General features: G+C 43.5%; 3 protein-coding genes across 5 annotated transcripts in view; all 3 read left to right on the top strand.

Annotated features, from left to right (window-relative positions):
- Window positions 1-2,203, top strand: part of LOC130490979 (keratin, type I cytoskeletal 24-like) — a 12,854-nt gene extending 10,651 nt beyond the window's left edge. Inside the window, exon 8 of the mRNA XM_056864804.1 lies at window positions 1,952-2,203. Coding sequence (XP_056720782.1) covers window positions 1,952-2,055 — 104 coding nt within the window. The 3' untranslated portion in view covers window positions 2,056-2,203. The remainder of the gene's footprint in view (window positions 1-1,951) is intronic.
- A 17,522-nt stretch (window positions 2,204-19,725) lies between these two features.
- On the top strand, window positions 19,726-32,507 carry KRT222 (keratin 222). Of its 2 annotated transcripts, none has more exons than XM_056864797.1 (6): window positions 19,726-19,885; window positions 24,559-24,687; window positions 26,671-26,891; window positions 28,713-28,792; window positions 30,030-30,138; window positions 32,215-32,507. In XM_056864797.1, the coding sequence occupies exons 1-6, from the start codon at window positions 19,790-19,792 to the stop codon at window positions 32,426-32,428; spliced, it is 849 nt and encodes a 282-aa protein (XP_056720775.1). In that variant the 5' UTR covers window positions 19,726-19,789; the 3' UTR covers window positions 32,429-32,507. The 2 variants fall into 2 exon arrangements, with proteins under 2 accessions (XP_056720775.1, XP_056720776.1); XM_056864798.1 differs by having other exon boundaries at window positions 19,878-19,968.
- An 18,140-nt stretch (window positions 32,508-50,647) lies between these two features.
- Window positions 50,648-95,776, top strand: SMARCE1 (SWI/SNF related, matrix associated, actin dependent regulator of chromatin, subfamily e, member 1). 2 transcript variants are annotated; one of them, XM_056864786.1, is made up of 10 exons: window positions 50,648-50,693; window positions 51,681-51,724; window positions 72,205-72,372; window positions 77,268-77,348; window positions 78,396-78,527; window positions 79,207-79,378; window positions 86,029-86,201; window positions 92,481-92,582; window positions 94,772-94,982; window positions 95,550-95,776. In XM_056864786.1, exons 1-10 carry the CDS (start codon window positions 50,687-50,689, stop codon window positions 95,759-95,761), a joined length of 1,302 nt encoding a protein of 433 aa, XP_056720764.1. In that variant the 5' UTR covers window positions 50,648-50,686; the 3' UTR covers window positions 95,762-95,776. The 2 variants fall into 2 exon arrangements, with proteins under 2 accessions (XP_056720764.1, XP_056720765.1); XM_056864787.1 differs by having other exon boundaries at window positions 72,205-72,309.
- The last annotated feature ends 10,696 nt before the right edge of the window (window positions 95,777-106,472 follow it).

Raw genomic sequence — 106,472 nt, forward strand, 5'->3', positions numbered from 1 at the left:
TCCACTTCCACTGTCCTTTCCCTGCTATCCGCAGAAGGTGCTGGCCCCAAAATCCACCATCAGACCCAAAAACAGATAAGCAAGGAAGATGCAGCCCCAATAGGCTTGCCAGGTCCTTCTTTGCCACCAGCAGGAGGTTTTTGGGGTGGAGCCTGAGGAGGGTGAGGTTTGGGGAGGGGAGGGACTTCAATGCCATAGAGTCCAATAGCCAAAGTGGTCATTTTCTCCAGGGGAACTGATCTCTATCGGCTGGAGATCAGTTGTAATAGCAGGAGATCTCCAGCTAGAGTTGAAATCCTCCAGGTAGTGGCTGGAGATCTCCTGCTATTACAACTGATCTCCAGCCGATAGAGATCAGTTCACATGGAGAAAATGGCCACTTTGGCAATTGGACTCTATGGCTATTACCTGGAGGTTGGCAACCCTAGAGCTGACTTACTTCACAAAACAGCTGAGTGTTGTTAGTTCAAGGACAGTCACACCAGCAGCATTTTAGTAGCCAGTGTTCAAAAACATTTTAAAGATCAGAGTTTGTTTGTTTGTTTTTAAAGAGAGAAAATTGAAAGTGGTTTCAATGTTTTTAAGAAACTTTCTATAGGATACCTGGGCTTAAAACTGTCACTATACGCATAACTTTTACCAATAAATAATAGGGCAATTTTAATAAAGTTTACACTGTTGCAAAATAGGCTTAGAACATAAGAGAAGTCATGCTGGATCAGACCAAGGCCCATCAAGCCCAGCAGTCTGTTCACACAGTGGGCAGTCAGGCTTAAGAGAAACAAGGTAGAAAGGAGAATTTTTACTAGCAAGGGCTTGGTTAGATTATATTTATTTGTTATTTTGTTGAATTTTATGACGTATATATTGCAGAAATCCAGAAAGAGTGAATACAGTCCTCTGCATTGCGAAGAGTAACCACCGTGCTATGTATGGGATTCTAAAACGTAGACAGAAGTGAAGGAGAAAGACTGAAAAAAAAATATAAACCTAGCGATCCAAGTAATTTGTAGGAAGAAAGTCTGCATAATAAACCAACCACCAAAAGTCAGACTGATGGAAGATATTACCCTGGATCCATTTTCAGTCATGTCATATCCCAGGTCACACACACCTTCAGTAATGTTGCCATCACCATAAAACATGGTGATATATTAATTAACTGGATACTAACTGCATATTCACATAATTGTTTTTCTCACAAGGTATCTTTTTGCAGTTGCTGAAAACTGGATGACCTTTTAAGATGTAATTGGCAGGTGGAAATATGATAAAGGCCAAAAACGCATGGTCCCTTAACCCACTTTATTCCCTGTTTCAACCAGGATCAAATTTACCCGGGCTGGGGGGGAAACTGTATGCATTATCTTGAAAAGCAGGGACGAAACTGTGCCAATCGATCCATGTAAACAGAAAGTGCGGGAGACATGAAGTTCCTGTTTAGTTTGGCACCCCCACACCCCTGGTGATTGGTCATTTCAAATTGACCAATGAGGGCCTTCCTTGCCCCGGGAACCGACCAATCACCAGGGGCGGGGGTGTTGCAAGCTAAACAGGAACTGTGCACGTCTTCCGCATTTTTTGTTTACATGGATGGATTTGCACACAGTTTCGTCCCTGCTTTTCAAGATAAAGTGTACAGTTTCCCCCCAGCCCGGGTCAATTTGATCCTGGCTGAAACGGGGAATAAAGTGGGTTAAGGGACCGTGCGTTTTTGGCCAAAGTTTTGGGTTCACAGACCAAACCACATTTTTGAGGTTTGCAGAAATTTGTCTTGGACTGCAATCCCCAGTACAAATTTGGGTCTTTCTGAACTCAGTTTTAGCAATTGCCTCACATTCGTGCATGGTGGGTAGACGGGTCATGTGAATGCACTTCATTTTACTTTGTGTTGGTTTTTATGTTGATTATTTTTAGTGGATAATACTGTCTTAATGTTTGCCCCTTTCAGAACCCACTAAAACCAGGGTGGTTAAGACCATTGTGGAAGAGATGGTGGATGGCAAAATAGTCTCTTCTCAAGTGAAATCCATTGAAGAAAGGGCAACTAAATAAGTGGCCTAAAAAAGAAATTTGGGAGCCTACCATTGCATGCAAGCAAGGGAGAACCCAGAAGAAAACTTCCTGAAACCAGAATCAAATGCAGCTTAGTAGTTTCTTGCAAACAAGGAGCCTAAAAAAATACAATAAGCTTTTCTTCTCACTATATGGAGGTGTATTCTTTTTATGGTACTGAGAACTATATTCTGTTTATTCATGCAATGCAATAAACTCTAACTTGCAAGATATACCTGCCTCTGACTTCATTGTATTTTCAACTCTGTACATTACCCTCTCACCTTACCAAGTAACAAAAACACTGCAGATATAACCACATGATTATACTAAAGGTAAAGGTTCCCTGTGCAAACACCAGGTCATTCCTGACCCATGGGGTGACGTCACATCCCAATGTTTACTAGGCAGACTTTGTTTAAGGGGTGGCTTGCCAGTGCCTTCCTCAGTCATCTTCCCTTTACCCCCAGCAAGCTGGGTACTCGTTTTACCGACCACGGAAGGATGGAAGGCTGAGTCAACCTTGAGCCGGCTACCTGAAACCAACTTCCGTCGGGATTGAACTCAGGTCGTGAGCAGAGCTTGGACTGCAATACTGCAGCTTACCACTCTGCGCCACGGGGCTCTCATGATTTACTCTCATGATTATACTAGCACGACTGAAATGCTATTAATTAATATCAATCACAGTTGTGACTACAACTGATGTTTATACCTGGACTAGAGGCAGGTGAAAGTGTGCAAGGCAATATTGGGAAGATAACTAGAGCATATGTGTCAGAATGGATGGAAAGGGCTTATCAGTGTGAGGATAATGAGGGACTAATTTAAAGTACAGGGTGAAATCAAGGATATTCCTGGCAATTAGGAGCAGTTGAAAGACACAGAGGTAGCAAGAGAAAAGACATGTTGATTTTATTCATTACCTTAATTTATATCCTACCTTTCTTACAAGCAATTCAAGTGAGCCTACATAAGATTCTGAGTAGGCTTCCCATCCAGATTCAGACTTGCCTAGCTTCAGCCAGGTTTCTACATGATGTGCATTTGGTAGTGATACCCAACATGGTGCTTCTGGGTACCACAGTGCCTACTGATGTGTTTCCAGGTACCCACTTGCTTCTTCTCTAAAGTATTTCTTCCCCAAAGCAAAGAGCCATTCCTAACTTTCCTCCACCTTACTGGAGCAAGAGATGCTTTGAAAGAACCCAGGAAACATTTATCTTTGGGTACACAGCCAGTGCCCATTTGGAAATAGCTGACCCCATCATAAGAGAATGCTTGAACTGGGACTGCTCAATGTTTTGCAACTGCCCTCCTGCATGGCATCCATTTGGTGACTGGTCCCAACTCCAATGGCAGCCATTTTATGATGTCGCTTACTAATGCAAATCTCGAAAAGTTCCCATAGGCTTATTAAAGTTGGAGACCCAACACGTGACATGAACAAATCTGAAATGTCAAATAGAGTGTTCAAGAATCAAGAACAAAGAACTCAGGAAAAGGAAAGAGTAGGAAAAAGAGGTAAATGGTAATTTGCGTTTTCCTTACTGCAGACAAAAAGCAGTTTTCGGGGGATTAGTCTCTTGCCTTGAAAGCCCCATAAGGGGTCACCATAAGTCAGCTGCGATTTGACTGTACTTTATACACAGCTAGTCGCTGTGTCTTGATAAGCCAAATGGTAAGATTCTAAAACATCTGATGCCTGTCCTCCCTCATTTAAGAGCTTCTCAGAAGCATCACTGTTTCCTTTTGAGGTTTCCATAAAAAAGACCAGACAGTTCTTTGGCAGGGAAACTAATTTCCTACGAGACAGTGCACTTACAAACTTCTCAGAGGACAACATAGGTTGTAGGTGGGCAAACCCTGCAACCTTCTCCTCGGTTGTTTGGTAAGATGTGGACAGCCCCTTTAACTTATTGCAAAGCCCACCCCTATCCTGAGAACTTTGGAGGGCCAGTGTCTGCCCCCTGGCTCAGTATCAGAAAGGAGCAGTGTTCTGTGTGCCTGTAAAATTGTATAAGGTGGGATGGGAAGGCAGCAATTTTAAGAGTCTCTAGCAGCCCACTCACCAAGTGGGTATCCCATCCTCAAATTCAGTGGGACCCCCCTTTTTTTCCTAATTGTTCAGCTTTTTGATATAACATAATGGCATAGTTTGAATGTGGATATGCTATTTCTTACAAAGCTATCGGCGATGGCTCAAACTGAAACCCTTGGTTAATATTTTTCCCCAAGAGGTCACCAAATTATCAACAATTGCCATCTGGGGCAGATCTAGCCGTACAGAGAATCAGCAAGTAGATGAGCCCATGATCCTGTTTTCAATCCTTTAAGCGGTTAGCTGGTTGAAAGGTATATTATTTATGTACTTTTGTTAATTATTTATGTACTTCACCAGCCTTCTCCCAGATCCCCAAAGGAGCTCATCTTCAAAGCACCAGAAAGACAGAAGCCAAGCAAGCACATAATCCAGAGAATGAGTAGATCAATCACTCTTGTTCACTGGACTTCCTGCCTCCTCCTTCTTGCTGTAGTTCTTTGCACCCCAAAAGACCCACTCTTGAAGACCTCCAGGATGGCACAGGAAGTGATGCAGGGAATTGTGGCTACAGCATGAAGTCAACAAAAATCTGAAATACTTCCCACTTCTGAAAACGGGAGTGCCTTCCACTCAACAAGGAGTTTTCTTGGTTCTACCTACTGGTGTCTATACTACAGGCCCATAAGGTACCTGTGACTTTTAATGTTTTCAAAAAAAATTTATCCGACCCTATCTTACAAATAAACTGAGGCTGTTGTACTTTGGTCACATTATGAGAAGACAAGATTCACTGGAAAAGACAGTCATGCTAGGAAAAGTTGAGGGCAGCAGGAAAAGAGGAAGACCCAACAAGAGATAGATTGATTCAATAAAGGAAGCCACAGCCCTCAGTTTGCAAGATTTGAGCAAGGCTGTCAAAGATAGGACATTTTGGAGGACTTGGATTCATAGGGTCGCCATGAGTCCAAAGTGACTTGACAGCACTTAACACACACACATCTTACAAATCTCTTCATTTGTTGCATCTGTGTGGCTACAGTTGTGGTCTGTGAAGATGAACACAGTACTCTAGCGTTTCAAGCTGTCAGGCAAGAAAGAGTTCTACTACATGTACAGATGGCCCAGATAACAATCAATGTGACAGTTCAAAGATACAAACTATAGAAATAATATCATCTTGGCAAAGGTTCATCAAAGCTTCTGCCAAAACCTATGCCACAGGAAATGCAGTTTGACACAGACGTGCATGTTCTGACAAGGTGATATCAGAAAGGACACAGACGTCAAATCTTGAAGTTGATTCCAAAGAGTAAAGTGATTGTTACAATCCAGCAGATTCAGAAATATCTTTGTATTGTTTTCAATATCTGGGCTATCTCAACAAAATGTTATCTAAACAAATTATTGCCTTAAATCATTGGTATTCGCTTCACAGCAAGCCACATTCACAATTAACATCATCAACAACAAAAAGCCGCATGATTACTATATGCCCTCTGCACCAGCCCACCAAACTCACACATACAATAATATAAGATATGGTATAAGATAACCTTTTTATTTACCAAAGTACCTCTGCATGTGATGGATTATCTCTCTTCACAAATGCCAATGGGTGTATTTTTCCCCACTCCTACACATGAAGCGAGTTGGGTGACCTTGGGCTAATCACAGTTCTCTCAGAACTCTCTCAACTCTGCCTACCTCACAAGGTGCTTGTTGTGGGGAGGGGAAGGCAATTGTAAGCAGCCTTGATACTTGTAGAGAAAAGCAGGGTATAAAAACCATCTCTTCTTATGTATCTTAAAAGACAGGAAGGGCTTCCTTCTTTGCCTTTCTGCTCTCCCCTCTGCATAAGGCACAGCAGCTCGGACAAGAAAGTGAGATTGCTGAGGCACCCAGAGGAGAGTCAGCTGGCTGTAGAGAAAGGGGAGTAATATCACTAGTACTCCACTGTGGCCAGCATGGTCTTTTCCTGCATGGCTTCCATGGTGGTGGTTTTACACTACCTTCTCTGCAGCCAATTTGTTCTCTTCCAGGTAGCTGCCAGGCTGTGAGTGCAGATGCTGTGAAGAAGGGTGGTGGTGGTTGGTAGTAGATAGGGTGGGGGGTAATCCATTGGTGACACAAGACCCACAGCTTAGACAAGGACACAGTGACCCCTCCTCCAGTCCCTCTGTTACAAGGGCCAAAAACATCCACCACCCACAAGCCCTACCTGACAATGCTCTTGCCCGTTTTCCTACAACATGGGGCCAATAACATGTTGGGGAACGGTGTTCAGAAGAGCCACATGGCATGTCAAGAACCGCATGTGGCTCCCCACTAAATGATGATTGTATTTTTTAAAGAATAGTACCTAAATATAAAGGCAAGTAAAAAAGGTAAAGGTAAAGGTCCCCTGCACCGGGTCATTCCTGACCCATGGGGTGACGTCACATCCCGACGTTTCCAAGGCGGACTTTGTTTGCAGGGTGGTTTGCCAGTGCCTTCCCCAGTCATCTTCCCTTTACCCCCAACAAGCTGGGTATTCATTTCACCAACCTCAGAAGGATGGAAGGCTGAGTCAACCTTGAGCCGGCTACCTGAAACCGACTTCCGTCGGGATCGAACTCAGGTCGTGAGAAGAGCTTTTGACTGCAGTACTGCAGCTTTACACTCTGCGCCATGGGGCTCCTTATAAAAGCAAGTACCATCCACACAATCACAACTCCCAATAAAGGAGTTGAGAAATGGGAAAGGAATATTATTTATATATTAAAAGATTTATATCCTGCCTTCACTCATGGTTCAAGGCACCTTAACAATAATAGTTAAAAACACTTTCATTTTAAAAATAACTGAAAATAACACCCTCTCTCCCCCCTTCTCCCCTTGAAAGATGCTGTCAATTCACTGCTCACTTATGGTGATCCTGTTGGATGTAAATATACACTCTCCTCTGTGACCAGATTTATTATCACAAAGTAGAGACGACACCAGGTTTAAGAAGCAAAGGGAGAAAAAAGCTTTTTTTATTTTGCCAGGCAAAAGAGGAAGACATTTCAGCCCTTTTCGGGTTCAAAAGTGAAAGTCTCCTAACAGACTCCGCCTAGTTCTCATATTTATACTTTTCCAGAGTTCTTTGTTCTAAGAGGATTTGAATATCTCCTCCTCTCAAATCCACCCTAACTCTGATCTCATTTTGTGGTCACATGGATATGATCTCATCTGTTATTTGGTGATATCTTGTACCAGATACGAAAGATCACCTGCTTTGTTCAGTTTAAGTTAGACAGGACTATTTTCTACTGACTTATATAAATAACCACAGCTTACAAATATAATAGAAAAATAACATTTTTCCAATATGCTAGAATTAAATTAATTAAAATCTTACACATCCCACAGTCCCCCCTCATGATCAAAATCAAAATTATTTTGAATCTTGATCATTCTATTATATTAACTTGCAATTTTAAAACAATAATGTAGACACAATGTTTCCCTAGCCACTTTTTCTAACCCAAAGGACCAAATAATACATCAAAATGGCTTTCTAAAAGAGTCTCAAACATCTACTCTTGTTCTTTAGCTAACAATTGTGCTCTGGTTTCCAAGTTTTCAATCATAAGTCTTGTTGATTTCTGAATAAAAATTAAGTTCGCCTGCAGGTTCGACCAACCACTTCGAGCCTCTTGCGCATGGACTCTCTCCAGTTGCAGTGGCGTTGGCTGCCACGACGTCATCTACTGCCCTTCTGATCTCGGCCTCACACGGTGGTAGCACTTTCTTGCATCTGGATTAATGGACCCAGCCTTCCTTTCCATTTACCTTCACTGCGACATCTGTGGTGAAAAGAATTTGGAACGGACCCGTCTACCTGAGCTGGAGAGTAGTATGCTTTTAAGATTTTACAAACACCCAGTCTCCTATTAAAAAAAAATGGACAACAGAGTTTAGGGGGAGAGGTTGTACAACACAAGCCAGTTTTTGGGTTTCCTTCAAAGCTGCACTTAAAGTTTTTATATAGTTTTTTTTTCATATATCTGTTTTCAACCTCTTTATTGGGTGTTCCCTGATTTTAAAAATGCTAAAAGAGACATTCATACAGAGCCTCAAAGGGCAACAACTTGTGTGGCCCCTGGGCTAATATACGGATGCGTGTCAGTGTGATAGGCAATACATCTGACCATTTTAAATTAGTTTTTACACAGATTTTAATTAACATCTCTTTTTAGGGTCTGATTCATTTTTTTTTTTTACTGTCCCTGGTAACTGGGATCGCCAAGCCATGTAAAAACTATATTTTATTTTCATTTTTTTTTAAACTGTTCTATAACTTCCCTAACAAATAACCCCCTCTGTCTACATATACCCTTTGATATGTTACATGCTTTTGCTATGTGTTTTGTTTTCTGATAGATGCCCTTTCCATTGTATGACTGCAAGAATATTTCTGTTAACCCTGTTCCCCAGATGACTATTCTAGTGTAATTGTGTGAGGATGTGTGTGATGTGTACCCTTAGGCTTTTTTTTTTTACCACCCCCCTCTTGTTTCTGTAGTCCCCACTTTTGCCATCCAGTTCCTTTTCTTCTTCAGTGCAGGGCCCTGTAGGTGGTAGTGTAAAAACTGGGGTTAAAGTCATTACCATATCACAGGATGTTGATTTTGCTGTAGTCACTTTTGCCATTTCATCAGCTCTGCAATTTTCTTTGGCCTCCTTGGTATGTCCAGTTTGATGTTATTGTCACCTGTAACTAAATATTGTCCAAAACCTGTAAAATCAAATTTCCATGCTTTACAGCTCCCCACTAGCTGTCAGGACTCTTTGTTCTTTTCAGATGTATTTATATGCTTGTACAACTCCAAAAGCATCTTTGCTGTCAGTATAAATGTTCACAGTCTTACCTGCTGCTTTAAATAAGGCTTGGTTCAATGCATATAATTCGGCTGCTTGTGCTGAAAATGACGCTGGTAATGGCTTTGCTTCAAGCACTTTGCACTCAGTCACCAGGCTATATCCACTCTGCCTTTTTCCACTCACCACTCGAGAAGATCCATCAATCCAAATTTCGAGATCTGCGTTGTGGATAGGCTCATCTACCCGTGCCATGGTGCACATATTTACAGTCTGTAGACAGTCAGTTGTTACAGGCAGCAGACTAGCAGGATTTTTGTAAGTTATTTGGCTCCTTTCCGTTGTAACAAAATAGTCACTGCATGAGGGCAAAACACTTTGATTGGATGTTCAATAGTCAATTTTTGCTTCCTTCACAGCCAGGGCAGTTGCAGTTACTGCCCTCAAGCATGGAGGCCACTCTTGTGCCACTGGATCCAGCTGTTTTGATAAATAAGCTACAGGTCTTTCAGTTAGCCCACAAGTTTGTGTAAGGACCCCCGCCATGCAACCCTCTTTTTTTGCAGGTCAGGGATACCCAGAGCTGGTGCTGTCATCAAAGCTTGCTTCAGCTCTTTTTACTTATGTGCATTTTCAGGTTCCCACTACAATACTTTTGGTTCCTCATCATGGCATATTTTTATAAAGTCTCTGGTTAGTTTACTATACTCTTTTATCCACTCACGACAAAATTTCAATATTTCCAAGAAGGACCTTAGCTGTTTCTTAGTTTGAGGGAGTGGCATGCGATAAATAGTCTTCCCTGTGTTATTTTGTGTCCCAAATAAATTACTTCCCTTTGGGCTACTTGGAGTTTTTCTTTTGAGACCCTATATTCTTTCTGTCTTAAGAAATTCAGCAATGAGATCTTTCCCTTTAACACCAGCTTCCCTGTTTTTGCAGAGATTATCTGGATTCTTTCACCTCAGGAGAAACAGGTCCTTAGAGTTGGCATCCAGTGGAATGCTAAAAAGGCATTTTTCAAATTTGTCACACTAAACCATACATGGTGTCCTGATGGGGTGTACAGGAAAGTGTGAGGATCTGACACCATTGGATGCCCATGTTGAACAATCTCATTAATTTCCTTTAAATCCTTAACTAATCTCCATCCTCTTCTCTTTCCTTTTCTACCTGGCTTTGGCAATGCCAGAATAGGGATGTTGTCTCCCATTTGTCAGCAACTGCTGTACTACTGGTAATTTTAACTGGCATTTACACTCCCAGTCAAAGGTTACCTGTATGGGTGAAATGTTTAACTGGCCTGCATTGTCATCTTGCACTTACAGCATTCGTTTACAAATAATATATATACCCTTTTTTTTTTTTATTAATGATGCCACTTTTATGTAATAACAACATAAAAACAAAAAAACATAAAATAAAAAGACACTGTCCTTCAGTGTTACTCCTCTGAAGATGCCGGCCACAGCCGCTGGCGAAACGTCAGGAAAGAAAATTCCAAGACCACGGTTACACAGCCCGGATAACCTATGAGAACCAATGAACTTTGACCGTGAAAGCCTTCAATAATACCCTGGCTTTAATTTGACTGTGTTTTAAAACACTTAATATATTAACATGATTTCTCCGTCCCTGGAGAAAACAGGCACCCAGCATCACCAATATCCATCTCATTGAATAACCATAACTATCCTCTTTCTTTATAAACCCTTCTGCTTTCCTCTTTTAAAGTCTTTCCCAACCATACATAACACCTTTCCTCAGCCCTCTTAAGCCACAACACTTGCCCCTTCACAACACACTCAAAACATGCTCTAACTTTCTCATAACTTACTTATTCCCTCATATTAATACACATTGCCTTTCCACCTTGTAAGCATTTCCAGTCTGTTTCTTTTCTTATAAAGTTTTATACAGTTCACAAGACTCTGCTTTTCAAATTCCAAACACTTTTGACTTGACCCCTCCTCCTGCGTTCAGCAAGAGGGCTGGTTCAGTCAGAGTTAACTTAAAATTCCTTTTTTTTTTGTTTCACATTTTAAACTTCAGAGAAAGAAAGGATCTTCTGTTAACAAAACAGCATTGCTGCCTTGATTTACGACCAGTCTGTTAAAAAAACCTAGAGAGAAAAAAAGAACAGAGAAGCAAGAAGGTTTAAAGAAACACTTTAAAGCGGAGAAAGGAGGGGCATGGGGGATTTTTTTTTTTCTTCCAGTCTCTTCCTCAGAAAGAAGACAACCAGATTACTTTTCTCCCAGCAAAGAACAGATTTTCAACAGAAAACAACAACAACACACACAACAAAACCAGACTACTCAAACAATTTGATTTCCTTTCGGCAACACAGTTTGAAGGGAGGAGGGAAATGTTTTTTTTTTTTTTTTTTTTTTTTGGCTGACGCCGTCCAGTATCTCAGGCTGGCCCCATAAAAAATAAACACGTTAACATTTGTCAAATAATCACATAACCCTTTATAAAATACTTCACAGAAAGAGGGAACATAAATCACGCTGGACAAGACAAGACACAAAAGTACGTTCCTTTTTCTAGGCATTTACCTCTTCCAGTGCCCTGGAGGCAACTGGAAAAATTCTGGATCAGCACAGGATTCCACAATTCCTGCTCTTGCTTTTCACACTGACAATAAAATACCATTGGCTGAACCCTCTGTTACAGCCCCCGTTACCATTCCAACTCAGTGGCGTCCCACTGAGCCCCTTATCCATGGTGGCGTTGCTTCTGCCTTCTCCTCTTAGAAGGGCTTACCTCTAAGATCTGCCCCACCATTAAGGTCCCGTAATTCCTTTCCGCGGTTCCTTACCTCCAGCCCGTTGCTTCTCCTGGGTCGGTTTAAAAGTGGGACTCTGCAATTGCACTCACCCCCAGATGCTGTGTCTGCCAAGCTTGAGGACCAGCGAAATCGCCGGGTGCACCTGTCCTACAAAACTTCGACACCCGTCATCTGTGAGCAATTGACAACCAGATGTCCCATCTGGGGTGCCATAAATCTGTTGGATGTAAATATACACTCTCCTCTGTGACCAGATTTATTATCACAAAGTAGAGACGACACCAGGTTTAAGAAGCAAAGGGAGAAAAAAGCTTTTTTTATTTTGCCAGGCAAAAGAGGAAGACATTTCAGCCCTTTTCGGGTTCAAAAGTGAAAGTCTCCTAACAGACTCCGCCTAGTTCTCATATTTATACTTTTCCAGAGTTCTTTGTTCTAAGAGGATTTGAATATCTCCTCCTCTCAAATCCACCCTAACTCTGATCTCATTTTGTGGTCACATGGATATGATCTCATCTGTTATTTGGTGATATCTTGTACCAGATACGAAAGATCACCTGCTTTGTTCAGTTTAAGTTAGACAGGACTATTTTCTACTGACTTATATAAATAACCACAGCTTACAAATATAATAGAAAAATAACATTTTTCCAATATGCTAGAATTAAATTAATTAAAATCTTACACATCCCACAATCCTGTCGAGTTTTCAAAGCAAGAGACATTCAGAGGTGATTTACCATTGCCTTCCTCTTCAAGACAACCCTGGACTTCCTTAGTGGTCTCCCATCCAAATACTACCCAGGGCCGACCCTGCTTAGCTTCTGAGATCTGACAAAATTGGGCTGTCTTGGGCTATCCAATTCGGGCACTGCCATAGGTGCCTCTTTATTTGGGGGGGGGGTATTCAATGCCCTAAATACCCAATCTACAAACTTATCAGTTCTGCAACAGCAGGAAGAGAAAGAAAGGATGGTTAAGAACACAGGGCACCAGATGGTTTCAGTTGATCATACACAAAGGTATCACTCTATGTTTCTTGTTCTGGGAAGCAGGCAAAACTATCGCGTTGACCTGGTCTCCGTTACAATTATACCTTTTAGTGTTAGTGAAGAAGGGTAATCACATTAACGTACTGCTGCAACGAGCCCCGTGGCGCAGAGTGGTAAGCTGCAGTACTGCAGTCCAAGCTCTGCTCACGACCTGAGTTCGATACCAACGGAAGTTGGTTTCAGGTAGCCGGCTCAAGGTTGACTCAGCCTTCCATCCTTCCGAGGTCGGTAAAATGAGTACCCAGCTTGCTGGGGTAAAGGGAAGATGACTCAGGAAGTCCCTGGCAAACCACCCCGTAAACAAAGTCTGCCTTGGAAACGTTGGGATGTGACGTCACCCCATGGGTCAGGAATGACCCGGTGCTTGCACAGGGGACCTTTACCTTTACCCTTTTTTACTTGCCTTTATATTTAGGTATTATTCTTAAAAAAGATACAATCATCATGACCCGGTGCTTGCACAGGGGACCTTTACCAGCTGGCTTCATGTGTAAGAGTGGGGAAACCAACCCCGTTCACCAGATTAGCTAACAGTGCTAGCTTAGTCATTCTAGAAGTAAACCAGTTTAATTCTTAACACAGGCTAGGAATGAATAAAACTTGGTTCAAGTAGATTACTACTATAAAAACTATCTTTAATTTACAGTCATTTGACCAAATCAAAATAATACAATCACCATAAAACAATATTAATTGCTCAACAAATCCATAGATAAAAATTCCCAATAAAATCCCATTTCTGAAATGGACCATATTCTAACTTCTAAAAGGCTTATCTAATAGCATTTACTATTTATGACTTACATCTTTCCGTGCCTTATATATTATAGCGGCACAAAGTTCAGCCACACATCTCGAGATTAATGGGTTACTATCTTCCAAATGTTGTTGAGTACAAATTTCATCAGACAGACCCATATTGTTTTTTAAAATTTCCTGGATAGTCTTGAGAGTAGATTACTATGTTTCTACCGACACACATGCAAATGTATTAAGCAACCAAAAAGGACTGGCCACCTTACAGAGATAAACAACAGCTCCATCCCCCATAATATATGTGCTAGATGTCTACACTGTTTGGATATACATGGCGCCAAATATGGAGATAGCTGTCCTCAAATCCTCCTTTCCTCTCAATCTGTAGCTAGTCTCATTAGCTGGTATTAATTTTCTTTTTTAGGCTATGAAAACATTGGGTAATTTTAGTAGGGGATATTGTTTTTATGTTGTTATGTTAACTGTAGAAAATAAAAAAATATTCTCCAAAAAAAAAAAAAAAACATTGGGTAACCACAGTCATCCCACATCTAGAAATGAGCAAAGGGCTTCCAAACACCTCTAAGCATACTATTGTTTACAAATGAAAGTAGTATCCATGTGGCTTCAATGATTTATACCAACCACTCTTGTAATAGCATTTTTGATATATTATTGCTACAAGTACTGACTGGTAAAAAATTAAAATTCCAAAGAAACAGCATCAGGTAACTAAGGAGTATATAGAACACTGAGCAAATACTAAAATATGCTTAGGCATGCACAACAAACTCCTAGCAAATCCAAGCAACCAACTGCTAGGGGTTTTTCTAGCCTTGATGGTTATCATTTTTTTTAAAGCATAATAGAGTTAGATCTCATCACCAGGTGATTTTATAGGGACAAAATATAGTTGTTGCATGTATGCCAGGGCTAATGAGGCAAGCTGAAATCAAATGTGAGGAAATAGGCTCCTTTAGAACATCAAGAGGAACATTGTAAACCTATTGGATTATATATGTATGTTGTAATTTTCAAAGAATTATTTTGCAGAACATCTAAGGTTGTATTTATTATTCCTCTTTATTATTCCTTAAAGGCATGAAATGGTAATTAGGCCATTTAGCTGTAGGAATGCCAAGTAAAATGATTCACTATAAAGTAACCCAGTCTAAATCAATACCAATATAATTTAAACCACATATATATGCAAGCTACCATCCTGTTGTAAAAATATTTTCTTATATTCCTAGATTTCATTCACAGCATTGTCAAGGGGTGCAAGGGATTAGTATCTTCCCACTAAGACTTTATTCACAGGAATATCTTCACCCTTATTGTTTTCCCCCCTTTAGGATGTTTTCATACATGACTTGACCTTTCCACTCCAGGAGACATGAAACACTTCTTTATATTTTCTTTATATTTTCTTGAAAGGGGTCTAGCTCACCTGAACTATTTCCAAGTCACCCACTGCTTGAGACAACACTATTCCCAATGATGCCACAATTCAAAATAGCCCTTATGGTGGCATGAAGTACAAAATATTCCTTCATCCACATACATGTTTCTAGTCCTCATGATTTCAGATGTAATCTTTAAAGATACACACAACACCTGCTAAAAGCTCTGAAGTAGGAATGGTCATTCAGATATTAATCAGAACCATGCCATAAAACTCTGTTCATTAACATAACCGTTGCTTCATGCAATGTGTATTGATCTTGCAAGGGAGAGATACGCCCATGGCAGATATTTTGTGACTGGCCCCACCCTCAGAGTAGCTATTCGGTGATGATGTCCATTATCCTTTCTTAAAATTCCAAAAGTGCCAGCAGATCCAATACTGTTGGAGACCCCTGAATTACTGTTTCAAATGCAGCTGACAAATCCTACAGAATTAATAAGGAGGCACTACCTCTATTCTTTAGCTATTGGAAATAATCCACCAGGACAAAGAAGGATACCTCATCTCAATCCAGGCCTGAAGCCCAACTAAAATGGGTCAAGGGCAAATGTAGGTATATTGCCATCTGCTCAGTTGTATGATTGACAACATTTTTCTTTGCTAAAGTTGTTTTTCAATAAAAGGTCTTACCATTGCTTTCTTCAAAGGCCCTGGGAAACTCCTTTTACCAGGGAAAAATGTATAATTCTGGTAAATGGCATTGGTAATTTATCCTTGCAAGATTTTATCAGTTTGGATGGGCAAGGATCCAATTTGCAGGTGAGGAAGATCAATCCAAAAGTATACAAAGAAAACGACAAGCAGGTGCTTTCACTACATCTGACAGCTAATCTGTAGACAAACTGACATTAAGTTGGCCCAGATCGAGAGCCCTTTATTAGCAACGAGCATCACAGCATTGGACCACAGCATTCTTTTCTATGAGAACTTAGATCAGATTGAAATACACAATGAACTACTACAATGATGCATACCTATTCTCTCCAGGATCAGAAAAGCATGCCTATTATTTTAGGTGCTTTGGAACACAGACAGGATAATGCTGCTGCTGTCGTCTTGTTTGTGGGCTTTCTAGAGACTCCTGGTTGGCCAGTGTGAGCACACTGCTGGACTTCATGGGCCTTGGTCTGATCCAGCATGGCTTTTCTTTTGTTCTTATGTAAAATCTGAGCTGGGTAAGATTCAGCTGATGCAATAGTGATGGAGAAAAAAAGCCACCTTCATCACCATAGCTACATAAGCCGGGGAATACTATGTTCTGTCTCATTCAGCTCAAGTTTTCTGCTAATAATGCCCAAGCCGTCTCTGAACATATTCCACCTCTCCCAACTTGATTGTAAACCAGGAGGAGGGATTTCCATTAGTCAGGACACCTGGGAGCAACCCTATTGCTCCAGCAACTCTGGATTTTCAGGGCTTCAAGAGAATCACCGCTGAATTTTCCAAAATCCCCCAGATATTCTGAAATCTTAATGAATCCATTCGTCTGTAGAGATGAACCAAACTAAATGACCCTTGCAGAAGAAGGGGGTTATATTCAATTCAACAGCTAATTGTGTTATCATGGCCTACACTTTAACTTCACCCTGCTATGCAGATGGTCAGAAGCTTACTCAGTGCAAAAAAAGCAGTAGGTCCTTTCTCATGTGTTGAGCCCAATATATCTTGGGACAATCCCATGGGTGCCATGATTGATAGTGTGAGAAACTATATATTATGTATTAAAATGGTAGGAATTATTGTAAACGTCAATGCTGTATGCATACATGTTAGGCTTTACCAATATATATTAGAATTGGTTAGTGATTGCCCAGAACTATATTCAGGCTAGGAAAGAGGACCCTTTTTGTGAACAGAAAGGAAAGGAGTAGAATGAGGTAGCTGAGAGAGGGGCCAAGATGAAATGAGTACCAGTTACTGTGTAATGGGTACTTCAAAGGGAATGTGTCAGCTAGACAGATATCACAGTTGAAAAGACACAGGTATTAGAGACCAGGTAAATAAGTGGAACTGTTGACCAACTATGAATTAAGAGGTGTGTTGGCAATGAGATGTAACATGTTAATATTATGTGTTGTCAAACCACTGAAATGGCAAATTGATCAAGGTATAAAATGTAATGCACAGCTATTGCCTCCTTACACAAGCACTGAGAGGACTCCCTTGTGTCAGTCTGTTTGTGGCCACAAATAAACTTTATTTTCCTTCCACTAAGTGTGTGTTGTAATTGGTCTCAAAACAGCACCAGACAAAAAAACTTGAACCCCAGTTTGGTTATCATGATGACCATGGAGTCCTAAGCTTGGCAAGATAACAACACAGCCTCAGTATGAATGATCAATCATTTATTACAGTCATAGACTAGCAGAGTGAAACATACATGGCTGCAAGAACATACACAATCTTCCATTAATATATATATACACATACACACACACACATATATACACACACACATATATAAATAAAAAGTAAATCTGGCAACTCTATTCAAGGTCTGCCAGAAAAAAAGAGGTATACCATTCCTCTGATCTTGCCAGAATTGTTTGGAGGATAGGTGTAATAAATACGTATCTAAGGTAATTATAGAAGGGACAGTGCAGCAGCACATGCCCAATCGTTTCAATTTCTTCAGTAGCACAAGGGCATAAATGCTCCTGCAGAGGTACACTAAGATATCCCCCTTTTAATAAAGCAGACAGAACACTGAGATGGGCCTGAGTGAAAGCTCTCTATGTCTGGGAATCAATAAATTAGTTAGAAAGTTTGACAAGTATGGCTCTTGGGAATTTGGTTTGAGCTATTTCAAAGGGTCTGAATTTAGCATGTATACATATCTGGGAGCCATATAGCAACTGTGTAATAACCTTGGCCACAAAGACATGGATAGCTGAAGGGACATATTGGCCTTCTCTGGTATATATGATTTGCATATGCTGTTGTAGAATTAAAAGCCAGATTCTAGTTTAAATACAATTGTTCAGAGAGTCGCTTTAAAACAATATTGATCAATGGTAATGGTCCTCAATACTACTGCAGAAAGGTACGGCTTTGTCCCCAATCACAGGCAACATGTGTATCCTGGTGGAACCAAGATTATCACAAACAGTACAATGTAGGACAAATATTTCCATGGAATACTATTGTGTTGATTACCCACAGTAGGGCACAAATAGACCAAGACCATACTGTGGGTAAACATGAGTTGTTTCCGTTGGATATGCTGCTCTCTCAGTGCACAGTATTTGCAGTTAAATTCTCAAATCACTCTGCACAAAGATCTGAAACTGACCAACACTCACTGTGAAACTGACCAAATAAGCAGCCTCATAGGTCTTTTGTGATTATTTCAGCATTCTCGCTAGTCGCAAAAAACAACAACACTGTTGGATCAGGCTGAGGTCTGAAACTGACCAATAAGCAGTCTCATAGTATTCCAGCTTCAAGGGGAGGGGTTGGATGAGGGGGAAAGACAAGTGGGAGAGAGAAGCGAGAATGGGTGTGGGAGAAAAACCCCGAATTGACAAGTATGCACAGGACCAGCTTTTGATTTGGTATCGAGGCAGATATTAAACTCAGGGTAAAACAGCATCCACAAATATGGGGTAAACGTGAGGCGAGAGTGAGGCGACTTCTAAAGGTTAGAAAATACACGTGTAATGAAAACAAAGCCCTAAAATACTTGGGGATTGATAGTGACGGAAACAATCCGTGCATAAAATGCCCAACTTGCTTTTTGTAAGTTTTTCTGCCTCCCCACTTTAAAAAAATCTAAAGCATGCTATAGGCTGCTTGTACTTTCCTTTGACCAGTTCTTCCTCAAATAAAAATGCAGGCCTGCCTCATAAAACATCTGCTTTACTTTGTTTTCTGACTGAGGGTGGGTGGGTCAGTATTAAACACATGACCAACAACCGTTTCTTCCTCCTGAATTACCAAGTTGTCATGAAGAATGGATCATTTGGATCATCAATCACAAAAACAATATCATAGGTTCTGCCTTAGATCAGCAAAGTAGGGCTGCTTTGTACATGTCTGCCCTGGAAACTGACCAGCTTCTTTAATGAAGTGTGCATTTCTTTTGAGTCGTACATACAAAGGTTAGCAAGCTGCAGCATCTGTTCACTCTAGATACCCTTGTGGTCGGGGAAAGTGCCGTCAAGTCGCAGCCAACCTCTTGTGATTCCGTAAGGTTTTCAAGGCAGGAGATGTTCAGGGGTGGTTTGCCATTGCCTGCCTCTGTGTAGCAACCCTGGACTTCCTTGATGGTGTCCCGCCCAACTACTAACCAGGGCCAACCCTGCTTAGCTTCCAAGATCTGACGAGATCGGGCTAGCCTGGCCCATTCAGGTCAGGGCTAGATACCCTTCTTATACACAGTCAAAGCTCACTCATATCACTGTACTCGGTGTGCTGCAAATCTCAGTTCTGAGATTAATCTAGTTTTTAAAATTAACACTGTTTCTCAGTGGACCCCTTTTTGCTACAAGCATGGTGTGTTGTGGGTCAGCCTGCTGATACCTCCTCCCATGGTACAATCAGGGGGAGGTCCCTCCAGCACGTGCACAGTGGTTCTAGGATAAAGTCTGACAGCTTCAGACCTGTGCAAATGATTCTTCAATGTTGCTTAAAAATAGAACTCTGCAGCTTTAAAAAGATCTGTGTGTTCTGTCCCTCTTCACCCTCCTCTCTCTGGCTCACTGCAGGCTGGGAACACTCTGCAGCAGCCTTCTCGCCCTATCAATAAGGATCAGTTAGCCAAGGTGGAGGATGGGAGCAGCATGGAACTGTCCCAGCTCCTCAATGGGATCAGGGCAAACTATGAAACGCTCATCACCAGAAGTCAGATAGAGACCATCCTCTCAGCAGGGACCCAGGTAATGATTGCATACAGACAGGCACCTACCCGAATAAGGAGACAATCCAATGTGTACTCAGTTCCTCTCTCAGCCTCTGTGAGGTACAGTATTTCCTTTTCAATGCAGCATATTATTGGGGAAGGGAATCAGATTTTTTTTTTCCTCTGCAGTGTTTCAAGACTAAACGGCTAGGGGGAAATATGCTGAGATGTATAACAGGAACAATAAATGTGGAGTGTTGTGTCTCCTTGCATTCAGATATTGTGTCTGTACCTAAACAGAATGACAGAGGGGTTATGCTTTTTTATCTTAAAAAAAAAATCAGATTAGAAATGCAATAATAGATGTAGTCTAGTTTCTAAATTAATTTTCCTAGGAAAACCAAATTAGTTGGCACTCAGTGATAATGTATAGAAGCCATTTTAAGGCGAGTTTGGATTTTTAAGCATCTATAAGATTATGGGGACATTTGTTTTACTCTCAGGGTGATATTTACAGTGCCCCGTGAAAGACAAAGTGAGTGCCATACTGTTCCGTTATGCTTTTGTTGCTTCTTTCGAGTCTCATATTTCTTAAAGGTTACCCGGTCAACATGACACCATTAAAAATTCATATACAGAACTAAACATATCCAAATCACCATTAGATGACAAGTCTATCTACCACGAACACCATAAACCAAGAAATTCCAGCTGGATGGAAGCTGAGTTTTGAAAACTGTTGTTTTTGAATGAGTGGTCCTTTTTTACCATTTATGGCAGGCTTGCTTCTACAGTAGTCTGATACAATTTCTTTCTTTAGGTGTCTTTCAAATCCTAAATGCTTGTTAAAGACGCAACATTTCCTTTTTTCAGCATCACAACAGGCTAGGCCAAGGGACAATGACTTGCCTAAAGACTACTCTAGAAGCATCACAGCAGAGTAGCAATTTGAATCTGGGGTTCCCATACCCAAACCTAATGCACAAGCATTGTACCCTTCCACCTACACATGTGTGTAGCTGCCACAGTATTTTGTCATTTCAAAATATGGTTGTTTGTCTTGTGGTCTGTCTTGCAATTGTTTGTATTGCAGAAATATAAGTGAACAAAATAGTGGCAGTACATTGATCAAAAAGGAAGAGGGAAGCTGACTAGCTATAACATAGGCAGATCTCTGTTCAACTATTTTCTGACCAGCATCTTTCATGCTTAACTAGGGTTGCCAACCTCCAGGTAGTAGCTGGAGATCTCCTGCTATTACAACCGCTCTCCAGCCGGTAGAGACCAGTTCACCTGGAGAAAATGGACCCTTTGGTCATTGGACTCTATGGCATTGAAGTCCCTCCCCTCCCCAAACCCTGCCCTCCTCAGGCTCCGCCCCAAAAACCTCCCCCAGGTGGTGAAGAGGGACCTGGCAACCCTATGCTTAATCCATTCCTGGCTTCCTGTGGGAAGGAGAGGTACATTTGACCAATCTTGCAGCAGCTATACTGCCTACCAGTTTACTTCCAACTCCACTTTAAAGAGCTGTTTTTGACCTTTAAAGTCTACGTGTCTTAACACCAAAAAACCCACTACAGAATGCTTCTCTCCAACAGAGCCATTATGTTCCCTTATTACAGGAAGGAAAACATATGTGGCAAGGGGCCACTGTGGCCTTTATAACTGAAGCCCCCAGGCCACAGAATAGCCTTTCAGAAAACTCTCTGTTTTGCATGGCGTTTAGGAAGCTGTAGAAATAGGTTGCTTTAGGTCTTTAGAGCTTGCTGACAGTGATGTCTTTGTTTTGTAATTATTTAACATTTCTTAGGACTTAAGGGTTTTATGTTTTATTGGAAGCTGCTCCTTCAAGTACACGGAGAGGCATTTATCACAATGTTTCACAGAAATAAATTCATTATGCCTTGGTAGATCAAGACCTCAAACAATTTTCTTGTTTAGGTAGAGTAACATTCATCTGCCACACACCCCTGCACAAAGTTCAACTTATTTTGAGCCCCAATCAGGAAAAAAACCCTAGAGGCCATCTAGACCAATCCTCAGCCCAAGACAAGATCATCTGACCACTTCCTACTTTCCTTGTAGCAAGTATTTACCTTTCCTCCAACATCCTTCTCAGAACATTAGCACTCACATTAGTTTCTGTTTACCATGCTAACTTAAAAATACCAAAGTTAGGGTTGCCAACTTCCAGGTGGTAGCTGGAGATCTCCTGTGATTACAACTGATCTCCGGGTGACAGAAATCAGTTCACCTGGAGAAAATGGCAGCTTTGGAAGGTAGACTCTATGGCATTGTATCCCACTGAAGTCCCTCCCCAAACCCCACCCTCCTCGGGCTCCATTCCAAAATCTCCAGGTATTTCCCAACTCGGAGTTGCCAATACTAACAAGTATTGACTGTGTGATTATTTATTTATTTATGAGGAACAATAAATACTATTCTGCTAAAAGTTATTTGTATAGATAACCCTCCAGGTACTAGCTGGAGATCTCCTCCTATTACAACTGATCTCCAGCTGATAGAGATCAGTTCCCCAGGAGAAAATGGCCGCTTTGGCAATTGGACTCTAGGGCATTAAAGTCCCTCCCCTCCCAAAACCCCGCCCTCCTCAGGGTCTGCCCCAAAAACCTCCCGCCGGTGGCGAAGAGGGACCTGGCAACCCTAGTTCAGGCTCTTTCACAAAGTGGCAATGGCTTCTCTGCTACCACTAAGTTGGAGAAGTGTCAACCAGACCATGTCAACCAGACCATGCCTTACAGATGCATCAGACAGAGGAAAAGAAGAGGGCAAAGAACTACCACTCTCCACTCTTTTTAAGCTTAAAAGGTCTGGCCTTTGTAGAAGGATGGTAGGCTTATAGGACCAATCAGAGCTGGTCAAAAATTAAGGACAGAAGAATATGTCCTCTGGAGCAGAGTTTCCCAAACTGTTTGAGTCATGGAGCACTTTTTAGGAGAGAAATTCGTCACGGAGCACTAATTTTCATCTAGCACCTATATACTAAACCGAATGACAGTAGTATTTTTCTTTCCAATCTCTTCCTGGAACCCTAGGGCCATTTTTGCATGGTCAATTTTGATGCTCGCTCAAAGCACTTTTTAAAAATGTGACTTAAAAAAATGCATTTTTATGGTCCTGACGCAAAAGGAGAAGTTCCACTCCCCCCCACTCGCCTGCTCCTTTGTTCCTGTTTGCATAGCCATTAGCATATGCATAGCTAACGTGCCTCTGTTGTTTTGCATTGTTCCTTGAGGGGGATTCTTCACGGCAAACACCAAAGGTTGCATTAAATGGGCTCTGTAGTAATGCGAAGCACGTATGCGCCAGCTTCTCAGTCACTTCCGGAATGACGGTTCAGCGTGCAAAATTCAAAAAAATATGCGGGGCAATTCAGCCTGGAACACGCTGCTAATTACCATGCAAAAATGGAGTAGGAGATGTTTCCCAGAGTACCAAGTGCTCCTTGGAGCACAGTTTGGGAACCTCTGCTCTAGAGGATAACCTTCATTAACATTTAAATTAAGAATCCCAGGAGGAAAAAGCAGTATACTCAGAACACACAGTCACACTTTCCAGGGGTTTTTGTCAGAGAATAGGCATGATTGACCACCCACTGTTTGTAACAGGATTAAACAAAGACAATACAACACCCATGCATATCCAATGAAACTGACTTTCCTTTTCTGGCTCCCATAATTGGGGTCTGGACATCATGAAATGGTTATAGCTATGCCAATAAAGGTATTGAAATTTAGAAATGGTTATAGCCACATCAAGTAGCCCAGAGTTATCACGGGTGAGTCCTCTGGAACAACCTGGAAATGGTAGAACCTAGCCAGGTATGCCACATGATTGGTCCAGTTAGCAACAACGCATACGCATTGGTAGAATTTGAAAACAGAAATTCTAAATTGCTTCTTCATATTTGAGTTCAAGATTTGCATCTCCTTTGTTGCAAGGACAGGTAATGTAACAAGGTATAAAATCATGCATGGTTTGGAGAGAGTGGACAGGGAGAAGTTTTTCTCCCTCTCCCATAATACTAGAATGTGGGGTCATCTGTTGAAGCTGGAGGGTGAGATTCAAAACAGATAAAAGGAAGCATTTTTTCACACAACACATAGTTAAATTGTGGAACTCCCTGCCCCGGGATGTGGTGATGGCTGCCAACTTGGAAGGCTTTAAGAGGGGAGTGGACATATTCATGGAGGAGAGGGCTATTCATGGCTATTAGTTAAAATGGATACTAGTCATGCTGCATGCCTATTCTCTCTAGTATCAGAGGAGCATGCCAGTTATATCAGGTGTTGTGGAACACAGGCAGGATGGTGCTGCTGCAGTCATCTTGTTTGTGGCTTCCTGGAGGCACCTGGTTGGTCACTGTGTGAACAGACTGCTGGACTTGATGGGCCTTGGTCTGATCCAGTAGGGCCTTTCTTATGTGAAGGAATAAAGTGATTTGGATCCTGCCAGCCTTTCTGTTCCATTTTAACTGAATCCCATCCTCATCGTAGCCCATCCCACGTGAATACCACCGTTTCTGGCATAGCCTCCTTGGCTGCCAAAGGAGGAACCTCCTCTCTCTTTCACCAGGAGAAAAGCTGTTAAGAGCCATCCTATTAAGTACAAGTTTCATTTCAGAAACTAAAGTTCAAATCTTCAGTGATTCTGGCACATTGAACTGATGCTGCGAGTGCTTCCTTGCAGCTAGAAGAAGCTATCAGTGAAAGAATGGACAAAGACGAAGAAGCTCTAAAAGCAGCCAGGGCAGAACTAAAGGAAGCTAGACATCAGTGGCATCACATGCAGAGGGAAATTGACACTCTCCATGCTGTGGTAAGTGTGATCAAACAACTAGGTGTGTGCTTAAAATTAAAAACATTTTTTTTCCTATGTCGGTGAACAACGTGCATGTATGTGTGTAAACTGCTGTCAAGTCACAGCCGACATGGTAGCCCCAGCAAGGGGTTTTCAAGGCAAGTGAGAAGCAGAGGTGGTTTGCCATTGCCTTCCTCTGCAGAGTCTTCCTTGGTGGCCTCCCTTCCAAGTACCAACCCTGCTTAGCTTCCAAGACCTGATGAGATTGGGCCACACCATGACACCTTCCCTCCCTTTGGTGAACAATATGCAAGAGACTTTTTTGTGAACTATCATTTATGTAACCTCTAGATTTGACTACTGTAACACACTCTACATGGGGCTGCCCTTGCAAGCAGCCCAGACACTACAGTCAGTGTAGAATGCAACAGCTTGCCTCCTGGCTGAAGGTACTGCCAGCAGGACCACAATATTCTCCATAACTATCCTTTCTGTGGAATAGGGTCGCTAGAGGAGATGTGCAAAATGCAAGATTCAAGCAATTTAACTGAAAAGCTTCTTTGGAAGGAGACAGTTAAGAGTGGAGATCCTGCAGGGGGAATGATCTCTAATGCCTTCTTCATTTCCAGCTTTTCCTGATTTTTTTATTGGTAAAGGTGCATTTGATAATCCTGTTGCAGGGAAAGCAAATTGGGAGGGTGTTTTAGAAAGGAGATAGGCGGTGAGGAAAGGATTACGTTTATCCATTAACATTTCTTCACCCTCAATCATCCCTTCTTAGAGAAAAATCACCCCTGAGCTGCCTGTATCTCTGTGGGGAAAATATCATGGTAACCATAAGTTTTCTCCAGGCAGGGTAAAACCAGTTGAGCAGCAAATCAGCAGCTGGGGAAAGGGTTCCCATGCCATTATCCTCCTTGAAAAAGCAGCCTCAGCAGCTGTATTTGAGAAAGATTTTTTTAAAAAATCTTTTAAAATGACCACAGAAGAAAATGTACCATCCTGAGTGGGGAAGTAAAATGGAAGTGGAAGTGAAGATTGGATCTTTGAGGTGTGCCCACAGTTTGTGAAACTATGGACAACTTGAAAAGCCAGTTTCTTTGGAAGGTGGACTGGTACACAGGAAGACACAATTGTATTGAAAAGGGGGAGCATGTATTTATAATGTTCCTGTTGTACATATCTTTGGTCCCAGCCCTTTTAACAGACTGCCCACTATGGCACTGTTAAATCCCAGAAAGAATACCTAAAACTATTTAAAATATATGAAGTAGCTATCTAATTGCTGTGAAGTCTGAGAAACTTTTCCAAGACCCAAAATGCTAAACGCAGCCAGGAAGTTTGAAAACTGAAAATTATTTTCCCTCAGGTAACGTATGACATACCACACTTGCATAAGTCACCTGTGTTTTTTTTACTAATCGGACCTCTTATCCTACAGCAACTAAGTCATGATACAACTTGCTCGCAATTCGTTCTGAAGGCAAATAGTATTAGGTCTTTTGTAGGGACTTTGTAAATGTTCACCTCACTTCTTGCAAATTGTAAATGTTCACCTCACTTCTTCCAGATATCCTTTAATAGAACTTTTTCCTTGCCAGACTATTTCCACTGGTTAGAAATCCATAAATTTAGATGAGCTTTCTTATTGGCAAGGTGTGCCTTAGACTCAGCCGAAATGCAAGGGAGATACAATAAAACTATGCAAATGCCCATTTTGTCTGGATCAAGTAGACTCCTTAGCCTACATTGTTTTAACATGTTCACAAAATAATACTGCATGGAATAAATATATGACTCTCTGGATAAAACAGCTAATTATATTTCCTGAGAAGCAGATACTGTGTCAAGTAGGTCAGAGAATTGTAACTACACTTTATAATCTGAGCAATAAAATAGCTATCACAAATACTGAAACCATCTCTGTTTCTGGAAGTTAATTATCGCTTAATAAGTGGTGGTCTTTGGCTTTTTAGATATTTTTAATATTTTAATTTACAGGAAAAGGGCCTAGAAAGTTCTCTGCGTGCCACAGAACAGCAGTACCAGACTCAACTACAACATTTAGAAACAGAGATTGAAGGTCTGGAGAAAGAGCTACAAGACGTGCGGCAAGGCATTGATAAACAGCTCCAGCAACATGAAGAATTACTGAACACTAAAATGAGGCTTGAACAAGAGATAGCTACATATCGCAGTCTTCTGGAGGCGGAGGAGAAAAGGTACTTATATCCTATCCTCAAATATCCACAACATAGCCAGTATTCTTTGAGCCACGTTATTTATTCTGTACTTCATTTCTTCTATTTATACTTTGCTTCTTGGCCAAAGCCCCTAAAATGGCTAGTACTGCTACAAATTGGATCAAGTTGCATTTATCTAATTCTGAACTAAGCCACAGAGCATGGATCAACAGATCCGCAAAATGGAGCTAGGGGATGAATAGGGGGAATTTCTCTGCAAGCCTGGAAGTCTGATGTCTGCAGAAAAATCTGAAATCTAAAATAAAATACATTGGGGGATTAGAAACCCCCCCAAAAATAATAGAAACGGCACCTGTATTTTTAAGAAAATAGTGCCCACTGAGCTCTCAGTGGCCATTTTGGAGATTGCTAGGTAATCACAATATTGCTGAGCCTTGGCGTCTTTCAAGAAAATGGTGTGGGGGAGGGCACAAATGGACTTGGAGGCCAAAACTGCAGCTGCTACCATGCAACTGGGCCTGGCTCAGTGGAGGCTACCAAACTCAGCCAGACCTTTCTCAAGGAGGAGCTACCAGGGGGATGGGAAAGCCAAAGTTGTGGAATAGATAAAGGTAGGTTGGCTGGTAAGTGGTAAGAAGAGAAGAAAGCAGGAAAAGGGGAGAGGCTATAAGGGATGCTAGGGAGGAAACAGAAACAACAGTAGAGGGGGGGAAACAGAGGAAAATGAGATTTCCCCCACCCCAAGTCCTTGCAGGTCCCCTGCTTATTAGTTTCTTAATCCACACATGCACAACAACAAATATTCATGCTGTTTCACATAAAACAAGGGGCATGCTTTTTCTTAAACAAAAGTACCTTTAACCTAGGGTTGCCAGCTCTGGGTTGGGAAATAGTTGGAGTTTTTTGGGGCGGAGCCTGAGGAGGGCGGGGTTTGGGGAGGGGAGGGACTTCAATGACATAGAGTCCAATTGCCAACGCAGCCATTTTCTCCAGGTGAACTGATCTCTATCGGCTGGAGATCAGTTGTAATAGCGGAAGATCTCCAGCTAGTACCTGGAGCCTTTATTCTTTCCAGTACCTGGAGGCTGGCAACCCTATTTTAACCGGACATGTTGCAGTGAGGACCTGACAAGTTCAGCGTGGATTCAAAATCAAAATCAAAAACCTTTAATGGCATAAAAAAGAGCATGTTAAGATAGTAGCCTGGATTCACACACACTGTGAAGAGCTTTCATGTTAGCCAGGTGTGAAGCTTTGCCATCAGCTGTCGTAGAAGGCAGATATAGGAAAATCCCCTTCTCCGAAAGAACTTGCCCATGTAATGGTGAAGAAACTGAGACCAGTGAGCATGTCTTACTGCATTGTCCTCTCCATCATGAGATAAGAGTCAAGACAATCCAGGAAATTTTAAAAAACAATATGGGTCTATCTGATGAAATTCATACTCAACGACTTTTGGAAGATAGTAACTCATTAATCTCGAGATGTGTAGCTGAACTTTGTGCCACCATATATAAGGCATGGAAAGATGCAAGTTATAAATAGCAAATGCTATTAGATAAACCTTTTAGAAGTTAGAATTTCCATTTCAGAAATGGGATTTTATTGGGATAGTGTTGATAATTTTTATCTATGGATTTGTTGAGTAATCAATATTGTTTTATGGTGATTGTATGCTATTTTGATTTGGTCAAATGCCTGTAAATTAAAGATTGATTAATTGTCTAGCACATGTGACCTCACCCTGTACATAACTCATCCATTGCAAGTGATCATATTCTCTTAGAAAGATATAAGTATGACCAGCCCCATTGTTATAATTTCTTCCCTTTTTTCTAGGTTTCACTGTTCATCACACAAGGAAAGGAAAGATGCCAGAAAGCCTACTACTAGCAGAATAGCATTTTTCTTGCCTTCACGTGAGTTTTCTTAAGACCAGGCAATAAAATAAAAGGGGAGTGCACAATTTAGGCAAGGCTTTGTTTGATCTGGGTTCTCTAGGACAATCACCCACTTGAAACAAAATAAAGAAAAATGGCCTCCAGGTTCTAGCATTCGTAGAAACAGGGTACAACACAATTCACACGCATAGAAACCCCACTGGCTGTCTGGACTAGCAAAGTCCCCACACAGCTTGAGGGTCTCACATATGCTGGATCCAGTCTATTCTAAGTAGTCAAGATGGCAAGTATGAATAGAGGATGCTAGAGAATAAAAGTAGGGCTTCACTCTTTTTTCCTTGTTGTTTTCCTGATAACAATAAGACACCTCAAGCTTCTTTTCTCCTGTAAGGGAAGAGGTAGGGTTGCCAACTCTAGCTTGGGAAATTCCTGGAGATTTGGGGAGTGGAGTATAGGGAGGGTAGGATTTAGGGAAGGAAGGAGGGACTTCAGCAGGGTATAATGCCTCAGGGTCCACCCTTCGAAGTTGCCATTTTTCTCCATGGAAATTGATCTCTGACATCTGGAGATCCGATGTAATTCCAGGAGATATCCAGGTCCCACTTGGAGGTTGGCAACCCTAGAGGAACCTATATCAGCAGAGCAATGGGCTATTCTGTGGAAATAAAGTCTTGTTTGATCGTCTTGTAGGGCACTAAATGGCCACTGATACCAACGTTAGCTACCCTGAAGTTGTTGGGGAGGACAGGGTTTCAGGAGGGGAGGGACCTCAGTAAGATATAAGGCCATGGAGTCCACCCTCCAAAGCAGCCATTTTGTCCAGGAGAACAGATCCCTGCCATCTGGGGATCAGTTGTAATTCCAGGAGATACCCAAGCTCCACCTTAAAGTTGGCAACCCCAGGAGGAGGTATAGATCTCAGGGTTGGTGCATTTTGAAGAAAAAAAATAGCCATGAGGAAATATTAAGCAGCTCCCCCGCCCCATTACCCTCTTTAATTCCTTTTTTGTCAAAGCTTATTTGAATTTTTACAAAAGCTGGGGGTGGTGATTCGCACATCTACGTGTCACCGCTCTTTCATACCAGAGCCTCTGGGCAAAGAAAGAATCCACAATACAAATGATTGCTGCAGGAACCATTCAAACACTGGATAAAGCAGAACAAGTCATGTAACATTTCTCATGTGGTAATTTAGTCTGTTGTTGCTAAGTGGGCAGAAGTCTAACATTTTTGTGTGCTTTTTTCATCTATACAGCTAGCGAGCTAAAGAAGCATGAGATTGAAAAAGTAGAAATACTGACAAAGCAAGCAGTCTTAAACGGAGGTGCTGTGAAAGAGAGCGCAGAAGCTCGTGGCAAGATACAGTAAGTTAAAAGAGCAAAGCTGAACACATAAGTAATAAGGAAACATTCCTTAAGTCCAGCCTTGAATGTTTTGCTGCGTGTGGGACAAATTCCAAATTTCCTTTTCTGACTAATTGACGTGGCTCTTCATACATCAGGAAATTCTCTTGCACATACCTGGGAAACACAAAGGGAAACTGCACAAGACCACTACCTGTGTTAACAATGTCCAAAAGCCTGTTGCCTCAGGCTGCAGTTACTGAAGTTACTCTCTATCCAGTACCCTATTTTTTAAAAACACTTCCCTCACATGGTTTAACTTTAAAAAACAAACTGAAAGCACTGAAAATTGTTCACACACTAAGGGGGCAATCCAAAGCAGGTCTATCCAAAAGTAAGTCCCATGTTATTCAAATGGATGACTATCAGGAAAGTGTCCCAAAGACTAGTCTAAATTTAGCATTCTTGAGGAACTGAGCATAATATTTCACAGCTATGGCTATTCACTCATTTATTTCTACAATTTATCAGCCCATTCCTGAAAATGCAGCATGCGGAGTCGGTGGGGAAGAGGCGCAGTAGCTCCTTCGCAGCTTCTTTTTTATTTTACCAGGGCCTTTTGCCCCATAGGGAACAGCGAGGCTGCGCCTGCTAAAAACCAGGCGCAGCACAGCCGTTCCCGTCGCCGAGGGCCGAAATGGGATAGGAAGCCGCCTCCCCCCAGAACGCCCCCAGAACGCCCCCCTGTGCCAGCGCAGCCTCTCTACGCCGTGGCCTGCACCACGGAGAGGCCGCGCAGGCGGAGGGGGGAGGCGCGGTTCCATGGCGCTCTGCCGCCGGCGGGACTGGCCTCGCCACCAGCGTAAGGGCGTGTAAACACGCAATTATACACACTTACGCCTGCGGCGAGGTCACGTCGCCTCCTGAAGACTTTCGGCCCAATTTTCAGGAATGGGCTGTAACTCTCTTCCACAGAGGTCACAGGGTCATCTTCACTTTGACAGTCGCTCTCCATGGTATCATCTACAGCCATGGAGGAAAGGAGATGATGTAACTCACTTTGCGCTACCGTTGAGGAGAAAGGCAGGGTTTACAAGATAAATAAATAAACCACTTACATTACATATTAACTCCATATCATAGTGATGATTGCAGTGGGTTGGATACAACCAGTTTTTCCATTGGTGAAAGGGAGGAGGGTCTTCCCCTTTGACCAACCATAGGGATCGCTGGCATGGAAAAATGCCATGTGGAATGGGGGCTGTAGCAGAACTGTGTGAGGTTGGGTCAAAAATCTGGCTGGATCCAAACCAAAACCTTTTTTACCACATGAGAGGAGACCCATATATAAGAAATTTAGCTTTGGTTTTGATTTGTCCTGATTTTTACACCACTCACTCCAGAATTTACAAATCAATGGCTTGGATCCACAGAGCATTTTCACAGACTGAATGACTTTTCCTGCAGAATTTTATTTATTTATGTATTGAATTTATACCCCACTCTCTGTCCCAACAGAGGATTTGACGCCCCCCCCCCCCACAACCCAAATTATGACTCTGGAAACAGCATTTCAGGGGACATTTTGGATTGCAGGGGAAGAGGGAAGGTGAGGAAGTTGTGTGCTCCATGGGCAGAAATCCTTGCACCTGTGGAAACACTCTGCTGGATCCAATTGATTGCATATAATTCATTTTTCCCAATATTTCAAGGTTTTTTTCCAGAAAAGAATGTGGTTATTTTCTCCCATGACTTCAAAGTTTCTAGAAATTGTACATCTCTAGGAATACATCTACAAAACCCATGTCCCCTATGTGTCCAGTGGAATGACTGCACAGAGACCTACACATGCATAATGTATGTGCACTGGATTTGTATGCGCAATCACAGACCGCACGCTTGCATGCCCATAAGGATCTATGCAGACTTTCTAGTGAATACAAACAATTGAACATCTGCACAGTACTGCCACTTCAGTTTTATTAAATATATCTCCGTGTGTGGTCAGGGCATGTAATTTTTCATCACTTAGTAAAAAGCCTAGCTTGAGGATATGCTTTGCATTAATTCCTGTATATAATGTTTGATCTATTTCAGGACCGAAAAAGTGGATGAAGTAATTAAAGAATGGGAAGGCTCTTTCTTTAAGGACAACCCTCGCTTAAGGAAAAAATCTGTTTCTTTGCGCTTTGATCTTCACCTAGCAGCAACAGATGAAGGTTGTTTACAGACTAAACAGAAAGGCCTGCCTGATATTGAAGTGAGATTAGTAATGAGGCGGTCCTGCAGTATCCCATCCATCAAAACCTAAATCGGCATCAAACTACCCAAAAATTATTTATGGATGGATTTCAGAAATAAATGTTAGGATGGACGTACATGGACCTCATGACAGCCTCCTCTCTGTCAAAGCTAGGAGTACATGCTATCAACTAATATATATTCCTATAACTGGTAATTACTTTAAAGATCCAAGAGAAGGTTATTATTATATGCCTGTTGATGTATTTTATGTTCTTATTTATTTTCCTCCCAATATTTATTTACTTTTGTAATTTTAACAAGTAATCTAAGAATCTAATGGGGATTTATCCCTGCTAAACTAAACACCTTCATTTTAAAGGATGTATTTTAGCACTATTTTGATGGATGCCTGCTTGTACGACCATCAAAATTAATACACCGAATAGCTGACAATAGTTGGCAAGTGGTAAAGCCATATCAATGATTCAAAGGGCAAACCTCATCACCTACGTTTGGGTCGTGGTCCCACTAAAGTACATGTGTTACTTCGCTAATAACAGTTAAAGGTCATATTGTTTCCTTGACCTTTTGAAGCTGGCTAATCTGACCATTGATGCAGCACCACAGGAGAATTTCTAACAAATGAAAAACTACACAAATATTTCCCTAGGCTTCCTTAAAAGCCATCTGAATCCATATTTTGCCATGTATAGACATCAGCTTTACTAAACAAACCCACTATGACAAACACCATATGAGGATGAAGCTAAAGTATTTTGTACATAAAAAAAGTCTGTACTATTAATGTCTGAACTACTGAATTCTTCCTGCTGGCCAACAGGGCTTGCTCTTGAAAGATTCAAGACTTATTGCCTAACCTTCTACAAGGGTACTCTAACTGGCTTCCCTTTGGTGAGTATGTCAAAGTTCTTGTTTTATGGTATCCTCCAGAAAACATGAGAATATATCTACCAGAAAGATCTGTAAGCCAGATGTGTGTGTGTGTGTGTGTGTGTGTGTGTGTGTGTGTGAAGTGCCGTCAAGTCACAGCCTACTATGGTGACCCCTTTTGAGGGTTTTCATGGCAAGAGACTATCAGAGGTGGTTTTGCCAGTACCTTCCTCTGCACAACAACCCTGGTATTCCTTGGTGGTCTCCCATCCAAATACTACCCAGGGCTGACCCTGCTTAGCTTCTGAGATCTGATGAGATCAGGCTAGCCTGGGCCATCCAGGTAAAGGCGTAAGCCAGATATGGGTCATATAAAATTAGCTGACTAATATACTTCTTGCTGGCCCCTTCATTCTAACTTTCAGTTATGGCAAGAGAAAGATTTCCTTCAAAAGAAACTGCCTATATTCAAATATAAGTTTTTCTGAAACTGAAGTCAATTTCACATATTTGTTATTTATTAGACTTTTCACCCTTTTTGCCAAAGGTGAAGGGTGTATAACATTCTTTATTGGTTTAGCTCGTGTTGTTAGCTTGTGCTTCTGAATATTGTGTATTTCTTGTATCAGAAAGCTGAAATTCTAATTTCCTTGAAGCCAGTATCTAAACCCTTGATTTCAACAGATACAGGATCATAGCTGCAGTTTTGTAATTATTACACTAACAGGGATAAAGGTATTTTAAATACAAAATATTGGGTTATGCTCTCTGTGCCTATACCACAGGATTGATCACCATTACAACTGGAAATACATATTTCAGTCAGACAAATGGGACTTAAAAGGGCTATAAACTGAAGCTAGAATTCTGCTGTAGTCTTACATTCGTGCCATCTTTTTAATACTAAGGTAACCAGAGAGAAGCTAGAATAACGCTCCATCAAGTCATTTCAGCTACCACGAACTGCACAAATACAGCTACACACAAACAGATCCAACATCTTGTCCCTGAGCAAAATACAAGCACTGGAGCCATTTATGCATGGTTGTTTCCTCGTGGTCACCCCACCAACTACTTCGGGGCTTTGCTTGGATTATGCTTGCCTTTTCCGACCATTAGAGGTCACCTTGCTCTCCCCTAGCTTTTCCAGGCATTTTGCCCATGTTTTCTGGATGCTGACTAAGCACAAATCAGCAGCCCACAAAAGAGTGCAAAATAGCACCAGCGTATTTGCTCTATGCAGTCTGAAGAGGTGAGGCTCAGGGGATTCGACTCAAGGGGCCATGGTACTGCCCCTAGCCTCTTTCTTCTGCTGGAAGACACAATAAAATATGCTTTTGCCTACATAAGTCTGAAGTACAACAAACTAGTCATTAGCCACAGGTCCCTACTGTACTTTAAAGATGCATTGATAAAAAGTGTATAATGATATGAAATGGCCAGAAGGGATGCATTCCAGACCAAATGGCATTTATTGTATCACTTGTGAAAGAACTCTTGTAACATATAAACCAAAAGAGAAGTTCTTTGCTCCCCATTGACTAAATATGTCTGTACACATGAAAGAGATGTAATATCACTTTAAATCTCTGGTTTGGAACACTAGAAAATGTAGTTATTTAAAGTCTAGGATCCAAAAAACCATTCAACTGGTTCCATATGTCCAACAGAGGCTTTAGATTTGTGTTTCTTGGACAATTGCTTCTCAAACTGAATGACAAACTACTTTTGAAACCAAGTATTTCAAAAGCTGTATTATGCTGCTGTTCAAAGATGCATGCTATCCTTTGCCTGTGCTTAAATTGTTCTTAGTTTTATGGCCCCAGTCCCCTTTCGTGACATCTGCCTACTCATATATGAGAAAGAAGAAGCAGCTTATAATGTCCCGACCTAGAACAGCATGACCTTACTTGAACAGGTGAAGTCATAGGGAAGGTGCCAGAAGCATTACTAAAGCTCACAACTTCCCACATTCACAACATATTTTACAGAATTCATAGGCTTTTTGGTAAAAGCACAGATATATCATGAGTATTCTGGATTCTCAAGACAAAAGTAGGCATATAACATCTATGGTCTTTACGGGAAGCTAATCCTTTATTTTAACAGTCAAAAGGCACTGGTGGTCATCAGTATATCCTAGAGAATCAGAATCAATGTTCTCTTTCTTTAGGCCATCAGAAGCATGTATTAATTTTACTAGCAGGGCAGCAGTTGCCTTACATTGAATGCTTTAGGAAAACACAGCACAGCAAGTATCACGTTGCATTTAGACAAACTTCCAATTTTTAGCAACATTAAAACAGAACATTTCTACCATAACTTAAAATACTATGCTAGCTAACTGTTACGATTTACCTTTAATAAATTCTGAACTAGAACTGTTAATATTTGATTACATGGCATATTGAATGTAAAATTGTCTCATTTACATTATGTAACTTTCCCCCTTATTTTGTTGCTTTTGTTAATGTATACTTTTTACAACACTTGAATTTCAATTAGTAGATTTAAAAACTACTTTTAAACATTTAGAAGAAAAAACCCACTGGGATATGAATTTACCAAAGTAAATGATACCACTGCAATACAGACTAATAAAACAGCCTGGGAGTATATAAGCCCAATGTCCTTTGATTCTTCTCAACACAATACCAAGAATGATAGATTACTGTCACTATGTCAGAGGATCGGCAAATTAGGAGTCTTCCAAAGCCATATTTTATTTATCAGATTTGTTAGTTGCCTCTCCAGCAGTTCAGTACTCAAAACAGCTTACATCAAAAGATACTGAATAAAACAGCTGTAGCTAAACACAGCACCAGGAACAATCCTACACATTCAGCAGAATGTGTAGGAGCCTTTGCAAAAAGAAAAAATGAAAAAAATGAAGGTGCATGCCTGAGTAGATGTCACAACAGAAAAGGCCGTTCTCTGCACCCTCCCAGATTTAATTTCAATAAATGGTGAAATATGGAGCAAGGCTTCGCCGTATGAGCAAAAACACTCTGGCAGGAAGGTTACTGCATGACCTTGGACTAGTCACTCTCACTCTCTTTCAGCCTAACCTAGGGTTGCCAACCACCAGGTACTAGCTGGAGATCTCCTGCTATTACAACTGATCTCCAATAGAGATCCGTTCACCTGGAGAAAATGGCCGCTTTGGCAATTGGACTCTATGGCATTGAAGTCCCTCCCCTCCCCAAACCCTGCTCTCCTCAGGCTCCGCCCCAAAAATTTCCTGCCGGTGGTGAACAGGGACCTGGCAACTCTAGCCTAACCTACCTCATAGGGTTATAGGGGCAACACGGAGAAAGGGAGAACCATGTGTACCTTTCAAGAGCTCCTTTGGGAAAGGTGAGATAATAATGTGGTTGTTAGACAGAAACAGAGCTAAAGAAGGTGCTCCCAAAGATATACAGGTTCCAAGTCTTTTAGGGATTAATTTAATAGTGAGAAATTGTTTCTTGCTTGCACAGGGCCTGGAACTAAAAGGCACCCAGTATAATAGTGCTAGGACTGGAGTAATATGATGTCTCCATCTTAATTCAGCCAACGAATGGGTAGCCATTTGCCCCCAAATGAAACTTCCAAACAATCTACAAATGCACCCTCATATAAAGCACATCACAGCCACCTAAATGGGAAGTAATGAATGCTTGAAGAACAAATTCAAAATCCTGACCAAAGAGGAATGATCCATAGCTTGCATACCACTCAAAAAAGGTTTAAGGTACTATTGTTTTATTTAGGTAGCCGGCTCAAGGTTGACTCAGCCTTCCATCCTTCCGAGGTCGGTAAAATGAGTACCCAGCTTGCTGGGGGTAAAGGGAAGATGATTGGGGAAGGCACTGGCAAATCACCCCATAAACAAAGTCTGCCTAGAAAACATTGGGATGACGTCACCCCATGGGTCAGGAATGACCCGGTGCTTGCACAGGGGACCTTTACCTTTTTTTAAGCTTATTAACAGCTTTGCCTTGGAAACTATTTTCAATTGACTGACCATCATCCAACCATAACAGAATTTAGGAGCTTGTTCAAGAACCCGCTGCTCCTTCTAATATATAGGGGGAAAGTGGGTGTCATCAGAATATTGATCCTAGGAGGCATAATATGATGTTGCAAATTCCAGATGTGTAGCCATTTTAAATCTGTAGCAGCAAAATAAAACAGGAAACCAGAGGACTGCTAAAGATTAAAACAATTTATTCTGTCATAAGCTTTCATGAGTCCGTTCATTACTGCAATATATATGATGAAGTGAGCTCTGATGCATGAAACCTTATGCAGGAATAAACTGCATAAACTGCTTTGTTATAGCCCATTCCTGAGGTTGGGGACCGAATGGACTTAGGAGGCAGTGTGACCCCTACACCGGTGTCCATGCCACTTGTGCTGTCTAAACTGGCACAGATGGCAGCATAGGGGCAGTTATGCCAGCCCTGCTGGACTGCGGCCCGCAGACGCCGGCTTAGCTTCCCGCTGGTATCCTCCTGGTGCACGTCCTCATGCCAGTGTCCCAGGAGGTGTTCCTGGGGCGTTCCAGGGGGCGGAGTTGCCGTTAGTGCAGCACTGCTGTTTTCAATGGGGCTTCCCCCCCTTTTTCCATTTTTTATTTATAAATGCCCCTCCCCCCACCCCCGATGCAATGGCGAAACCTCTTTGGTTGGCCACGCCATCCCCAGCCATGGCAGCTCTCAGGAGTGGGCTGTTAGTCTTAAAGTGCCACTGGACTCATGTTTTAATATAGTGATTAGGGCTGCCAGGTCTCCCCTCTCCTCCGGAGGGAGGCTTTTGGGGCAGAGCTCGGAATCACGCGCATGCACGTCACTTCCGGTTTACAACCAGAAGTACCGCCTCGTGAGGGGCCTTATACCAAACTCTTACTTTGAGTAGTAAAGGGCCGCTTGCGACGCGGCACTTCCGGGTGTAAATGCTCGCAATGTGTTTACACCCGGAAGTGCCGCATCACAAGCGGCCCTTTACCACTCAAATTAAGAGTGAGTGGTATAAGGCCCCTCGCGAGGAGGCACTTCCGGTTGTAAACTGGAAGTGATGTGCACGCGGTGTGCACGTTTGCCCGCTGACCCTCAGCTGGTCAGCGGGCAGAGGGGTGAATTGCCAGGGGTTTCCCCGCCACCACCGGGCTCCTGGAAAGCCTAATAATTATGCAAGTTGCATCGTGAGCATTCTTCAGGAAGCGAATCAGGGGAACAGGGGTTGGATTACTGGGTGGTAGCAGCCAACATGCCAGGTCTCCCCACATGGGCACGCCGTAGGGCCCCGAGGTCAACAAGTATCAACAACCGGACACGGGGTGGTTTGGGATAAGGATAGGGCCACATCACACCCCTCCCTTCCAGCACATTTTAATGATGATGAGGACCCTCCCGGTATTCACCTTCCTAAAGATTTACGGGAGGATATTTTGGATGGATTCTATATTGATCTCTTTTCCTTAATTAAACCGGAAGTAGAGGAGGGACGTAAGTCACAATCCTCCTCAAAGGAACGGAGGAAGAAGAAAGAGAATCTCAGCAATTGGGACAAAACGTTCGACAAATGGTTGACAGGTTATTCAATATTTATGGGCTTGGTGGCCTCTGTTTACCCTGATCGGGGTTGGCATCTCATCAATCATTTGGCCGTTTTACGCGCTCGCAACTTGGCGAGTGACGTGGCGGCCATGGATTATGACGAAGCTTTTAGAAAATGGGCCTCGCAAAATGAGCGAACCAGGTGGACTTGATCAATGACAAGTTATGGTTGATCAACATCGGGCCCAACATAAAGCCAAAAATTGACACCAGCTGTTGGAACAAATGGGGTGGGGTGCGCAGGGACCCGGGGAGGCGTGTATGTTGGGAATATAATCAAGGGAAGTGCCAGGGGATAAAATCCCACTTTGAACACAACTGCGAGCTTTGTTACGGCCCACACCCCAAATCCAGTTATGCCAGCAACAGCAGCAGCGGGTCTTCCTTTCAGTGGGGGGAAGGCAATCACTTAATGCAAACAGAAAGGACACAAGCGGGGCAGGTACCTCAGCCACAGGCGCAAAGCAGTAAGACTGGGCTGGTCAGCTTGGCCTATACCCCAGTTAATTTATCAGCCCTTTCCTTGTTATTGGCCAAATACCCAGATAGGAAAACTGCAAAGTACCTGTGGGAGGGTTTTGCACATGGTTTCCGGATCCCTTTCTTTAATCCCCGGGTGCCAATGGCAGCCAGTAATTTAAAATCAGCCTATGATTTGCCAGAGGTAGTGGCTGAAAAAATCAGGAAGGAATGCCAGGCCGGTAGGATGGCTGCCCCCCCCCCGGGGTCTTGGACCGTATTAAACTCTCTTTGTACCACCACTGGGCGTTGTCCCATAGAAGGCACCAGGTGAATTCAGGCTCATCCATCATTTATCCCACCCAAGAGGTGGGTCAGTTAATGAAGCCATCCCACCGGAGCTTTGCTCGGTACATTATCAATCCTTCGACCATGAGATTCACATCGTACGGTCATGCGGCCCGGGGGCGGAAATGGCAAAATATGATATACAATCGGCCTTCCCCTTACTTCCTGTCCATCCATCAGACTTCTGCCTTTTGGGACTACAATTCCAGGGCTGCTGGTATGTTGATAAGGCCATGCCAATGGGCTGTTCAGTGGCGTATGCGGCCTTTGAGGTATTCAGCACCTTTCTGGAGTGGGCATTAAAAGAAAAATCTGGCGACCAGCTCATCTTGCATTACTTGGATGACTTTTTAATGGTGGGCCCGACCGGGTCGGGAACATGTGACAAAATGCTGACAGATTTTCAGGTGCTAGCTTCAGAGCTGGGTGTACCCTTGGCCACGGAAAACACAGAAGGCCCAGCATGTACACTGAAGTTCCTGGGAATTGAGATTGACACCAGGGCAGGCACATCCAGACTACCTGAAGAAAAACTATTGGCTCTTCAGGCACTGTTGTCACTCTTATTACGCAAAACAAAATGCACTTGAAAGAGTTACAATCAGTAAACGGGCACCTCAACTTTGCGTGCGGAGTAGTGTCACCTGGGAGGGCATTTTGTGCACGGCTGTGCAGGGCCACGGTGGGTATTAAAGCACCCCATCACCGCATCCGGGCGACAAGGGAAATGAGGGAGGATGCCTGGACCTGGCTTCAGTTCTTGGAGCACTTCAACGGGGTAGCCTTGTGGCTGGACCACTCTGCACTTGGCCAAGACTTGCAATTACAGTCAGATGTTTCTGGCAGCATCGGCTTTGGACTGTATTTCCAGGGAAAATGGTGTGCCCAGGCCTGGCCCAGAACTTGGTCAGAGTCCAGCTTGATAAGGGATCTTCCTTTTTTGGAATTATTCCCTCTGGTTGTAGCGGTGACAATTTAGCAGGAGCACTTTCGGGATAAACGCATAAAATTCTGGTGCGATAACCTTGCGGTGGTTCACGTTGTGAATCGCCAAACATCTAAGTCCAGCCGGGTTATGCGCTTGGTCCGAAAATTTGTTTTAACCTGTCTCACGGCTAACATTTCTTTTACTACTTGCCACGTTCTGGGCGTGGATAATAGCATAGCAGATTCTTTCTCGCCTGCAGCTCGACAGGTTCCGGGCTCTGGCACCAGAGGCGGCCCAACTGCCAGAAGTATTTCCGGAGGACCCATGGAACCTTGGAAACGGACCTTGATTCATGGCATTTATATGTCAGTTTTGCCAGCAACTTTTCAGGCTTATTTGGTGGTAGCCAAGCGGTTCTTGCTTTTTTCATCTGCTATGGGGGGTCCGGGAGACTGGCCAATCCCGGACCAATTGGAGTTGCAATATCTGTCACACATGAGGGTTAAAGGTTATGCTGCAAAAACAATTGGGGTACACCTAGCAGCAGTAACATTCTTTAACAGGGCTCACGGGCAGGAGGACTTCTGTTCATCGTATATGGCGGGCAAGGCAGTTATGGGATGGAAGAGGGGGCTCCCTCATGCAGCAGATCAATGGCGCCCAGTTATGATCGGCATCTTAGCAGGCTTACCGGATAGCCTAGAGTCCGTTTGTTCAACTGCTTTCGAAGTATCATTGTTTCAAGCTGCCTTCACTTTAGCCTTTTATGGGGCCCTGCGTGTGGGAGAGCTGGTCTCTAGTTCTGGAAAGGACAAATCCGATTCGGTGAGTATTGTGGCAGGCACACTGGTGGTGACTATATGGCAATCCAAAATGGATCAGAAAGGTTTAGGGGTCCGAGTGAGGCTGCATGGAGCCCAAGGGGCAGCCCCCTGCCCGGTGACGGCCATATGGAGGTTTTTGAGGGTCCGGCCATTGCAAGCCGGGCCACTATTCATTCACAATAATGGGGAATATCTGACTCGCTACCAATTTGTGCGAGTCTTTCGCTGGTGCCTGGAGGAATTAGGCTTGCTGGCTGGGGAGTTCGGATCTCATTCCTTCTGTATTGGGGCTGCTACTACGGCGGCTCAGGTGGGCCTCCCCAGAAGCAGCATCAAAAGCATCGGCAGGTGGCGCTCGAGCACATACAGAGATTATGTTAGGCCCCACTTGGGATTCTATTAACCTATTATTCCTTAAGTTGCAGCCAGGCGTACAAGTTTGGCTGGTAGGTTTGGCTGGTAGGACACAGCGTAGTGGACTGTGCCAGCAAGTACGTACCTTCGTCTGGCAGGGGCTGGAATCTGGGCCTTGACGTATCGTTAAAAATTTTCTGGATGGGGTCCAGTGGGATGCGGTGGGCTGACTTGGTTCCCACCGTGTTGAAGGTGGCCCAGTGGCATGGCGCCCCTGACGTGCTCGTTGTCCAACTGGGGGAAAACGACCTAGCAATTCGAAAGGGAAAAGATGTGTCGGAAACCGCATCCTCGGACTTCAGAATGTTGGCAGCAGCATTCCCCCATATGTTAATTTGTTGGTCCGACATGTTAGAATGGCGACATTGGCGCAGCGCTCGCAACCACAAAAGGTTGATCTGGCGAGATGGAAGGCCACGACCGCCATTGGAAAATCCGTCATTGCCCTTGGTGGCATGATATTTCCTCATTGGGATATTTCTTTTAGGGAACCTGCGTTATTTCTTCGAGATGGGGTCCATTTGTCGGATTGGGGCAACGATCTGTGGTTGTTAAGCATCAGGGCTTGATGGACTGGCTCCAACTGTGAAGCATTGGCGGGAGCAGGGAGAGGGCCATGGGCCTCCACCCTGCTGATTGGCACTGGTAAGCATATGGGCTGGATCCCCTCGGAAAAGGTGGGCTGTGAACCCCCCTTTTCCAATAGGAGGGGTCCCCATAAGGGATTGGAAGTGGCATAACGCAAGATAAGATCAGCTCAAGGGCTAGCTACTACAAATGCCACTTACCAGACGGCAGGGGCACACCTAGCGGCATGCACCCAGGTGATCCCAGTTACTGCCACTCCCTAATGGTGTTCCCAGCGGGATCGCTGGTGGAAGGTTTTGCACATCAAGCCACATTGGGGTTGGCTGTTGTTCCAGGATCCAGCCTCATATGCCATGCCAATGTTTTACAGTTGTTAAAGTAGTTAAGGTTGTTCAAAGTTAATAAAAAGTTGTGGCCAATCATACTCCAAAAACAATATATACCAAAGAATTTGTTAAAACAATATATACCAAAGAATTTGTCAATAAAAATTTGATATTTCAACTTACGCTTCCCCACGGAATTACCCTGGATCTGCAACAAGGCAACCCAATCAGTCAGGCCACTGCCTGCTACGATCATCCTACTTTTTATCTCAAAAATAACAATCAAGACCTTTTCCTGTGCCAAAACTTAACTAACATGTACTAGACTAGCTTTAGCCTGCTTTTTCAGTATATTTCACACAACTGTGCTTCTCTACCACAGCTAGGGTTGCCAGCCTCCAGGTACTAGCTGGAGATCTCCTGCTATTACAATTGATCTCCAGCAGATAGAGATCAGTTCACCTGGAGAAAATGGCAGCTTTGGCAATTGAACTCTAAGGCACTGAAGTCCCTCCCCTCCCCAAACCCTGCCCTCCTCAGGCTCCGCCCCCAAAACTTCCTGCTGGTGGCGAAGAAGGACCTGGTAACCCTAACTACAGCCCCACCCAACAAGGTTTTTGTACATGTCAGTCCCATGATCTCCAGTATTGCATTTCTGGATGGTCAAAGGGGACCCTTCCTTCATTTTTCAATAGCAGAAAAGCACATGGATCCAACAAACAAAAACACAAAAAGAACACATCAGTAATGCAACTCCAAACAGAGTTACACCATCAAAAGTCAATTTAAGTCAACTGGCTTAGAAAGGTGTGTAAACTTTGCTCAGGATGGCACTGTAGGTAAAGCAAAAAAAGCTGCTTTTCACTGGACTGTGTATAATAGGTTTAGCATGCCCCTGGTAAATTAAATAAAGTTCAGCTGGACAAATCTTTTAAGTATACATTTCAGATTCTTCCCTTGCATTGCTAAAAACTTATCAAAAGAACAATGTTTGTCTTTTTGTTTAAAACAACACAGAGAATCCCCCAGGAAACTGTCATAACATTACTTTTCTTTTCTTTTTTGCTGTCAAGTCACAGCTGAGTTATGGTGACCACATAGGGTTTTACGGCAAGAGACATTCAGAGGTGGTTCGCCATTGTCTGACTCTGTATCATGCCCCTGGTATTCCTAGGAGGTCTCCCATTCAAATACTTGCCAGGGTTGAGGCTGAGAGGGTGAGAGTGGCCCCAGGTCACCCAGCAAGTTTCCAGAAAAATTAGATTCTCTTAAACTGACTTCAAAGTATTCAGCACTGCTTGAGAGAGAGACAGAGAGAATTATGATGTTGAGGGGAAAGGAAAACACCTTTGGGGGCTATTTGACAGCTGGCTGCATCTCCAGACAGCATATATTTAAACTAAGACATAACAGCCCTGGGAAATAACTTTGCCTTTCCCCCATGCACTCTTATTTATTTTTATAGTTCAGCCCTTCTCATTCTAAAGACTCAAGAAAAACCACCTCATTTTTAAATAACGTATTTACAAACAGGTTTTATAAAATGAAAGGTTTAGCTCTAACGCCTCCTCAGTGGAGATACAGATCTTAGCTATCACTCAGGTGGTAAACCAATTTGTGGGGTACATCATTTTGGATTCCATGTATGGAATAACATAATAGAATGCTCCTCTACTTTTAAATATAGGCCTTCAGGATCTATATAGGGCTGCTAATAAAACCTGCTCGCCACTAAACTTAGGGATACCTTTTGATGTCTACCAGCCTTCCCCATATCTATCTCACATGTATGATCCACCTTATTGCAGAGCCATCTCCCTAGCTAGGTTTAATGTTATGCCATCTGCATTACTCGATGGAAGATTTAGCAAAATCCCCCAGACAGACTTTGTCCCTGTGGCAGTAATTGTGTTGAAACAGTTGTCCATGTTTTATTTTATTGTAATTTCTATTCAGAAATTCGTAATGAACTACTAAGCCCTTTGCAGACATGTAGACTGAATGCCTCTGATTCCTGTACTGATTCCTTTCTATTGAATAATTGTTCGCCCTATGTTCTGGAGAAGGTAGCACAATTTTTAAAGATTGCTATAGAATGCCACAAATTAGTTAAATAGATGGATGTATTAACTCACAACACTATCTTATGCAAGTGTCTTTTAACCATTTTGTAAGGTTATATCTCAAAAATTTATATTTTTACATGCTACCATATGTATAGTGATATCATGCCAATTAAGGACGATATGACAAACCACTTAAAAAACAACAACAGGAAGAAGGATAGAATCTTCCTCCCCGACACTAGTGCAGAGATATTTTTTGCAAGAAGCATTCAGCCGTATGAGTTTTCACCTTCAGTCCTGAACTGGTACCACACAAACAGGGAAGGGAGGGCTTAGGGAAGGGAGGGACTTCAATGCCATAGAGTCCAATTGGCAAAATGGCCATTTACTCCAGGTGAACTGATCTCTATCGGCTGGAGATCAGTTGTAATAGCAGGAGACCTCCAGCTGGTACCTGGAGGTTAAACCAGAAAAAGAAGGCTCTTTGCCGTATAGTATAAGGAAGACAAAAACAGCACACATTTCCAATGCAATTAAATATATTAAGTGCAAAAAGGTGTACAGTGAAAACACTTACAACAAACAATACACAAAATACAAAGGATCAAAAAGATAAGGTAAGTACTAAATGTTGTTGCTTATCAATGACTTGACAATTTCTTTTAGAGTTCAAACTTCCAGGTAAGTGCAATTGTCCAAACGTTTTGAGGACATATGAACAACTAGAACAGCTGGAAAAGATGAAGATGGACGTGTTGTCTAGATCGTTATTCACGTTTCGCCAAGGCTTCATCAGCCTTGTATGTACTTCCTTACATTGATTCATCATTAAGCCTGTGGGCAGTTGGAATTGCACCTATTATGGTCATATATTTGTATAGAATTTTTATTGAGAAATTGATCAGCTGATGAAGCCTTGGCGAAAAGTGAATAACGATTCTAGACAACACGTCCATCTTCATCTTTTCCAGCTGATCTAGTTGTTCATATGTCCTCAAAACTTTTGGACAATTGCACTTACCTGGAAGTTTGAACTCTGTAAAAGAAATTGTCAAGTCATTGATAAGCAACAACATTTAGTACTTAATATTGTCGAAGGCTTTCACGGTCAGAGTTCATTGGTTCATGTAGGTTATCCGGGCTGTGTAACCGTGGTCTTGGAATTTTCTTTCCTGACGTTTCGCCAGCAACTGTGGCAGGCATCTTCAGAGGAGTAGCACTGAAGGACACTGCCACAGTTGCTGGCGAAACGTCAGGAAAGAAAATTCCAAGACCACGGTTACACAGCCCGGATAACCTACATGAACCAATTTAGTACTTACCTTATCTTTTTGATCCTTTGTATTTTGTGTATCGTTTGTTGTATGTGTTTCCACTGTACACCTTTTTGCACTTAATATATTTAATTGCATTGGAAATTTGTGCTGTTTCTGTCTTCCTAGTATCTGGAGGTTGGCAACCCTATGGAGAAGGGATGTACTAAAACGCTGGGCAGCCTCTCCCATTGTTTCTAGTGGGCAATCTTGTCATTCGCTTTAGTCCATCCCCTGGAGAACATTGACATATTGAGCAGAATGCCTCTGCGCATGCGCAGAGAGCCCTCTCCCACACCCATCACTAGTTCCTCAACTGTTTTGGAGATTAGGCAAACTGGAAGGGCTTCAGTCAGCGATGAATGTCTCATTTTAGACACTGAAAACACTCGATATCATGGACAAGAATCTGCGAAGGTAGCCGGACGGGAATTTAACGGACAAAGAACGGGCGAAAAAAAGGCGCCAAATCCGCTCTTAATGCGAATGAGTCGAAACGCTCCCCCTCCCTCCCCTCCTCAGTGCGCGCGCATCCACTACATCCCGTTCATCCAGGCCTCGTCTTTGGCGTCAGTCACGTGACCTAGCCCGCAGCCGCCCGCCCCCTCCCTACTCGTTGCGCGCGCATCCGCTACATCCCGTTCACCCAGGCCTCGTCTTTGGCGTCAGTCACGTGACCTAGCCCGCAGCCGCCCGCCCCCTCCCTCCCTACTCGTTGCGCGCGCATCCGCTACATCCCGTTCACCCAGGCCTCGTCTTTGGCATCAGTCACGTGACCTAGCCCGCAGCCGACCGCCCCCTCCCTACTCAGTGCGCGCGCATCCACTATATCCCGTTCACCCAGGCCTCGTCTTTGGCGTCAGTCACGTGACCTAGCCCGCGGCCGCCCGCCCCCTCCCTCCTCAGTGCGCGCGCATCCACTACATCCCATTCACCCAGGCCTCGTCTTTGGCGTCAGTCACGTGACCTAGCCCGCAGCCGCCCGCCCCCTCCCTCGGCATGTCAGCCTCTTAAAGTAAATATACTTTTACCACATTTCGGCAGTTTCGGTATAATCTCTTTTGGGGAGAAAGGGGGGAAAAAAACCGTTGGAGAGATGAGAAAAGGGAGGGGGGAAATGTGTACCAAAATGGGGAGCTTGTTTGTGGGGGAAAGGAGCACCGCAGAAATATATATATATTTTTCAAACAAACGAGAGAAGCAGTTGTGTGGAAAGTGCGGAAAAGGAAACGGGAGTAACGCCTGCCTCCCCCATCATCCCTGACTACTTCGTGGTTCCCCATCTGGAGACAAAGGAGCCAGGCCTCAGGCCCGCGTCGGAGCCGGTGAGTTTGCGGGCCGGACTTTGGTTTCGGAGAGAGCGTGAGCCGGACCTTTGTGCCTCGGTAGGCCCTGGAAGGGCGGAGCTTCCTCCCATCCTTTATTGCACCACCTGAACGGCGTGAAACTATTTTGCCTTCTTCCCACTTGCCCCCCCCCACCGTAAACAACCATAGGCAGTAATGGGGGGGGGGCGGGGAGAGTTGGGCACCTAAAAGATCTTTCTTCCCCCCCCCACCCAACACACACAGTTGGATTCTGTTGTTTGTTCTTACGGCAAAATAAACGTGACACGCAATTTTGCCATTTATGTGTACAAGCATAAGTAATTATTATTATTATTTTTGCAGCCTTAGAATTAATACGTAAAATCTTATTCCCTATCACTACGTATGGGTGTGAAAGCTGGGCAGTGAAGAAAGCTGATAGGAAGAAAATAGATTCCTTTGAAATGTGGTGTTGGAGGAGAGGGTTACGGATACCCTGGACAGCCAAAAAAACAAATCAGTGGGTTATCGATCAAATCAAGCCTGAACTGACCCAGAAAGCTAAAATGACTAAACTGAGGCTGTCGTATTTTGGTCACATTATGAGAAGACAAGAGTCACTGGAAAAGACAGTCATGCTAGGAAAGGTGGAAGGCAGCAGGAAAAGAGGAAGACCCAACAGGAGATGGATGGACTCAATAAAGGAAGCCACAGCCCACAATTTGCAAGATCTGAGCAGGGCTGTCAAAGACAGGACATTCTGGAGGACTTTCATTCATACGGTCGCCATGAGTCGGAAGCGACTTGACGGCACTTAACACACACACACACAGAATTAATACACAACTTACGTAATGAGTACATATTTGAGAAAAGAATAGTTAAGGAAACAATCCTGAATTTAGTTTTCATCACTTTTTATTACCAGAGATTGCTTTTTTTCTAGGGATGCCAGCCTCCAGGTGGGACCTGGGGATCCCCCCAGAATTACAATTCATCTCCAGACTGCAGAGATCAGTTTTCCTGCAGAAAATGGAAGTTTTGGAGGGTGGGCTCTATGGCTTTGTACCCCACTGAGGTCCCTGTCCTCCCCAGGCTCCATCCCCAAATCTCCAAGAATTTCCAGACCTGGAGCTGGCAACCCTGTCCCCTGCCAGAGGCCAGGGGGGACTGGCAGCCCTGCTTTCCCCCCAATATTGAAACAATCCAATTTCTCCTCACTTACAATATTGTTTTAAACAGTTTAATCATTTGATTTTCCACCCTTTTGTTGTGAGCAGCTTCTGATTATAAACACCAGCATCTCATTGTTGGTTTTCTTTTGATGATCCTAGGGCCAATTATTAGAATTGGTATGCATGACAACCAAATATGTGCAAAATCTGTCTTTGCCCTCCAACGTTCCACCAGTCTAGGTTAACAGTACTATAAATTTTCTGCAGTCGCCATGCTGTCAAATACCATACCATCAAGTTATAATTTTAGAATAATTCTTCAGAAACTTACAAGGTGTCAAACAGTCTCTTTGCACATATTCCCAGATCTTTCCATTGGTCTCTTTGTAATTATGGGTTTCTTTTGGCCTAGCAAGACTCAAAGTGGGGAACAACTTGTGACAGTCACATGTAAATTTTTCACTTCTGTATGCTATAAGCAACATAAACAGATTTAAAAAATCCTGTGTATTGGTTAAAATCTCACCCGTGCCTCAAACCTTTGACACATTGCTGTTCTTTTAGCCTAAAGGCCTAACTACACAATACACTGTTGCTGGGCTTGCCCCATGTCTTATTAAGCAGATGTGGTTCTGGGTTCCCTGTCAAAACCTAGATTCTCAGGTACATGGCCCCCTGATTCTGACAGGGACAATCATGGCATGCAGGAGAGGGGACTTTAGCTTTCCCACATGCTGTCTTTCTTAGCTGAAACAGCACTGGGGAATTCCCCCATTGAGGATGCTTGCATGTACTGATGGGCTGTTTGTAAGCTTCTCCAGTGGGGCAAGCAGCAGTTTTCCAGGGCTGTTTCAGGTGAGGACCATGACATGGGGATACTTAAGCACTCTGTCCTTGTGCATCCCAGTCTGAATTGGGACCCCATGCTCTGAAGAACCTACATTTAAACCAGGAATTCCCAAATCGCATCTCGTGATCTATGAGGTGGACTGGGGAGCAATGTCATATATAGCAATATGAGAATAGTAGACACGAATGCATGATGGCAAGTCTGATACAAGTGGAAGGAGTGGAGAAGAGGCAGTTTCACTAGATTTGTCCCCATTGCTGTAGGCCCATTTTGTCTGTGGGGCACTCGTAAACCTCAGAGAGGAGTTTCAGGATAAAAAGACAAATGCTTGGGGGAGGTGGGGGAAAGACCTGCCCTGCCTTCCATGAACATTTCTGGTGGACCCAGCTGACTCTCTGAAAACAATGCTGAACAGGTCTACTCAGAATCCTACCCAGGGTTTTTTCAGAGGGACTTACTCCCAGGAAAAGAATTTAGGTTCTGGTGAGAGCAATATACCATATAGTTTCTTTGAATAACCAAATCAACTCATCACTTGGTTCAAAGGCTCCTTTGTCTTCTTGCCAGGAATGGTAGTGAACAGGGATACAGTATGTTGGCTGTGTTTGCCTCTATCCCATTGCCAGATCTACTGGCCTGTCCAGACTGCTGGATTTCTTTGTTGGAAATGCATGGGTGAGCCTTTTCCATGACCAAAGCTGTTCATAATTCCACAAATGGTGAAGGCTTTCCACCCTAGAAGCAAGGACCAGCACATTAATATCAGAGGTATTGTCCCACAGCAGGTGCATCAAATTCCTATAAAACAAGATACTTTTGGTCAGTGCACTTAATTGCCATTAGTTTATAAATACGTATATATCATGCCATTGGTTGACTGTTACAGAGTACATGACAAGCCTCTTTCTCATAGAGCTTCCAATTTAAAATTCAAGATGAGTGAAAATAATAAGGGGAACAGAGAGAGGTGGAGTGGATGATGTGGAAGAACGTGCATTCGGCTCAATTTCATGCACTTAGGCTCAGTAGGGAATGAGGGCAAAGAGGTAACATTGGGGTTCTGTTTGTGGCTCTTGTCCAATATATGAATTACAATATTTCTGTCTATGTGTGATCAGTAGACTGCATTGTGACGAGTTCTGATGCATTCTGTGTTGAGAGAGAACTTGGTTCATGCTGTTGTGTTATTATTTTTCAGGTTTAACATCATCTGGTTGAACCTTTTTACCTACCAAAATGTCAAGTAAGTTCATTAGAAGGAGTTTCCTGTTTCATTTACCCTACCCGCATATAAAATGGCGCAGAGTGTGTTTCATTCCACAGCTCATTAACGCTCTCTGACCTTTCCAGCCTGAGATGCCCCAAGTCTTGGAAGGAAAGTGTGCAGTTGTCATGTGTGTGTGTAAAGTGCCTTCAAGTCGCAGCCGACTTATGATGACCCCTTTTGGGGTTTTCATGGCAAGAGACTAACAGAGGTGGTTTGCCAGTGCCTTCCTCTGCACAGCAACCCTGGTATTCCTTGGTGGTCTCCCATCCAAATACTAACCAGGGCTGACCCTGCTTAGCTTCTGAGATCTGACGAGATCAGGCTAGCCTGGGCCATCCAGGTCAGGGCGCAGTTGTCATACCATTGCCTTATGTAGTCAAAGGGAAGCGCTGCCACCGTGTCAGTCACATGCTTGGCTTTATCCTAGTGGTTTGCTTAGGACTGAGTGTCCTCTTGCTGCTGAATTGGTGTACAGTCTTCTTGCATGATGGGTGATGCAGGCTTTGCATGTGACCTCAGGTGCACTGGTTTGAAAACAGCTCCACCTGAAAATTATTCTCTGTAAGAATCATTTACATGTCAGAGAGAAAGCTTTCTGGACAGAAGAAATTCTCCCATGTGAAGATGGAGGGATACACTCTGCAGTGACTAGATTAGCCACCACTTGCTGTTGAGTTGGGGGAGAGGGAGTAAAACTGGAAAGGGGCAAAAATTAGTTGTGATTATAAATGTGCTTTTGTATTATGGCTGATCATGTTGTTCACTTACTTGAACTCCCACAAACTCCCAATCCATAGATTGGATGCTCCTATAATATAGAATTTGAGGCACTTTTTCAAGTTTTGCATCTTTCTTTTTCCTCATCTGTTCATATTTTGCTTTGATGTCTTAAAAATGCCTTGCGGTTTCTAGATCCCATATCCTCTACACAGTCATTCATTTTCCCTTCTTTTTTTAAAACAGAAAGGCCATCTTATGCCCCACCGCCCACCCCAGCCCCCACAACCGTAAGTATGCCAATATTTTTCTTAATTTCACACAGACCTGGTGTCATTTTAGTTACATTATATTTGAAATGGACAGAGTACAAGGAGCTCCGTGAGCCAGAGTAAGGGGTGCATCTCAATGGCAAACCCTGATTCTTCTCCAGGACTGTTGAATCCCAGCAGACCTTGTTGCCATATTTTATCCCCAAACTGGTCGTTTTCAAGAACTAGAATGTGGAATCTGTCCAATTTCTGAACTGTAACTCCACTGAAATAAAAGTGAGAAACAGAGTTAACTGCAGTACCTACTTATTCACCTTTCCCCACTATATTACACCAAACATTGTTTATCACAAGACTCCAGGGGAAGAACACTCCATAAAATGTTTTATCACGCTTATTTGAATTGACGTTTTATGTGATTTTTTTAAAGAACTTGTATCTTCACTTCCTCTTTAAATAGTTGTCCTTTAAGATTTTTTCTTAAAGCAAAATATTTTGTAAAGGTTTCAGTTACACTTTGTTGGAAGCCAGGGTAAAAGCAGGCTCCAGTCTTTAAAGCTTGTGAAGGTGAGTGTGTGTGTTTTGGCTGTAGTAGACATTTTCTGTCCCCGTTCCCCCCCCCCCCATCTTACGATTTCATTTCCAAAGAGTGAGGTATAGCTGGGTGTCCTGGCAGGTTAGAAGGGAAGGTGCATTGTGGTTACAGGTACTAGAGAGATAATAGCAAAAGTACTGTACTCAGGAGCACAAGATTGTCACTTCGTTGTTGAAACTGACAGTTAACCCTTAGTCTAGTTCTGACAGTTAACACCTAGTCTGGTTCTAGGTGAATCTACTGACTGAAAGTGTCAGGGACGCATTGGGTGCTTGTGATGCATGAAGTTTCCATCCTGTTAGCCATGGAGCCTTCCAGTGGTGGGACACAACTCTTGCATCAGTGAAAAGAATCCTTGTACTGGAGGAAGGTGTCACAACCCCAGCCCAGGCCTTTCACTCAGATTCAGATTTCAGATTCATTTATTAATACGGCAAATGCCATTAAAAACATTCATATCCGTTACAGAATTGAAATTGGAGAATATACAGTAACTAAAACTATAGGATATATGATTCATAGACAGTTTATATAATTTAAACAGACCTCGAATTAATAAAACATTCCCCATTTTAAGTTAAGTTACCAAGCCCCAGCTTTGTCTGACGGATCTTATATATTGCGGCATAGAATTTAGCTACTTGCTTCACCCTCTGGTCTGATCCTTCCTGTAGGAGACTCCTCAGTCTCCTTTCCTTGGAGCTATCCTTTATTACAGGGGTGGGGAATGTCAGGACCAGGGGCCTTATAAGGCCCACGAAATCATTTGGTCTGGCCCTTTGTGGGTCCTGGCAGATCTCTAGCTCAAGGATCTAAGACTGGCAATCCGCCCCCTCCCGCAGACAGGAATAGCTTCTATTCAAGGCAGATGTGAGTTTGTTTTCCTGAGAAAAGGAACCTTTCCCCCCCTTGAAGAAGAGTAGTTAGCTATGGAGCTGCTAAGACCGCCCAACAAACTGTGTCTTGTGTTTGCTGTCCTGCCTGAATCTTTCGGGCCCAGCTGGGAACGGCAGAGCTCAAAAGCAAGTCGCTCTGCATGGAAGACACTCTGAGCCGTCTCTTGGCTAAATGTTTGACCAAATATAGAAGGCTAATTTTTAAGTTGATAATTTTGTATGGCCCATGAATGATGTTATAAATATCCAAATGGCTCTTGGCAGAAAAAAGGTTCTCCACCCCTCCTTCATTTCACTCTTCACATTTAACCACTCTAAAAAAAAAATCTCTCTGGCTGAAGAGTTGTGTGCCGTATTACCCCCTGCAACCTACTTTTCTTTTAAAAGGTTCAGCTTTAGAAGTGTGAGGCAAAGTGCATTTCTTTTATTTTTGTTTTCCTTTGTAATGGGATCACTTAATCCTAAATCCAGAGAACAGAGTCGATATCATTCAGGACCCTTTCCCCCTAGATCAAACTGGTTGATGAGAACACTGGAGTCAAATGTAAAACAATAACAACAACACAAGTTTATTTAGTTTGCAACTGTGACACTGAATTCCTTCCCACTCTAGTATGATAGCAGCCCAAATAGCTAGTCAGAATTTGGAAGCGAAGCAGGGTTGGCCACAGTCAGTGCTTGGATGGGAGACCACCAAGGACAACTGGGGTTGCTGTGTGAAGGAGGGCAATAGTGAACCACCTCTGTTCACCTCTTGTCTGGAATGGCGTGTGAATGCGGTCACCATTAGTCAGCTGTGACTCAAGGGCACATTCTTCTTCTAATATGATAGATGACACCAGTTACTGGAGCGGAGAGGTGCTGTATACTTGGCTGTTACCAAGTATGTTTTCTAAGAGACTCAGACAAGGACACAATACCCAGACAAGCATTAACACTTATTGTTTTCATAGGAACAGCACCCAAACCATGTGTGTCTAAACAGTACTCCTTATTGGACTACCTGTCCATTCCAGGATATCCTGCCCCCCTTTCCCTCCAAAACCCAACTCTTCCTTTTGAGTTGGAAGTTAAACCCCTCGGGTTTTTTCTTTCACTCCAGCCTGTTGAATCTGATTGGTCTGAGCTGAATGGGGAAGAATGGAGGACAGAATCTTCTGTCCATCACAGAAGGTTCCACAGCTAGCAGAATGGAACCTGTCGATCCAAGCCACAGTGAATAAAGATGACTGAAAGTAAACCACTTAGAAAGGAAAGTAGTTACACTTAAATCCAGGCTTCAGGATTCCACCATTTGCATTTGTTTTTCTTGGGAGTGAGACACATTGAATTGTTGTTTGCATTGTAATGCTACAAGGTCCATTTGTTGCACCATCTCAGAGCAAAGGAGTCTATCCATGTTTTATTTTATTAAAATGTTTATATTCGGCTTTTCATTAAGATTTCCAAAATGGCTAATGATGACTTCTTAAAATGGTATAAAATCAAATTACATTAAAACTAGCCACCACAAAAATAAATCACAACAATCAGTATCAACTCACCACATATCAGGTTCCCAGATGAGAACTAAAAACAAGTCTTCGTTGCTCACCTCTCAGTGGGCAGTGAAGAAGAAAGGCAGAGCGTTCCACAACCGTGGTCCACTACCGAGAACTCTTTATCCACCCATCCCAGCTCAGCCAACAAAGGAGGGCCCTAAGTGGTGATCTGAGAGGCTGGGTTGACAATAGATGGTTGGAGATGGTCCTTCAGATAGCCTCATCCCAAACAACTTAGGGCTTTGCAGATCAAAGCCTGTATTTTAAATTAAGATGAGAAACAAGCAACTATATTAGATCTCTGTTCAGCAGCGAGCTCCAGTTAATAACCAGCTGTTGTATTTTGGACCAGTTGCAGTTTTTTAGCACTGGGGGCAGACCCACATTGACCGCATGAATGACAGTAGCAAGGCCAGTCTGTTTCAGCAAAGATCACAGCTAGTTCACCATCCTATGCTCATAAAAATGAGCCTTGGATGTTTGTTTATTTAGCATATTTTCGGACCACCTGTCCCCCTGAAAATCCTCAAGGTATTTGAGCAACCAGATTCAGCAAAGGCTCCAAGAGTATCCCCTACTTTTAGAAGGGGAATGCAACTCAGACCAGACCGTATCCCCAGATCAGCTGAAGGACTGGCTAACAATAGGTCTGTCTTATCTGGGTTAAGTTTATTCAGCTCCATGTAGTCCTTCTATAGTCTCAGGTGCTGGATTCACAGTCCTTGAATTTGGTGGAAAAGACAGATCCACTCACGTGTCATATGTATATCGATAAAAATAATGATTTCTCACAACACTGCTCACATTACAGGGTCAGTAACTATCTTAGGAGAGTCGAATAAAACATTTTCAAATCCTTTGCTTGATTACAGCCAGTAGCACATGCCCAGACAGGATTGCTTGAAGGTTATTTCAGAAAGATGCTAGAGCTGGGAAGCATCCAGGACTCAGGATGGTGGAGAGAAGGGTGGATTGGGTCTCTCCTCCCCGTGGCTCTACTACATTCTCTTTTGATTCCTTTTTTGAGTTGTTATTGACTACAGTGTTTCCAAGAATATACTGCTGTTGCAAATATGAACTAGGTAGGCTGCAGCTCTAAAGTGCCTTCCTGTGCTTCTTTCTAGTGAATCAGGTTTTACTGCTCCAAGCCCTCCACTGATTTGCATGCCCTTCATTTTCTATACAAAGAACAGAATATCTGTTATCTAATCTTGCTGCCCCCAGTCCTGTAATGAAGTAATACTTCATAGAACACTTTGAATACACTGCACTGCAAAGAGATAGCCGTGTTAGTCTGTCCTAGCAAAATAAAGCAAAAGTCCAGCGACAGCTTAAAGACCAACAACATTTGTTTCAATAATAGCTTTTGTAAGTCACGGCCCACTTCGTTGGACGAAGTGCGCGTCCAACAAAGCGGGCTGTGACTCAGAAAAGCTCATATTGAAATCAGTGTTAGTCTTTAAGGTGCTGCTGGACTTTTGCTTTATGCTCTGTGAAGCTGGCATGGTTTCATTGTTAGAGCACCAAACTAGGATCTGGGACCACTCAGGTTTGGATTCCTACACTACCGTGGAAGCTGGCTGGGTGACTGTGGGCCAGTCACTGTCTCTCAGACTAACCTGTCTCACAGGGTAGTGGATGTAAGGATGAAATGGAGATATTCACAGCACCTCCATTCTGCATCAGAAGTCAGTAAAAGACCTCTGCAGCTGAGGGAAATGCTACCTGTTCTCATAAATGCTACCTGTTCCACATGCAGGACCAGCTAGGTAGGCACAGTTGGTGAGTCTCAATGTGCGGATGAGACGGTGGTGCAGGGAAGAGGGCTTTAGATTTGTAAGGAACTGGGCAACATTTTGGAACAAGCCGGGCCTATACAAAAGGGATGGGTTCCACTTGAACCGGGATGGAACCAGACTGCTGGCGCGTAATATAAAAAAGGTGGCAGAGCAGCTTTTAAACTGAACCTGGGGGGAAAGCCGACAGGAGCTGAGAAGCATCTGGTTCAGGCAAACTCAGTTCACACGGACAAAGGGGAAATTGCTTCAGATACTTAGACATGAAAGGGAATGGGAAAAAATGATGGATAGCCACTTAAAGATGCCCAAAGGCACATGCCAGGCAAATCGAAAGAGAGAAACAGTGTAGAGGTGTTTCTATGCTAATGCTAGAAGCCTCCAAGCAAAAATGGGGGAATTAGAGTGCATGGTTTTAAGAAAAAACATAGATATAGTGAGCATTACAGAAACCTGGTGGAGGGGAGAGAACCAGTGGGATACAGTCATCCCTGGTTACAAACTGTATAGAAATGACAGGGAAGGGTGTATTGAAAGGGGTGTTGCTATGTATATCAAGGAAGGCATAGTGTCTAATAAGCTAGAGAACATAAAAAGGGCAGACTCGTCCACAGAATCCTTATGGGTGACAATTCCGGGCCCCACAGGAGATTTAGTACTGGGGACGTTCTATCGGCCCCCTGACCAAATGGCTCAGGGTGATCTTGAGATGGAAAATGAAATTAGGGAAGCATGTAAAGGTAATGAAGTAGTAATAATGGGAGACTTCAACTTCCCTCATATTGATTGGATAAATGTATGCTCCAGTCAAGCCAAAGAGATAAAATTTTTAGACATCCTAAATGACTGTGCCCTTGAACAATTGGTCATAGACCCAACCAGAGGGGAGGCGATCCTGGATTTAATATTCTGTGGTGCTGCCAGTGACTTAGTGCGGCATGTGGATGTAGTTGAGCCAGTTGGCAATAGTGATCACAACAGCATCAAATTTAATTTATATGTAAGTGGGAAAGTGACTGGGAAATCTCACACAATTATCTTTGACTTTAAAAGAGGGAACTTCCCTAAAATGAGAAAACTGGTAAAGAGGAAGTTGAAAGGAACGGTTAGGAGGGTTAAACCTCTTGAAAAGGCTTGGGGGTTATTCAAGTCCACATTACTAAAGGCTCAGCTAGCTTGTATACTGCAGGTCAGGAAAGGTACTAATATGTCCAAGAGGTCACCACCATGGCTAACGGGTAAGGTGAAGGAAGCAATTAGAGAAAAAAAGTCTGGAAGCGACTGGAAGGTTTGCCCAAACGAGGCGAACAGAAGCAAACACAAACTTGCACAAAGAAAATGCAAGCAGATAATTAGAGATGCAAAAAAAGATTTTGAGGGGCATATTGCTAAACACATCAACACAAACAATAAGAAATTCTTTAAGTATATTAGGAGTAGGAAACCAGCTAGGGAAGTGGTTGGACCATTGGATGACAATGGGAGTAAAGGAACTGAAAGGGAGGATAAAGGGATTGCTGAAAAACTAAATGAATTCTTCTCATCTGTCTTCACTGTTGAAGATACAGAGCAGATTCCTTCTCCTGAACAGAGATTTTGGAGAGGGGAAAATGAGGAACTGAGGCAAATAGTGGTAACAAGGCAGGAAGTCGTAGAACGTCTAGACCAGGGGTCGGCAAACTCATTAGTCAAAAGAGCCAAATATCAACAGTACAACGATTGAAATTTCTTTTGAGAGCCAAATTTCTTAAACTTAAACTATATAGGTAGGTACACTTTTTATTAACTTAATAAACTTTAATTAAAGTTTTAAGTCTTAATTAAACTATAGGTACACTGAATAAAACTTGATATCATACTTAATAGTGATCTTATTTATTGATAAAAATTAAATTGTAAGTCCCTGCCATTTCCCCCTCCCCGTCCGGAGTCCTCGTCTGCAGGCCTGGTCTATCGCCATAAAAGCCTGTTGGTAGACCTGGCCTCCGGCTGAGTCCCATTGGGAGGCCAGGTCTACCCATTGGCTTTCTTGGCAGTAGACCTGGCCTCCGGAGGCCCATAGAAGCCAATTGGTAGACCTGGCTTCTGAAGGGGGACTTTTTCCCCTCCTCAGAGTCCAGGTCTACCGCCAAGAAAGCCAGTGGGTAGACATGGTCTCCCAATGGGACTCAGCCGGAGGCCTAATCTACCAAAGGAAGCCCGCCCCGCCCAACAGCTGATAGGCAGGGGTGGGCAGGAACTGCCGAGCTGCCCGCCCAGCAATCGCGCTGCTAGAGGGGAGGGGAGGCTTTAGCCTCCCAACCACTGAGGGCAAGGAAAAGGGGGACCATTCTCCACAGTGGGGGGGGGAGAGACAGCTCGCCCACTCTCTCTCTCTCAGGCGCGCCGGCTCCGCAACCCGGAGCCGCACTCAATGGGCCAAAGAGCCGCATGCAGCTCTGGAGCCACAGTTTTGAGACCCCTGGTCTAGACAAACTGCAAACTAACAAGTCACAGGGACCAGACGATATTCATCCTAGAGTTCTTCAAGAACTCAAATGGGAAACTGCTGAACTTCTAACAAATATATGTAATATGTCCCTTTGATCAGCCTTTGTACCAGAGGACTGGAGAATGGCCAATGTAATACCCATTTATAAAAAAGGTTCTAGGGGGGACCCAGGAAATTACAGGGCAATTAGCTTAACGTCTGTTCCAGGTAAATTGGTGGAAAGCATTATTAAAGATAGAATTGTCAAGCTTATAGAAGGGCAAGGTCTGCTGGGAAAAACCCAACATGGCTTCTGTAAGGGTAGGTCCTGTCTCACTAACCTATTAGAGTTTTTTGAAAGGATCAATAAGCATGTGGACAGGAATGAGCCTGTGGATATTGTGTATTTGAATTTCCAAAAAACGTTGACAAAATCTCCCACCAAAGACTGCTAAGCAAACTTCATAGTCACGGGATAAAAGGACAAGTCCTTTTATGGATTGAGAGCTGGCTGAAAAATAGGAAGCAGAGAATAGGAATCAATGGTCAGTTCTCACAATGGCGGGATGTGAGCAGTGGGGTGCCTCAGGGATCTGTGTTGGGACCAATGCTTTTCAACCTGTTCATCAATGAGCTGGAGTTGGGGTTAAACAGTGAAGTAGCCAAGTTTGCAGATGACCCCAAATTATTTAGGGTGGTTAAAACAAAATCGGACTATGAAGAGCTCTAGAAGGATCTCTACATACTGTAAGAATGGGCATTAAAATGGCAAATGAGTTTCAATGTTAGTAAGTGTAAAGTGATGCATATTGGGGCAAAAAATCCCAACTTCACATATACACTGATGGGATCTGTGCTGGCAGCGACAGACCAAGAAAGGGATCTTGGGGTGGTAGTGGATAGTTCAATGAAGATGTCAACCCAGTGTGTGGCTGCTGTAAAAAAGGCAAATTCCATGCTGGCCATAATTAGACGAGGAATAGAGAATAAAACTGCTGATATCATACTGCCCTTGTACAAACCTTTGGTGAGACCACACTTGGAATACTGTGTACAGTTCTGGTCACCACACCTAAAAAAGGATATTACAGAGCTTGAGAAGGTGCAGAAAAGAGCAACCAAAGTGATTAGGGGACTAGAGCAACTGTCCTATGGGGAGCAGTTAGGACGCTTAGGGCTGTTTAGCTTGGAAAGAAGGCGGCTAAGGGGAGACATGATAGAGGTCTATAAAATTATGCATGGTTTGGAGAGAGTGGACAGGGAGAATTTTTTCTCCCTCTCCCATAATACTAGAACATGGGGTCATCTGCTAAAGCTGGAGGGTGAGAGATTCAAAACTGATAAAAGGAAGTATTTTTTCACTCAACGCATAGTTAAATTGTGGAACTCCCTGCCCCAGGATGTGGTGATGGCTGCCAGCTTGGAGGTCTTTAAGAGGGGAGTGGACATGTTCATGGAGGAAGGGGGTATTCATGGCTATTAGTTGGAACGGATGCTGGTCATGCTGCATACCTGTTCTCTCTAGTATCAGAGGTGCATGCCTATTATTTTGGGTGCGGTGGAACACCGGCAAGATGGTGCTGCTGCAGTCGTCTTGTTTGTGGCTTCCTAGAGGCACCAGTTGGCCACTGTGTGAGCAGACTGCTGGACTTGATGGGCCTTGGTCTGATCCAGCAGGGCCTTTCTTATGTTTTTATGTAGGGATGAGGTCTCAGTAGGAGCTGTAGGTCCAACCAAGAAGGCTGCCACAGGTCTCCTGGAAGTATCCTCAGTGTGGAAGGTAACCCAGAGAGACTTCCTGGATCATGCCAGCACAGGAGCCTAATAGAGGCACACCCCCATGCCCACCCAGGACACAGAACATTTGCCCGACGCAGCACTATAAGTAGTGTCATATGAGGTTTTACTGTATTTACGTGGAAAGAGGTGTTCTCCAATGTCTGTAGCCATTACTTCCATGTATTAGACTTAGCAGCCAGTAGACAGCATCACTTCCTGCCAATTGAAATCTTTGGATGAAGTCTTACTCCAAATTCTTCTCCCTTGGAAGATGAGATCTGAGTGTGCACAGCAGGGTTGGCTATATGGATTTCCTTTTCTCTTAGTTATAAAATTTTATTGTTTTAGAAGACAGGTTAAAACTACTTTATTCCACCAGGTCCTCAAGTCTTTTATGCTTTTCAGCCTTTATTCAGTTGGGAAGTTGACCTCCATGCTGAAGTTTTATGCTCTGCTTTTAGCTGTTTTGTTTAAACTGTTACGCTTTATTCATTTTTACTTGTTGCCTTGAGGGCTCATTGTGGGAAGATGAGGTCCAGCGTTGCTAAAAGTTACTTTTACTCCACCTACTCACTGCTATTGGAACCCTATGTATTTTGTTTTGTTTATCTAGATATTTATACTCTGCTTTTCTCTCCAGTAAGGACCCCAAAAGCAGCTTACAATATCATTCTCCCCTCTTCTACTTTTTCCTCACAACAACCCTGTGAGGTTGGTTAGCCTGAGAGAGAGGGACTAGCCCAAAGTCACCCAGTGAGCTTCCATGGCAAAGTGGGGATTCAAATGTGGGCCTTTCAGATCCTAGTGTAATATTCTGGCCACTACAGGCTGGCTCCACCAAACCTCTGAGTATGGGATCATCTGGATGGGCCAGAAGCCTTTCAGATTAAGCAATATTGTCATACAACACATTAAGGAATGGGTTTGAGCTGCTGCACCTTACTATCCATATTGCCTAATCTAAGTACATGTTGAATAGTGCTAATTGTTAAAACACCTGAACAGAATCACATTGATGTACCATAAACCTGTATAAACTACCATTTCTGCTTGGCATCAGAAGTGCCACCTCTGCCTTGGTGAGCTGTTGAGCAAAAAGTGTCTGAGAATGCCTTTGGAGTGCTCCGTTGACTGTTCCGCGTAGGCATTTCTAGTTACCGCATCAGAGGTGTGAAAGATATGCCAAAACCTATGCTTTGGTATTGTTCAGATGCTCCGTTAAGGTCTTTTTTTCATTTGAGATGGATGGAACTATCCTGGAATGTGGGGCGGTGGAAGTTATTATATTTTCATACTATGTCCCTTTAAAGCAACTGTATAATTTGCCCCTTGCCTAAGGAGTGTGGCAATCAGCCCTCAAACTCTATGTTCCCATGCACTTACCTTCACCATATCTTGTGCTGTATCTTCCTCACAGGGAAAACATGGCACCAGATTATGGTTGTCACCCTTTGTGACTGTTGCCTTTTAACTGTTTTTTTTAATGGCAAAGAAGAAAATGAAATACAAAATAAAACAAGTTTCCATTTATTACATCATTATATGCTGTATAGGTTCACAGATGTTCTTTTCAATGTCTAGGTTAAGCAAAAAAGGTTTCATATTATATGACAGTATTTTAGCTTCAGTCACACTTTTATTGAGATGTAACTTTAAGTCAACTGAGCCCTGTGGCACAGAGTGGTAAGCTGCAGTACTGCAGTCAAAAGCTCTGCTCACGACCTGAGTTCAATCCCGACAGAAGTCGGTTTCAGGTAGCCGGCTCAAGGTCGACTCAGCCTGCCATCCTTCTGAGGTCGGTAAAATGAGTACGCAGCTTGCTGGGGGTAAAGGGAAAATGACAGGGGAAGGCACTGGCAAACTATCCCGTAAACAAAGTCTGCCTAGTAAACATCGGGATGTGACGTCACCCCATGGGTCAGGAATGACCCGGTGCTTGCACAGGGGACTACCTTTAACTTTAAGTCAGGAGTCCTCAGCCTTTTTGAGCCTGCGGGCACCTTTGAAATTCTGACACAGCATGGTGGGTGCAGCCACAAAGTAACTGCCACAAAATGGCTGCTGTAGTGGTAGTTGCTACCAAAGCAACATTTTAAAAATCTGCAAAGCTCATCAAAAGCCTTGCTGGGTAAAAGCCTCACCTGGCCCTGCCCACTTTCTAAAAACGCTTGGCAAGCACCAGGAAAGTTATTGGTGGGCCCCGTGGCACCCACGGGCATGACCTAGGAGGCCCCTGTTTTACATGATTGTGTTGAAAGGGCTGGGTGTGTATATAGGAAGGCGGTAAGCATGTTGCACTATGTTTACTGCTCTGACACCAGTTTATATACAGTTACTGCTGCCCACATTTTTGTTTCTAATGAATGGATGAAGAGGGGCTTTCCAGTCTTGCTTGCAGCTTTTGATTTATCAGTGTAGGTGTGTTTAAGTCAAATTAGTAGCAAGGCCATGCTTGCTGACTAGAAGCAGCCCAAGGGGGTGAAGTAAAAAAAAAAAAAATGTTTTGCCAAAAATTTCATCAGTTCCCTTGAATTTCTCATCCTGATATCTCCTCCATCCTCCAGTCACACATCCAGAACTGGTTTATTGGCCACAGTTTAAGATATGTATGGGTGGATTCAAGCGCATCTGCTTCCAATCACAAAAGCCTGTGGCAACTGCTTGCCATTTTCCCATTCCTCACACTGCTTTAGTATTTAGCACTATGAATGTCAAAGGAATGGTTGAGGAGCCGGTGCCATGGCATGCAACAGCAGCCAATGCCAAGTATTTTCTAAGGACATCCTTTTCTTGGCCTCGAAAGTAGTTGGACTTTGTAGAATGTAATAGTGTTCTGTAACTTATTCTGGAACGGGCCTATTGAGGCTTGCAAACATTATGTTTGGGAGCTCCACTATTTTAAGGTTCCATTAAGTTAAATTTGGATGTTACCAAAACCTCAGCCTAAGTGCCATTCCAAGAATACTGACAAAACGATGGGGTATCTTAACAGCTTTTAGCGTTGGTTTATTAGTACAATGTGGTGGTGGTAGGTGCCGGCAAGGGACATTCAGAAGTGGTTTGCCATTGCCTCCTCTGTGTAGGTGGTCTCTCATCCAAGTTCTAACTGAGGCTGCTTAGCTTCCAAGATTTGAAGAGATCTGGCCAGCCTGCACTGTCCAGGTCAGGGCATTAGCATAATAGGGAATAAATAAGAAAATGGTTTTTAAAAATAGCCAAGCAATGAGTGATTTTATTTGCTATTACTCATTTTTTGGCTATTTTGATCATTTTATTATTTAGTCCCTTCTGTACTAATACACCAAATCTAAAACATGAACAGTCTTCTCAACCTCACCAATTAACCTTTAAATTTGAGATGATTGAACTACTTTTTAAAGATAATGGGCGTTATAATATTTGTCCCTTTTATATAGGACCCTACAGCAAGTTAGATGCTTGATTCGAAACTGGAGCTTGGGTCTGTGTGTTATATTTGAGTTTGGGACCTCCCATACTCAGACTACATTGCAAAGGGCAGTTTCAAAGTTAGACTTTATCTTCAGATGATCTCCTGAAAATGTATAGCATGAGCCACCAGTATCTGGATGTGGACTGGGCCTAAAAAAGTGATCTGCCTTGTTCAGGGTGATGTTAACTGCAACATCAGGCACGTTGGCAGAATTTACCCTTTTGTCTGTTCCTGTGAAAAACTGACTACCAAATTGTCAGGGTTTCAGAGAGCTGCTGAAAGGATGTGTGTGCTTTTTTAAAGTGGCCTCTCATTTGTTCCAAAGAAGTCTTAAAATATTTGCCCAGGCTTTAAAAACCCTGACTTTATCATAAAATGTGCTTTTAAGGCAGTAGCATGTACTCAGTTTTGTCTTAAGTTCATAAACTGAAAACCATCCCTCTTTAAAAAAAGAAAAATTATTTATTTATAGTCTTTCTCACGAAGACTCAAAGCAGTTTACATAATGTAAGACACTGCTATCAAATAGCATGAGCAACAAACAATGCAATATGCCTAGGATCACAAAAATTAGAGACAATGCAAAAAAAGACGTATGCAAGGGTGGAAAATGGTCAGTAAAGTTTGTGTTTCTTTGTTTTTGTGACTGCAGTTTGTTTGTTTGTTTTTTCGTTACTGCATTTTGGGGGAAACATGACATATCTGAAAGGAGACGGGGGGAAAGTGAAGAAGAGATGTTTTGTATTGTGTGTGCTAAAGGATTTAGTATCAAATTGGGGTTTGAAGCACTTGAACAGCTCGCCACATCTCGTAAACTTAAAGGATGAGTGCAGGAATCAACTGGTTTCATCTCAGCTACATCTGTCAGCGGTTCATCCTGGTGTGCCAGAGGAAACTAGATCTAGTAGCGACGCTGTGGCTAAAGATTGCACAGGAACAATTCCACTTTGCAGTGTCCGAGAACTTCGCTGAGTATTAAAAACTATTTCAGCGGACTTCACTTTTGAGCTGTCTTGGGAACATATTGGGGAAACTTTCAAGTTGATGCTTCCAAATGTCGAGCCCCAAGATTTTTCCCTCAAGGACAAAGGCACGGTATCCTAACAACAGATGCACTGGACCCATACTTCAGAAAAGAGTTGGTCAAGGATTTTAATGGTGTATATTACACCTTGTTCTATGATGAAACCACCAATGTAGCATCTTACAAAGAATTACAGGTAGCTGTTAGATACTAGTCACTAACCAAAAACATGATTGTGGCCAGGCACCTCCAGACTTTTTTTTAATGGGATTGGGAACTGCTAAAGATATTTACAGTAAACTGGACGAAGCTTTGGGTTTTCTTTTAATATTTAGTGAATTTTAGTTTATTAAATATTAGTCAAGAATTTTAACCAGGTATTGGCTTTTAAAATCTATGTAATCTTTTATCTCATGTATAGATGACACAAATGTTTTACCAGCATATGCCATACCAATAAATCTGATAGTCAAAACTGCTAATGCCAAGTAATGATGGGCCAAATGTCAACAAGGCTGTCACTAAAATCATGAATGATTATCTTATTTGGACCGAGAGATGGTAGATATTGGCACTTGTAACATTCATATAGTCCATATTGCGTTCCGTAGGGGTATGGCAGAACTAGGAGATGAAGCATCAAATTTAATTTTTCTTTTTCATTATTTTTTAATGGGTGGATTTCACAAAAATTCAAAGAGATCTTGGTATCCCAGATCATAGTTTCTTGAAACATGTTTCTTCTAAGTGGTTATCGCTAGAGAGTGCTGCCGCAAGACTGATTGAACGGTGGCCAGTAGTTACGAAGTACTTTAAGGACTTTGTTCCAAAAAGTAAAAGTTATTTGGTGAAATCTTCCACAAAGTATAGAAACATGATTAACCCCTTAAAACATGAGACAATGAAAGCAGAGGTGATGTTTTGTTGCACAAGGTCCCGCTTATTTACAAAGTTCACTGGAGTGCTCCAGAAAGAAGAGCCTTTGGTGCATGTGATGCACAGTGAACTAAAAACACTCGAACCATAATGAATCGTATTTGTAAGAGTTCAGCACCATTGTTTCTTGAAGCCTTCAGTGATGAGCACAATATACCGTCGAGAGAAGTAATAAGTGAAAGTAGAATCTGTGACGAACTGAAAAACTTTCTGAAAAGAAACAGCTACGCTTTTTAGCGGGAGCAAAAAAAATTTCACAGCAGGCTGCGTAAACACCTTTTACTTCAGTCATCTTTGGACAAGGCCATCCTCTGAAATCTTCAATGTTTAGCTCCAGCACAGCGAGTCAAAGAAGGATATAATGAAAGTAGCAGGAGCGCTCCCAATGGACATTCCACTGGACATGATTGCGGATTAAGGAAACTTCGAAGATGAACTGCCAGTGAAACTAGCTGCATAGATACATACTTGGAATCAGTTCTTTGAAAAGACAAAACCATCTGGAGATCCAAAATACCCGCTGGTTACCAAGGTGGTGAAAGCACCATTGTCGTTATGGCAGGGTTTTCAAAATCGACGCATTCTGACCAATGAAAGAGCCAGCATGTCAGAGAGAATTTTGAATGCCCACCTGCTGGTCAAAGAAACTTTATATCGAGTATATGAACACAATGTATAAAATGTTAATATTTATTTATTTATTACTTTTAAATTTCTATCCTGCCCTCCCCAGCTGAAGCCGGGCTCAGGGCGGGTAACAACGTTAAAACCATAATACAAAGGCCATGATACGTATATATTAAAACCAATAAATATAAACTGTATTAAACAGCATAAACCATAAAACAACAGATGGTGCTCAGTTAGAGTAGTAATCACTGAGAAGCACTGCAGTAAGACAGTCCTCCCTGTAGTTCATAAAGTGAACAGAATAGAAGAGGGGGGGTTTAGGAAGGCACAGATGACATCCACAGCTGTCCTCAGTTGGCCTGGTGGAATAACTCCCATCTTACAGGCCCTGTGGAACTCTTTAAGGTCCCGCAGGGCCCTGATGTTGCTGGGAAGGGAGTTCCACCAGGCCGGAGCCAGGACTGAAAAAGCTGCTAGGGCCCAGGACCACCACCGAGAGCCTTTACAGGTGGCAAAAGCTGCTCATGTTCATTTCAACAAGCAATATTGTGATGGACAGCGTGCCATTAAAGAGAAGGAGCAAAAAGGAAAATGAAAGAATGAAAGGGGAAATGCAGAGTAATTAGAAAAGTTTAAGAAAATAGACAGTGAAAAGGATAGTATACAAGAGAAGGAAGCAAAACTGAAACAGCTGAGACAAGAGCAGAATAAGAGGACAATTGCTCGAACGTTGCTAAGTGATGCAACCACACTTATAAAGGAGGCTGCTGAGAAAAAGGACAAGGTGGAATTGAAGATGCTACAGCTCATGCTAGAAGGTGTGGAGAAAGCAATGGAAGAAGAGGACGAGGACAAAATGCATGTGGATGCCGTGCAGAAAACTGATGAGAATCTAGAGTTCATTAATAACTTAATTTTTTCAGCAAAAAAACAAAGATAAAGTAAAAGTAAAGACAAGTCTTATCTTACCTTACAGTAATTGTGTTTTGTTCTCATAATGATTATTTTATGGATGATTTTAAATATGTTTTGCTGTTTTATTTTCTGCAGTGCACTATTACTTGAAGATATTTTTTGCAGTGTGCTTTTATTATGAAGATATTTTCCTATCTTCATAGAAATATTATTGACCCTTTGACTAGTTTCCACCCCTGTTTATGTCATAAACAATGCAAAAAAGAATGGAATTACAAAAACAGAAAGTAATGCAGTAAGAGCAAAATAATACATATAATAAACAGTGGACTAGATCAGGGCTTCTTAAACTGTTCCCACTCGCAACCCTTTTTTGTCCGAGAAATTTTTATGCAACCCTGGGTATATAGGTATATAAAATAGGTATACAAATCATACATTTACTGATAATAAATCATAAATAAATTTATTTTTAATTTTTTTTAAAAAATTGCTGCCCCACATATAGTTACGTGACCCCATATGGGGTTGCGACCCACAGTTTAAGAAGCTTTGGACTAGATCACAATCCTGTTGACTTTATAAAAGTGCCCTCTGTTCTACTATGTGTGTATAAAGTGCCGTCAAGTCACAGCCGACTTATGGCGACCCCTTTTGGGGGTTTTCATGGCGAGAGACTAACAGAGGTGGTTTGCCAGTGCCTTCTTCTGCACAGCAACCCTGGTATTCCTTGGTAGTCTCTCATCCAAATACTAACCAGGGCTGACCCTGCTTAGCTTCTGAGATTTGACGAGATCAGGCTAGCCTGGGCCATCCTGGTCAGGGCCTGTTCTACTATACTACAGCCTTATTCCCTGTACAGAAATGCCTTCCTGAATAACTGTGTTATGCAGTTTGCAGGACAACAAAGACCACAGTCTCTATGAGCTTCTGTGTGTGTCTTTAAAGGTTTGTGAGGCCAGCAGTTTGCAGAGCACTTTACAGAACATAGGGGGACTTTGGGCCCTTCATGTGGTTCTTGCTATCTGAGTGATAACTCAGGACCAAACAGAAGAAGAAGAATGGAGCAATCAAGGTGCAGTGAGTATGGTAGCTGGATATGGCGTTTAACTGGAAGCAGTCACTTCAGAATAAGGGAGGCTCAGAAGTTAAAGGCAGGATGCTGTTCCGCTCAGTTTGGGCATGTGTGTACCCAGGATGCACATGGCAAACCCATCAGCCAGAGGATTTTAGCAAGAAGTGGAATAAAAGGTAGTAGGCAACAGAAGAGCCCAAGTGACAAAAGCCCAGGGCAGAAGACAAAAAGAACTAGACAGACAAAAGAACTAGACAAAAATAACTAAAGCCAAGATAGCAGGAGCTGAAGTCATAGCCAGGAGAGGCAAGCACCAGAACCAGGGTTCAAGAAACAACACCACACTGGGGGCAGTCTGGGAGGAAAGGCAATTTGGGAATCCCCACTTGTGGCAGATCCAAATGATCTATAGCCATGGAATCCTTATCTTCTTGGAAGTCACAATGTCCCTTTGGGTTAGCCATTGTAAGGGCTGACCACGGAGGCCTACAGTTAAGCCATCCATTAGCAAAGACTTGTGAATCACTGGCTCGCAGCCAAATGGAGCAAGATGTTGGAACCACATTGAAGTTCGAGACCCTCCAACCATAGGGCTGAGACATTGGGGAGAGAATGAAAGAAGGCGAAAAGAGAGAAGGAACTGTTTGATCAAGCTTTCATCTTCTTGATTTATCAAATACATTTTGAGTGAGATCTCGTGTTTTCTCACCCTTGAGTGCTGAATTAAGTGATTGGCGCCATCTTAATTGTAAGGGATTAACACAAGACTAGAATGTAAATTGTGTTCTAAGTTCATAAGTTGCAAGCAGCCAATTCCTTTACCTTTACCTTTTATCCCTTAGAAGCTCCTTGATCAATTGATCTTGAGCAGCATATATCTAGTGTTGGAGGGATATAAGGACTGAAACAAATCTTGCCACTGACAATGTAGCCTTGGGGTCCCTATCAGTAAAAAAGGCATTATGTCAGTCACAGAGGCATTGGATTTGTATATTAAAAGGGGGGAAATATAGTGCGATCGAAGTTCCTCGTAAAAGCGGCATTCCAAAAGGGCATGGGCTAATGAGTCAATAGAGCCAGAAGAGCAAGGGCAGATCCTGTCTGAGTATGGTATATTCAGAATTCTGCCCTGCATTACCATAGAAGGGTTAGCATTCAATCTAGCCAAGCAAAAAGCTCTACAGAGACGAGGAGTTGTTAGATAATATGTATAGGCAGGCAGACCACGTAGAGGGGGTATTCCGAAGAACTGGGATGAACAGACACGACGAGCACGAAAAGTAGTGCTGTTATAATCGAGCTCTTTAATGCGCTTTTTAATTTTGGCAAAAACTTCAGTTTTCCCAAGATCTGATAACATATCCTGCGAGAAGCCCAACAACGCCAGTTTCTCATCTAAGATTTTTTGCCATGAGGATTTAAAAGGGTCATGCTTCAGAGAAGCTAGGAACCCCTCAGTGCTAAAGCACAGTTTAAGGTGTAGTTTAAAGGCGGCCAACCACGCCCTAGCTTCAAGTGACATTTGGCCAAACTGTTCTATAAAGATCATATCAGGAAACAATATATTATGGTTCAACATCTGTTTTAATGATTTTGCATTGTCTATTCTAAAAAAAATTGAATAGCTTGAATTTTTCTTGACTTATATGTTTCGGAGCTGTATTTGAACAATTGCCTGTTTGGCTTTTGAACAATTTTTAACAATTGTCTGTTAAATGCAAGAAAAACTTGCATTTAAGCTATGCCTGCATTTGACCAAGACTCTTGAGTGGGCAGCTTGTGGGTTTTATATGGCTCCCATGGCAGTTTTGTGTGACCTGAGGGCTTTCCTGCAGTTAATTACTGGCACTCTAGCACCTTTTGTTGCTTGATGGCAAAGGATGTATACATTAACAAAAGGATTGTCTCCATTTATATATATGTGTGGAGGCAAGGAGAGGATAGGGGATGGTTGTACTACACGTTGAGAACGGGTTAACTTTCTCTCATCTGGAATGTGCGTTGGGGAAAGCAAGGTCTTCAGATACTGAGAAATACCATAGCATTTACCTCGGCTTTCAGGCTAAGCCATGCTATGAACCTAGCTATTAAAGCAGAGCTAGAAGAGTCCTGAGCTTTTGGTCAGATGGGTGCCTAGAAATTTCATGTACACTTCCTGCATTGCTATCCTGCCTTTTACCCTGTCCTGAATGGCCCAGGCTCCCAGAAGCTAAATAGGTTCGGCCCTGGTTAGTACTTGGATGGGAGACCACCAAGGAATACCCGGGTCGTTATGCAGAGGAAGGCAATGGCAAACCGCCTCTGTTGGCCTCTTGCCTTGAAAACCCTACTGGGTTGCTGTAAGTCAGCTGCAGCTTGACAGCACTACGCACACATTCTGCCCTTTCTCCCGAGGAACTTATGGTGGCCTACATGGCACAAGAGGCACACTTTTTTTATGCAAAGCAGCAAGCCTGCAAATTAGACTAGGCAGGGAGAGTGACTAGCTTAAGTTGCTCAGCAAGCCCCATCACCAAATGGGTATTTGAATCAGAGCCTTCCCAGTTTAAGTTAAGCAAGCACTCTGATCATAAGAACATATTGGCTCTCTGATGCTGGTACGAAGGAATTTGAAACAGAGCTCAGCCTCAGGCAGAGCTGGGGCTCTAAAATTTTGAAAATTCCCTTTGCAGGCAATTACGATGTTCCCACACGTGTACTTGCTGGGACAGTGTCATTACTGGCTCTGTGCCGGCTTTCCCCTTTGGACCATGTAGGGTTAGAGCAGCAAACATGGACTAGAAACTTGCTATTTTGCAAAGCAAAACACCCCTCCCCCCCCAAAAAAACCCTCTTGTATACCTGAACAGAATTCACCGCCTTGGGGAACCCTATTCGGGTGGCATATAAATATTTTAAATAAATAATAAACAAATACTAATTGTGGCCAGGTATCTTATGGAGAAGAATGAACACCTCCTTCCAAATAATTATCTGGTTTAATTACTGGGCTTGTATGGTCTGTGAGTGCACATATGGATCTGTGTGTGTGTGTGTGTGTGTGTGTGTGTTTTAAGCCTAGGTTCCTCTGAAATTGATTCTTTTATAAAACATTTAAATTTTAATAACCACTGACAAAACCTTGCTGCCTTCATGCTAGAAGTGCTGAGGTCACGACTGTGGAGGATCTACGATGATGAGTTCTAAAACCAAAAATTCCTGTTTTCCTTGACCAGGTTTCACTCTGTCTCACCGTCCCTCTTGAGAGGGAGCCAGCTGCTGCCACCTCATTTTGCTCGTTTTAAATTCCCGGTTGCTTTTGCATGCCGTATTGCAAACCATTTTCATTTCTCTGTGTTCTCGTCAGGACTCATTTCTCATTCGTGTTTTTGTCTCATTTGTTTCCATCAGCAAATGCCCAGCACACCAGGGTTTGTGGGATACAATCCATACAGCCATCTGGCCTACAACAACTACAGGCTGGGAGGGAATCCGGGCACCAACAGCCGGGCCACGGTAGGAGAATCAACTATTACGTCATCCGGCAAACAACAAGAAGTGACCAGAAATGGCTTTAGAGTTAGGTTCTTCTGAATCTTGGCTGCTATCACTTTTTAAATATATATATATATATATAAATTGATTTTTTTTTTAACTTGCGATTTCTTCCCCCCTTCTCCTCATTCTTTCTCTTTTCACTGCAGGTTGGGACTAAGTAGTTCTTTGGTTTGTAAACTGGAGCAAGACATTGGATGAGTTACCTTGTATGTGTATCCCTTGAGGACTGAGCCATCACGTGTTGACTGCCTAGACAAAACGGCTCTTGCTGATCAGAGACCGCTTGATGAGTCTTTCCGTGATGCCTCCGATATGGTGGCTTTCCTTGGAGACTGCTCACACACAGTCAGCTGTGAGTCCTCAGACGGAGAGGAAATCAAGTGATACACATGCATGTGTGAATCGGCCTTTGGAGTCCCATGATAACAGTTGGTTTAGAAAGTTGGGAGAACTGTGGCACCTTCAAGATTCACACCCTGTTGTGGCACAAACATTTTGAGATCATTGGTTACTCTGCAAGGTGACGCCATCAGGGAAGATATAGGCTAATGTTCTGCAAGTGGGGGGAACGTGTGCCCACTTGCAGAACTAGAGATTCTTGTGAATTTCCGTCATGACTCCCTCTAGGCAGAATTCATGCCAAGTTCCAGTGTCCTACTGAAACGATGTGGTTAGAATTTGAATAGCGCTTCCCCATCTTAAGCAGAGGGGAAAGGGTGTTGTAGTTTCTTTCTTACAAGTGGACACACCCAAATTCTAACCACCTTTCCTAATGCCATGATTCTTACCTAACCCTTATTCCCTTCATGTATCTATTGAAACAGGTTATTCCCTTCAGAAATTCACATCGCGATATCCTGAACACACATGAACACATGAAGCTGCCTTATACTGAATCAGACCCTTGGTCCATCAGAGTCAGTATTGCCTACTCAGACCGACAGCGGCTCTCCAGGGTCTCAGGCAGAGGTCTTTCACATCACCTACTTGCCCTAGTCACTTTAACTGGAGATGTCGGGGATTGAACCTGGGACCTTCTACATGCCAAGCAGATGCTCTTACCACTGAGCCACAGCCCCTCCCCTCCCTCGTCCTGTTAGCTTTTCAGCCGCCTTGACATCATGTCGCCTAGATGCTGAGGATGAGTGTGTGTTCCCATGGTGGTGTGAGAGCTGTTTCCCTGTGCCTTTCCCCCTGTGGCATTTCAGTCCCATTTGGACCCAGGAGCCATGGCGGTGGGGCTAATCGCATGATTCGTTCTCCTGTAAATGTTGCCCTCCTAGCTGGTCAATAATTGTATAGAGAAATCATCACATCATTCCTCCACACTTATGCTTCCTGGCCAAACCAGTGCAGGAAGAAGCCAAAAGCTTCAGCATATCTAAACTGGCATGTGTATTTGGTCCTACTCTTCTGGAATTAATCAGTAAAATATAATAATTATCTCTTCTCAAATTAATGAGGATTTGGGATCAAATGAGGATTAGGCCCAAGTCCACCCATTGAAATCACAGCTGATTTTTTAAAATAAGTTTTTATTTAAAGTTTCCAAAAACATACAAACAAACATCAATGAAATCACAGCTGATGTCGGTTTGGAACCTGTTCTTTCTCTCAGAGTCCATTCCTGAAAATGGGCGGGGGGTAGAGCTCTTTGGTAGCCAGCATGACACTGCACTGGTGTAGGTGCCACCTTATTACAGAATAAAGGGGCAAACAGGAGCTGCAGCTGCTCCCCCACTCCCCACACACCAGTGCAGCCATGCCAGCAGGAAATTCCCAGAAGGGAAAGCCTGCATCGGGGGGGGGGGGGTGTTTCTGGGGGCAGAGCTGCCTTTAGGCAGTTTCCTTCCCCCCCCCCCCCTTAATTAAATTTTATTAACATTGCAGACTAAATCAATTTCCATCAATCCAGGAACATTTTAAAAAAGCAAAGTAAAAGTCATACATTTTTAAAGGGGAGACATCACAAGGTGGATCTACATAAGTCTAACTTGTCTTCTACTGAGCTAGGCATTCACATTGCTATAAAATCACAGGGGGACAAAACTCCATCTAATCCAGCACCTTGGCACAAGGCAACATGAGTTGTCCCAAGGACTCAGCCACCACTGCACCAGGCTGTCACCTACATAGACAAAGGGGACAGGAACTCTACACAAAAGTAAAGCCTTTAGGCAGCTTCCTAATCCCTTTCACCCTGGGAACGCTTCCTTGCGCTCCATCATTGTTGTTTTAACCATTTTTTGTGGCACAGCCCCGTTGAAGGCAGCAGGAAATTTTTCTCCTTTTTACATTTTAAAAGTATTAAAATTCCTTTTCAGCAGCCTGGAAGCCTCTGAGGAGGCGACATGACTGTGCTGCTCCCGGCCGCCGTGGATCTACCTCCCCCTCCAGGAATGGGCAGCCTGACACACTGATAACAGGCTAAATTGAAGAGAGCTTTCCCATAGTCTTTCATAGTCATCTGGAAAGGAAACAGAAAATATGGCAATGTGACTAGAATCAGATAAAAAAACAAAGGAATACAGAAACCGTGCTCATCCACCATGGTGGAGAATCTCCCTTTAAGATATTTGTAGGTCACGTTTTTGTAGTAAGGGATTTTTCTGATACAGTTCAGCCCCTTCATGGTTAAAAAAATTATTCCCCGACACTAAATCCCTGAATTTGAACTTGGATTGAAAACAAACTCTTTTTTTCTGTTTCACAGATTTTCATTGTATATCTGTCACAAGAGTTTACAGCTTTCTCTGCCATATATAGTTCAGTGTGCAGTTGACCTTTTAAAAAACTCCGTGATTTATAAGCATTAAATTGAATCACTGAATGTTTTCAGATCCATCTCTCTGTGTGTATTTGTATACATTTGCTAATGCATACACCTCACGTACATTTTTCTACTTCAGCACAAGTGATGTATGCATTGGTTCATAGCATTTCATAAATAAGGCCTGGAGAAAATACCCACTCTCCCCCCCCCCCCCATTAAAAAGCTTCCAGGTTCTTTTGGAACAGCAGAGGCCTGATGTTGCAACCCATTGCTACCACACACGTGCTGTGTTTTATTACCGTTCATTAAAGTAACATCATTTTAATAAAGCTGAAAATCCATGCTGTAATTATGTCAGCATGCTGGCACCCTGATTCTAAATACCATTGCCCCATTCCGATTGCGCCATTTGCTCTGATCTGCAGGTGGGTTATTCTGCACTTGGGCTAACGTGTTAATTTCAGTGGACGTAGCGGCTCCCAAGAAATGTGTACGTGGGTCCGTTTCCTCCACTGAAGTTGAGTCTTTGTAGGCAATGGAGTTCTGGGTGCGCACAGAAGTTCCAGCTTTGGTAAGCGGCTGCAGCTGAGGATCCAGTCCGACAATACAACTCCATCTTCCAAAACAGAACTCTTTTAGCAGTTGGCAGCGGTTTTGGCAGAGTGTCCTCAGTGTTCCATCCACCATCATAGATATTAGATCGCCAGGTGTACACAGGATTTTTGATCATAGCCAGTACCAGGAAATCTCACTGTTTGCAGCAGGTGTATGTAAGCCTGGGCTCATGGTGATTCTTGGAACTAGTTCCACTGAAACTGGTGGTGCTTGTTATAGCAAAACAAAAAAGGTGTGTGAGACTTGTCATGTTTAAGGCATACCATCATTTACAGGTAATTCAAGTGAAGCTTTGTTGTGGGGTGTTGTTTTTTTTTTGAGAAGAGTAAATTGCCTGTTAAGTGCAAATGCTGTATTTTGCAATGAGATGGTTTTCTGTGGAGAGCGAGAGAAGGACCGTGCAGGCGCCAGTCAAATAACACCTTGTTTTAGTGTCTGTCTTTTTCTTTCCCATTGAGTGCAGGCAAGGTGCTTGGCGTTTGCACAAACCTTTCAGGAAGACAGAGGTCCCTCCAGGAATTCACAAGCTAGTTTGGACACGGACAGTACAGTTCGGACTCATGTGGTGTACAGGTTGAGGGAGCGAGCCCTGTTCTGATCAATATTCTGGGTTCCTGCCCACCCACTCCTCAGTCTGTCTTTATGGAATAAATGTTAACTTGAGAAGGCCTTGAGTGAAAGGACATTCATACAACTTCAAGCTTTGTCTTACTCTGTTTTCTCCCCTTTTTCTTAAACTTGCCTGTTCTTTCCTTAGTTATTGAGGTTGCATTCACACCTGAATTTTACTGCTGGTTTGCCACTGGAAATGGCACAGCCACCACTTGTAATGCTGTACAGAATTTGTGTTTACCTGGTGCTCATTCAGTGGAAAATCCAATGTGGGTTAACGCTACGAGAGCCAGCATAAAAAGAACACTTGGGCAGGACAGAAATTCAGCGTTGTCATTGTCCAGGAGAACAGCTGTGTAATTCTTTAGAGAGTCCTAACAAAAGTGGCAATCATTCTGCACCCTTTTGTAAAGGATTTGAAGGTAGCCATAGTTTCCTCAGCACAAAACATTAATTTGAGACAAACTTGAGGGAAATCAGGAATAAATAAATCCCCGTACGGCTGTGGATGCTACAGAAGCAATGAAATTGAGGTTGAAGTAGATTCTGGGGTACAATCAGAAGTTTAAAAGACACGTGTGAATGTAGCCTCAGGTAGTTAGAGCAGGTAGAGTAACAGTTGCTCTCATTAGAAAGAAAAAAATGAGCATTTTGAACTCATTTTTTTTTTAAATCTGGTCGCTGGTTGTACTGCCATGAAAATTGCCTCCGCGCTGATAGACAAATTCATTAGAAGTACAAGTCACAGAATTTCGAAGTCACCCTGACTCAGGGTGTTGAAGAATATATTCCGTTCTCATGAGAGCCAATGATGTTACCTGCACCTGTGTCTTGCTTAGCATCATGTGTCTCTGTTTTGCAGTTCCCAAATGTTTGAGATAAGATAACCAGTGGATTTTATTTGGTTCTTCTCTAGGCATCGTCTGGTATTACAATCCCCAAACCCCCAAAGCCTCCAGATAAGCCGCTAATGCCGTACATGAGGTATAGCAGGAAGGTGGGTACAAAATGCTTAGTCTTAATTTCCGCAAGCAGTACTTAAGAGCTCATGCTTAACTTTGTTCATAGGCGTTCTCAAGCGTGTTTGCATTCTAAACTCAACCTGAATTCTTGGCTTAATTTGTTTTTGTTTTATTACGGGAAATTTTAAGAATACCATCGTCTTCTCTTTCCATGATGAAGGCAGTGGTGAACTACCCAAGTGGAAGGGCAAAAAAAAAAAAAAAAAAGTTTCGCCCCAGAATGAAATATGGGCACAACACTGTCGGGGGAGAAATGAAGATATTTTTTATTATTTAATATTTAGAGGGGAAAAAACACTTAGCACTTACTACCACTTCCTCTGCAGACAAGGATGCATACGGTGACTTGTTGGCAGTACTTCCTGTCGTAAAAGTACCTGCTGTTTAGCGGCAAAGCAAGATTTGTTACAACTCCATAGCTGGACTTTGAAGTAGTTGATTGTAGGACTTACCCTTTTTTTTTTAAGTTCTCTTCTCCTTTTACTTTAGCGAGAGGGAACGGGGGAGTGTAGCATCGCTCCTTTTCTTTTTTAATCCATTGAATTTTTCCCCCCCGATAAAATGATCCGCTGGATCTTGTGGACAGCGCCTGATCCAATCCACTGCCGAGGAGTGACCGAGCCAGAAGGAGAACTGTTGTTACTCACCTTTTTTGCCTCTGGTTTTTAAAAAAACAAAACCTGTCTCTTCCAGCAACCTGTCGTAAATCCCCAAAAAAAGAAAAGAAGAAACGTGCAGGATTTAAGGGCACGACTGGTGGAAAGGATGCTGTGGAACTGAGAATAAAACCGGGCGGTGGAAAAACGTTATGCCTCTTCTTGTCTTCTTGCCCCAGAGAAATAATCAAACCGTGGACATAGCCTAACAAAAATAATAACTGTCTTAATGGTAGCCTTTCTTTGTGGGGATAGTTCTCTGGAGAAAAAAAAAGACCATAGTCATTTGGTGGTGTTAACAAAAGATGTGTATAATTATATAAGTATGTAGCTAGCTGGAGCTTTATTACAGATGTTTTTGTTAAGGTCTGGGACCAAGTGAAGGCATCCAACCCCGACTTGAAGTTATGGGAAATTGGGAAGATCATTGGAGGGATGTGGCGAGACCTCACTGACGAGGAGAAGCAAGAGTACTTAAATGAATATGAAGCAGAAAAGGTACACGGAAGAAATCTCCCCCTCACTCCCAAATGATGCTGGAAGTCTCTCTGTCTCTCACACATAACCAAAAAATAAAAGCTAAAATAAAGACTGGTTCTGGAGGAGGTGCTGATAAACACCAGAGTTATTGAGGAAAGAAACTGAATCAACTCTTTTGCTGTGAAAAAAAAAGGCAGATCTCCCGGGAACTTTGAGAGTATGATAGAATCACGTTATCTTGGATGGCTTGAAAAGAGCTGTTACATTCCACCCACCCAAAAAAAAAAAATCCTACAGTCAAGGTTGTGTGCCCTCCCTCTCCTGCCCCCCATTCTCCAAATATAAACTCACTCGGAAAGAAAGTGCAGTTAATCAGACTCCCCATTCGCAGGTGCTCCCTGTATTCCAGTCCCCTGCATCCCCTTTGGCGTTTGGGTTTACACGGACACACTGCAAAACGTTTAGATGCAATGCTACCTCGCCTCTGGCTGTGAGGCCTTCGCGGAACACAGCTGTTGTGAATGCAGTAAACTGCTCTTGGGATTGCCATCCCTCGCTTCGTGTGACATTTGCCTTGCCTCCTGCAAGGATCTTGCAGTCGGAAGAATCCCCCCCCCCCAAGGGTATGGGAGATGCTCTTGACTGCAGTTCTTTTTTTTTTCTTTTAAACAAAAAAAATGTATCTATCAAACTATAGATAGAGTACAACGAGTCGATGAAGGCCTACCATAACTCACCCGCGTACCTTGCCTACATCAATGCAAAAAGTCGCGCCGAAGCAGCACTGGAGGAGGAAAGCCGGCAAAGGCAGTCCCGTATGGAGAAGGGGGAACCTTATATGAGCATCCAGCCAGCTGAAGACCCAGATGGTAAGCAGGGCGCATAAGATATGTATGCTAACCTTTGTGACACTTAAGGAATCTCAAGGTGGTGGAAGGCACACCAGTAACATCTTACCAAAGGGTACTTGACAATGGAATTCTTTAGTGCGGAGCAATTTTCACACCAAACCAATTTCTGCTTGGTGGTGTCTTCTCTGCAAGGCTCTAGAGATCGGCAATTTGAGAACATTTGTATATGTGTTTATAACTGTATTATTTTAGAATATGAAACAAATCGAATTAAGCCATGTAAAAGGCAGGCGGTTCTGCGCTTTAAATCCATATTAGTCATCTTTCCAACAGTGCTAGGGGATTGTGTTCACAAGGATGAAAACAAAGAGTAATTTTGCCGCCACCTATCGCAGAATCTATCATCAGGGGTCGAGCCTAGGCGCCTGGTTGCACAGGTCCCTGAGAATTTTTTTCCACCATTTCTGTACAAGTTTGGAATTTTTTTATGCTTCCTCAAATTTGTTGGCACTACAAGTTGAAATATTTGTTTTCCGGCTCTGTTGATCAGGAGGTTAACTCTAAAATCCAAGTATACGTGCCTGAAAGTTGGTGTGGGACTGTGTGGAATTACTTGGTAGTTAATGATGTATGGAAGGAATGCAGTGCAGGGGACTTGGTAGGCACAATGGACAACCACTAAAGCATAATACATATTCTGTACTGAGGGCAGTCATAGTCTCATAAATCAGGCAAACACATTTTATCTCTCATTTCTTAGCTTACATATTTCTGCCAGCCATTCATTTAAACCCGTACAGACTGTCGAACTAGTTTGAGCTACACAAAAGCATGGTGCTTCAAACGCATCGGAGCACAACACAGGCAATAAATGCACAATTTAACAAAGGTACAGCGCCCAGCACATTTTTTTAAAAAAAAGTCTTTATAGCCTTTCCAGAAAGTTAGTAGCAAAGTAGTTCGCCTTGCTTGTTCATGGAATTCAGTAAAACTTGAGCTACCCCAGAAAAGGCCAGCATCATCACTGCCACGGTTGTCACTTGACGTGTTGACAGGCAGGATAACAAGATTTTTCAGATGTTCCCTCCTAAGACGGCAAGGAAGCACATCCCGGCTGAAAGCTACCGGAGTTCAAAAGCTCTGCTCCTTGACCCACAGAGGTTCTGTTTACACATCCTTTCCCTGCCCGTCAGTTTCTGAGCTTCATGAGGCGCTGCTCACATGTTCTCAAGCAATGATGGATTGCATCACCCGCAGATCCATTCTATCAAACTGTGGTGCTGTCTTCTGTTGCAAGGAGCCTTCCCCTCATGCAAACGGCTGTTCTGCTGGCAGGGCAGCTGGTTGCATCAAGGCGAGGCCACTGGTGCTGGCGAGAGCACTGCCATTAAAGGACAGATCACTGCCATGATAATGGCTTGCTTTTGTGGGGGGAGGGGATCGTAAACCAAGAATTTGTAGACTTCTGCAGTAAAATTGAAATTTATGTATTTGTGTGCTAGAAGCACACGCGCAAGCGAAAATAGTAGGAATTGAGATCTTGTTTAGCCTAGGACCAGTGTTACTTGGCCATACATACATAGTCTCAGTTGGTCTGGGGCTGTGGCTCAGTTTGTAGAGTATCTGCTCGGCATGCGGAAGGTCCCAGGTTCAATCCCCAGCATCTCCATTTAAAGGGACTAGTCAGGTAGGTGATGTGAAAGACCTCCGCCTGAGACCCTGGAGAGCCGCTGCCGGTCTGAGCAGACAATACTGACGATGGACCGAGGGGTCTGATTCAGTATGAGGCGGCTTCATGTGTCCCTCTGTTGGACCCAGTTCTGTATGAAGGCACAATCATTTGTTCTCGCACAGATTTCAGAAGTGGTACCTGCAGGAAACTCTTTTGTGAAAGATTGCGCCTGGATTTCCCAAGCATTTTTGCTTAACGTGGTAGCTTAAAATGGGTTGGAATCTTCCATTGCATTGATGGTTATAGCCCTGCACAGTGGTTACAGCCTATTTTTTCTGGTTGCAGCACAGTTTTTCTGGTGTGGCCACATGGTCATCATTCTGGGAATTCACTGAACAGCAGCTGGTTCAAAAGAGCTCTTGCCAACTTGCTTTTTTTTTTGCCTTCTAAGATCTGATAAGATCGGGCAACCTTGGGCCATCTAGCTGGCTTGTGCATATACATATGCAAATGTGCACACTGCTTCTAATGGCTCATGTCTTGCTTGGCCCAAGAAGTGGGATGCTCATCTGGTCAATTGTTCTAAATTGTGCAAAGCTGCATCTCCTCCTTCTTGACAGACTGGTGGAGTGGGGGCATTTTTCAGGGGCCTCTTTCTGTCCTTAGATATCAAAGACCTTACGAGGCCCTGATCCCTGTATAATCTAGTCATAAGAACGACCATGCTGGATCAGACCAAGGCTCATCAAGTCCAGCAGTGGTCACACAGTAGCCAACCAGGTTCCTGTAGGAAGCCCACAAACAAGACGGCTGCAGCAGCATTATCCTGCCTGTGTTCCACAGCCCCTAATATAGTAGCATGCTCCTCTGATACTGGAGAGAATAGGTAGGCATCATGACTAGTATCCATTTTTTCTAGTAGCCATGAATACCCCTCTCCTCCATGAACATGTCCACTCCCCTCTTAAAGCCTTCCAAGTTGGCAGCTGTCACCACATCCTGGGGCAGGGAGTTCCACAATTTAACTGCGTTGTGTGAAGTCGCTTTGCATCTCCTCTGGAACAAATTAGACTTGCTGTCAGTTGCACTCTCTTTAGTTTTTATTTTGGCCTTGGGCAGGCTGAGGCTGTAACATTTAAGAGCCCCAGCATACGTAGACGTGTTTCAGCACATCCGCGCACCCCTCCTTGCAAAATCCCTGTTGGTGTGGCTTGGACCACACAGTGCCAGGAGCAAGCTTTGCTTCCCCCACAGTAGCATACCAAAGCCTAGCAATTGCTGTGCAACAGCCAAGGCAATAAAGTGGTCAGATCTCCAGTCTAGGTCTGGAGAGACCCAGGTTCAGATCCCCCAGTCTGCCACGACGGTCACCGGGCTGTTTCCTCTCATCCTAATCTATCTCACAGGGTTGTTGAATTCAGGGAGAAGACAAGGGCCGTGTATGCTTGGAGGGAAAGGCAGGGTTAGAATTCTAATAAATGAATACATCTAAATCATAAATATTTACGATAAGGATGACTGAGATGGATGATAAGGGCAGAGTACCTTGGAGTCCTCAGGGCTGAGAGCAGCTTTAGTCTCCACCCCACTGGTATCCCTCAAAGACACTCTCCTCAGCACAGAGTGGATTCTAGTGTTATTTTTATCTCCGTGTTACAGGGGCTGAAACCACCCACTGAGTTCTCATGGCTGAGCCCCATATGCTTTCCTAATCAGCTTATAACTTTTACCACCGTGTTGGGGCAGACCTTCAGCTATATCAGTTTCAGCCTTCCTTTGAGATCCGGCGCCAAGCTTGTGTCAGACCTCCTCGCTTTGTAATGATAAACTTGTCAGCGCCGGGTGTTCGTCCTTTCATCGCATGAGGCTGCCGTACACTGAGTCAGGTCATTGGTCTGTCGTGATCAGTATCGCCTTCTTTGACTGGCAGCAGATCTCAAGGGTGTCAGGCAGGGGTCTTTCATATCACCTGCTACCAGGTCCTTTAAAAAAAAACACTGAACCTTGGACTTCCTGCATGCAAAGCAGATGCTGTACCACTGAGCCACAGGAATTATCCAAGATTTTTTCCCCAAGCCAAGTGTCTGGATGCAAGCCAAGTCTCAACCCTTCCCCCTCCCCAAGGCCCCAGAGTTAGAGTCATAGAATCATAGAGTTGGAAGGGACCACCAGGGTCATCTAGTCCAACCCCCTGCACAATGCAGGACATTCACAATTACCTCCCCCATGCACAGCCCAGTGACCCATGCAAGTACTAATTCGGATACTTTCCTGGTTTGGATACTTTCTGGTCAGTGGCTATCAGAGGGAAGGAAGGGTGCCAGGGAACAGGCTGCTTGCCTAAGACAGACAAGAGAAGCTGCAGGAGCCAACCAGCAGATGAGTGAAGAGGGACACCTGGAAGAAGAAGAGTTGGTTTTTATACCCCACTTTTCTCTACCTTTAAGGAGTCTCAGAGCGGCTTACAATCACCTTCCCCTTCCCACAACAGACACCTTATGAGGTAGGTGGGGCTGAGAGAGTTCTGAGGGAACAGTGACTAACCCAAGGTCACCCAGCAGGCTTCATGTGGAGGACTGGGGAAACAAATCCAGTTCTCCAGATTAGAGTCCGCCACTCTTAACCACTACACCATGCTGTCTGGTCAGGCCAAGCCCACGTGTAGAGGCTGTCGGGTGCTGAAGAGGGAGGTGCAGTGCTGTTCCAGGGGAAGAAACGGGACCTGCAGTTCTTATCCAGCTTCCTGCCTTCCCCAGTTCTGAGTCCTAAGAAGCTCCAGCATGGGGGCCTGATGGCAGAAGGAACGGGGAGGCAGCCTTGTGGCAGGGAGCGCTCACACAGAGCAACAGGAGTACCCTTTGCTGCATCATCCCTGCAGAGTTTTCGCTTTGGCAGCTGGGAAATGGCATTTTTCCAGACCATCACATTGCATTATTTTGTCTTTGTAGAAAAACACCTTCGTTTTCACAGCTGTCCCAGCTCCGGAGCTTGTGTTCAGTGCTGCGGTTCAGTCTGCCAACATGGGGCATGAAGAAAGTAACAGAGGGCCTAAACATGTGCCTTTCTCTCGTAAGCCCTCACATATGCCTGGCTGAGCCGAGCCACATTTTAGAATTCTTCCTTAGGTTCAAAGACCCCACAATACCGAAAACCAAAACAGCAAGCAAACAAGAGAATCATTCTCCTTGCTGTGGTACACTTCCCACTCACATGGACGTTTTTATGTGAAGGAACCTCGGAAGCTGGTACCCCCCCACCTGCACTGTGAAGCGGCACAGCTAATTTTTACCAAGCTTTTCTCCTGCCAAGTGTGAAACAGGCCTTACAAGTCACTAGAAGTGCCCTGAAAGCCCTTTCTGCTCAGCCAAGCATATGTGAGGGCTTACAAGAGAAAGGCACACGTTCATCTGAAGTGGTACAGTCAGTTCACTGTAAAGCTGTGGAATGTGCGTGTGCAATGAAATGCTGGCAAACTTCGGGAAGGATAAGCCCTGTATTTAACAGAAGCTTAAGAGCCAACGTGGTGTAGTGGTTAAGGGCGGTGGTTTGGAGCGGTGGACTCTGATCTGGAGAACTGGGTTTGATTCCCCTCTCCTCCACATGAGCGGCAGAGGCTAATCTGGTGAGCTGGATTTGTTTCCCCACTCTTACACATGAAGCCAGCTGGGTGACTTTGGGCAAGTTACAGCTCTGTTAGAGCTGTCTCAGCCCCACCTACCTCACAGGGTGTCTGTTGTGGGGAGGGGAAGAAAAGGTGATTGTAAGCTGGTTTGAGTCTCCCTTAAGTGGTAGAGAAAGTCGGCATATAAAAACCAACTCTTCTTCTTTGAGAACTGCTTTGAGGAGTTTGGCCTACCATTCCAATGCTCGACCCTTGCCCTGCATGGCTTATTACATTTTAGGGGGATTACCCAGTTAAGCAACAGTTGTCCAGTAGGAAGTATCCTGTTTGAGGGCAAGGCTCTCAAGTAGGTGGTGAACAACCAAGACCACCAAGGAAGACGGGGTTGCTATGCGGAGGAAGGTAATGGCAAAACCACCTCTGCTCATCTCTTGCCTTGAAAATCCTATGAGTTAGTCATCAAAAGTCAGTGGCAACTTGACAGCACTTAATTATTATTAGAGCACCTCACTTCCACCAGAGCAAGGCTCCCCTGTTAGCAGTAGAACAAAAAAAAGGGGGGGGGACCCCAACCAAATACGTAGACAGAGCTTCAAAGGTTAAAGCAACAAACTACAATATAACAAAATAATTACATTTATTGCAAGATGCACACAGTAAAATGGTTAAAAACACAGGGCCTGGAATACAGGCTACATATAAAAATCAGTTATAAAAATATTATGCACAGTTCATATACAAACAATGTAAATGACAAAACTTGACCAGACGTGTTTTGAGTATACTTTTATTTAGTTTTTTATTATTGTTTAACTTTTTTAATTTTATAAGTAATAATCAATACAAAAAGATACAAAAAACACACACCAAATATAAAAACATTAATACAAAAATAATATAAAATACAGAAAATAGAAAAACAGAAAAATAAAGTGAATTACACTGAGATTACTACGCTCCATCATTGCTCCATCATTACTATTCTCCATTGCTTAAATCATAGCTACCATCTTTAAGCGTCATTAATAAACCCAAATTACTACCTGTTAATTTCTTAATAAACTATAGTAACATAAATGCATTATTCGTTTATGTCCATTATATAATCATAAACTGCCTCTTATTTAATTTTTCTTATTTATAATAGCATTAAACAAAACAGATAGTCTTATTTAATCTAGACTTTTGCTTAGTTTTGTTTCTAAGATTCAAGATTTTAGAATGCTTGTCCGGTAACGCCATGGTAGTGGGAGGAACTAAGAGGAGGAAAGGAAGGTTGAGGTCAATGTGGCCAGTCTTCGCTCTCAAGCTAAGCAACGGTAACAGCACTCAAGATGCTTGTACGCCTTCTCTAACTTGCTGCATTTGTTTCAGATTATGATGACGGATTTTCTATGAAACACACGGCTACGGCCCGTTTCCAAAGAAACCACCGTTTGATTAGCGAGATCCTGAGCGAAAGCGTCGTACCCGATGTCCGATCAGTGGTCACCACAGCACGGATGCAAGTTCTCAAAAGACAGGTCCAGTCTTTGATGGTTCATCAGGTAAAGTCTGGATATCTGAAAGCTATTAATGCGTGTGTCAAGTTTGGGTAGAACACTTTCAGCTCATTCGTGAGACTTTTGGTGGCCGGGGCCAGCATGGCTGAGGCGCTGCCACGGTGCCCCCAAAGAGGTTCCCCGGCCTCCAAAAGTCTCATAAAAGCCTTTTTGAAGTTAAATTTTCAAAAATGGGGCATTTCCCACCCATTGAAAACAGCGAGGCTGTGCCAGGAAAAACCTGGCGCAGCAACGCTGTTGCTGGAGGTTCCCAGCCTGAAAGGGGTCAGGAAGCTCTGGGAACTCCCCCCGGGATGACTGCGCAGGGAGGCCGGTGTGAGCGCTCCAACCCTGGTGTCCGTTCCACTCTCGGTGGCGCAAGTGGCGCTGGAGCCGGCACAAGTGGCCCAGACGCCAGCATGGCCACTTGCACACCTCCTGAGTTCTTTCAGCCCCAAAGCTCAGGAATGGGCTGCCCTCGTATAGGTGGGGCCTGTCTGACTATGGGAACTTTCTACAGAAGTTTCCACTTATATTTTCTGGAAGTGATTTAAGATGTTTTTATTCAAATTGGCTTTTGGTGCCCAATCCTCTGGCTGGCCACACTCAGAACCCTGATGCTGAACTGGATTATGTAAAATTTTTGGAAATTCTGAAGCCACAGAATCATCATTTATAACTACCTTGCATATAAAATTGCAATATTTGACATATTTATGGAATTCAAAAGTTATAAATGCTGGGCAGCCCATTCCTACAGGGGGAGTCGATCTGTGGTGGTCGGGAGCTGCGGAACCGCGCCACTTCCTCAGAGGCTTCCTGGCCGCCGCAGACTCAAAAAAACCCCTTTTTAAAAATAAAGAAAAAGGCAGGAAAGGCCTCATTGAAAAAAAGATGGCACAGCCCCGCACTGCTCAAGATGACGTTCCTGGGGTGAAAGGGCTGTGGAAACTACCTAAAGGCAGCTCCATCCCTGGGAACATCTCCTCCTCACCAGTGCAGCCATTCTCTTCTGGGATTTAGTTCCTGGAATAGCTGCGCTGGCGGCGGGGGCCGGCGGAGCTCCATGGCTCCCAGACGCCGGCATGTTTGCCCCCGTGCCGGCGTGGCTGCCACTTTATCCCGAGATAAAGCTGATAGGAGCTGGCGCAGGCTCACACCGGCTCCTAAGGAAATTCGGCCCCCTCCCCTCAGGATTGCAGCCTTGGTTTTGTATAAGCAAAATTGTCAATATACTCAATACTTGAGAGAAAACTGCAAGCTGATGCACCCTATTTTAGCACATGCACCTTAATTTTTGCAATCTGGTTAGAGAGAGCTGTTCTCAGTGAAACTCTCACTTTTCCTCTAGCTTTGGTGCAGTCACTGCCCCAACGCCTTCTGATCTTTTTTCTCGCTCCTGCAAGGTAGGGCAATAAGCTACTTTTTACCAAGCCTGCAAGTAAATGTGTCAGTGTGGTTTGAGAGAGAGGTGAAAAGGTCAAAAGGACAACAGAAGGCATACAACTGTTGAGAAGCAATGAGAGCCCTGCATCATCAGGACTGCCCTATACTCTTAACAGCACAATCCTAGGAGGGGAGTAGTCAGGCACACCCGGGGACTGTACAGCCTGATCGCCCCCTGAGCAGCTTGCCGCCTCGGCACAGCACGCCAAAAATTTATTTTCCAGAAAACCCGGTGAAACTGCTCCATTGAGTTTCATGGGGCTATGCCTCCCTTTTTTGCAAGCACACGTTCACGCCGGCCAAAGGGGACGTCCCCAGGATGAAAGGTCTCAGGGAGCTGACTGAAGTCAGCCCCGCCCCCGGGAACCCCCCCTTTGGTGCCGGCGCAAGCCCTTGCATTGGGGACATGCTGCCCTGGCTCCACTGCATGGCTCCCCAGTGCCGGCATAAGGGGCCCTGAACCAGCATTAGTGCCAGTTTAGCCGGTGCAAGTGACACTAACGCTGGCATGGGGTCACAGCCCCCCCCCTTTCAGGATTGCCCTGCCTGTGTGGGCAGACGATACATCCAGTTAATAAGGAAACTATTATATCTAAGCATCTTCTGATCTGCAGAAGGAGACTGAAAGTTGTGAAATTTTAGGGACTTTTTTTTAAGCGTTCCTATAAAACTTGTTTTTTGTCCTTTGGGCCCTGACATTAACTGGAATGTGGATTGTATTTAAAATTATTACAGGAATACAGTCCCAACTCATGTTTATAGAGACGTATTTGGGAAATTAACAGTGCAATTTTATGCAGAGTTATTCCAGTCTGGTCTGGCCCGTCGATTTCAGTGGGTTTAGAATGAAGTAACTCTTCATAAGATCACTCTGTAATATATTCAGGTACTGTATTTCTTTAAGTTCATTCACATTTTCCCAGCTCTAGCCCCACTTTCAAAAAACCTTCCCTTGTGACCCAGAGCTCCAGCCCAGAAGCCTCTAGCGTGGCAGGTGGGCATCTGTGTATATCTATCAGGGGTGGTCCCCCACACCAGTAAGAGGTCAGTTATGGGGACACAAATTCAAGAAGATGCCTTATAATAAGTAGGACCATTGCCTAACACGGACAGTATTGTCTGCTGTGGTAGCATAGAATCATAGAGTTGGAAGGGACCACCAGGGTCATCTAGTCCAACCCCCTGCTCAATGCAGGAAATTCACAACTACCTCCCCCCACACACCCCCAGTGACCATAAAGTCATAGAATCAGTCATAGAATCAGCTTAAAGTCATAGAATCAGCATTGCTGACAGATGGCCATCTAACCTCTGCTTAAAAACCTCCAGGGAAGGAGAGCTTACCACCTCCCGAGGAAACCTGTTCCACTGAGGAACCGCTCTAACAGTTAGAAAATTCTTCCTAATGTCTAGATGGAAATCTCTCTAGGGTTTCCAGCAGAGGTTTTTCCCGTCTCCTACTACCTAGTCCTGTTTAGCTGGCGATGCCAGGGATTGAGCCTGGAACCTTCAGTGTGCAAAGCATGTGCTGGGACCTCTGAACGATTCCGTTTTTCATGTCAGTGCTTTTGGAGGTGTTTATTTTTTACTAGTCCGGGTGCATTCCTTCCACACATACACATGCTTTTGGTTCTTGTTCCCTCAGTGCCACAACTCGCTCATTCAGGTGCTCAAAAATACCTTGCCGTGTATCAGCAACAAGTGCAGGTGTCAGTAGCGCAGCTCCAGGATGTTCTTGAAGTCACCTGTTGGATCTGAATGCACACGTTAGGTGTATGAATTATTATTTTTTAGTCTACAGAGCTGACCTTTCCCTGACTTTGGGGAGGGGTAAGGGGCGAGGTCCAGCATTCAGTGCTTCAGATGTATCTTGTGGAATCTGTTTGTAGATCAGATATAATAAAGGTGTGGGCTGACTCCAAATATTCCTGTACATGCCGTTCTCTGTCATAACAATGCAACTCTTGAACTGGGTGAAATAGGGAGTTGCGTCTTTCAAAGGCGTTGGCGCATCTTTTCATTAGCATGTAAATGCCAAAACCTATTTCTCAATATGTGTCCTTTAACTTCCTTCGTTGCTAAATAGAAATTGCATGGCATACACTTTGGTACTCTTCTGCTACCATCAAGGGCAGTTACGAATCCCCTAGTCCTGAATTGTCCTATGGTGTTGGACCCACCAGCCAGAAGGCCCTGCTGTGTACCTGCTTAAATCTTGCACTACCCCATGAGGAAATTTTGAGCACAGATGTATCTATAGACTATACTATGATTGGAGGAGAGTGTTATGGATACTGTGGACTGCAAAAAACAAATCAGTAGGTTATAGAGCAAGTCAAGCCTGAACTGACCCTAGAAGCTAAAATGACTAAACGCTATCATATTTTGGTCACATGAGAAAACAAGAGTCACTGGAGAAGACAATCATGCTAGGAAAAGTTGAGGGCAGCAGGAAAAAAGGAAGACCCAACAAGAGATGGATTGACTCAATAAGGGAAGCCACACCCTTCAGTTTGCAAGATCTGAGTAAGGCTGTCAAAGATAGGACATTTTGGAGGACATTGATTCATAGGATCGCCATGAGTCGGAAGTGACTTGGTGGCACTTAACACACACACATACTATGATTACAGTCAGATTCAGATTAAGCAAGTGCTTGTTGCAGTCTATGAATCAAAAACTCAGCCCAGGTAAGAACTTCCAGGGAGATTCAGACCAGTGAATCTAGTAAAGAGGGGACGTTTCGCATATGCCAGGCAACCGCTAAGAATATGTAGCACACACGGAGAAATCAGCACAGCACAAATTGCTTAATTTCAGGGAGGTTTGCAAGATGCAGATTTTAATATTTAGGCATTCAAACTAGCTCTTCTGCAGTCATACGCAAAGATTTCAGAGCAGACGGTGGTCAGTTTTGGTTGTGTCTTACCTTGCGTTTTAGAGGCAGGATGGGGCTCTTACAGACATAGTGTCCACCTTGCTTACCAGTGAGCAGTCTGGTTGAGTAGGCAGAGATGAGTCTGGGATTTGTTGCTGAGGTCTTGCATTCATGGCTCATTACCAATGCTGATTTCTCCACAACCATCTCTCCCCTGGACATCACAGGCTCTTCTGCATACCACATCTAATCCCATCACGCCTGCTATTCACATTTACATACTGTTAACATTTAGATACTAATGCTTGTCTGAATTCACTCTCCTCTACTTAAAGACAGATGGATTCACATTCTAGCTGTATCTGAAGAAGTGAGCTGTGGCTCACGAAAGCTCATACCTTGCCAGAAAATATTTTTGTTAGTCTTTAAGGTGCTACTGGACTCTTGCTCTTTTCCGTTGAGTTAGTTTGGGTAATTTGGAGATGGGTTAGAATCGAAGCCATTGTCTTGATCATGTCACTATCTACAGTGATCTGCAGATTCTTGATGGAATTACTTCTCTCTCTTTGCAAGGTTAACAGAGAAATTATGCTCTACCCCTTTTGACCAAGCGGGTTTACCTTGGGGGGGAAGTTTTGAAACTCAGAAGCAATTCTGCCAAATGCATCATGGTAGCATGGGGATGCTGGATTAATGGGTTCTGATCTCCCTGGCCCCTTGGTTGATGAAAGAGTGTTGGGGTGTTGAAACTGCTTAGGAAATTGCTGTCTCATTGTTGGCTGAAATCTGGTGCCAAATCAAACGGAACACAGCACAGGGCCGATTTGCCAGCCTATCTGGTAGTGGTGATGGTTACCACGGAAGCCTTGCGTCTTTCTTGCATCAGCGGACTCTTGTTCAGTAAGATTATTGAAGTTAATCCATGATCTGTTGACACCAACGTCTGTGGAAGTTTAATGTGGTTCCTAGTAACAATTTTGCTAGATTCTTGGCTGATAAAATACCTCTGTTATGTGGTGGCGCTTAGTTGCCAGGTGAAACATAGATCATGTAGCAAAGACATCCCAAAGCACCCATTTGTGGGTATTCTACGGCTATCTTCAAATAGGTCACTCTGGCCATTGTGTGGGATAGTTAAAGCTACCTCTCGCATATTGAATCAGTTCTTCCTGTACTGCCCCCTTCTTTAGACATGTTCACTCTTCTTTGGCTTGATTGTGGGCTTTTTCAGTTGTTGCTCAGATCATGTGACTTGACTAGGTAGAAAGAGAAAAGAGAAACACACCTCTTTTTAGGGAATGGCATACACTAGTCCTTTTTCTGCAGGATTTTGTCTGGATGGCTGTGCCTGCAGTTGTTCTAGTATTGCAACAGGCTCCATTGCTGTTGTTAACAGTAGGCCGTTAATTAATGTCGTGTTTTTACATTGTTAATCTGTCCTCATATGTAGTGATTTTGTTTTTAGCTGTTTAGGTGTGTGTTTGTGAGCCACCTTGAGCCTTTTGGGGGAAAGACAGGGGGAAATTTTTAATAAGTAAATGTACAGCATTTGGCTTAGCAGACTAATCCTATTGATGAAGCATGAGCATGCGTCTGAAAATTAATTCGACTTTCCTTTTGAGCAGAAATTAAAGGCATGTCTATACTACAAATGTAAACCAGTAGTCGGGGTTGCCTCCCAACTTAATCCTTGGAAATGTGAATCTGCAAGGAGTTCTCAGCAGCCACAGAAATCTGCAATTAATAGAGATTTTTTTCTGGCTGAACTGGTTTAAAACAGGCTTGTTTGTATTGGGGGTATGATTTCATCACCATATTCCTTAAGAGCTTTCATTTTTATCTCAGGAATCTGTAGTTTCCCCTCCCCGAGTATGGTAACATCTGTACATTTGATCTGACGTGTTTGTTATGAGTATATGTGCATTTCATCTTGTCATTTTATTTTATTTTTGATCCTCCAGCGGAAACTGGAAGCTGAGCTCCTGCAAATAGAAGAACGTCACCAGGAAAAGAAAAGGAAGTTCTTGGAAAGTACAGAATCCTTTAACAACGAGCTCAAGAGGGTATGCTTCGGCAGATTCTTCTTGTTAGGCTTTACCCTGGCCCCCTGGAACAACCAGGAGTTTGGGTTGCATACATGTTTACATGTGACGGAGACACAGGGACCTGTGGGGATGTCTTTCCCTTCCCTTCCCTCCATCTGTGTCCATCAGAGTTGTGCTTATTCTGAAGTACTTGATCAGCTTGAAGCAGAACAGCGGGCTAACACGGGTGAGACTCTGTGCAGTTAGGTCACACTCAAAGATCACAGATAGAATGAACTTTTAATGGCTACACACAAAACCCAGAAAGCTCAGGGAATTGGGAACAATCCGTAGGCAGAAAGTTACAGGCAGAAATCCTAAGAAAAGAAGCAAAAGGTGTATTGCTAGCGAGCCCTATACGTAAACCAGAATCTTGGCATTCCTGTCCTAGGAATGGGTTCAGAACGGAAAGACCTGCAGCATCCTGGCAAGGGTTACCTTTGATATCAGTGTCGTGATGCTTAACTTCAAGCCCAGCCAGCAGTTATATGGATTCTCCTGGAGTCTGGAGAGTTTGTTTTCTGACCCAATCAGAATTCAGACTAGAGGCTTAATTTTTCTCCAAGCCTGTTTTTGGCCAATCGCTTTGAAAGTGTGGGTCAGGAGGTTAATGCACCAAGCAGGAAAATTAAAGAAGAGCCATCTTGGTGCCCCTAACCAAATGGCAAGTTGAAGCTGGGATTCATTTTCTCATTGGTTAGCTGATAGATCCCTGTAAACTCATCTCTCCAGACTTTTTAGAGAGCCACCGTTGTGTAGTGGTTAAGAGTGGCGGACTCTAATCTGGTGAAGCGGGTTTGTTTCCCCACTCATACACATGAAGCCTGCTGGGTGACCTTGGGCTGATCTCAGTTCTCTCCAAACACTCTCATCCCCACCTATCTCACAAGGTGCCTGTTGTGGGGAGAGGAAGGGAAGGTAACTGTAAGCCAGTTTGAGTCTCCTTAAGAAGAAGAGTTGGTTTTTATATGCCAACTTTCTCTCCCACTTAAGGAAGAATCAAACCAGCTTACAGTCACTTTCCCCTCCCCACAACAGACACCATGTGAGGTAGGTGGGGCTGAGAGAGTGAGTAGCCCAAGATCACCCAGCTGGCTTCATGTGTAGGGGTGGGGAAACAAACCTGCTTCACCAGATTAGCCCCCGCCGCTCATGCGGAGGAGTGGGGAATCAAACCCGGTTCTCCAGATCAGAGTTCACCGCTCCAAACCACTGCTCTTAAAAGGTAGAGAAAGTTGGCATATAAAAAACAACTCTTCTTCTCCTCCTCCTCCTCCACACATGAATGCATGAGTTGTTTTAAGAGCACATTTCAATCCTTTCACAACAAAGGTGTTGAACAATGATCTGGTAGACCACATAGTGTCAAAGGCCCACTTGCTGGGGGACCATGGACCAGTCACAGACTCTCAGCTGCACCTACCTCAGAGGGTGGTGGTTGCGAGGAGAAAGTGGGGAAGGGGAGAAACAGTGTATACTGCCCTGAGGTCCTTGGAGGAAGAGCAGAATTAAAAGGTACTAAATAAATAAAATGCAACAGTAGGGGCTCACCTAATTGAATTCTCCTCCCTGCAAAGAAGTTCCCACACAACCAAAATTCCGGGCAGAACGTAAAAGCTAGGCTCAAACTGTTCTCCCTGACGTATGAGTTTTCCCTGGCCAGAAACAAGGAGGTTTGTTAATGGCTTCCTGGAAAGTGCTGACTGTTGCTTCAATCCTACATCTGTATCCCCTCTGTGGCATCCTAGAAAACAGCCACACATTTCACGTTGCTGGCTGGGCTTTTTGTATTTTGTTAGAAACGAGGGAGCTGCAATTTTAAATTTAAAACAGGTTCTAGCTTTACAAACAGTCTCTGCAGCCAAATTCTTCAATACCATAACTTGGCATCCATGCAGTACCATACAATGTTCCAAGGGCTTCATATATATTATCTTGACAGCCTATAAGACAAGAGTGCTTACCAGGTGGCTCATTGGTAATGCCTGCTGGCTCCTAGGATTTTGGCAAAGAGTGCTGGGTTAGCTTGACTTTGGTCTGGAGGGAGAGTGGCTCGCCTGGCAGCTTCAGGGAAAAGGAGCGACGAGAGCCGTAGGACAGGAGGACCAAACAACTTGGCAAGAGCTTTGGATTCAGAAGTGACGGGGCCTCTCTCTTCCCGCCCTTAGCTGTGCAGCCTGAAGGTCGAGGTGGACATGGAAAAAATAGCCGCGGAAATTGCCCAAGCAGAGGAACAGGCCCGTAAGAGGCAGGAGGAACGGGAGAAAGAAGCAGCGGAGCAAGCCGAACGCAATCAGAACAGCACCAGCGCCGAGGAGGAGCAAGCAGCGAGCAAGGCTGAGGAGAAGAAGGAAGAGGGAAATGCTCCCATGGAGACAGGTAACCTTTCCCCCCCACAAGTTGAGCTGCAGGCTTTTCTTTAGGTAGCTACAGAGGGCAGTGTAGAGAAAGGCACATAACTAAGATGAAATTTTAAAACTGGAGCATTTAAAACTTAAAGCCCACATTGGTTGGAGATAGCTCTGAACCCTCTGAGAGCCAGCATGGTGTAGTGGTTAAGGTGCCAAACTAGGATCTGGGAAACCCTGGTTTGAATCCCTGTTCTGCCATGGAAACCTCCTGGGTGGCCTGGTGGCCAGTCACACACACTCAGCCTCGACCCTGGCAAATATTTGGATGGGAGACCTCCCAGGAATACCAGGGGCGTGACACGGAGGCAGGCAAAGGCCAACCACCTCCAAACGTCTCTCGCCTTGAAAACCCTATGGGGTCACCATAAATCAGCCAGGACTTGATGGCAAAAAATTGGAACCCTTTCTCCAGTCCCTCCCTGTATAATTGCCATTCTCCCCCCTCCCAAGCCCAAGGGATAGAGCAGGCGTCAACAAATGCAGACGCTTAGCACACTGCCGTCTCATTGACAAAGGTAAAATGTCTCTCCGACAGAGGAGCCTCCTCCAGAGGAAGCGATCGAGACCCAGCAGAACGGGGAAGGGACGTCCACTCCGGAAGACAAGGAAAGCGGCCAAGAAGGAGTGGAAAGCATGGCGGAGGAAGGAACCAGTGACAGCAACACGGGCTCAGACAGCAACAGCGCCATGGTCGAGGAGCCCCCCGCCGACCCCATCGCCCCAGAAGACAGCGAAAAGAAAGAATGAACGCAGAGCCCGTTTTTGTCATTTATCTCTTTTTGTAAAGCGATTGGCAAGATGCTCTTTTGAGGGGTGAGGGGGAGTGTTTTGGGGGGGGTTGTTTGTTGGTCCCCACCTACCATTGTAAGCGCTCAGTCCCCCAGGGGCAAGCAGTAGCCAAAGGCATGGGGAAAGAGCCCGGTTCTAGCCCATTTATGAAGACAAGAGCAGCTCTAAGGAAACACTTCTGCAATTGCGTCTGTCTTTTGTTTAAATTTTCTTGCCTCCTTTTTTCCCCGGGGAAATGTTTTGGAGGACTGAAAAGGCATCTGAATTTCTCATACCGTCCTCTCAGGCAGTTAAGAATCTGATCACTTATTGAAGAGCGAGTTCCCCAAAAATTTGTTCTCCCATTTTTTCGCATCTCTCAACAGGGATGTGTTTGCATGTTGTGGATCCAATATTCCAAACTGCATTTCCTGTAAAGTATAACAGAAAATTAGTTGTCTAAATATTACCATTTCCTTTGTATATTTTCTACTAGATCCAAAGTCAAAATACCGGGTCTGCAAAGACTTGAAAAATCCTCTAGGTTGCGTTTCTCGTCTCTATCTCCTGCTCCCCCAAAATATCTTCCTAAAATGTGTTCCTAAAATGCAAGATTTTTTTTAAAAAAATGAAAATTATTAATGCCATTGTCATTCAATCCATTTTGCAGGAGAACAGCATACAAAGATAGAGTGAGGACCATAATGATACATACTTTGCTCTTAACGTTGCCTCTTTCATTGTAAAAAAATAGAAAAGACAAATTGCATTGTTAGGCACGTAAAAATGCTCGGATCCTGAAACCAAACATTGACAATGTAAATTTCAAATCTCTACCAAAGGTTAATTTAGCCTTGGAGGATAAACCTCTGTTTTGTTTCCGGCCGCTGTCTGTTGGACAAGAAAACAGAAGGGCATGCAGTATATTATCACAAGAGCCGTGACTCTTCAGGGCATTCCCGCCGCAAATATGATTACATGATGCAATACCGTTGTGTGTCAGGCTGTTCTGGAGCACTGTGGGATCTTCCTCTTGAAGGGTTCTTTTTTCCTTCTGGTGCTCGTTGATCCTTTTGTCAAGATTGATCTGACACAGAGGTGTGGTGAAACACAAACCAGAATGAAGCACCTCTTAACCTCCTGAGCTGTGCCGCACCATGCAAACAGTTCGCATCAGGCAACAAATCTGAGTTGACATGAGCTTTTCAGATCTCTTGCCACATCCCAGGTATCTGTTTTCCTTTTTAAAAAACAACCTGTCTGAAAATTCCACTTCTGGGCATGTTAGGCAGACGTCTCCCTAACAATTTTTTTTTAAATTGTAACTTGAAGTGAAGGCAACACATGGGGCTTTGTGAATTCCTCCTTTTCCATCTTGCTTTATGATTTTGTGCTATTCTTTTGTTTTTTAAAGGATACTTCACTAGTTTTTAAATGCTTTTGACATAATAAATTAGAACATGTTTTAAGAAAATCAGATGGTTGCAGTGGCCTGTACTTGCCTCCTGAACGCACAGTGAAGCTCTGCTTTCCCACAAGAAAAGTGGTGCTGTATACCTTTCTATGGGGACACAGTTTTAATATACATATTAAAGTTTTAATTATATTTGTGTGTGTGTGTGCACGCGCATGTGTGTGTATGTTCCAATCAATCAATCAACCCTTATTGGCATATACCCAGAAACATAACATTAGCAATGCACAAAATTCTCTGTCCATTCATTTTCAGTCTAAATACAGTTTAAACTTTGGTCCTAGTTTTGACAACTTCCATCAGAAATTACGCCACCCTTAAAGTGACTTCAGGAATAGAATCATTCAGTAAAAACCGGATTCTTGGCTAGATTTCATTTTATCAATCAAGGGTAGAATTATGTATGTTCCTATCCATTAATAAAAACTTACTGTTCCAAACACAGTTCTAACTGACCACTCTGGTTCAACTGGTGGTCACAGTGTAGACACAGTTACCAGTCTGTGCCAAAAGTTGTATCCAGGCAGCTCAGTGAGGGTACAAATGGTTTTCAGGGTTGACAGCCCTTTCCTGAGGCTGGGGGCCAAATCACCTTAGGGGACAGCGTGACCCCTACACCGGTGTCCATGCCAGTTGTGTCATGCAAACTGGCACGGACGGCAACGTGGGGCCACTTACGCCCACCCTCCTGGACCGCGGCGGCAGCGCAGCCCCATGCCGGCATCCCAGGGGGCATTCTGAGTGGCGGAGCTGCCATTAGGCAGCTTCCAAACCCCTTCCGCCCCCCAAACGCCTCCCAGGACGCCAGCAGTCCTGCACCACCTTTTTTGGTGGCACAGGCCCTCTTTCCCCTATGGAGGGGGAAAAGCCTTTTTTCCGATTTTCAGCTGTGCCTTCTCGGCCACCGCAGTTCACTGTTCCCCTCAAGAATGGGCTGTAAGGCTCTGAGCCAAAACTGCTTACTATATCTTGAGATCATTTCCACGGTATGAAAAAGCGCCCTGTTCTTTCCATGATAGTTTTGATGATTCTTATAATATCCACTTATTCATTAGATCTCATTCTGCTCTCAGTTGGCTGCATTGGTCCTCACCGCCTCAAATGGTCAAGACTGATGGACTTGTTGGCATCATGATGACATGTCATCCACTAAGTGAATCTTGATTGGCCAGATCGACCCTTGTGATTATTTCCAGGAAGAAAGAAGCAAAAACAAGAAGAAAAGAGCCAGTGTTGCAACAGTAAAATATTTTCACAACATTACGGTTTTTCAGGACATAGCTCCTAAAAATCGAAATGTCCTAGTAAAAGGCAAAAGATTTATTCAATCTGAAGAGAAACTGGACTCCAAACTATACAATTAGGGCCCACTTTGTGGAAATACAGTCATCTCTGAATTTCTTTTTCCTTGAAGGAAAAAAAATCAAAAGGTCCTGATAAAAGGATTAAGTATGTTTAGATATGCACCCACAGACGCTAGCATTTGTGCATTACTGGTTGTTTGGGTATGCAAGCTTTGGAAGAAAGGAAGCATTAAGAAGCTTATGTGGAATGGGTGAATGGTTGGGAAGATGACTAGAATAAAACAAATGTCCAATGGCACCTTAAAGACTAACAGCATTTATTTCGATAAGATTTTGTGAGTCGCCACACACTTTCTCAAATGTGGGAAGATGACTCAAGACATTTGGAGTGTAGGGCATGGGGAAAACAGACTCTTCACATTCCTCAAGTTCTTTGTAGCCTCTGGATAGTCCTACACCTCTGGGCAGTGCCTGACCCTGCTGCTGGAGAGCAAGCGTGGTGTAGTGGTGAAGAGCGGTGGTTAGGAGCAGTGGACTCTAATCTGGAAACCCGGGTTTGATTCCCTGCTCCTCCACATGAGCGGCAGACTCTAATCTGGTGAACCGGGTTGGTTTCTCCACTCCTCCAGATGAAGCCAGTTGGGTGACCTTGGGCTAGTCACAGTTCTCTTAGAGCTCTCTCAGTTTCACCTTTGAGCTCTCAGCCCCACCTACCTCACAGGGTGTCTGTTGTGGGGAGGGTGAGAGATTTAAAACAGATAAATGGAAGTATTTCAACACAACGCATAGTTAAATTGTGGAACTCCCTGTCCCAGGATGTGGTGATGGCTGCCAAATTAGAAGGCTTTAAGAGGGGAGTGGGCATGTTCATGGAGGAGTGGGGTATTCATGGCTACTAGTAAAAATTGATACTAGTCATGACGCATACCTAATTCCAGGATAAGAGGAGCATATTTATTAGGTGCTGTGGAACGCAGGCAGGATAATGCTGCTGCAGTTGTCTTGACTGTGAGCTTCCTAGAGGCACCGGGTTGGCCACTGTGTGAACAGACTGCTGGACTTGATGGGCTTTGGTCTGATCCAACATGGCCTTTCTTTTGTTTTTATGAGTGGGAGGGAAGATGTTTGTAAGACTGTTTGATTCTTAAGTGGTAAAGTCGACATATAAAAACCAACCTTTTCTGGAACATTTCTGTTGCACCTGCCCCCTCTCTTGGGTCGAAAGCTTTGCTGGCTTGCCTTGGCCCAAAGACTGGTCGAGAGCCAAACAGTTCCCCCTGAGCAGCAGCTCAAGATTTTTCTTCTTTTCCCCTTCCTATGGCAGCTGCTCCGCATTTCAGTAACACAGTCCTGGTGTCCTAAATTCAGCTTGTATCACTTCTCTGCTCCTTGGGAGTAGCTTCTGTCCACCGGTTGAAAGCCTCCAGCTTCTGCTACAGGGGACTTGGGAACAGCTGGCAAATTCTCCTTGATATGTCTCTGATGTCCCTTAAAGCCTTTCCCCCTTCTAAGATCCTCTAAACCAACTTCACAGTCTTGCAGATCTGCTCTTGGGTGTGGAGAAAATGATTTTTTATAACAGCGCCTGCGGTAACTTTCAGAACTTGTGTGTTCTTATGTTGAAACTTGGCTCTTAGAAATGGTTTAAATCCTTACTGTCAAAATTTCATTAACCTTTCCTCTACCCCAAAGGCACTGGTGGCCTTGTTCCAGAGTACTCTGATTTATCCTTTACTGGGTAGATTATCGTTTTACCTTCTTCTTTTTAAACTAAGTATTAGAGACCTAAATGGAGTGTTCTTGGGAACATCCAGACTCATCAAAAAGTGGCAAGAGAGGTGGAAGGGAATCAAACAAATGATAAATTGCAGGTAATTTGGATGACTTGCATGGATTCTCGCATACAGCTCATTGGCATTCACTTGGCTTTGTCATTTAGAGTGAAACCAGTTATGTTAAATTGAGCGAGATCAAAGCCCTGATGCATGTGGGAAAGTCTGAAGGATTGTGTGCTTAAACGGATGATGCAAATCAGATACAGGACAGCCAGAAAAAATTAAGTTGGCGGTTGCATAGCCCATTATGGCTTTCACTTACTCTCGCTTCTCCAACAGAGAAGCTGCAGGGTATGGGAACTGCAACAGACCACTTTCAAGGCTAAGCCTGTTCTGATTGCCATTATCACTGAAAAGGATCCAGGGATTTCAAATGCAGTACTGGATCTATCCCTGCAGCAGAATGCAGTGGCAAAATGTTGAGGTGGTAGAAAGGACTTTCCATGTCAGCCCAGGAGAAAGAACTCCCATTTTTTAATGCTGCCTCAAGAGGGGGTGGGGAAACCCTCTATACAACTAGAAAATGAGCACATCAGAGGACGTCCAGCTCTTTATTTGTGCTGGTTTTCTTGTGGGAAGGCTTTAGAAGAAGAGTTGGTTTTTATATGCCGACCTTCTCTACCACTTAAAGGAGACTCAACCCAGCTTACAATCACCTTCCTTTCCCCACAACAGACACCCTGGGAGGTAGGTGGGGCTGAGAGAGCTCTTAATAGAACTGTAACTTCTCCAGGGTCACCCAGCTGGCTTCATGTGTAGGGGTGGGGAAACAAATCCAGTTCACCAGATTAGCCTCCGCCGCTCATGTGGAAGAGCGGGGAATCAAACTTAGTTCTCCATATCAGAATCCACCGTTCAAACCACTGCTCTTAACCACTACACCACGCTGGCTCTTTATTGTAGTAGATCTTCCCAAAAAAAGGGGGGGTCTCCCCACCAGAAGTCCAAAGTGGTGCAGTCCATCCATTCTTCCTCCATGCTTTATTTTCATATATAAATGGTTCTGATATTTGAGAATTGTGACACCATTCTCAAGGAAAGAAAGCTCGAGGGGATTGCAGGCTGCTGTTTCCCGGTCTGTGTATAATTTATCTGACTGCACCGTTAGTATCCCTGGGGTTTGAAAGGAGGCACAGCTGAGATCCCTGGCTGCTCAAGGCGAAGCAGGAGAAGAAGATACTGACAGCAGATGGGAAAAGTGGCTCCAGCATCCTTGCTTCTTTTAAGAGTGTAAGAAGAACCTGGCTGGATCAGATCCAGGGTTCATCTAGTTCAGCATCCTGTTTCCCACAGTGGTCAACCAGATGCCCCAGAAGGTCTATGGGAAGAATACAGGTCATCCCCTCTGCTGGCTTCCATAACTATCATCCAGACATCTAGTAAATATAAAGGCCTTCATGGCCAATAGCCACTGATGTATCTATCCTTTAGGAATTTTCTAATCCAAGTAATCAAAGCTAGTGGCAATCACTACATCTCGTGGCAGTGAGTTCCACAAGAGAATTCTGCATAGTACTTCCTGAAGAAGTACTTCCTTTAGTCTACTCTGAACCTACAGTGGTTTGTGTAATTGTGTGTGTGTGTAAAGTGCCGCCAAGTCGTAGCCGACTTATAGCGACCCCTTTTGGGGGTTTTCATGGCAAGAGACTAACAGAGGTGGTTTGCCAGTGCCTTCCTCTGCACAGCAACCCTGGTATCCCTTGGTGGTCTCCCATCCAAATACTAACCAGGGCTGACCCTGCTTAGCTTCTGAGATCAGACGAGATCGGGCTAGCCTGGGCCATCCAGGTCAGGGTGTTCAAACGATTACCAACAGATAAATATTCAGTCAAAAGATAAATCTTCCAAGGTTCCTAGTCTAACCTCTTACTAGAAAATATAAACTGCAACCGAAAAGTCCTTTAGAACGCACCCCAACTGCTGTAGTAGTCAAAACAATGACAGCTTAAGGTATGTAGAAAGAAGCCTCAAGGTAGAAGGGGAACAAAGCTGGTTGTTACAAATAGGATTACCAACATCAAGGTATTGCCTGGAGTTGCATACGTTCGATCTCCAGACTGCAAAGGTAAGTTCCCCTAGAGTAAATGGTAGCTTTGGAGGGCGGATTCTATGGTATACTGCAGAGTCTAGCAGAAATCAAACTCCTACAATGGCTGGATGCTGTAGGACTTCTGTTTATCCTATGATATACCATAGAGGCCAGGAGAAACTTTGTTACCTGTTATGGCACTAAAGGCCAGATACAGATTGAGAGAGGGATGGGACAGCTATTTGCTGGTATCCTATAGGCCTTAGAAGTCTATTTTTCTCTTTAACACTGAGGCTGTTACCGCACTAGGTATTCCCAGCGATGTATTAAGAGTTTGAAAATGTTATAAAAAGTACTGTTTGCACTTTCTATGTATTCCCACCGATGTATTAAGAGTTTGAAACTGTCATAAAAAATACTGTTCGCACTTTGTTTGGCCCCTTTAGCTGTGAAGACGTCTTCCAACCATTTTTTAGCCATGGCATCCAAAAACCCTTTTAAAGCGATGTTTTTTTATAACATTTTCAAACTCTTAATACATCGCTGGGAATACCTAGTGCGGTAACAGCCTGAGAAAAACCTGAAGACAATTTTGACGTTTTTTTTTTTTAGTTGAGTCAAACATAACTGGATAGCAGCCACTTGTTCCAGCACAAATATTTAGGATTAAAGGGCTAGTATGAGACAGCCCTAGAGACCCAGCCCTAGGAGGAAAGGCTGAGGGAATTGGAAATGTTTAGTCTGGAGAAGGGGAGGTTGAGGGGGGACATGATTGCTCTCTTGAAGTATTTGAAGGGCTGTCACTTAGAGAAGGGCAGGGAGCTGTTCCCGTTGGCAGCAGAGGATAGGACTCGCAGTAATGGGCTTAAATCGCAGGCAGAAAGCTGCCAGCGGGATATTAGGGGGGGAAATTTACAGTAAGAGTTGTTCAACAGTGGAATCAGCTACCTCGGGAGGTGGTGAGCTCCCTCTCACTGGCAGCCTTTAAGCAGAGGCTGGACAAGCACTTGTCAGGGATGCTCTAGGCTGATCCTGCATTAAGCAAGGGGTTGGACTAGATGGCCTTTATGGCCCCTTCCAACTCTATGATTCTACAGAATAGATGCACATAGAAGCCTACAAGTGATGTAAGATGAGAGGAAAAGGGGGGAGGAAGTGATATGAGATGGAAAATGTGACATCTGAATTTCAGTGGGAGGCAGTAATCTGACAGGAAGGAGATGGAGGAGCTGATCTTTTACCTAGATGTGACATCACAGGATGAGACACCACATCCTCCATGGAGCTCCCTCCCCAAACTCTTCCCCCCCCCCACCAGGACAGCTCCCCAACTTTCCTGGAATCTCCCAAGCCAGAGGTAGTAATTCTAGCTACAAAAGGTTTCAACAGCTCTATGCCACATTGGTCTAGTTAGATATTTAGCAAAGGTAGGGAAAAAATCCTTAGAAATATGAATGCCCCCTCCAAAGAAAACCAGAAACAATTGGCAGGTGGGGAGTTCTGATTTCCCCCCCAGTTTTTCCAATAAACAAGGGAAGGTTGGGGGCCCCTGAAAAGAACTGAAATATTGTGACCTTTGGAATTAGGGTTAAGCTTTTAAAGGCAAGGTTTTAGTCACTCAGCAAGTGGTACGAAGATTTATATGTAAGAATCTTAAGCATTCATGATCATTCTTGTCCATAATGTAGATATAAACACATTTTCAAGCATGTATTTATTGTTTAAATGTGACTAATTTTGTCCACAAATAATGCATCTTGCATGAAAATGCAGTGTTGAAAAGTTCAGTGTTTTTTTCCAATGGTATAAAGTTTAACATACTTTCCAGATATGCTGCTTGTCTAGTTGGAACTGTATGAGATTGTGTACAGATAATACACTTTGTTTTATTTACAGAACTTTTTTTCTGTATTCAATTATTTCCATGTTTTCCTACATGTAAGATGGCAAGCCTTATTCTACATATGCTAAGGTAGTTTGGGAAGCAGCTCTCACTCTATTTCGTTTTAGTATTGAGTATACTCGCAATTTAAAAGGTAAAGGTCCCCTGTGCAAGCTCCGGGTCATTCTTGACCCATGGGGTGATGTCATATCCCGACATTTTCTAGGCAGACTTTGTTTACGGGGTGGTTTGCCAGCGCCTTCCCCAGTCGTCTTCCCTTTACCCCCAGCAAACTGGATACTCATTTTACCGACCACGGAAGGATGGAAGGCTGAGTCAACCTTGATCCGGCTACCTGAAACCAACTTCCATCGGGATCGAACTCAGGTCGTGAGCAGAGCTTTGGACTGCAGTACTGCAGCTTACCACTCTGTGCCACGGGGCAAGAAATTTGTACTTTTAAATTTTCATAAATATGCCAGATAGGTCAACTTCTATATGCTAAGTTAGAAATGGTGGATTTTATTATGTTAAAGCCCTAAAATAAGTTTAGGCTTGATAAGAATGTTCGTATTGCATATATTTCAATTTCCCCCATAATTCCCATTTTTCTGTCTCCCCACTCTCCCCCCTCCCCATGGCTTCAGAATTTCAGAAATTTTGTATCTCTAATCTTGCCTGCAGCATATTTGTTGATTGATGCTCGACTTCACCTTAATGGGCAGGGAACCGCCTTCTTCAGATGCTCAGAGGAAAGCTGCTTCTGATATGCAAGAACTGAAACCAGTCTTTGAAAACAAGTTCCCTGGTTAAACTCAAGGCAAACCACTTAAATTCTGCTCTGAGTCCAGTGTAAAGAAGTGTGGCCTTTGTCACTCTCCCCTTGTCTAATTGGTGACTGGAGAAAAGTATTGTGATTCCAGCCGTTTTTTGGCAATCGGGTTTTGTCGTCCATTTCTACAAAAGTAAGGTGACCAAGCTGTAGTGACTTGGTCAGAAAGAAAACGCACTGGCATGTGATCAGAGATATTCTCCACCCAGCAGACTGGTGTATTGGAAACAGCTTCTACTAAAGCATGGGAACCCTTCTAAGACCTTCCATTTAGGATTGGAAGATTCATGACACTTAGAAAGAAAATTAGAAGATTCATGACACTTAGAAAGAAAGCACCAATATGATAGTTGATTATATGGCTGGCTATATATATACGTGTGTGTGTGGATGGATGGATGGATGGATGGATGGATAGGATGATGGGTAGGATGATGGATAGGATGATGGATAGGATGATGGATAGGATAGATAGATAGGATAGATAGATGGATAGATAGATGGATGGATAGGATGATAGATAGGACGATAGATAGATAGATAGATAGATAGATAGATAGATAGATAGATAGATAGATAGATAGATAGATAGATAGATAGATACACATACAGAGAGAGAGAGAGGGAGGGAGGGAGAGAGAGAGAGAACAATTTGCTTGTTTTTCTCCCCCCTTTATACATTCTTGTTTGTACTGTCTGTATGTTTGCGTGTGTGTGTGTGATATTGTAATGAATAGTTTGGGTCTGTTCTACTGTTCATAGAAACACACAGCTATCTTTTTTGAAGTCCTTTTTGTACCTCTGTGGTTTTGACCACCTTGACACTGCAATAGTTTAATTGCTTTCTCTCCCTTCACCATTTTGGGTTTTCAACAGGTACCTAAATTCTCATAGCATGTTTTAATTAACAGCAATTAGTGGCAGAGACGGAATGTCTTGCTGGAAAAGGGTGTGTATGCAAAGGCGAAATAACACATTCTTGATTTTCCCACAATAGAAGCGGCGAATTGGAGTCTCCAGAGCCTCCAAGAATCTGCTGGAACAAAATTCTCGAGTGAGTGGTTAAGCCATTAATTGTCGAACTTTCAATAACACAAGATCAACTTGTCAGATGAGTCACAGCGGCATTCGTGTTGATGAGATGAAGTTGGTACATCTGTGGTTAGGAGGATTGTCGCGTACAGACACACTGGCTGGCTCTTTTAGGGTTCCCTCAGAACTTGTGTGCCCGTTCCACACACAAATACCCTGGTATTTTCCACGACACACCTTAGAAAGCATAGACTTTAAAGGTATATGGGCATCATCTCATGAAACTTCTCATGCCAAAGGAG

This window comes from Euleptes europaea, chromosome 18 (genome assembly GCF_029931775.1).
Source record: "Euleptes europaea isolate rEulEur1 chromosome 18, rEulEur1.hap1, whole genome shotgun sequence".
NCBI lineage: Eukaryota > Metazoa > Chordata > Lepidosauria > Squamata > Sphaerodactylidae > Euleptes > Euleptes europaea.

Bases quoted from the DNA above. Each gene is read 5' to 3' on its own strand.
- SMARCE1 (XM_056864786.1), top strand. The intron at 72,373-77,267 runs GTTAGGTTCTTC...GTTCTTCTCTAG, and splicing joins TGACCAGAAATGGCTTTAGA to GCATCGTCTGGTATTACAAT. The intron at 79,379-86,028 runs GTAAGCAGGGCG...CATTTGTTTCAG, and splicing joins GCCAGCTGAAGACCCAGATG to ATTATGATGACGGATTTTCT.
- KRT222 (XM_056864797.1), top strand. From the start codon at position 19,790: ATGGAACTGTCCCAGCTCCTCAATGGGATCAGGGCAAACTATGAAACG. The intron at 26,892-28,712 runs GTACTTATATCC...CCTTTTTTCTAG, and splicing joins CTGGAGGCGGAGGAGAAAAG to GTTTCACTGTTCATCACACA. The intron at 28,793-30,029 runs GTGAGTTTTCTT...TCATCTATACAG, and splicing joins AGCATTTTTCTTGCCTTCAC to CTAGCGAGCTAAAGAAGCAT.